Genomic DNA, 144,179 nt, shown 5'->3' with positions numbered 1-144,179 from the left:
GAATCTTTTTAATAACAGCACAATCACATGTGCATTTCCAAAAGGTTTTTAAAACAAACCAACATGTTTGTTGTTTAACAATTTTTGGGGTCACATTAGAAAAAGTATAAATGTCCATTTAAGATAAAACAGGCATGTGTAAAACCAACAAGAAATACACAATTTTAGAACTTACAAAGTTCACATTTGGTAGCACTTGAAGGCAATATCAGACATGAGTATTTACAAACTGTGTTTGATATTGCGTTCAGATGGGGTGAAGTCACCCCAGGAAAAGCCAAATTTGGAAGATGCACACAAATTTCCAAATGTCAACATGTGCTAGCTGCCATCACGGGGGATCAAGGGACGTGTTTTGGGGGTGCAACCTCTTCCTCACAGCTACTTTATAATTGAGGAAGGGGTTGCACCCCCAAAATGAATCCATTGATCTCCCTTGATGGCAGATAGCACATGTTGACACACTGTGTGCCTCTTCCAAATTTGGCTTTGCTACAGATTGACATAAAAAATACAAAAAAATTTGGCACAACAAAAACCCAAGGCATTTTGAGGGGTTTTAAACTCTCCCTAAAACATCAATGATGTTCTTCATTTTTTGCTGAACATCATTGATGCTTTTTACGATGTTTTCTAAGTCCCTATTACACCTCATGATCTCCCCGATCAGGATCTGGGCACTTTCACTGGTGAAAGGATCTGGATTCACAACATCACGATCCCCTAAAAAGATAAAAACAAAAAAACACCATGTATTATAAATATGGCGGCATCCATCTCTTACCTGAGCCTGTGGTCGCAGACACTCACCTGTTGTGGTGACTAGTTCCACCACGTCTTCCTCCTCCTGCTCTGCTGGTCTTCGGTGGATTTCCCCTTCTTCCAGAGGTTGGGGGTCTGTGGTCTCCTCGGATGAGGGGTGTCCTCCGAGTCTTTTCTCCCCTATGTAAGAAAAAATAGGTATACTTAGCACACAGATATTTGATGGCAGAACTATAAATATGAAACATTGTTTGGAAGTGGGGTACAATTGTCTATTTTGGCAGAGTTCCAAGATGTGGCATTTTTCTTGTCCTTTGTCAAGCTTGAATACTTACCTGTCTTGTACAAGCTTCACAGATGGAGACACCCCTATAGTATACACTGGAGCACCTGTGTGCCCCCCCCTAATAAAAAGGGTGTTCTTGTGTCCCACACTAGTGCTCCAGCATCCAGATGTGTAAACTGCTGCTCAGTGTCCTCTCCATACACAGAATGTAGTTGGCATTTCATTCTAGTAACAAACCCATTTACACAACCCAATTCTTTTCACACAAGTAGGCCCTAAAACATGCTGGCAAATGCATATGGCCAAACAAACTAAGTTTGATAAGAACGAATAATGTGCCCATGAACATGAAAGTTGCCTTTTGAAACTGGATAACAGTTAATAAAAGCACATAGAGCAGCACAAACATAATAAACATAAAGAATAGGAACACAGCACAACTACTTACTTTTTTGCAGCACTCTCCGGATCTTTCTGTACTGCTCGTGCTCTCTTAATTTCAGGTCCGACCACTGATTCCTGAGCTGATCTTGCGATCGTCATACCCTGAAATTCCTGTGCAGACTCTTGACCACTTTCGCCATGATCTTGGCCTTTCGGGCATTGGCGTTGGGGTAAGGTCCATACTTCCCGTCATAGTCGGCCTTCTTCAGGATGTCCACCATCTCCCCAAAGGACATATTTGATGCCTTAAATCGTCTCTTCCGGGATGTTTCAGGCTCCGGGCTTTCCTCCTCCTCCTCCTTGTTGCTATAATTAGCACGCACCTGCTCTGACTCCACCATGTGCTCTTCCCCACTGCGCAGAATGAGAAGGGGCGGGGAAGAGACTAGAAAGAACGTCAGGGGCAGGCGGAGTTACACACATGCGCAGTGTCTATAAAGCGTAACACGCGTGCGTAGTACATATGATCTGTGAGCGGAGGAAGGAGTATCGGAGGCGCCGATCATGAAAACGAAGGTAAGATCTAAACTTGGGCCTATACTGCTTCTAAATTGAGGCCTATATTGTAACTATATTAGGAGAGTTTCGCCTGACATTAGTGTTTGTCTTGTGTTGTGTCTTGCAGAGAAAATGGATGGCTTCAATGACCACAACTTCCTCCCCCTGTTCATAGACAAGTACAGAGAGCTGCCCTGTCTGTGGCAGGTGAGACATCCACATTACAATAATAAACAAAAGAGGCAGGCAGCGCTGGAGAAACTGCTGGAGTTGGAGAAGCCGGTGGTTCCCACAGCAAACATCCCCTATTTAAAAGACACAATTGGTGGCCTGAGGAGCACTTATCTTAAGGAGCGCAAGAAGGTCACGGATTCCCAGAGATCCGGAGCTGCAGCAGATAACATTTATGTCCCCAGGCTGTGGTACTATGAGAGACTGCGATTTCTGTCAGACCAGACTGGAGTCAGGGAATCCCTCTCAACCCTTCCTTCCACTCTTCCTTCCACCCCAGCTGAGGCTTCCGATGTCCAACCTGGGACTTCCAGCCAGGAAGAAGTGGAGGAGCCCAGCTGGAGCCAGGTATAGCATTCTTCTACAGATTTCTTGTCAATAAATAAATGATGTTTACTAGATGTTATTATTGATCACTAATTGCTATTTTCATAAAGTGTTTTACATATCAGTAGAGAGTAGTGGGCACCAAAAATTCGGACAAGAAAGAAAAATGCTGGGCTCAGAATGATAGTCTGTTATATTTGTTAACATTCAATTTGCAACAGTCATGAGATGAAAATTGTGTGTGATTGATGAAGAAAAAACTAAAACTATGTCCCTTTTTCATACACAGGAAGACCTCAGCCAGGAGGAGGCTGTGGAATGTGGCACACAGGAGGAGGCTGTGGAATGTGGCAGCCAGGAGGAGGCGGGGGTAAGTGGCAGCCAGGAGGAGGTGGGGCTAAGCGGCAGCCAGGAGAAGCCTGGGACCAGTCGCAGCCTGACAGAATCGCAGGTTCCTCCCCTCCGCCTTCCATACAAAAGACCGAGGAAGGGGACTCACATGCAGGATTCAGTGCTCAGGCTCATTCAGGAGGCTTCTGCGTCCCTCAGAGCCTTACCCACTCCTGAAGAGGCCTTTGCCTGCATGGCTGCCACCAAACTGAAGGGCATGCAGGAGGGTCAACGCCTCATATGTGAGAAACTTCTTTATAAAGTCCTAACTAAGGGGGTGAGTGGCGAAATCACACCCAATACCGACGTGATTGAGTTGGACCATCTTCCTCCTCCTCCTGCCACAACTCCACCACCACAGCCACAGCGTGGAAGGAAGCGTGGAAGGAAGACCAGAGAGTGATGACCCTGGGTTCCGTCTGGTCTGGCAAAAGATGCAGTCTCTTGTATGACCACAGCCTGGGGACATGTATGTCACCTGCTGCTTTCAGGATCTCTGGGACTTCTGGTCCAGACTGCACTACCTTAGATAAGGACTCCTCAGGCCACCAATTTTGCTTGAAAATAGTTGATGTGTGCCCTGGGGGCCAAAGGCTTCACCAATTTCAGCTGTTTCTCCAGCGTTGCCTCCCTCTTTGTTTGGTTGTGAGCCCTTAATAAAGGAATTTTTGTTTCCATTATACTCGCCTATGTGTGTTTTCCTTCAAAAAGGACAGTTTGTTTGTGAGGAGACAGGTACATTTCAAAAATACTATGTGAAATTAACAAGAGACACCAACACTAAGCAATCTCCTTGAGATTAAATAATACAAGATAATAATGGCGTTGTGGTAACTTGACACACAAAACACACACAAAAATATTATGTAGTAAAACACAAAAAAACAAAAAAAAACATCAGCCTTGGAGAAAATAAAAAAACACAAAAAAACAAAAACAAAAAATGCCTTGACCAAAAAAAAAAAAATTTAAAAACCAACAAAAAAAAATTTGGTCAGATGTGACAAATCTAAATATATTGAGGGAATCACAATAAATAATAAAGAAGAAGTTTGTGAGAAGTCTGTGTGAGTATGAGCAGCAAAACTACTTCATTCTTCTCACATTATAAAGAAGAAGAGAGTGCGCTGTATTAAACTATTTTAAACATTGCAGCCTGACGAAAGTGCTGTATCCATTCCGAACGCTAATTTTACCAGACCGAGCTGTTCCGTCTCGGAATTTCTTCTGAGCATGCATGGCACTTTGTGCGTCGGAACTGGCCACACACGGTCGGAATCGACGCGATCGGATTTTGTTGTTGGAAAATTTTATAGCCTGCTCTCAAACTTTGTGTGTCGGAAAATCCGATGGAAAAAGTCCGATGGAGCCCACACACGGTCAGAATGTCCGACAACACGCTCTGATTGGACATTTTCCATCGGAAAATCCGATCATGTGTACGGGGCATAAGTCTCTTGTTACTACTTTATGCTCGTGCTGAAGATGCAAGTTTTCATCTAGAAATGCCGAACGTCCAACACTTAAGGTTGGATTCTTCCAGGTTTTTTTTAGACTCTGGGATCAAGCTGCATACCGGACAATTTTTGGTTATTTTTTTTTTTAGTTTATTAGTTTCTGGTATAACGGGGGGGTTGACTGACCAGTGCCATACTTTCTATAGAAATAATGCACCAATTGTACGTAGAAATTGCATGTCTCTATGTGAGTTTTCCAACTTACTTCATGGTCACTAGCTGAGTTTCCCTGGTTTTCATGCACTTTTAATTGTCTAAATGGATAGTAAGATTAAGGTAGTATCATGAAATTTAAGGGGGTTAAACAACAAGTTTAAGAGGGCGGCAGTGTTCCAATATCTCAAACAAGTTAAGCCACATATCATCCTCCTGCAAGAGACTCACCTGGGGGGGAGTAAAATGTTGTCCCTACGCAGGTCCTGGATTCAAAAGGCATTTCACTCTACGTATTCCACATATGCTAGGGGGGTCTCCATTCTGGTCAGCAATGCTGTTCCGTGTGCAGTCCACCAGTTGTTTACGGATCAGGGGGGTCAATATGTGGCTGTGATACTGGATGTCTTTTACTATAAAATATGGCTGGTAAACATATACTTACCCCCTCCTTTCCAAGCGAAATTACTGTATGACTTGATGGTTACACTAGCACCTTATATCCACCTCCCTATGCTACTCATGGGGGATTTCAATGCCACTTTAGACCCTGTATTGGACTCATCCAACACTACTAGGCCAGCCTCAGTAGACCTTTGCACCTGGGTATCTATGGCAGGCCTGACTGAACTGTGGCGTTTGGAAGCACCCAAATGTCACGTCTTATTCTCATGTATCCTCCATGCATAAATCATCAGCTAGAATTGACTTGACATTTGGCAATGCTCCCATGTTAATGTTCTTACTGTACAGGATTCAGAATATCTGGCTGGGGGAACCTTGGACCACAACCCACTCTCTGTCACCTTAACTTTCCCATCCGGGGGGGAGGAGGGGAGGTTGGAAACTCTCACCAGGGTGGTTGCTGGAGGATCAGGTGGTCTCCCAAATACAATCCTCCACTGAAACATACTGGTCAAGCAATGAGGATTTGGCCGAGCCGCCATTGGTGTGGGATGCATTTAAGGCAGTGGCAATTGGTGAGTGTATCTTTGCAATAAAGACAGTCAGGAAAGATCACAACCAGGAGGCTGGCCAAAGAAAGATAGTTTGCGAGAATGCACCCCGACATCCCCATCAGAGGCTAATTAGGTGTCCCTGCTGGAGATGCACCGCTCTGTGTCTCTGCCTTAAACAAATCTTGCACATACTTAGTCTAGGCGGAGGGCGGAGTCTATCTTTGCTGAAGGAGACAAGAATGGCAAACTATTGGCCAACCTGGTAGCCGACCAAAAAACTCCTGTTGGCATACCTGTCATTAAAAACGCAGGTGGGACCCTGGTTACTGATCCGGCTAGAATCTTGGAGGAATTTGTACACTATTACTCCTCCTTGTATTCTCCTATGACTCACACAAATTGGATGAGTTGCTACGGGGCCTTTCCCTCCCTAGACTACTGGATTCTGATGTCGCTTTCCTAGATGAAAATATCTCGGTGTTGGAAATCGAAGCAGCCTTACTCGCTTTTCCACCCCAGAAGGCTCCGGGTCCAGATGAATTCCCAGCAGACTTCTATAAATTTTACATGACACAGTTAGCACCCAGACTGAACATGCTTTTCACTCATTGCTGGGATCAAGGGGCCTTACCGGCTTCAATGATGGAGGCCTATATGGTACTACTTTTGAAACCGGGCAAGACCCGCAGAAGTGTTCTTCCTATCGTCCTATAGCATTACTCAACATGGATCTGAAGATCCTCACTAAAGTTTTGACATCCCATTTGGCCGAAGTAATCTCGACTTTGGTGGACATTGACCAGACGGTGTTCATGCCAAGGATGTCGACAGACACAAATTTGAGGAAGTTGTTCACACATCTGCAGCTAGATACTTCGGACTTCCCTGCCAAAGTCATTGTCTCTATAGACATCGAAAAAGCTTTTGATTCTGTTGATTACATGCATAAAGTACTGGAAAATATGGGCTTCGACCCTGGTTTTCGTTGTTGGATCACTCTGTTGTACAGTGACCCGCGGACGACAATTCGGCTGGGGTTCTCTGTCTCTGATTACTTTACCATAGGTAGAGGCACAAGGCAGGCATGCCCTCTCTCCCCAATTCTTTTCACTTTAATGATGGAGCCCATGGCTAGGGCACTTAGGCACTCCACAGAAGTAGGAGAAATTCAGTTGGGGAATATTCAGGAATGTCTAGCATTGTACGCTGATGACTTGCTCCAATTCCTCAGGGACCCATTTCTCCAAGTGGCCCTATTAATTCTCAACACGTTTGCCTCCTTTTCAGGCCTGCGGGTGAATTGGTGCTCGCCTGCTGCTCCATTCTACCAGTGGGACCTGAGGCAAAGAACCTACTGGACGGCAGCCTACTGCTGCGATCTGTTTCCTCTATCACTTATTTGGGGGTAAAGATAACTTCCAACATTCAAGACTAGATGCCACTAAATCTTCTCCCGGTGGTAAATCGGCTCCAACAAAGAACCCAGGCCTGGAAGCGGTTACCCTTATCTTTGATGGGGCGTATTAGCTTCATTAAAATTAAGATTTTGCCAGTAATTTTATACTTCTTACACCATTCTCCTCTGTGGATTCCCAGAGCATACTTTCAAAATCTGAATAGTATCATAAGATCATTTTTATGGTTTCCCCAGTCACCTTGTATAAACTTTAAGGTACTCCAGGAACCCTGGGGACAGGGTTGGTTGGCACTTCCGGACTGGCAAAAATACTATCTGGCTGGCCAGATGGTTTTTGCTAGGCGTTGGCGGATGACAGGGACTCTGCCACAGTCCTGAAAGCGGCACAGTTGGGGTCATATGAGAGCCTACAACTGGCCCTGTACAGAGGCCCAAAATCCAGCCTACCAATAACTGAGTCAATGAAAGCGACTATTAGGGCATGGGAAACTACCACCAACCTGGTGTCTCCTAGATATGTGGGAGTTACACCATCAGCCCCCCTTTGGATGAATCAAATCTCCTTCATTTTTGCTCTTTACTGGATCCCATGATTTGGGCCTGTAGAGGTGTTAAGGTGGGAGACATCACCAGGGAGGGTGACCTCATCACCTTTGACCAATTGAAAGCAAGACACAACTTACCCAACTCATACTTCTTTCGCTATCTGCAGCTGCGCCACGCATTTCAGGCGCAGTTCTGTAGCCTAAGAGTCTAATGTCTCCCTTCGGCACTAGAAGACCTCTTGTCCAATGAGGATTTGATTAAACCATTATCAGCAATGTACAAATCCCTATTTAAAAAAATACCTCCAGGGGTATCCAGATGCCGTGAATGGTGGGAGAGGGAAATTGTCAGGGCTGGGCTCAGCCCTTCCTTCTCTGAGCTGACCGCTCAGCTGTCGGCTAATTGCCAGCTCCCATCTCTTTCCACAGTTACCCGGCTGTTGTTGATTCTGCTTATCAGTCCTGCCTACTTAAAGTCGTCCAGCTCACTTGATCTCTGCCTTCATCTTTGTTAACATCACAGAGACTTTCTCCTGCGTTCCTGTTGAAGACTTGCTCAACTCACGTTCCTTCTGGCTCCTGATCCTGCTTGCTGTACTACTACGTTTATCTCTGGCTCTCTGACATTTGCTTGGCTGACTACCTGATCCGGTTACTGAACTCTGGCTTGTTTTGACTACGCTTACTCTGTTTACCTTATTATTATTATTATTATTATTATTAAACAAGTGTGATTTAACTTCTGTCTTGGTCTGATTCATGGTTCCTGATAGTAGGCAAAGGACATGAATTCAGAAGATACATTCAATCCACTTGTTGGTAATATTTTTTCCAGATTGGATTAGCAACATCACCACGTGGATCAGTTTGCCATATCGTTACAAATGCTCCTGAGTCGCACGGCTCACCTGGAAACTCCCACTGGCTGCTCCAGTACAACCTGAGTTGCAGGCCGCCCCTGCTGCTGCGCCAGTCTCTGTGCAGGCACCCGCCTCGAGTATTACCTCTATAAGAGGTATGTCTGGTTCCGCTCCGCTTCCCCAGCGATTTGGGGGCGATCCAGTTCAATGCAGAGGGTTTCTCAACCAGGTTGAGATTTACTTTGAGATGCTGCCCCAGGCATTTCCCATGGACAGAAGCAAAGTAGGTTTCGTGATATCTTTGCTTTCTGAGAGAGCCTTGGCCTGGGCAAACCCTCTATGGGAGACGCAAAAACCTGTTGTCTTGAGTTACCCTGACTTTGTGGCCTCCTTTAAATGGGTATTTGACTTTTCTGCACACTCCGCTTCTGCTCCCAAGTGCCTCATGTCCATCAAACAGAGTATGAGAACTGTTGCCGACAACGCCATTGAATTCCGTACTCTGACAGCAGAGGTTGCTTGGAACAATGAGGCCCTCATGGCTGCTTTTTCTCATGGTCTCTCAGGTTCCATCAAGGATGAAATAGCAGCCCGAGATATACCCACTGAGCTGGAGAGGTTGATCACGTTTGCCATCCTCATTGACTCCAGACTCAGAGAAAGACTCTCTTTTAAGGAGCGCTTGTGGAAGCCTCCTGTATGTTTTCCAACGAGCTTTGCAGTCCCACCCGTGCCTCTCTCACCTCCCATGCCTCCTGGTACCGAGTCGGTCAGTGAAGATGAACCCATGCACTTGGGCTTCATGCGTCTCTCTGCGGATGAGAGAGCCTTTAGGAGGAGGGAGAGATTGTGCCTTTATTGTGGCCAGGCAGGTCACTTTTTGAAGTCTTGTCCTACCGGTCCATGGAACGCCGAACCTTGAGGTCCTGTCATGGAAGGATAAGCCCCTGGTTTTGGTCACCCTTTCTTGGGCTGAGTCGTCCATCGAGATACAGGCTCTAATCGACTCTGGGGCTGCAGGCCTATTCATTGATGCTGCCTTTGTATCGCAGTACTCAATTCTGCTGCAGCTGCGTGACACTCCACTTGCCATTGAGGCTCTTGACGGGAGACCTCTACAGCCTGCCCATGTGACTCATGAGACGGTTCCGTTATCCATGGCTGTTGTGGCTCTTCACCATGAGATAATCCAATTCCAAGTTATTTTCTCACCTAGGTTTCCGCTGGTTATCCTTGGTTACAGAGGCACAACCCCTCTTTTGATTGGCTCCATGCTGAGGTTCTCTCCTGGTCACCACAATGCAGTGAGACATGCTTCCAGAAGGTAGCCAAGGTCCTGTGCACCTCTTCGCTCTCCTCCCTGGAAGAATACCACGATTTTAGCGATGTCTTTGACAAAGGTCAAGCCGGTAGTCAAGGTCAAGCCATACACCCTCATGGCCAGGTTTACCCTTTGTCGGTCTTGGACGATAAGATCATGGAAGAGTATGTTGCAGATGCACTTTCTCAAGCTTTCATCCGCAAATCCTCATCTCCTGCTGGTGCTGGTTTCTTCTTTGTGAAGAAGAGCAGTGACCTGAGACCTTGTATTGATTATAGGGGTCTCAATCGTTTCACGATTAAGAATGCCTACCTGATTCCATTGATTACTGAGTTATTTGACCGCCTCAAGGGAGTAATGGTTTTCACGAAGCTTGATTTGAGAGGGGCATACAATCTCATGCAGATTAAGGAGGGTGACGAGTGGAAAACTGTGTTTAATACCAGAACAAGCCATTATGAGTACCTCGTAATGCCTTTTGGCCTTTGTAACGCCCCGGCAGTTTTCCAGGAATTTATTAACGATGTCCTCCGAGATTTGTTGCAGTTATGTGTGGTGCTTTATCTCAATGATATCCTCATATTTTCCAAGTCCCTATAGAGCCACCACACAGATGTCTGTCGTGTGCTTCAGAAACTAAGAGAAAACAATCTCTATTGTAAACTGGAGAAGTGAGAGTTCCATCGTGAACAGGTTAAATTCCTGGGCTTTCCACTGCTGGTTTTTTGATGGACCCAGAGAAACTTTCGTCAGTCCTACAGTGGCCCCGACCCGTGGGTTTACGTCCTCTGCAGCGTTTCCTGGGTTTTGCCAACTATTATCGGAAGTTTATGCGTAACTTCCCGTCTCTGGTCAAGCCCCTGACTGATATGACCAGAAAGGACGGTAACCCACAGAGTTGGTCTCCAGAGTCCATTAAGGCCTTTGAGAGTTTCAAGGCTGCCTTTGTTTCTGCTCCTGTGTTGGCACATCCTGATCCTACGTTGCCTTTTATCCTAGAAGTTGATGCTTCTGAGACTGGAGTTGGTGCCCTTCTGTCTCAACGTCCTACCTCTGAGAGTGCTATGCATCCATGTGGCTACTTTTCCAAGAAATTGTCACCTGCAGAGTGCAATTACGAGATTGGTGACAGCTGTTGGCGATCATAAAGAATGGAGACATCTCCTTGAAGGTACCACTGTGCCGATTCTCATTCTTACTGTCCATAAGAATCACACATTCTTGTCTGAGGCTAAGCGCCTCTCTCCCAGAAAGGCGCGATGGGCTCTTTTCTTGTCAAGTTTTAATTACATTGTCTCATTCTTACCCGGTACTAAGAATGGAAGGGCTGACGCCTTGTCACGACAATTTTCCTCCACTTCCAAGTTGGAGTTGGTTCCGGTTCCTGTGATTCCTCCTGATCGTATCCTGGCTACGGTTCGCACCAGTCTTCTCCTTTGGGTGACAAAATTCTTGCTGCTCAGGTCCATGCTCCTCCTGAGAAACCTTGTGACCGCTGCTTTGTCCCAGAGTCTCTTCGTACTGCCGTGCTCCAGACTTACCATTCTCCCAAGGCAGCTGGCCACCCTGGGAAGAATCAACTCGTTTGGGCCATTTCCCAACAATTCTGGTGGCCTAGTCTACGGGCTGATGTAACTGCCTTTGTAGTTGCCTGTTCTGTGTGTGCTCAGAGTTAGACTTCATGACACCTTCCAGTGGGCCTCCTACAACCCATACCCAATGGAGAGAGGCCCTGGACCCACCTGTCTATGGATTTCATTGTGGAGTTACCCAACTCCCAAGGAAACACTGTTATCCTTATGGTGGTTGACCGGTTCTCAAAGATGTGTCATTGTATTCCACTGAAGAAGCTGCCCACTTCTGAGGAACTGGCTTCCCTTTTTGCTCGGGAGATCTTTCGCTTACATGGACTACCCAAGGTGATTGTCTCGGACAGGGGTAGTCAGTTTGTCTCCCGGTTCTGGCAAGCCTTTTGTGCACAGTTGGGAATTCAGCTTGCTTTCTCCTCTGCGTATCACCCGCAGTCTAATGGGGCCGCAGATCGAGGCATTGAGTCCTTGGAGCAATTCCTACGTTGCTATATTTCTGACCATCATAATAACTGGTCAGACCTATTACTGTGGGCAGAGTTTGCTCACAACAGTGCCTTGAATTCTGCTTCCTGTTTGTCCCCGTTTATGGTGAATTATGGCTTCCAGCTTTCCATGTTGCCTGACTCTTTTGTTCCGCAGAATATTCCTGCGTTAGAGGAGAATCTCCGCGGTCTTCGTTCCACTTGGGCACAAGTTCAAGAGGCTTTGCAACATGCTAACACTAGGTACAGACTCCATGCTGACCGTAGACACCTGCCTGCACCTTCCTACCAGGTTGGGGACAGAGTCTGGCTGTCATCTCGCAAACTCTGACTTTGTGTTCCTTCTTTGAAGTTCACACCTCGTTTTATTGGGCCTTTCCGTATCCTTCGCAGGATTAACCCAGTGGCTTACGCCTTGGACCTTCCTCCTAGTATACGCATCTCAAATGTGTTTCATGTCTCCTTATTGAAACCTTTGGTCTGTAATCGCTTTACCACCTCGGTGCCACGTCCTCACCCTATACAGGTTGAGAACCATGAGGAGTATGAAGCACAATCCATTGTTGACTCCCCTAGATTCCGTGGGTGCATACAGTACCTGGTGCATTGGAAGGGGTACGGTCCAGAGGAACGCTCTTGGGTCTCATCCTCGGATGTACATGCCCCTGTCCTCCTCCGTGATTTCCATAGATATTTTCCCCTCAAGCCGGTGGTCCTCCGAGGGGGAGGGGTCATTGAGGAGGGGGGACTGTCAGGGCTGGGCTCAGCCCTTCTTTCCCTGAGCTGGCTGCTCAGCTGTCGGATAATTGCCAGCTCCCATCTCTCTATACAGTTACCCAGCTGTTGTTGATTCTGCTCGTCAGTCCTGCCTACTTAAAGTCGTCCAGCTCACTTGATCTCTGCCTTCGCCTTTGTCAACATCACAGAGACTTTCTCCTGCATTCCTGTTGAAGACTTGCTCAGCTGATGTTCCTTCTGGCTTCTGATCCTGCTTGCTGTACTACTACGTTTATCTCTGGCTCTCTGACATTTGCTTGGCTGACTACCCGATCCGGTTACTGAGCTCTAGCTGGTTTTGACTAAGCTTACTCGTTTTACATTATTATTATTATTATTATTATTATTATTATTATTATTAAACAAGTGCGATTTAACTTTACTAAACAAGTAACAAGGCGCAATATGCATATACCTTACAATGTAGTACCCAATTGTCCAGGAATGTGGTTGTACAGATGTGTACACTGGTAATATAAAACCGCTGTCTCAGTCAGGGCAGCCACCAAGAAACCAAAAGCGAGTTCCAATAGCTAAGAAAAAACAAGGAATAGGGGCGCCTCTGAGAAATTATCATAAAACACTTTATTTTAAACAAAATATCCACTCACATGAAAGTAGAAGTCATGTACAGGAGCATGATGAGGGCTGAAGAGCTGAAAAACACAGGACTGTAGGCAGAAGCTGTATCAGAAGCACAATCAAATCCAGGCAGGCAGGGGTGCAGATGGCTATGCACATACACACACCAGTGTAATACAATGTCCCTGGAAGATGGTGTCAGTAGTCCAGTGGAAGAGGAAAGGATCGGTCCAATGATGGCATGAATGTCTGTACAAAGAGGGAGAAGGACTTCTGGCTGGATGGCAGGGCTGCGCTGTATCTCCACAGCGATCGCACTGTCCCTGTATGGTAAGGGGAGAGACACGGCCATGTGTATGAGATGAAAGCGAGGCTTGGAGAGCAGACACAGGCTGGCGCCGAGCCGTGACGTCATCAGCATGCGACGCGTTTCTGAAATTGCTGGCTATAGATAGATGGAATAGCCGCATTCCTTTTTCAAGCATGGATACACAATACATGGGAAGGTTAAATATAGGCGGAACAAGGGGCGGAGCCATAAACATGAATGGAGACACAGACTAATGCAGAGGGGAAGGGGAAGAACCAAGGGAGACAGGAAATGGGACAGAAAATGGGTCAGAGAACTGTGAATATAAGAAATACAATTTAGAAATGGTAAAAAATAATTAAAAATGGTGAAAAAATAATAAAAAAATGATGAAAGAATAAAAAAGCTGAAAAGTAAATATAAATATATGAATATAATAAGTAATATAAATAAATACATGGTCGGGGAATATGATAGAAATAAAGGATTAATTAATTAAATGAGAGACACTATGTTACAGGAAGATATAAGATGTATATGGGGAAAAAAATGTATGCTGGAGAAATGAAGAACTACAAATAAATATACGTGTATAAATATAATGAATGGTTATAAATGAATGTATAAATATAATAGGTAGATATAAATGAATGTATGATTAGGGAATATGGAGAAAACAAAAAATTACTAGGATGAGAGACACCATGTGGCGGGAGGGATATGTAATATGTGGGAATAAAAATTTAAACTGAATTCCGGGGGGGGGGGGGATGTAGAGAGAATGTAAGTATATGTATGAATAAAATATTAATATGAGGTGTATATGTGCATATAAATGATTGTAAGAATTACAAAGGAAAAATCAACCTAATGCGATAAGGAAGAAAGGGAAAGAAGAGGAAGGAAAGGGGCAAGAGGGAAAAAGAAAGGAAAAAGGGGGGGAGAAGGGGGGAGGGGGAGGGAGGGGGAAGCATACACATACATATATATATACATACACACATATATATATATATATATATATATATATATATATACATATATATATATATATATATATATATATATATACATAAAAAGCATCATATTACCTCCTGGGTTACCAATACTTACTGGAGCGAACCCGCCACCCCCAATAAATTATATAAAACAGGTAGGAAGAAAAAACCTGTGATAAAATAACAAAAATATACCTATAAATATGGACATATAAAATTTCAAAGTACAGTATCATCAGAGTAATCCATAAGAGAAATGTGGGGCGAGAAAGACTATAGTACTGTGGCTATTTCTATACCTTCATTGAGGTCACCTGGCGAGAGGACGTCAAGGCAATATATCCAAAATGTCTCTCTCGCACACAGTTTTTTAAAACGTTCAGCTTGAGTCATAGATTTGGAGATTGATGACCCACACTTCGAGGCCAACGGTGGATTTTTTGTGATGTTCGGCAAAGTGGCGGGGGACACTATGTAAGTCTTTGCCACCCTCAATGAGTCGTCGTTGTTGTCCAAACCGTTGCCTCAAGGGGCAGAGGGTGCGTCCAACATAGATCAACCCACAAGGGCACTTTAGACCATATACAACGAACTCAGATGAGCAGTTGTAAAATTGATCCAATGAGTATGTTTTACCTTTAGAAACAAAAGATTTTTTACCATGCTGGACAAACGAGCAAGTTTTACAACGGATCTTCTTACATTGGAACATGCCCACTAAGGATATAAGCTGAGTGGGGTTAGTAGTAGTATGGTCTGACGGAAATTTGCTCGGAGCGATTTTGTTTTTCAGAGATGGAGCTTTCCGGTAAGTAATCCTAGGTATGCGTGGGAGAATGGTTTTAAGGAGGGGGCCTTGTTGTAGTATGTTCCAATGTTTTTGCAAAATATTTTCCATTTTTTTATATTGAAAATTGAAAGTAGTTAAAAATCTCATTGAGTGGTCTGATGTGGTTTCCCTTTCTTTTTTGGTGGGTTTTCCTTTTGAATAACAATGACAAGCTTGGTCCACTAGCTCTTGGGGATATTCTTTATCAGCAAACTTCTTTTTTAGTAGGATACTCTGGGTGTCGTAGTCAGTGTCTAGGGTACAATTTTGTCTAAGGTGACAGAACTGGCCTTTGGGTATGTTATTGGTCCATTTTGGGTAGTGGCAACTCTTATAATGTAAAAAAGAGTTGCCAGCTGTGGGTTTGATGTAGTTCTTTGCAATGATACTTTCACCTACATGACTCAATTCGAGGTCCAAAAAGGCCAAGCAATTGGGATCAGAGACGTGTGTGAAAGATAAACCATGGGGATTATGGTTGCAGTGATCTACAAATGAAGTAATGGAATCAATAGGACCGTCCCAGATTACAATTAAATCGTCTTTGTACCGGCCAAAAAATACAATATGGGATGAATATGGATTGTTATGTGAGATGTGATGTTCTTCCCAATAGCCCATGGCTAAGTTGGCGTATGAGGGAGCGAGATTAGCTCCCATGGCAGTCCCTTGTATTTGTAGGTAGAATTCGCCATCGAAATCGAAATAATTGTGAGTCAAACAGAAGTTGGTAGCCTCCAAGATAAATGCGGCCTGTCTGGGATTCATAAAAGGATCTTGTGTAAGGAAGAATTCTAAAGCTAATAGGCCAAATTGATGGGGAATGGAGGTATAGAGTGAAGTAACGTCTAATGACAACCATATGTAGGAAGACTCCCACTTATAGGGTGTGAGTAATTCTAGGAGGTGTGTACCATCTCTGATGTAGGAAGGTAACTGTTGGACAATCGGTTGAAGAAATTGGGCAATGTACTGACTGAACCCAGTAGTGACACTGTCCATGGCAGCCACAATGGGTCTGCCAGGATAAAATATGGGGTCTGGTAGAAACTTTTGGTGAAAAAAGAGGCTTCAGTTTTGTTAATCACTCCGCGTTCAAGAGCTGACTTAACTAAAACATTAACCTCAGTGGTGAAATCTGTAGTGGGATCTTTTGAGCTTCCGATATGTAGTCTTATCAGAAAGGAGTCTATTGGCTTCTTTGATGTAGTCCGCTTTGTTAAGCAAAACTATGCCTCCCCCTTTGTCCGCAGATTTGATGATGACATCTGGCGTGTGAATTAGAGAATCTAAGGCCTGAATTTCTGAAGGGGAAAGATTGTGTATGTGGGGTGGTACACGAGATGAAGACTGGCAAAGTTTGAGAAAGTCGGCATAGACTACTCTGTAGAAACTTTCCAGATAGGGCCCTTTGGATTGAGCAGGATAGAAGACAGATTTAGGTTTGAGGGATGAATGTGAAATGGGTGGGGAGGTGGCGAGATGTTGTGTGAAGAGACTGAGTGTGTCTTCTTCTCCAGTGAGAGATTCCAAAACATCAATGATGTCACCTTCATATTCGAAAAAATCTGGGGACGGAATAACGGAAGGAAGATCGGTAATATTGGTATAGGGTTTATTCTGTTTGGCAAGAAAAAATCTTTTTAATGTCAGATTCCGAATATACCTATTAAGGTCTTTAAATAAGAGAAAAGGGTTGGGCTTATTAATGGGAGCAAAATTGAGTCCTTTACTAAGTAAACTGATGTCAGTAGGGGAAAGCTGAAGGGAACATAGATTGTAAATTTTTACAGTTTGCGGAGTTTTGGTGTGTATGGTCTTGGACTTGTTACGTCCTCCTCTGCAACCTCTCCCTCATACGCCAACTTAGCCATGGGCTATTGGGAAGAACATCACATCTCACATAACAATCCGTATTCATCCCATATTGTATTTTTTGGCCGGTACATAGAAGATTTAATTGTAATCTGGGACGGTCCTATTGATTCCATTACTTCATTTGTAGATCACTGCAACCATAATCCCCACGGTTTATCTTTCACACACGTCTCTGATCCCAATTGCTTGGCCTTTTTGGACCTCGAATTGAGTCATGTAGGTGAAAGTATCATTGCAAAGAACTGCATCAAACCCACAGCTGGCAACTCTTTTTTACATTATAAGAGTTGCCACTACCCAAAATGGACCAATAACATACCCAAAGGCCAGTTCTGTCACCTTAGACAAAATTGTACCCTAGACACTGACTATGACACCCAGAGTATCCTACTAAAAAAGAAGTTTGCTGATAAAGAATATCCCCAAGAGCTAGTGGACCAAGCTTGTCATTATTATTCAAAAGGAAAACCCACCAAAAAAGAAAGGAAAACCACATCAGACTACTCGATGAGATTTTTAACTACTTTCAATTTTCAATATAAAAAAATGGAAAATATTTTGCAAAAACATTGGAACATACTACAACAAGACCCCCTCCTTAAAACCATTCTCCCACACATACCTAGGATTACTTACCGGAAAGCTCCATCTCTGAAAAACAAAATCGCTCCGAGCAAATTTCCGTCAGACCATACTACTACTAACCCCACTCAGCTTATACCCTTAGTGGGCATGTTCCAATGTAAGAAGATCCGTTGTAAAACTTGCTCGTTTGTCCAGCATGGTAAAAAATCTTTTGTTTCTATAGGTAAAACATACTCATTGGATCAATTTTACAACTGCTCATCTGAGTTCGTTGTATACGGTCTAAAGTGCCCTTGTGGGTTGATCTATGTTGGACGCACCATCTGCCCCTTGAGGCAACGGTTTGGACAACATCGACGACTCATTGAGGGTGGCAAAGACTTACATAGTGTCCCCCGCCACTTTGCCGAACATCACAAAAAAAATCCACCGTTGGCCTCGAAGTGTGGGTCATCGAGCAAATCTCCAAATCTATGACCCAAGCTGAACGTTTTAAAAAACTGTGTGCGAGAGAATTTTTGGATATATTGCCTTGACGTCCTCTCACCCGGTGGCCTCAATGAAGGTATAGAAATAGCCACAGTACTATAGTCTTTCTCGCCCCACATTTCTCTTATGGATTACTCTGATGATACTGTACTTTGAAATTTTATATGTCCATATTTATAGGTATATTTTTGTTATTTTATCACAGGTTTTTTCTTCCTACCTGTTTTATATAATTTATTGGGGGTGGCGGGTTCGCTCCAGTAAGTATTGGTAACCCAGGAGGTAATATGATGCTTTTTATGTATGTATGTATGTATATATATATATATATATATATATATATATATATATATACATATATATATATGTATGTATATATATATATATATATATATATATATATATATATATATATATATATGTATGTATATATATATATATATATATATATATATATATATATATATATATATATATATATATATATATATATATATATATATATATATATGTGTATATATATATATATATATATATATATATATGTGTGTATGTATATATATATATATATATGTATGTGTATGCTCCCCCCCCCTTTTTCCTTTCTTTTTCCCTCTTGCCCCTTTCCTTCCTCTTCTTTCCCTTTCTTCCTTATCACATTAGGTTGATTTTTCCTTTGTAATCCTTACAATCATTTATATGCACATATACACCTCATATTAATATTTTATTCATAAATATACTTACATTCTCTCTACATTCCCCCCCTGGCATTCAGTTTAAATTTTTAGTGCCACATATTACATATCCCTCCCGCCACATGGTGTCTCTCATCCTAGTAATTTTTTGTTTTCTCCATATTCCCTAATCATACATTCATTTATATCTACCTATTATATTTATACATTCATTTATAACCATTCAGTATATTTATACACGTATATTTATTTGTAGTTCTTCATTTCTCCAGCATACATTTTTTTCCCCATATACATCTTATATCTCTCCTGTAACATAGTGTCTCTCATTTAATTAATTAATCCTTTATTTCTATCATATTCCCCGACCATGTATTTATTTATATTATTTATTATATTCATATATTTATATTTACTTTTCAGCTTTTTCATTCTTTCATCATTTTTTTATTATTTTTTCACCATTTTTAATTATTTTTTACCATTTCTAAATTGTATTTCTTATATTCACAGTTCTCTGTCCCATTTTCTGTCCCATTTCCTGTCTCCCTTGGTTCTTCCCCTTCCCCTCTGCATTAGTCTGTGTCTCCATTCATGTTTATGGCTCCGCCCCTTGTTCCGCCTATATTTAACCTTCCCATGTATTGTGTATCCATGCTTGAAAAAGGAATGCGGCTATTCCATCCATCTATAGCCAGCAATTTCAGAAACGTGTCGCATGCTGATGACGTCACGGCTCGGCGTCGGCCTGTGTCTGCTCTCCAAGCCTCGCTTTCATCTCATACACATGGCCGTGTCTCTCCCTTACAATACAGGGACAGTGCGATCGCAGTGGAGATACAGCGCAGCCCTGCCATCCACCCAGACGTCCTTCTCCCTCTTTGTACAGACATTCATGCCATCATTGGACCGATCCTTTCCTCTTCCACTGGACTACTGACACCATCTTCCAGGGACATTGTATTACACTGGTGTGTGTATGTGCATAGCCATCTGCACCCCTGCCTGCCTGGATTTGATTGTGCTTCTGAAACAGCTTCTACCTACAGTCCTGTGTTTTTCAGCTCTTCAGCCCTCATCATGCTCCTGTACATGACTTCTTCTACTTTCATGTGAGCGGATATTTTGTTTAAAATAAAGTGTTTTATGATAATTTCTCAGAGGCGCCCCTATTCCTTGCGATTTAACTTTACTTCTGTCTCAGTCTGATTCATGGTTCCTGATAGAAATCACAGAGATCCAGGGAGAAGACTGGGAAGATATGTGGGATCACCCTTTCAAGCATTCAGTGTCTGCCAGGGACTTTCTGATCCAGTTTAAGTTCTTACATCAAATTTATTATACACCAGCCATGTTGGCCTGCATTTATCCCTCCGATAGTGGTGAATGTTGGAGATGTTTCATACTCCCCAGCCAAGCGGATCATGTCTTTTGGAGTTGCTCGCAGATCCAGAGTTTCTGGTCTGGTATAACCTCCTGTATATCTGAGGTCCTCAGTGTCCCAATCCCTATGACGCCAAGGGTTTGCCTCCTTGGTTTGGTAGAGGAAATGGTTCCCTCTCTAGCATACCGCACCTTGCTAAATATAGGGTTACTTTATGGCAGGAAGGCTATCCTACTAAACTGGAAGAAGCCAAATGCTCCTACGCTGTTATATTGGAAAGGACTGGTAAACTCTGTGATCCATCTTTATAGAGCAACCTACAGGTCAAGGAGTTGTGGGGAAAAAAATCCATAAAGTATGACAGGCATGGCTTGACTCTTCATCTACTGTGGGTTAAATGACTAAGTATGAGTAGGTGAATTGATCCCAACCTAGATGACATGGAGTAGACAATCCTGAATACACATGGTGATTGCCTCAATAGGTATTTACCTATCTATCCCCTCAGCTAGTGTTGAACATCCAGTTTGAGGAATGACATGATAAAACTCGGTTGAACTAATGGGTGCTGTTATCTGGGATTTCCTGGACTTGTCTGCTGGTCGGAGTTAGGGGGGTGGGGAATGTTGACTTTGGGTAGTTGAACTATGTTAGTTCACAGTTACTGGCCCTGCGTGGCCACTCGCTGGAACGGGTACGTTGCCTGCTCTGGTTTTGTGTTCTATGTTTATATTGTATTGTACTTTATAAAGATTTAACAAAAATTATTTATAAAAAAAAGGTATGTTTGTGGTGCATCCCTTGACGCCCCGCCCCCCTTCTATCCAAACCTTCTGGTTCGGCAGTGGTACTGCGATGGGTCCTTTTGGTTCGAGTGTTCGGCTGACCAGCCATCCAAACCAGCCTACCCTTCTAGAGCGACCGTCTTTTTTGGGCTGCTGGACATCCTTACCAGGTACCTTATCAGTGGTAAGCATACCTTCCTTCCTCTTGGAGGAAACGGAGGCAAGTTGGAAGGCTGGACTGATCTTCACTGTGCATAAGCTGATTTTTGATCTCCCTGGGTCTTCGAACATGGGCTGAAAATCCTTCTGGATCCGTGCAGGTGGTGTTGAGCACTCCTGGCCCCAGAAGCTTTCCAAGACCATAGAGTGTCCTCCTCGATGGGAGGGTTCCACCCATTTCCAGGATGAGGAGTCTCCTTCGCTGGTTTCGGGCTGTGGTTCTCCTCCATCCCTGATAAGTGGGTCTGCGAAGTACTTCTCTCCAGTTACAAACTAGAGTTTTATTTCGTACCGGCAGACTGTTTGTTTCCTTCAATCTGCAGCTCTCACCAGCACGCTTGCAGGCCCTGTGTGGGGCTGTGTAGGACATGCTACGATTGTCTTGGTTCCTGAGTTAGTGTGATTTAGGCATTTTATTCCATCTGTTCATGGTTCCCAAGACAGATGGGGTTCGCCCCAATCCTGGGCCTCAAGACATGGATTGCCCTTATGCGAGTTCACATGTTTGAACTGGTATCCATTCGCTCAGGGTGGCCTCCCTTCTCTAAAAGTATTTTCTGGCCTCCATAGACATTAAGAACGCCTGCTGGCACATTCCCGTCTGCAAAGGGCATTAGCACTTCCTGCGCTGCGCTATCGGGGACGAGCTTTCCTAATTTGTAGCACTGCCTTTCAGTCTGGCCTCCGTCCCTGGGTGTTTACCAAGGTCTTGGTCCCAGTCCTGACCTTGCTGGGACATCGAGGGATCGATGTGATCGGTTACCTCCACGATTTGCTTCTGCATGCTGAGACACAATTGTCTGGGATGGACAGAGTGGCGATCACCATGCCTTCAACAGGACTTCGGGTGAATCTTGAACCTCAGGATGTCTGTGTTGACTCCCTCCAAGCACTTGGAGTATCTGGAGCTGATTCTTGATTCTGAGCAGGCCAGGGTGTTCCTCCCGTCGGACAAACTCCAGAAGCTCCAGCTTGTGGTCCGGCTGTTCTTGTTTTGCTAGCATGAAGTTCTCCTGAAGAAGCTAAGCGAAACATATGTCGCAGCGGAGGATCTGTTACTTCCGGGTCCTGTATGATTTCCAAATAGGCTTTACCACCTAGAGCGAGGTGGATTGCACGCCATCGCTGGAGGAATAGCCTTGTTTGCACACGCTGTGAACACCTAGTGCCAGGAAAGGCACATATACATGTGAGTGCAATCTATACCTTATTGCTTTTTATATCATTAATAAACCTTCTACACTATGAGACTTTTACCCATGTCTCCTGTGGAGTCATTTTTATGCATCCTAGCTCTATCCTGAGGGACCACTGGAGTGGTGTTAGCAGTGGAACCAATCTGGTATTCCAAATGCGCATTTTGACCATCCTGTAAAAGGGGGTTAAACACCTTTTTGGTGAGTTGCCACCTTTCCATTGAGCACTCATTGTGTAAGAACTGGAAGTTGCTTTTATAGGAGCAACTTGGTTTTGATGTTAGGATTATCATCACAAATTGACTTTTTGCTTGCTATTTGTTATTTGCTATTTGAATCACTACTCAGTGTTGCATAATTATGACATTGCTTTAAATGTTTCACATTTAACTTATCATCTCTTTTTGAGAGCAATCCGGGATATTCCCTTGCTTCCGTTCTTGCAGACCGTTTCCTTCCTGGTCGCTATCTCTTCGGCCTGGCGGGTGTAGTAATTGGCAACCTTGTCCTATCAGACACCTTGTCTGATTTTATTCAGGTGGTACTTCGGCCACCCCCTCTCCTTTTTCCAGGGGGTGGTGTCAGATCTCCCCTTGAATATGACCACAACATACAGGGATATACAATGTAATACTAACATATTATCACACACATAGGTTGGACTTGATGGACTTTTTTTTCAACCTCACCTACTATGTATGTAACTATGTAAGGACTTTGTCCTTCCCTCCTTGTGTCCTCGGCCGTCGGGCCCTGAGGAGATGGCCTTGCGCTCCCTGGACGTAATTCACACATACATTTCTGTGACAGCTGCATACCAGATGTTCAAGTGTCTCTTTGTTCTCTGAGACTGTTTTTGGACATGCATGGTGGCCTCTTCTGCCTCTATTTCCTGTTGGATTAGGCACACGATTGGGCAGGTGTATGCCCTTCAGGGATAGGAACCTCCCTTCCCGCACACTCCTCCTCCTGGGTGGTTAGCACCTCCTGAGTAGGGATGAGCCGAACACCCCCCCGGTTCGGTTCGCATCAGAACATGCGAACAGGCAAAAAATTTGTTCGAACACGCAAACACCGTTAAAGTCTATGGAACACGAACATGAATAATCAAAAGTGCTCATTTTAAAGGCTTATATGCAAGTTATTGTCATAAAAAGTGTTTGGGGGCCTGGGTCCTGCCCCAGGGGACATGGATCAATGCAAAAAGAAGTTTTAAAAACGGCCGTTTTTTCGGGAGCAGTGATTTTAATAATGCTTAAAGTGAAACAATAAAAGCGTAATATTCCTTTAAATTTCTTACCTGGAGGGTGTCTATAGTATGCCTGTAAAGGGGCGCATGTTTCCCGTGTTTAGAACAGTCTGACAGCAAAATGACATTTCAAAGGAAAAAAAGTAATTTAAAACTACTCGCGGCTACAATGAATTGTCGGTCCGACAATACACATAAAAGTTCATTGATAAAAACGGCATGGAATTTCCCCATAGGGGAACCCCGAACCAAAATAAAAAAAATAATGCCTGGGGGTCCCCTTAAATTCCATGCCAGGCCCTTCAAGTCTGGTATGGATATTAAGGGGAACCCCGCGCCAAAATGTTTTTAAAAAATGGCGTGGGGGTCCCCCTAAATTCCATACCAGGCCCTTCAGTTCTGGTATGGATTTTAAGGGGAACCCCACTCCAAAATTTAAAAAAAAAATGGCGTGGGTCCCCCCAAAAATCCATACCAGACCCTTATCCGAGCAAGCAACCCATCAACATGGGGACAAGGCCCAAAGCACCCTCCCAATTTTGAGGGCATGTGGCCTGGTACGGTTCAGGAGGGGGGGCGCTCTCTCGTCCCCCTTCTTTTCCTGTGGCCTGCCAGGTTGCGTGCTCAGATAAGGGTCTGGTATGGATTTTTGGGGGGACTCCACGCCATTTTTTTTTTAAATTTTGGTGCGGGGTTCCCCTTAAAATCCATACCAGACCTGAAGGGTCTGGTATAGATTTTGAGGGGGACCCCACGCCATTTTTTTTTTAAATTTTGGCTGGGGTTCCCATTAATATCCATACCAGACCTGAAGGGCCTGGTATGGAATTTAGGGGGACCCCCAAGTCATTTGTTTTTAAAATTTTGGTTCGGGGTTCCCCTGTGGGGAATTCCCATGCCATTTTTATCAATGAACTTTTATGTGTATTGTCGGACCGGGCAATTCATTAATAGCCGCGAGTAGTTTTAAATGACTTTTTTTCCTTTGAAATGTCATTTTGCTGTCAGTCTGTTCTAAACACAGGAAACATGCGCCCCTTTACAGGCATACTATAGACACCCCCCAGGTACGAAATTTAAAGGAATATTACACTTTTATTGTTTCACTTTAAGCATTATTAAAATCACTGCTCCCGAAAAAACGGCCGTTTTTAAAACTTTTTTTTGCATTGATCCATGTCCCCTGGGGCAGGACCCAGGTCCCCAAACACTTTTTATGACAATAACTTGCATATAAGCCTTTAAAATTAGCACTTTTGATTTCTCCCACAGACTTTTAAAGGGTGGTCTGCGGCTTTTGAATTTGCCGCGAACACCCCAAATTGTTCGCTGTTCGGCGAACTGGCGAACAGCCGATGTTCGAGTCGAACATGAGTTTGACTCAAACTCAAAGCTCATCCCTAGAGAACACACACAACTCGATCCTCACTGTATACGTTCCGACCCCTTGAGTGACAGAGTCCCTGCAAGGGAGAGGGTTCTTCCATTTGCTTCACCAGACCTGTGAAAATCCACGCACCATAGCTGCACCATTTGATTTGGATCCCTATTCTCATCCATTAGGAACTTTTAGATGAGAGGATACAATACTAGTATGGATCAGGTTATTATTATTATACAGGATTTATATAGCGCCAACAGTTTGCGCAGCGTTTACAATATAAAAGGGAGACAATACAGTTATAATACAATAAAATACAAGAGGTTTAAGAGGGCCCTGCTTAGAAGAGCTTATAATCTAATAGGGTGGGGCAGGTGGTACAAAAGGTTGTAACTGTGGGGAATGAGCTGTTTGAAGTGGTAGGAGATTCGTTGGAGACGTGATAGGCTTTCCTGAAGAGATGAGTTTTCAGGGATCGCCTGAAGGTAGCAAGAGTAGGGGCTAGCCGGATAGATGGAGGTAGCGAGTTCCAGAGGATGGGAGAGGCTCTGGAGAAATCCTGGAGACGAGCATAGGAGGAGGAGATGAGAGAGCTTGAAAGGAGGAGGTCTTGAGAAGAGTGGAGAGGTCGATTTGGGTGATATTTGGAGACAAGATTGGTGATGTAGCTCGTGGCAGAGTTGTGAATGGCTTTGTATGTTGTGGTTAGTATTTTGAATTTAATTCGCTGGGTGATTGGGATCCAGTGTAGGGATTGGAGGAGACGGTTGGCAGACACTGAGCAGTTGGTAAGGTGGATAAGTCTGGCAGCAGCATTCATGATAGACTGAAGAGGGGATAGCCTATGGAGAGGTAGGCCAATAAGAAGGGAGTTACAATAGTCAAGGCGAGAGATAACAAGGGAATGAAAGAGGAGCTTGGTTGGCTATATTCTCTGGGGCCTTATAAACGCACACCCTGCCTTTTATTATAAGCACAGGTATCAGCGTTCATTCTGTGGCATTGCTTGGGAAGTTTACAAAGTACACTGTCTACATACCAGCTGGGTATCTCTCTATCTTATATGTGTATATATTGACTATATGGGCTTTGATTACTCTATAATGATGCAATTCAATATTGCCGCCTCCTGTTTTTTTTATTTTAATATTAATTCTATTTTTATTAATTTGTATTATTGTCTCTTTTTTAACTTTTACACATGTTGTATATACTACTCTACTGTGGTGAACGTGAAATTGGATGTGGTGTGCTGTGATTAGTATATGGTGTGTCCACGCCCACTAATGAGAGAAGGCTACTCCCACTGGGCTATCACATTTAATACAGTATGTCACATTTAAGCATGCAAGCTGGACTTGTTCTGATAGGCTCTGAGGAAGAGGAACTCCTCAACGCATCAGCCTATGCCTTTACGAGACAGTTTCCATTGGACACTTATGGAGGAATGATGTGATGTGCTTTTATTTAAGTCTTTGTGTAGCTGCTTTTGTTTGTTCAGTCTGTTGCTCTGCCTCTCAACCCCAAAGAACTGTCTCAGATCCTCTGCCACACCTAGCAAACAGTGTACTTGCAAACAGACACAGATGTATTGAAGAACAGACACAGATGTATTGAACAGGAAATTTGTTTACTGGGAGACTATCCACAATTAGACAATGATCTGGTAACTCAATAGTCAATAATGGCAAACTGTGGTATTTAATAATGTTAATCAAACCCAAAATGCAGACTTCAAAATAACAGTCAAACAACTTAAATAGGTCTAGAGTGGCCTATGCACTCAAGCATAAAGGGGAACGGATCTGACTTAACAACAGTCTGTTTCCCTCAAATCCTAAAATCACAGACCCAGGCAATTAAATGGTGACGCAATAGGCCACAAATGCAATTTATCACTTTAACATTTAACGTGAGCGTTGCCCTTTAAAGGCAGTCACTGGGATCACTAAATTACTGATACTGAAGGAGTAACAGAAACGGTCCTCACAATGGAGATATCCAGGATCTTCAGCTAGCCTGGCGTTGGTGCACTTGGTGTCCTATTGAGCAGGATAAACTACTTGAAAGTATCATGGTAGGCAAAAATGAGATGTAGGATGCTAGCAGTATCCTGATAGGCAAAGTGGAATGTAGTGACTGTTCAGCAGGGGTGCAAGTGTTCCTACAAATGTGGGCACTGGTGAGGCAATGTTGCCTGACTATGTGTCTTTAAAGATGGGCAAACACCCGCTCACCCATCCTGCGTCCAAAGGATCAAGCAATCAGTTCCCCAAAAAACCCGACTGGCCACCTTGTAAATGGATCGGCCCATGCCCTCAGGAACACATGGAGAGATGTCCATCGCCGTCCGACTCCTGGGACTATGGCAGGATCAGCACATCGACCTCTGAAGCTGTGGCAGGATCAACACACCAACCTCTGGAACTGTGGTTGGATGGATCCACTCAGTGGGTAACAGAAACCCCTCAGATCATGTCTGTGTCTCTCTCTCTCACTCCCTCATCGACTGACTTTTACTTCAGGACACAAAATGGAGTCTTTTACTTTCCTGTCAGCAAAGCCTGCTGGGATTTGTATTTCTCCCTGTATACCAGTCTATGGGGCTGTTTTTGTGTGGGAATTGCATGTCCCAGAATCCATTGCAGCTCTCCCTGCAGTTCAGTACAGTCTCTCCTATTGGCTGTAACTGTGCCTTTAATAGGTTTTCTTCTTCCGGCCAATAGGGGCACAAGAGAGGCTGCTGAATGCACAGCTCTGTGTGTGTCAACTCACATTACATTACTTAGTCAGTGAAAACAGGAAGGGGGGAGGTGAAAAAGCCCATGCAGACATGACAGCCAGCCCCCCCCCCCCCCCTTTTCAGGCTGGAAAGCCTGTGTAAATGCAGTCATCTGTTTTAATGTAAGTCTTTGGCTGCAATACCCGCTACACATGTGAGTACAATACCTACAGTATTTCTGTGTACAATAAAAATCTTTTACTGAGGATAATGCAATAGGCCACGTGCCTTCTATTTTCTTTTTTTTTTTTCAAATATAATTTTTAACACCCACAATGGGCAAAATCAGGTCAATACAGCAAAAAGAAAATATAACATACAAATTACAGCTGAAATATAACCTCATTCGTCTAGTATATAGCGGCACCGATCAGTAAAGTCGCCTATGAAGCCAATCCCCAACCAGCGCCGCCGCTTGTCTTCTAGAAGAGGTACGTAAAAGGAATTCAATTAGCAGACCTGACATCACTCGTTCCTTCTTTCCTATATCCAAACAGTTAGTAAAAATAAAACTAAAAAAGAGCCAAGCCCTCCACAGACAGGATGAACTGTTTCCAGGCACTCCAAGTCATGGAATGTTTGCCCTGTTGTTGTTGCTCAGCCGCTAGAAAGTCCTCCATTCCACTAATGTCTAGCACTTTACGCAGCCAGTCAGCTGCCGTTGGCGGTGATTGTTTTTTCCAATAGAGAGGAATGCAGGACTTTGCAGCATTGAGGAGGTGTCGTAAAATTGATTTTTGATAACATTTGGCCGGGATGTTGGAAACATGCAATAAGAAAAATGACCAGGAATCTTATATTCCGTAAATTATTGAGTCACTTCCCGGACTGTCATCCAGAAGTCAATCAATTTATGGCATGACCAAAATATGTGGAATAGCGTATCTCTATCTCCCTGACACCTCCAGCAACGATCAGGAATGTCAGGATAATATTGGTGCAAGAGGTGGGGGGTGAGGTACTATCTCGTCAGTATTTTATAATTGGATTCTTGAGTTTTCGTGCAAACTGAAGATTTCAAAGCGAGTCTAAGTATATTCTGAATTTGAGCCGGTGTAAATTTTCGTTGTAGGTCCTGTTTCCATTTATCCAAGAACGGCAGATGTGGTGGGACTGCTGGGCAGTTCAGCATAGAGTATATTTTGGATAGGACCTGTGTTATGTTGCCTTCATCAGAGCAGTATTCTTCAAGCATCGTCAAAGGACGAGCGAAGTTCCGAGGGTTAGGTATGGTATCCAAAAAATGTTGTAACTGAAGTTCTGGCCAGAAGGTCAATTTAAAGGGCCCTCCTCCATCATTCATTTCTAGATGGAGGGCCATCTGCCGTTCATTAGAAAGTGGGATGCCTGGGTTATGCCTGACCGATGTAGGTTGCCGAATGTGTGAGGGCAAAGGCCCGGAGAAAATTGTGGGTTCGCCAAAATGGGGAACAACGTGGAGTCCAAGGAGGAAAGGGAATGTCGTTTACTCGCTACATAACCTATACGAAGCATCGTCCCCATTAGGGGGTGGCTTTTCAATAGTGATTGGAGGTGGCCATAGCACCACAAGGCCCTTGAGAGTGAGATGCGTGTTTGGGCTTGTTCTATCTGAGCCTATAGTTTGGAACGGCCATGGCAGCACCAGTCAATGATTCTGCCTAAGTGGATCGCCTGGTAGTATGCTCGGATATCCGGAAGAGCTAGGCCGCCGTGTTGCTTAGGTAAGGCCATTAGGTGTAAAGACAGTCGCGGTTTCTGGTGCATCCACACAAACTTGATAAAAAGCGAGTTAACTTGTTTAAAGTTGATATAGGAATCCTGATTGGTAATCCTTGGAGTAAGTAAAGAAATTTAGATAGAATACACATTTTCAGTGAATGAATTCTACCAAACCATGAGTGCATGCCCCTATTCCAGGTCTCCAGAAGCGTGCGGGTTTTGGACATAAGTGGTGGAAAGTTAAGTTCAAATATACGTAATGTATTCATAGGGATACAAATGCCCAAATACTGCAAAGCCGTCGCCGTCCATTTAAAATTGAAACTGGACTTAAGTGTAGACAACACGGGGGGGGGGGGTATCCCTATCCCCATGGCTTCTGACTTATGAAAATTAATTTTCAAGTTAGAGAGGGATCCATAAATCTCGAACTTGCGTAGTAGATTAGGGAGCAAGATAGCGGGGTTTATCAGGGAGAAGAGTATATCATCCGTGTAAGCCGATATTTTGTACTGGTCCCCTCCAACACTTATGCCCTGAATGTCCGGGTTCATTCGAATTCTATTCAAAAATTATTCTAGGGACAGGGTGAATAACGGGGGAAAGCGGACATCCTTGTCTGGTGCCGTTCTGTATAGAGAAGGGATCAGAGAGGACACCATTGGCTTTAACCTGAGGTTGAGAGTAGATTGTAGAAATCCATTGAATAATGGTATCCCCTAGGCCCAGGTGTCGAAGGACCGTGAACATATATTGCCAGTTCACCTGATCGAACGCTTTCTCAGCGTCCGTACTGAGAAAAACGCAGGGTGTGAGGGAAGTTTTGGCTACGTGAAGCAAGTTTAAGACTTTGGTCTTGTTATCCCTCGCTTCCCTAGTGGGGACAAAGCCTACTTGGTCCAAATGCACCAGGTCTGGTAGGTGATTTGCTAGGCGAGTCGCCAGAATTTTAGTGAACAGTTTAAGGTCAGCGTTCAAAAGAGAAATCGGCCAGTAACTGCCACATAAGGTCGAGTCCTTGCCTTCCTTCGGGATGACGGATATATGTGCTCTAGGGAGGGCCTCGTCATTACCCAACTCATTAAACAAGTCTACCATGTAGTGTCCTAGGGTAGGAAGCAAGATTCTATAGTACTGCAGGGTGAGGCCATCTGGGCCAGGGGCCTTTTCTGGTTTAGTAGAGTTCACCGCTAGTGTCAGTTGCTCTAAGCTTATTGTCTCGTCTAAGTCCGCTTTGATTTCAGGTGTGATAGTGGGCATCTGAGCTGATTGCACGTATTCGTCCATCAGCAATTGGGAGTTTGTAGCAGGTGGTATGTTATAGAGGGACGCGTAGAAATCTAAAAAATAAACCTGAGATCTGCGAGGGCAAGGCTATCTTCTGGGCATTCGGGGACATAATATGCGGTATGTACAGTCAGGTCCATAAATATTGGGACATTGACACAATTCTAATCTTTTTGACTTTATACACCACCACAATGGATCTGAAATGAAACAAACAATATGTGCTTTAACTGCAGACTTTCAGCTTTAATTTGAGGGTATTTACATTCAAATCAGGTGAACAGTGTAGGAATTACTACAGTTTGTATATTTGCCTCCCACTTTTTAAGGGACCAAAAGTAATGGGACAATTGGCTGCTCAGCTGTTCCATGGCCAGGTGTGTGTTATTCACTCATTATCCCATTTACAAGGAGCAGATAAAAGTGCCAGAGTTCATTTCAAGTGTGCTATTTGCATTTGAAATCCGTTGCTGTCAACTCTCAATATAAAATCCAAAGAGCTGTCACTATCGGTGAAGCAAGCCATCATTAGGCTGAAAAAACAAAACAAACCCATCAGAGAGATAGCAAAAACATTAGGTGTGGCCAAATCAACTGTTTGGAACATCCTTAAAAAGAAAGAACGCACCGGTGAGCTCAGAAACACCAAAAGACCCGGAAGACCACGGAAAACAACTGTGGTGGATGACCGAAGAATTCTTTCCCTGGTGAAGAAAACACCCTTCACAACAGTTGGCCAGATCAAGAACACTCTCCAGGAGGCAGGTGTATGTGTGTCAAAGTCAACAATCAAGAGAAGACTTCACCAGAGTGAATATAGAGGGTTCACCACAAGATGTAAACCATTGGTGATCCTCAAAAACAGGAAGGCCAGATTACAGTTTGCCAAACAACATCTAAAAAAGCCTTCACAGTTCTGGGACAATATCCTATGGACAGATGAGACCAAGATCAACTTGTACCAGAGTGATGGGAAGAGAAGAGTATGGGGAAGGAAAAGAACTGCTCATGATCCAAAGCATACCACCTCATCAGTGAAGCATGGTGGTGGTAGTGTCATGGCGTGGTCATGTATTGCTGCCAATGGAACTGGTTCTCTTGTATTTATTGATGATGTGACTGCTGACAAAAGCAGCAGGATGAATTCTGAAGTGTTTCGGGCAATATTATCTGCTCATATTCAGAAAAATGCTTCAAAACTCATTGGATAGTGCTTCACAGTGCAGATGGACAATGACTCGAAGCATACTGCGAAAGCAACCAAAGAGTTTTGTTAAGGGAAAGAAGTGGAATGTTATGCAATGGCCAAGTCAATTACCTGACCTGAATGCGATTGAGCATGCATTTCACTTGCTGAAGACAAAACTGAAGGGAAAATGCCCCAAGAACAAGCAGGGACTGAAGACAGTTGCAGTAGAGGCCTGGCAGAGCATCACCAGGGATGAAACCCAGCGTCTGGTGATGTCTATGCGTTCCAGACTTCAGGCTGTAATTGACTGCAAAGGATTTGCAACCAAGTATTAAAAAGTGAAAGTCTGATGAATGATTGTTAATCTGTGCTATTACTTTTGGTCCCTTAAAAAGTGGGAGGCACATATACAAACTGTTGTAATTCTTACACCGTTCACCTGATTTGGATGTAAAATTAAAGCTGAAAGTCTGCAGTTAAAGCACATCTTGTTTGTTTCATTTCAAATCCATTGTGGTGGTGTATAGAGCCAAAAAGATAAGAATTGTGTCAATGTCCCAATATTTATGGACCTGACTGTATGATTGGAGTTTTTGTTCCCTAATCAACCTGGCTAATGTTTTCCCGCACCTATCCCCGTATGCATAATTGATTTTCCTGCATTTCTGCAGTGCCGTCTTAGCCCTATATTGTAGAAGATCATTAATTTGTACCCGAATGCATGTTTGTGTTTAGACTCCGTAGCCTGAAGTTTGGTCAGAAGTAGTTTTAGTTGTCGTGCCTTGTCTCTTTTAAGTCTGGAACCATGTTTGATAAAAATGCCTCGTATCACTGTCTTGTGTGCTTCCCATACCATGCCTGGACTACTGTCAGGAGTTTGATTCGTCTGGAAATATAGAGGCAGCTCTTTAGTGATTTCTGATACTACTTCTGGGACATGTAAGAGACTTTCATTCAACTTCCAGACACGTGTCGCCTGTGAGGCGGCCTGCGACAGAACATATGTTAGTAGTATGGGAGCATGGTCAGACCATGTAATCAAACATGGGCATGAGGGGTTAAGAAGAAGTCCATTCTCGAACAGACCTTGTGGGGGGGAGAATAGAATGAGTAGTCTCTTTCGCCCAAATGTTGGAGGCGCCACACGTCGATCAATTGGGCATTGTGTATAGCTTGATTAATCAGTTTATGGGAGCCTATTGGGACAGATGACTTTCTAGAGAACGTGTCTACCTGAGGGGTCAGGGAGACATTGAAATCCCCTCCCAAAATCAATGGGCCTTCTGTGAAGTCCCTCAGTTTGGCCAAAATTCGACGGATGAAGCTATCCTGGTGATCATTAGGCGCATAGATCGTCGCTAAAATCAGGCGCACCCCACTGAGGAGCCCTTTTATAAACGCAAAGCGTCCCCCTTCATCAAGCAAAGCTTCACTGCAAACCCATGGAAGTCTGCTAGATAAGAGGATAGATACACCTCTAGATTTGGCCATTTTATTAGTGGCATGATATGTCACGGAGAAAAATCTGTTCTTGAGCACAGGTAACCTATCCTCTCTAAAGTGGGTCTCTTGTATAAATGCTATATCAGTATGAGTAGCCTTCAAATCATGTAGCAGCATTTTCCGTTTCTTGGGGGTATTTAGTCCCTTGGCATTGAGTGAGAACACCTTGAGGCTATCCATTGCCAAAAAAAAAAAAGAGGGTGAAGGGGAATAAGGGGGGGGGGGGGGTTAGGGGGAGAGGAGTTGGGAAGGGGAGAAAAAAAAAAGGGGGAAAAAGAAAAAGATGGAGTGAGAGGCAGGAACACAATCTGCCCCTCACATCACTTGGAAACAACAAAATTGGTTAGCACCAAATAATGTGATCACACCTACCCCCCAAAATAGGTTGGAGGGTCTGTGTGACAGACTATGTGGGGAAGTGGTTAGAGCAAGCTCCATAAGAGAGTCCCTAATCCCCCCCACCCCACCCCAGTCATAAAATTATATAGTCAAATGGTATGTCTAAACTTTAATCAAAAGCATCATTATTATTAGTACCAGCAGTTCAAACAGCAATATTTTAGTATCAGAGGAGCATTTGCCAGTGACGTCCGAGTCTCGCCCCCAGCCCGCCACCTCCCAAAAAAAAGAGAGGGAGCGTGTCCGACCGAAGGCAGAAGGCCTACGTCGCTAGCCCCCCCTCCTCCCTGTGTACATGAATGCCCCCGTCCTGGAGATCCCCCATATCCCAGGCGCTTACATCTCCTGGTAAGATTGGGGTGGGTTGATAACTTCTCTCCTAAGCTTGACAGTGGCCCGATCCTCTCATCAATAGTTCAACACCAGGAATCTGCACCTCCGGGGGCTCCAGTCATAGGGAGCACTGTATTACTCCGGTGCCCCTACGCCAGTGCCCCAACGCCAGTGCCCCAGTCCCCAATAGCGGCCCCATCCAGTCCAGGAGAGAGTGGGGACTCCTCTCCGAGACCTTAAATTTTGTGGCCCCTGTGTGTCTCGAGGCTCAGTGATGGGACAGGGTAACTAACCCCCCGGTGCCTACTGCACAACCCCCCCCACTGCACAAGAGAACGTGGTCAACTAAGGGGAGGCACAGGGCCGTCAGCCTCTGAACATCCCACACGCCTCACCACACACGGGCTCAATTAGCCCGATTGCAGCGAGGCACATGGAAATGAAAAATAGTCGCCACAGTGAGCCCTAATAACTAGTATGGCCATTGTACAACCCTGGCAGAAATTAATAAGCATATTCTCGTTACACCGCACTCCCGTTTAGTATGGACACCTTTAGATAGATACAACACTTTAATAAGTAAACAGTATTAAACAATAGTTATTTTCAGCGGTGAAACACTAAAACCTGTGAACCAAAAGGAAGAAAGAAGAAAAAAAAAAAGGGGGGGGGAAAGGGAAAAGCTGAGCGAATATTCATCTATATTCATCTATCATTTATACGGGAGCCTGATCAGTTAGAAAAAAGTTCCAGAAAGTTCCATAAAGTGAGACCCAGGATCGTGCCAAAAGGGGCGATTACAATAAATTCTCAGATAAGGGTTAAGAGTTAGGCAGCACAGACCGGGCTTGACACATGTAAGTGTCAGGCGTGTGTCCATATGTCCAGGGGGCATCACTAGGGACATCACTGGGGGGTTTTCCAAAACGGGGAAAGTGACTACTAGCCATGGGGGGGGGGACAAAACAAAGAGCACTAGGGATTCAGGGACTCATTAGCAAAAAAAACAAAAAAGAGACAATGAGAAGAAAAAAAAAAAAAAGTCAATCACATTCAGCAGCAGCAAACATTGCAGAACTCACGTGGCTCCACTGGGGACTGCCATCTGGACCGTTGCTGGGCCGTTGCACGGATCTCTGTGGTCGAGACTGAAAACTCATTCACGGTACTGCCAGACCCGAGTGGCCCATCAGCTGTGGAATAGGCTGCAGCCAGTCTGGTATCTGGATGGGCTCGGCATCCATAAAAATAAAGAAGGCCGGTAAGCCGCCCGGTGTACGCAGAGTGAAAGATTTTTCTTCTCTCCGGAAGGTGACTGAGAGGGGAAAACCCCATCTGTAGGTGGCTCCCTGTCGTCTGGCCATATCCAAGGCCGGGCGTAACAGTGCTCGTTTGTGGAGTGTAGCCCTTGATAAGTCAGGCATGATCTTACCGAAGCACCATCAACCTCCACGGCGCCCGCCTCCCAAGCCCTGCGACCGATAATCTCATTCTGGGTAAAGTGGTGGATTCTGCATATCACGTCTCGCGGTCGGTTGGGATCTAACTGTCGGGGTCCCAGGGCTCTATGTATCTGGTCTAGCTCTAAGTCTGCAGGGATAGCCTCATTTGTCTGCTGCTGGATGATCATGACTGCCTTCTCCGCCAAATCCTCCGGACCCGTGACCTCCGGTAAGCCTCGGAGCCGCAAATTATTACGTCGGGTCCTGTCTTCCATTTCCTCCAAACGGAGCTGCAGAGACACCACTGTCTGTGTGTGGGTGTCCTGCAGCATCTCCAGGCTAGTAACTCATTGCTGCAGGGACTCCAGAGACGTCTCACCAGTGGTCAGGCGAGACAACAGAACTTGCACATCCTGCCTAACTTCAGTAAGATCTCTTCTGAGCTGTTCCTCGAAGCGGCTGATAAGTGCCTCAATATCTGCCTTAGTTGGCAGGGGTTGTAGTAGCGCACACAGTTCAGAGTCGACACAGAGAGTGAGTGGTTGGGAGGGAGGTCCCGGGAGCATGCTGAATGCCGTCGGGGAGCCAGAACATGAGTCAGAAACGGCAGAGACTATTGGAGAGGTAGGTGGAATTCTAAGGTCTGGGAATGACAGCATGTGAGCCTCGTGGGTCTGTCATCTTAGGGGCGGGGGAGGTTGCCTGAGGATCCGTGAGATCCATGAGATAGCGAGCTATCTTCCCGCAGTTTACTGCTGCTGTTGTTGTTTTTGTCGCTTTTGCCTTCTGACTGCTCCCTAATGCCTTCTTCTTTCTGGTAGTGGGCATACCGCAGGGGATAGTGGAAGCAGCAGGGGTAGTCGGGCGAGGACCGGGAACTCAAGTTTTACACGTCTTCATTCAGCCATGTCTCACCTCCTTCTATTTTCTTTATGTTCTACTCACCCTAGGGTCCATGCTTACATGCCTTAGTTTTGCAGCAAACGTTTGTGGGGAACTGTTACAAATGCCTTTGCAATATCCAGATACACCACATCCATTGGCCATCCTTTAGCTAGATGGCAGCTCACTTCTTCATAGAAGGTTAATGGATTGGTTTGGCAAGAACAATTCTTCATGAATCCATGCTGATTACTGCTAATGATACTGTTTACGTTACTAAAAACTTGTATATAGTCCCTTATCATTCCATCCAATAGCTTGCAGACTATTGATGTTAGGCTAACTGGTCTGTAATTCCCAGGGATATATCTCAGCCCTTTTTTTTTAATATTGGTGCTACAATGGGTTTTCTTCAATCAGCTGGTAACATCCCAGTCAGTAAAATAAAAATTAGGAACAATGGTCTGGCTATCACCTGACTGAGTTCCTTAAGGACTCTCGGGTGTAAGTCATCTGGTACGGTGACTTATTTAAGTTTTTCAAGTCTATTTCTGATTCTGTCTTCTGTTAGCCGTGAGGGTGCTTTCTGTGATGTGTCACGTCTGTAACGTGTCACGTCAAGACACCATTTCCGCTGCCTCTACTCCAGTGAATCGTGCGCTCCACGCTAGTCCTCATCCTGTTCCGGCTTCCGGTGAAAGAGACGAACACTGCACTGCCTTGCTGACATCTGGGATCTCCCGTCCCCCCCATGGTAGAGTCTCCATCGGCCGAGGACAACAGACTACGGATAGCCTCCGAATATCCTCCAGATAGCGCATTGCACATCCTTGGGACCCCTCACTGTGAGCCACCGCGGTTTTGCCTATGGCTATCTACATGTTTACATATGCCTCACCCCTACTGAGTTTTTGTGAGTAGCCATTTGGCTGTTCCTTTTTTGATATTTATCTAATAAAGTTGCATTTGATACTGCACTTAGATTTGCACACCTTGTTTCTCTCTACATCACAGTCTTTGTTACTGTATCCCCCCCCCCCCCCCCATTTCCTTTTGTGAAGACTGAGGAGAATAATTTATTCAAAACCTTCTCTCTGTCCTTTTGTAGCCAAATTCTCTTTATCCTTTATGAGTCCAATATGTTCTGGCCTAACTTTCTTTCTGTTTATATACTTAAAGAATTTCTTGTTCTTTTTTTACTCTCCTCCTCCGCTATTTGCCTTTTTTGTTCTATCTTAGCCCTGATTGCACTCTTACATTTCTTATTGAATTTTTTGTAAAGTCGGAATGCTGACAATGACCCCTCAGCCTTGTATTTTTTTAAGGCTTTTTATTTTGATTTTATGTGCATTTTTACGAGTTTAGCCACCCAGGATTTATTTTAGCTCTTTTAAACTTATTTCCCGTTGGAATGATCTGGCCAATACCTTCTTGTTTAGTATGCTCTTAAAGCACTCCCATTTTTCCTCCATGTTCTTTGTTCCTAGGATTTTATCCCATTTAACATCATCTAGCAGGGAGGGCAGTTTAGGGAAGTTGGCCATTTTGAAATTCAGTGTCTTTTGTATTACCCTTGTGTTTCCTATATCTGTGATTTATACTCAAACGAATTGACCTATGGTCCCTGTTTCCTAAATTTCCCCCGTATTTTTACATCCACGATCAGGTCTGTATTATTAGTAATCAGTAGGTCTAGTAATGAATTGTTTCTTGTTGGTGCATTCACCATCTGACCCATGAAATTTTCCTGCAAGACATTTAGGAAATGGTGAGCCTTAGATGAATGCGCGGTTCCTTCTGCCCAGTCTATGATTGGATAGTTAAAACCCCCCACTATAATGACATTTCCCATCCTTGCCTCCATTCCAGGCTGGCATAGGAGGTCCATCTCCCCCTCTTGCATCTGGTTAGAGGGCCTATAGTATACACCCAATATTACTCTCCCCTTAGTTTCCTCCCTTTGGAGCTCTACCCACAAGGATTCCACCTCCTCCCTTGCTCCATTAGTGATGTCATCCTTTACATTCACTTACACATCATTCTTGATATACAGGCATACCCCTCCCCCTTTTTTTACCTTCCCTATCTCTGTGATATAGGGAATACCCCTGAATGGTTGCCAGCCAATCATGAGAGCTGTCAAACCAAGTCTCTGAAATTCCCTCAAAATCCTCCTCGTACATGTTACCCTGGGTTGTTTCTCTATTCATTGGTTTGCCCACCCCTGGTTGTGGCACTGCTTGGGGACATCCCTGTCTGGTCATGGATAAAGAAGAAGCAGCTGTGTCCATCAATGAATGTAAGAAAAAAATGGATTTTCTTATCGTACATCACGGGACACAGAGCCATAGTAGTTACTATGTGGGTTATAGGCCACCTTCAGGTGATGGACACTGGCACACCCTAAGACAGGAAGCCCACTCTCTGTATAACCCCTCCTACTACTGGGAGTACCTTTTTTCGCCAGTGTCTAAGGTGTTGGTCATGAGTAAAAATGTGCTGTGCTGAGCTCCACTGGAGCAATCCTTGCTGGGGCTAGCTATGCAGCCGGATCCATTCAAAATGTCTTTTAGGCCAAATTGAATGGTACCCGGGCCTCATGTCCAAAGAAATGAGGTTATACCTGTAACACTTCTCTTATTAGAGAGCTGGACCCCGAGATCCAGTACTTTGGTATTTTAGAGCCATAAAGTTTTACTGGCGGGGTGCTATTACAGGGCCAGGAGTGTGGGTTCCCCGAGGGTCCCCAGTTCCTGAAGGTTTGTTAACGGAACCCACCGTGAAGGGTGAAGATTGAGTCTGTTGGTTTTTACCACAGAAAAACCTGCGGTTTCCCATGAAATGTCTGCTTTAAAAAGTAAAATGTTGTCATGCCTAAGTGTCACCACTGGGGGCTGTATGGAGCACGTACCGTCTCATGCTTGCTCAGAGATCACGCTGTGTCACAGAAGCAGCAGGCTTTTTTCCTCCGGCTAGCAGGCAGACCTCCCTTAAGTTTGGGGGGATTTTGCTTCACCAGACACCCCCCACCTGGGCTGAACTCTCCCCCTCTTCACGAGGCTGAACATTAGGAGAGAGCTAAGAACGATTGGCAATTTTTCTTTCACTGCCCCTAGCATTTCGGCGGCTTTCAGGTCTCTTCCTCGCCATCCCTTCCTCTCACACAAGCCGATCCCAGCCGATCGGTGGCCTGCGCTCGCGCAGGAAAACCTCTTTTTTTGAAAAAAGAAAGGAGCGGGGCGCGATGCGATGGAGAGGGCTGGGCTTAGCGCGGCGTCAGCATCCTCTGACCCTGGCACGGGAGTGTGTTGTAGAAACTCTATTTGTGCTGGCTGCAATTTGTCGGAGGGACACGAGAGCTAAGAAGGGCAAGAAAGAGGTTTGTTGACATAGGTTTTTTCTATTTGACCCATTTAGTATTTGCATCAGGCTGAGCATTAATAGCAAAGCCTGGGGAATGCCCAGGAAAAAACCCAAGCCTACTTACCAACCAGCTCGCAGACAACCGAATTAACCTGTCTAACAGTATGCATTAAAAACAGGGGTTTAGTCAGTCTGCACGCATTTGCAAATGCATGCGTAAGCCACAGAGCCTCGTCACGGCACCCTGGTATCTGTGGTCCTAACACTAAAATATGAGTGTCCCCACAGTGGAGGCACATGCATAACATTTGTATTGGTCCAGCAAGCCACCAACACCTTTGCAGCCATTGTGCTATTTGCTGGGTGTTTGGTGTGCTCCTGCACCTTTAAGAAGGGGTGGGCTTTCCTTCAGTCCACCTGCCCTCATTTATCCATCAGAATGCATGTGCCTTCACTGTGGGGACACTCATATTTTAGTGTTAGGACCACAGATACCAGGGTGCCGTGACGAGGCTCTGTGGCTTATGCATGCATTTGTAAATGCGTGCGGACTAAACCCCTATTTTTAATGCATACTGTTGGACGGGTTAATTCGGTTGTCTGCGAGCTGGTTGGTAAGTAGGCTTGGGTTTTTTCCTGGGCATTCCCCAGGCTTTGTTGTTACCTGTTTTAGCCTTCCAATGCTGCTTACTGCGATAGCCAGCTATAGATGAGGGCGGTGGTAAGTTTTTTTGTGAGCATTAATAGCAGCGGCAGTGGCTGAACTATTGCTCAAGCAGTGGATGCGATTTCTTCTGATAGTACCTCTGCTTTTATGCATCGGGCTAAGGTCAGAAGGGGGGTTGAAACACCCCCAAAAAAGGGCTAAAAGGGTCTCCCTCAAGCTCTGGAAAGCCTACTCATCTCTACAATGGCATCCTCCCCTGAGAGAGGGTAGCTGGTCAGAGTGAGCATCGGGCCATGAAATGTTTGCAACAACTGCTTTCAACACTGCAGCCCCTGTTTATGTTACTAAAAAGGTCTTTTTTCCTCAGCCATGATAGGATTAAAAAAAAAAAAAAGGTAAGCGGCTTAATCGCATCCCAGTGTGGGACAAAATGCAACAGGTTCTCTTCCATTACCCAGGACCCTCAAACTGAGGAACTAGGGGCAGTAGAAGATGAATTCCCTCAGGGTACCATGGTGAGGCTAATGATTCCTCTTCTGAGGTGTCAAATGTGGGTGGATCAGCTTTCACAATCTGTAAGATTGATGGTGCAATTTCTTGCTGAATGGTCCGCTCCATATTTATGTACCCTTAACTGAGTGTTTGGGTTGGCTAAAGCCTCCTCAAGCTGTGCATACCTTTCCTGTCCATTCATTGCTAGAAAATTTTTTTTGTATCTTAGTGGATTACCCAGATAAGCATTTTTTTCCCTCCTAAAGTTTTTTTCACACTTTATCTTATGGTGGAGAAAATTCACTAAAAGTGGGGTATACCAGCAATTAACGCTGCTATATCCTCTGGGAATAAGAGTTTGACTTGTCCGGCAGACAATGATCAAATGCTTAGGGATCCAACAGATAAAAAGTTGGAATTCCTATTATTAAAAAAAAAAACATTTTTTTCTCTGGCAGATTGAGTATCTCAGTCTGCACTGATAGTAATTAGTTAATCGTTGAGAGACCAGTTTAAACAGGTTTTCAAGGTTATCCTGCTCAGCAGGTTCAGGATCTGGCAAGCTACTAGCAGCTTTATGTTTGCAATAGTTGCAATGAGAGATTCTATCCTTCAGGCCTTGCGCCGTTTGCTAAGCACCATGCAAGAAGCTCCTGGCTAGTCTTCCTTTTGCGGTAGCTATTTGGGGATGATTTGGGTAATACATTCAAAGAAATTCTAGGTGGAAAAAGTACCCCTTTGCCATTTAAAAAAAGGAATAAATGTATTTTCATTTTAAAAACTCCAGGCAGTCATGACAGCCTCCGCCGTCAAGTTCAAAAGGTAATCCTCAGAGTCAACACCAGGGACAAAAGAGGTCTTGGGGGAGGAAGCCTACAAAATACTGAAGCCACCTTAGGAGGCGCCCCCGCTCGCTCGAATAGGGGGAATTCTTCTGCGGTTCTCCAGGATCTGGCAGGAAAAGTGTCGAGACAGATGGGGGACTTCCTCAATAGCTCCAAGGTACAAACTGGAGTTCCGAGAGTTCCCGTCTCCTCGTTTTCTCAGATCAAACGTTCCTAAGGATCCAGAGAAAAAGAGGTCTTTCTCTCAAGCATTGGACCATCTTTTGGCAAAAAATGATCACGGTGGTCCCCATGTAAGAGCAGAGGTTGGGGTTTGGTTTAAATCTTTTTTGGCATTACAGAAACAGCCTTTTGAGCCGATACGACATATTCCCTTGATCCTTTTTGACAAGGAAACTAGTTTTGCTGGTAGCCATATCTTCTGCAAGAACGGTATCAGAGTTGGCTGTTCTTTCTTGTAAAGAGCCATATTTAATTATTCACAAGGATAAGGTTGTAGTGTGTCCTCATCCTAATTTTCTACCTAGGGTAGTACATTTAAACCAGGATATTTTTTTACCTTCGTTTTTTTCCAGAACCCCGTTCTGCAGAAGAAAAGTCACTACATTCTCCTGATGTGGTGAGAGCAGTCAAAATCTATTTAAGAACGACTGTTCAGATTCGAAAAACAGATGTTTTGTTTGTGTTGCCTTAAGGTCCCAAAAGAGGACAGGCAGCATCAAAATCTACTATTTCTAAATGGATTTGACATGAGATTGTTCAAGCTTATTGTTTAAGGAGGAAAGTTCCACCTTTTCATATTAAAGCACACCCCACTAGGGCTGTTAGTGCTTCGTGGGGGTGCATCACCAAGCTTCCATGGTTCAAATCTGCAAAGCCTCAACTTGGTCTTCAGTCCATACATTTACCAGACTTTATCAGGTGAATGTAAAAAGGCATGAGGATATCGCCTTTGGCCGTAGTGTGCTGCAGGCAGCAGTATAACTCCTCTAGTCTCATGTTGCCCTAATTCTGTTGTGTCTCCCTCCTCTCAGTTGGCATTGCTATGGGACATCCCACATAGTAACTACTATAGCTCTGTGTCCCGTGATGTACGATAAGAAAATAGGATTTTTATAACAGCTTACCTGTAAAATCCTTTTTGTTGAAGTACATCACGGGACACAGAGGTCCCGCCCCTCTTTCTACTATACACGTGTATTGCTTTGCTACAAAAATGGAGGTACTCCCTGTAGTGGGAGGGGTTATATAGGGAGTGGACTTCCTGTCTTTTGGTGTGCCAGTGTCCATCACCTGAAGGTGGCCTATAACCCACATAGTAACTACTATGGCTCTGTGTCCTGTGATGTACTTCAAAGAAAAGTATTTTACAGGTAAGCTGTAAAATCCCTTTCTCTGAGTTCATTGACGGACACAGCACCCACCCCTCCTATGGTGTTTTCTTTTTTGACACTGCTTGTGACTGACTGGAGGCCTATAGCAGAGAGGAGGTTTTATGCTAGTGTCCTACTCCTGTAGGTGAGGCTTTAAAACCCTGTCTGATCATAGATCAAGAAAAAGCAGCTGTATTTGTCAAGGAACTCGGAGAAAGCGATTTTACGGTGAGTAACAAAAAATCCTGTTATTTTAATATATAATTGCCTTCGACTTTTTAATTAAAGCGGAGCTCCAGCCCCCCCTCTCAAAAAATTAAAACTTTTTTAATATTAGGAAACTTACCTGTCCAGGTATCCCGCAATGTTGGCACCCCAACCAATTTTTCAATTGGCTCTCGGGTGCTTCCGTCACCATTCCTTGTAAGGGAAACCGGCAGTGAAGGCATGCAGCTGGTTTCCTACTGCACATGCGCAAAGCGAATGGCCCAGGTGGCGGTGGGAGGAGGAGGGGAGCCAAAATTCCAGGGGATCTTGTCACGGCGAGGTCTCCCAGAAGTGGGGACAGGTACCTGTCAAAAACAAGTACCCACTCCCCCCCAAAAGGTGCCAAATATGGCAGCGGGGGGGGCAGGGGGAGGAAGCAAACAAACAGAGCTTCCCCTTTTGGGTGGAGCTCCACTTTAAAATCATGAATTTAAATGAACATGAATTTATTGTTGGCCATTATTGCCAAGTTTAGCGCAAGAAATGTTCTAGAAAAATGCATCCCTTTAAATTTTATTTATGTCTTCACACTGAGTCAGTTGGTGGTGGTGGTAAAAATCCTGCTTGCTGCATTTTTGGTCAGTTAAACCCCCCCCCCCCTGTTGAAATGCAATGAAAACACAGCAAGTATGCATCAATAGCACATCCCTGTTATGTTTTTGATGCAATTTTTGAGTCACATAACCTATGAAGACCACATGGTAAAATTGCTGCAAAATCTCATGCATTTTTCTGCCATTATGGGCACCTTTTTCTCTTATCGGCAAAATACAGATAACGCCATTTACGACCTATTCGTTTCGGTCACCAAAACTTTGGTGAATCCCTACTTTACACTTTTTTGGTGTAAAAAAAACCAGCACCGAGAGCCAATTGTGGGATACCTGGACAGGTAAGTTTTCTAATATTAAAAAAGTCAGCAGCTACAGTATTTGTTGCTGCTGGCTTTTAATTTTTTGAGGGAGGAGGGGGGCTGGAGTTCCACTTTAATTAAAAGTCAAAGACAATTATATATAAAAATAACAGAATTTTTTCTTACTCACTGTAAAATCCCTTTCTCCGAGTTCCTTGAAAAACACGGCTGCTTTTTCTTTTTCCATGACCAGACAGGGTTTTAAAGCCTCACCTACAGGAGTAGGACACTAGGCAGAAAAAAAGACTTGGCTCCTCCTATGGGCAGTCTTCTCTGGGCATAAAACCTCCTCTCCGCTATAGGCCTCCAGTCAGTCAAAGCAGTGTCAAAAAAGAAAACGTCATAGGAGGGATGGGTGCTGTGTCTGTCAATGAACTCAAAGAAAGGGATTTTACAGTGAGTAACAAAAAATCCAGTTTTCTCTTACGTTCATTGATGGACACAGCTGCTTCTTCTTTATCCGTGACCAGACAGGGATGTCCCCAAGCAGTGCCACAACCAAGGGTGGGCAAACCAACGAATGGAGAAACAACCCAGAGTAACATGTACGAGGAGGATTTTGAGGGAATTTCAGAGACTTGGTTTGACAGCTCTCATGATTGGCTGGCAACCATTCAGGGTTTTTTCCATATTTTACAGAGATAGGGAAGGTAAAAAAGGGGGAGGGGTATGCCTGTATTTAAAGAATGATGTGAAAGTGAATGTAAGGGATGACATCACTAATGGAGCAAGGGAGGAGGTGGATTCCTTGTGGGTAGAGCTCCAAAGGGAGGAAACTAAGGGGAGAGTAATACTGGGTGTATGCTATAGGCCCCCTAACCAGAGGGAGGAGGGGGAGATGGACCTCCTATCCCAGCCTGGAATGGTGGCAAGGATGGGAAATGTCATTATAGTGGGGGGTTTTAACTATCCAAATAAAGACTGGGCAGAAGGAACCGTGCATTTGTCTAAGGCTCGCAATTTCCTAAATGTCTTGCAGGACAATTTCATGGGTCAGATGAAATATCATGGGCCATACTCATTCACATGGGGGATGGGATCTGGGGGCCACCTTCTGTTAAAGGGGGCTTCAAGATTCCACTAAGCCCCACCACCCACAGACCCCCACAATCATTGGCCAGGGTTGTGGAGAAGAGGTCCTTGTCCCCATCAAGACTGGGCAGAGGTAACAATAAAGGCTGACAGGTGTTCTAATCCCCCTCCACTCGATCCAAAACTAAAAAGAAAAGTTTTTTGTCTTTGGTTATACTTTAACCACCTCAATACGGACACTCTCACTCCCTTCCTTCCTACAGTGCTTTGGTCTGGAACAACTGATGTTTATTTGAGTACTCACTGTACACTCGAATATGCATCTCAGGACAGGTATATCTTAGTGTGCTTCCCTTACATTATGCTGCATTAACATGTGGTTCCTCACTGTCCTCTAGGATGGCTTCCATCCCCCTTGACCCTTGTTATCACTCCTGGGTGGAGCCAGCCTTAAAGTGACAATGCATGTGGAATCCTGCAGGTATAACACCTTCCATCCATTCCTAAACAAAAAAAAAAACACAACAAAATCGAGAACATGCACAAAACAGTAACTAATAACTGTCCAACAACAGTCCTCCAAACACATGAGATTCACAGGACTTCCCCCGCGTCCATATATGAGACTAGGCTTCTAGGGACAGCTACGGGGATAAAATGGCATCGGACCCCATTGAAAGTCTTGTAACTGGTATTGCGGCTGAAATTGGTCTGGAGGGCGACAGTGTCATTGAGGGTGGGCACCCAGCGACTCTGGCCAGAGGAAACAGGGCTGGCCAGAATGGGCACCGGCGGAGCCAAGAAGGGCTCCACTAGCTCAGAGAGTGAACAGACCTCCGGACCAGGGCTGGAGGGCTTTGTTGGAGCTGAGTTAAAAAGTTCAGAGCCCCCCCAAACATGCATCCTGATCCGCTGGGCGCAGACCCTTGAGACACTAGTGGTTTGGCTGGCGTCAGGGATTCAGGCTGCTGAGAACGAGGAAGCAGTTGGTCCGCATGCCATCTGCAAATGGAACCATCTTCCCAGGACCTTATACATCTTGGGTCCCAAAGTCTCTCCAATGATAGCAGGAAGCCAACAGGTGCTGGAAGCCCTATAAGATCGGGCCCATACCTTTTTCTTGGGCTGTGAAACAGTGGAGCTTGTCATGTTTGACCATCTTGTCTTGGGACTGCAGTACATGTTCCTGGACTGTGTGAGGGCGGAGAATGTCCAAAACAGTCCATGGCTATCAACCCAGAAAGAGTTCAGCTGGAGTTTTCTCGGTGGTTGGATGTGGTGTGGTTCTATAAGCAGAAAGGAAGGAGTCCGGCTGCTGGGGTGAAAGGGACTATTGTTTACTTGCACTGTAGCTTTGAAATAACGTTTGAAAGTCTGCACAAACCGTTCTGCTTGACCATTCGTAGCCGAGTGGTAAGGTGGGGTCAACTTGTGCTTGTTGTCATGGACAGTCAGGAAACTCTGAAACTCCTGACTGGTAATTTGTGCACCATTTTCTGTGTTGTTGGATATCCACATGTAACAGCGAGGTGTAATAGTATGGAAATCGTCACCTTAGTCATTGACTGAGTAATGGGAATGACCTCAGGCCACTTTGAATGGGCGTTAACTATGATCAAGAAGGTGTGTCCTCTGATTGGGCCTGCAAAGTCCAAGTGTAGGTGAAACCAGGGAACCGTGGGCCAAGTCCAGGGCTGGACGCAACCTTGAGGAGGGTCTCTTGCAGTTTGTGCACATCCAGCACAAGCATTCACATATGTTGTGATATCTGAGTCTAGGTTCGGCCACCACACATAGCCTCGGGCCTTTTTGTTTCATATGTGTGCCCCCGGGATAACCAGTATGTAGCAAGTCCAGAATGTGTCTCCAGACAATCACTCGGTCTCCCCATAAAACACAGTTGCCAGCCAAAGTTAATTCCATATGCCTACGGAAATAAGGTTCATAATCCTGTGTGATGGTTGCAGGCCAACCGGATTGTACTCAGGATAGTATCCTTTTAAGGAAGGAGTCCTTGGCTGTATGGCCTGCTATCTCCTCAGAAGACATGAAGGACAGGCTGGTGTAACGACAACTCTTGACCAGTGGAGAAGAGTCCGTCAAAGTCCCTGTCAGTCCGGACATTGCGTCCGCATTAGCATTGGCATCATGACCACGATACTGGATCTTGTAGCTGTACGCTCCCAAGGATAGGGCTTAGTGTTGGAGGTGGGCCGCAGTCATCTGGGAGATGCCTTTGTCAGGTGTAAAGATCTGAAGGAGTGGTTTATGGTCCGTCAGTATGGTGAATTCCCTTTCATACAGGTAAAGCTGAAACGTCTTAATTGCCCATATCAGCGCAAGAGCCTCTTTGTCAATGTGTGAGTAATTGCTTTCTGCTTTTGTCAAGGACCTGGAGGTGAATGCCACTGGTTTTTCTGACCCATCTGATAAGATGTGAGATAGTACAGCCCCCAGACCATAGGGTGAGGCATCACAAGTCAAGGTGAGAGACTTCTGGAGGTCATAGTGCACTACCATGCGTGACGCCAACAGCTTCCGCTTGGAAACTTCGAAAAGCACGTTGGCATGCAGCTGACCAGTACCATCTGGAGTGTTTCTCCAAAAGCTTGTTCAACGGAAACAAGGTGTGTGCCAGATCTGGCAGGAATTTGTGGTAATAGTTTAGCAAGCCAAGGTATAATCGCAGCTGCTGGAAGTTGGTTGGGGCTGAAGCTTTAACTAAAGCATCAACCTTGACATCCGTGATGTGTATACCCTCTGCATCCACAAGGTGGCCACAAAACTCCAATTTAGGCACCATGAATTGGCATTTTGCTAAGTTCACCTTTAGACCCTGCTCTTGGAGTCTCGCCAACACAATCTCCATCTAGCAGGCACTGTGTGAAAGGAATGTTCGCCAAAATCTCGTCCATTTTTTGTTGCCAATTGGCTGGGGCGGAGGCTACACCAAACACCATCCAATTGTATTCATACAGTCCCTTGTGGGTGTTAATTGTTAGAAACTTGCTGAAGGATGGACTTGAAACTGTAAATATGCTTGTCTGAGATCAAGCTTGGTGAACTTTTGACCCCCTGCAAGAGAGGCAAAAATGTCATCTACTCTGGGTAGGGGATACTGGTTTGTCTCCAGTTGGGAGTTCAGTGCCATGCGGAAATCGCCACAAATGTGTAAGTCCCCATTTGCTTTCTTTACTGGTACAACTGGTGATGCCCACTCGCTGTGCTCTACCTTCAAGATGACACCTTGTTCCTCCAACCGACTTAGTTCAGATTCCTCTTCTGCTTGGAGTGCGAAAGGTACTGTCCGAGCTTTGAAGAACTTAGGCTGAGCGTTGGGTTTCAGCCTGAGTCTCACACAGTCATGCTTTATTTTCCCCAACTGGTTAGCAAAGATATTTGGGAACCGCTGCTTCAGGGACACCACCCATCCCTCATCGTCTCCTAATGGAATTGTAACAGTGTTACAGGGGTTTTTGGCACTGTCTAGCATACCAAAGTGAGCAATCCAGTCTCTCCCAAAGAGAGGGGGTCCCCCATGTTCTAGGATATATAATGGCAGTCTCTTTGCCTGACCCTTGTAGGATACCTGTACTTTAGCGTAACCCAATGGGTGGAGTATCTGCTTTGAGTATGTCTGCAGTTTGATTGGTGTTGGGCGGACAGTTGTTCGGGTCTGAAGTTGTCTCCATTGTTTCTGGGTGATAACTGAAACTGCCACTCCTGTGTCTACATCCATCTTGAGTTTCTTTCCCTCAACAGTTACCTCTACAGTCATTGCAGAGGGTGATGAATGTATATGTGTTGTAAGTTATTCCTGCGCTACTGTGGGAGAGAGATCTAAAAAAGGAACAGCTGCAAGCACTGAATAGGGTCAAACGAGGCCCAAAAATAAACAAAGAAAAAAAGGGGGTGGGTGCTGCACTATCCAGAGAGAAATGCTGCTAAAGGTAGCAGTATGAGGTAAAGGCTGCAGTCAGAATAAAAAATAAATAATAAAGATTGCCAGCTGCACGTAAGACACGATGAAGTATGAAAGTAGATAGTAATAGAGGGTAATTACAAAAGAATGTGCAATATCTAAAGAAATAGTACAAAAAAAAGGGGGTAATGTGCAAAACATAAATAATTACATGTTGAATGCTAATATGCGGACCTATACTTATATGAAAGTCCTTTTATGTGCAAAAGACCGCAGAAATAATATGATATAAAACAGCAAACTAGTAATACAAATAAATCATAACATCATAAGTGATAATATAGCAATATGTGCAGCTCTAGGCATAAAGTGCAAATACACAAATGTGCAAACCACAGCAATACATAAAAATTTCCTGTGAACCGTGCAAAATCGCATAGAAAGTGCAAGTGTGTGTGACATACACACTCTAATCACATCACAATCAAGAAAGTGCCATCATAATAGGTCGATCAAATAAAACATAAACCAAAAAAAAAGTCCATACAGCAAACAAGCATGTGCACAAGTGAAAACCTGGAAATGCTAAAACGTTCAAATGGTGATAATCCTTCTTAGATTAGAAACAGTCCAATGTGCAAAATAACAGAGTGGGGTGCCAGAGAAGGGAGAGTGAATCTTCTTTGTGCATAAAACACACTTAAGTGAGCAGTGGCCCCTTACCTTGCGGTAATGGGAAAACCGCATAAAGACAAATACAGGTGGGGGTTGTCACTCCTTAGGATCCCTGGACCAGAGTGGATGTTTTCTCTGTTTAGGTACCTCAATGTTGGTGGAACAGATGATAAGAAAACAAAGGGGTGCCAAATAGTGTAGTATTTCCAGCAAGATTAAATTCTATTCAAGTCAAAGGATGTACTCACATTAAGCAATCAAACATAGCATATATCTCCTACGAGCGGCAAGCTCGTCAGCCTCGGTCAGTGTAGAGTGCCTATCCAGTCCCTACGCGTGATGTCACCAAGCATGTGACTTCATCAGGGGATAACGGGAAGGCACAATAATGTCTTTAAATAGTCTATAACCTTGTTTCTAATGGGCGGCCATTTTCTTGTAGCCAGATGTAATACACCTGTGTCAGCCATTTTCTGAAGGGCCATGTGTGCGGCCATTTTCTTGGTTGGTAAAACTCATACTTACACAGCCATAAATGAAAGTGGCTCGGTGCTTACTGCGCATGGCCCAGATAAGATGAGATATTTAATAGGAATGCGGCCGCATCGTATGGGGATCAATAGCTTTCTGCCCAGCATGACACAGTGTGAAGAGAGTGCTCGATATTAAAGCTGGTCAGCAAGCTGTGTTATGGAATGAGGAAAGATAATAGTGATGAAATGCAAAGCAGATGAGAACAATTACAGAATGGAAATATTAAAAAAGGCACTGTCAGTGTATGCGGGACAGAATAGACCTCGGCACTGACATATGCATACAAGTTCACAAATGTCCCTAACGGACCATAACAATAATGATAAAAATTATAAATGATAAATGATATATATGAAAAAAAATATATATGAAAAATATATATGAAAAAGAGGGGGGCATATGCATTAAATAAAATGATAAAAACAATATAATGATATGGTGATGCGCATAGATCCCACACCCCTAGAGCATGCGGGTGCATGCACATCATTAAAACGGTACAAGTAAAAACTCAGTACAACCAGATAAAAATCGCCATAAAAAAAATCAGCCTCCTCGGGACAATGCTTTCCTTTTTTCTTTTACAACACATCCCACTTTATACATTCACACATTCCCGCAGCAACCATGGATGTGTTCTCATTTATGGAGAAGAGAAAAATTAATTTAGAAGAAGTTTTTAGTACTACCAATACTAACACCAATAGAACTGTAGATCTCGAAAGTTTGATGAGGAGATTTGGACATAACATGGAGAAAAGGGTGAGCCTATGGTGAGACATCAGCACCTTCGAGACATACCTTAAGGAAAGCATTGTCCCGAGGAGGCTAGGATGGGATGTACCTCCTAAAGATGGCTTAATAGACCAGGAGTCGAATGATGAATGGTTCAAATTTTTCAATGAGAAAGGTCTAGAACTATTGAGGTTTCTACTGGAAAGAAAATGAAGAAAAACTAAAATAATTGACCAGAATATTGCTGAAATAAGCGAAGAACTAGAAATATACAAAGAAACGGCGGAGTTCAAAACATTGACAACACAGCTAAATAAAGATCTTACCAAAAAAGACAGAGAGATACAACAAAGGAAGAGTAAAAAATACATTAGAGATATTAATGATTTCCGAAATGATCAGGCTTTTAAATGGCAAAGCCAACTTGGGAAAACAGATGCGATTTCTACATACTCGACACCAGAGAAAATGGTAAGGGTCTATTCGCAGCAGACAAACGTACCGCCTGCACAGAATATCCAGAAGAGTGTATACCAGGACCCAAGAGAGAGAAATGAAGTAATGACACCAAGACAACAAACCTATGATGAGGGACATGAGAACTATTATTCATATACCCCCATCGAGCTGATAGAAGACCGCAGCATAACGACCGGACACCACAAAATGGGGGAAGAAAGCCGTTTTACTGGAAGAACAATAGGAAGTTTCAACATAGGAACAACTGGTATAAACCTCTTTATGACCAGAGAGATTACAGAGGACCACCGCAAGATTATAGAGAACAAAGGAGACCACCCTATGAGTATAGGGATAATAGAGGACCACCACACGATCATTATGGACCAAGAGGAAGAACCCCTGTTCATGAGTATGGACATGGAGAGAGAAGAGGGTCACAACAAAGAGAGTATCGTCAACACGGACGAAGCCCAATACCCACCTACAATTATTATGCTTCACTAATGGATCGAGATGAGGAAAAAAATAGTTATGATAGGCAATATCCTGCACATCACGGTGGTTCTGCGTACACCAGGCCTTTTTTAGACAGGGGCAGGGAGAATTACCCACCGAGAAATGTAGATGAGACAAGAAGTTCCAGAACAAGCCAAGAAAGAAGAGAGGAAAGCGATCCGGGAAGAGAGAACAAAAGAAAAAGAGAGTAAAAGGAGAGGGCATTTTCAATCCAAGCGGTCAACCACTCACGCGCAAAGAAATAGGGGTCCTGGACAAAGGGCTTAAGTATGCACCCACCAAGAATTTGGATGAATTCCAAACATACATAGGTATCCAGAAATTCGTGAGGAAACTCAATATTAAGAAATATATATTGGGAAACCCCTCAAGACATAGACATATAGATGCAGATAACGACGGAATTCTGCATAGTACACTAAGGAATAAACCGGTTTTTGATCCACCTGTTAGAGATAACAAATATATTGAGGTTTTTAAAAAAGTGGTTTTAGAAGACATTAAAGATTTGAAGATAAAGAGGAAAGAGGAACCAAACTACATAAAAAGTGGCATTCGGAAACTAACAAGAAGAAAAGATCTGGTCATCCGACCAGCAGATAAGGGAGCTGTCACCATAGAAACTGGCTTTTCAATGTCCCTAAAGGACAACTCATGAGGGCAAGACGTAACTGCACCCACCTTAACACCTTTTTAGACCAGGCAGAAAAAATAGGACAGAGATTCACCACGAAGGGATATGATCAGCGGTTTATTAGAGAGAAAATAATAGAGGTGACAGAAATGAACTGCAACAAGTTAATCAAAGATAAAGATAAAAAGGAGGCATCATCGGCAGGAGCACCCTTAATCCTAGACTTCAATGCGCAGTACAAGAAAATAGAGAAAATTGTTAAAAAGCACTGGCACATACTTCTGGAAGATAGAGATCTACATGATACCCTACCCACCAATCCTAGATTTATATATAAAAGAGCACCAACTATTTGGGATAAAGTGGTGAAGAACATGATTGATCCACCAAAGAGAGCATTCTCCTTCTTTTCTGAAAAAGGCTTTTTCCCCTGCAAGAGATGTTTCGCATGTCTGAGAATGAAACGCCCAAACGAAAAGAAATTCCACTTTACATCAACAAGTACGGGAGAGACATATGAAGTCAAAAATTTCATTTGCTGTAACACTGAAGGAGCTGTCTATGCCCTCGGGTGCAGCTGCGGCCTCCAGTACATAGGCCGCACTAAAAGACCCCTCAAAGTGCGGATTAAAGAGCACGTGCAAAACATCATGAACGGGTACGATAAACACAGTGTGTCCAAACATTTTTTGCTGTGTCACAACAGAGATCCCACTCAGCTAATATTTTGGGGAATAGAACCTTATGTTAGACACTGGCGGGGGGACATAAAGTCAGGACCCTCAGTCAGTTGGAATCCAGATGAATATTCACATTAGACATTTTCTCACCTAGAGGCTTGAACATCGAATTTGATCTTAACTGCTTTCTTAGCGATTTTTAAACCCCCATCTTATGTCTATGTGCCCCTTTTTATTCCTTTCCACCATGGGCTTTTTTTCACCGATTGTGTAGATGGCTTCCTCTCTTCTGCTTTGCGCAGGCCTTTTAATTGAGATTTTATGGCGATTTTTATCTGGTTTTACTGAGTTTTTACTTGTACCGTTTTAATGATGTGCATGCATCCACATGCTCTAGGGGTGTGGGATCTATGCGCATCACCATATCATTATATTGTTTTTATCATTTTATTTTATGCATATGCCCCCTCTTTTTCATATATATTTTTCATATATATTTTTTTCATATATATCGTTTATCATTTATAATTTTTATCATTATTGTTATGGTCCGTTAGGGACATTTGTGAACTTGTATTCATATGTCAGTGCCGAGGTCTATTCTGTCCCGCATACACTGACAGTGCCTTTTTTAATATTTCCATTATGTAATTGTTCTCATCTACTTTGCATTTCATCACTATTATCTTTCCTCATTCCATAACACAGCTTGCTGACCAGCTTTAATATCGAGCACTCTCTTCACAGTGTGTCACGCTGGGCAGAAAGCTATTGACCCCCATACGATGCGGCCGCGTTCCTATTAAATATCTCACCTTATCTGGGCCATGCGCAGTAAGCACCGAGCCACTTTCATTTATGGCTGTGTAAGTATGAGCTTTACCAACCAAGAAAATGGCCGCGCACATGGCCCTTCAGAAAATGGCTGACACACGTGTATTACATCTGGCTACAAGAAAATGGCTGCCCATTAGAAACAAGGTTATAGACTATTTAAAGACATTATTGTGCCTTCCCATTATCCCCTGATGAAGTCACATGCTTGGTGACATCACGCGTAGGGACTGGATAGGCACTCTACACTGACACTGACCGAGGCTGACGAGCTCGCCGCTTGCTTAATGTGAGTACATCCTTTGACTTGAATAAAATTTAATCTTGCTGGAAATACTACACTATTTGGCACCCCTTTTTTTTCTTATCATCTGTTCCACCAACATTGAGGTACCTAAACAGAGAAAACATCCACTCTGGTCCAGGGATCCTAAGGAGTGACAACCCCCACCTGTATTTGTCTTTATGCGGTTTTCCCATTACCGCAAGGTAAGGGGCCACTGCTCACTTAAGTGTGTTTTATGCACGAAGAAGATACACTCTCCCTTCTCTGACACCCCACTCTGTTATTTTGCACATTGGACTGTTTCTAATCTAAGAAGGATTATCACCATTTGAACATTTTAGCATTTCCAGGTTTTCACTGGTGCACATGCTTGTTTGCTGTATGGACTTTTTTTTGGTTTATGTTTTATTTGATCGACCTATTATGATGACACTTTCTTGATTGTGATGTGATTAGAGTGTGTTTGTCACACACACTTGCACTTTCTATGCGATATTGCACGGTTCACAGGAAATTTTTATGTATTGCTGTGGTTTGCACATTTGTGTATTTGCACTTTATGCCTAGAGCTGCACATATTGCTATATTATCACTTATGATTTATTTGTATTACTAGTTTGCTGTTTTATATCATATTATTTCTGCGGTCTTTTGCACATAAAGGGACTTTCATATAAGTATAGGTCCGCATATTAGCATTCAACATGTGATTATTTATGTTTTGCACATTACCCCTTTTTTTTTGCACTATTTCTTTAGATATTGCATATTCTTTTGTAATTACCCTCTATTACTCTCTACTTTCATACTTCATCGTGTCTTATGTGCAGCTGGCAATCTTTATTATTTATTTTTTATTCTGACTGCAGCCTTTACCTCATACTGCTACCTTTAGCAGCATTTCTCTCTGGATAGCGCAGCACCCACCCCCCTTTTTTCGATGAATGTATATGATGTATGTCTAATCTGTGGAGCACTTCCTCATCCTCTCACTCAGATGGTGATGTATATCTTCCCACCATATATGTATTTTGTCTTTGGGTTCCGAGGTTGTTCATCTTGCACCTTCTTGCTATGGCACACTTGTTTAAGATGGCCCATCTTACCGCAAATATGACAGGTCTGATCATTAAACCGGCAGACTTTGTCGTCATGGTCTGTATTCCCACAACAGTAGCAGGCTGACTCCTGGCTTGTTGGGGGTCTGAATGTCCAGTTTGCAGCAGTTGGCTTTACTGCTGTTCTGAAAACTTCCTCTTTCACCTCTTCCCTTCTGCCGTGGGGGGGTTCAATTCCTCTGTATCTTTCACAACCATTTCCATCAATTGCCTTTGTAAGGGTAAAGTATTTTTCTGTTAACAGTCTCTTTTGGCTAGATTCACTGTCCCATTACAAACTTATCTCTCAGTACAGTAGATAATTACTCCCCAAAAGAACAGGTAGAGGCTAGTCTGCGAAGGACGAGCACATAAGCTTTAATCTCTTCACCTGGCTGCTGCTACCACTGATAGAACCAAAATCTTTCTGTCATCCCCAGCGGTTTAGGCTGGAAGCGATCCTCTAACAATGTCAGTAGCTCTGCCAATGTCTTAGTTGCTGGTTTTACAAGAGAAAGGAGATCCCTAAGAATTACATAGTTACATAGGTGAGGTTTAAAAAAGACACAAGTCCGTCAAGTCCAACCTATGTGTGTGATTGTATGTCAGTATTACATTGTATTTCCCTGTATGTTTGCGATCGTTCAGGTGCTTATCTAATAGTTTTTTGAAACTACCAATGCTCCCCACTAAGACCACCGCCCTTTGCCGCTCTTACAGTAAAGAACCCTCTATGTAGTTTAAGGTTAAACCACTTTTCTTCCAATTTTAATGAGTGGCCATGTGTCTTGTTAAACTCCCTTCCGCGAAAAAGTTTTATCCCTAGTGTGGGGTCACCAGTATGGTATTTATAAATTGAAATCATATGCCCTCTCAAGCGTCTCTTCTCGAGAGAGAATAAGTTCAGTGCTCGCAACCTTTCCTCATAACTAATATCCTCCAGACCCTTTATTAACTTAGTTGCCCCTCTTTGTACTCGCTCCATTTCCAGTACATCCTTCCTGAGGACTGGTGTCCAGAATTGGACAGCATAATCCAGGTGCGGCTGGACCAGAGTCTTGTAGAGCGGGAGAGTTATCGTTTTATCTCTGGAGTTGATCCCTTTTTAATGCATGCCAATATTCTGTTTGCTTTGTTAGCAGCAACTTGGCATTGCATGCCATTGCTGAGCCTATCATCTACTAGGAGGTCCCCCCCCCCCCCCCCCAGTGTATAGATTGCATTCACATTTTTGCCACCCAAATGCATTATTTTAAATGTTTTCTACATTAAACCTCATTTGCCATGTAGTTGCCCACCCCATTAATTTGTTCAGATCTTTTTGCAAGGTTTCCACATCATGCGGAGAAGTTATTGCCCTGCTTAGCTTACTATCGTCCGCAAATACAGCCACCTCTGACCATTCCAAGTACTCCTCATTTATCACCACCCTCTGAACTCACCCTTGTAGCCAGTTTTTAATCCATGTAGTCACCCTATGGTCCATGCCAACGGACCTTATTTTGTACAGTAAACGTTTATGGGAAACTGTGTCAAATGTTTTTGCAAAATCCAGATACACCACGTCTTCGGGCCTTCCTTTACCTAGATGGCAACTCACTTCCTCATAGAAGGTTAATAGATTGGTTTTGGCAAGTACAATTCTTCATGAATCCATGCTGATTACTGCTAATGATACTGTTTACTAAAAACTTGTATATAGTCCCTTATCATTCCATCCAAGAGCTTGCATACTATTGATGTTAGGCTAACTGGTCTGTAATTCCCAGGGATGTATTTTGGGCCCTTTTTAAATATTGGTGCTGAATTGGCTTTTTTCCAATCACCTGGTACCATTCCAGTCAGTAGACTGTCAGTAAAAATTAGGAACAATTGCTTGAATGAGTTCCCTAAGTACCCTCAGATGCAAGCCATCTGATCCCGGTGATTTATTACTGTTAAAGTGAATGTAAACCAGAATTTTTTTTTAATGTCATAATATAGAGTATAAGATTTCCTATTATTTGAGCCCAGTCTTGCCACAAAGAGTTAATCTATCACTGAGCAATCCCCTTTTATTTTTCAGTGAGATAAATCTTGACAAACAGAAAAACTTTATCAAATCCTCCCCCTTGCTGTGAGTGAGAGGTGATTTACATATCTCGTGCACTAGCCTAAGACACATGCATTATTTTTTAATTCCCTCCCACTCCTTTCTTCTGCTGCTCTGCCAGGATTGGATGTTCCACACCTCAGCATAATTGGGCATGCTGAAGTCATGTGGTTACTTTCCTGTCGTTTCACTGGATGTTAGAGATCATGGCAGAAGTTCAGTGTAAGAAATACACAGGAGAAAAATGTATGTTGACAAGGGGAGTGTAGAGGTGGGTGGGGAGTCTACTGACATCAGGACTCCACCCACCGAGTTCCAGACAACAGACCCACCCACAGAAAATGCAGTTTTTCGCCTCTCATAACAGACAGAGGGGAAACATTTGACAGGTAAAGATACATGCAGGAGGTATGTATATCCTTATAGATAACCCCTATGGCAGTAGTTTAGAAAGGATGACATTGGGTTTACATTCACTTTAAGTTTCCCAAGTCTAATTTTAATCCTGACTTCTGTTAACCATAGAGGTGCTTCCTGTATTGTGTCATAAGGATAAACACAGCAGTTTTGGTTACTGAAACCCCCCGATTCCCTCGTGAAGACTGAGGAGAAGAAGAAATTCAATACCTTCGCCATCTCCCCATCCTTTGTAACCAGATGTCCTTCCTCATTCTTTATGGGGCCAATATGGTCTGTCCTCCTTTTTTACTGATTACATACTTAAAGAATTTCTTGGGATTTTTTTCGCTCTCCTCTGCTATGTGTCTTTTGTGTTCTATCTTAGCTGCTCTAATTGCACCCTTACATTTCTCTTTGCATTCTTTGAAAAGTCTGAATGCTGATGATGATCCCTCAACCTTGTATTTTTTGAAGGCCTTCTCCTTTGCTTTTATATGCATTGGAGTTAAGCCATCCAGGACTTTTGTTCGCTCTTTTAAATTTATTATCCAATGGGATGCATTGGCTAATGCCCTTATTTAATATGCTCTTAAAGCAAACCCATCTCTCCTTCGTGTTCTTTGTTCCTAAGATTTTATCCCTATTCATGCCTTCTAACAAGGTTTGTAGTTTAGGGAAGTTGGAAGTCTTTTGAAATTCAGTGTCTTTGTATTCCCCTTATGTTTCCTATTTGTGTGATTTATACTGAAGCCAATTGATCTGTGGTCGCTGTTTCCTAAATTGTCCCGTATTTCCACATTCGTGATCAGGTCTGTATTGTTGGTAATCAGTAGATCCAGTAACTCTTTATTTCTAGTTGGTGCATCTACCATCTGAACCGTGAAATTGTCCTGCAAGACATTTAGGAACTGGCGAGCCGTAGACTAATGTGTGGCTCCTGCCGCCCAGTCTATGTCTGAATAATTAAAATCCCCTATTATGATGACACTTCCCATTCTTGCTGCTAATCCAACTTGTGATAGGAGATCCATCTCTCCATCCTCCCTCAGGTTAAGGGGCCTATATACTCCCAGTAGTATTTTACCCTTAGCTTCATACCTTTGGAGCTCTACCCATAAGGATTCCACCTCCTCCCTAGCCCCCTCAGTGATGTCATCTCTCACATTCACTTGTACATTATTCTTGATATATAGGCATACCCCTCCCCCTTTTTTACCCTCTCTATCCCTGCGATAAAGGGTGTCATATGTCTTAGCACCAACCACTGTAAGAAATACTGCTACTTGCCTGTTGTCTGGGATAGCATTTGCACTGAAATACTTTTCCAGTCTCTCAACCCAGGAACTCCAGGATGTCTGTTCTCCATCAAATTCCTTTAATGTCCCGATCAATGACATTTTCCTGCTCGGCTCTGTGAGTGCTTTTATCCAGGTGACAATCCATTCACTCCAACATGCATCTCAGGACAGGTATATCTTAGTGTGCTCCCCTTACATTATGCTGCATCAACATGTGCTTCCTCACTGTCCTCTAAGATGGCTTCCATCCCCCTTGACCCTTGTCATTACTCCTGGGTGGAGCCAGCCTTAAAGTGACAGTGCATGTGCAACCCTGTGGGTATAACAGTACCCAAATAGAAATGTTTGTTTTGTTTTTTTTTGTGCAACAGAGCTTTCTTTTGGTGGCATTTAATCACCCACTGGGTTTTAGTGTGCATCAAAATGAAAATTCTTGACCAATACCAAATATTTAGGGCCGGAACTGAAATGGACAGTTCATATATATATATATATATATATATATATATATATATATATATATATATACACATACATACAGTATCTCACAAAAGTAAGTACACCCCTCACATTTTTGTAAGTATTTTATTATATCTTTTCATGTGGCAACACTGAAGAAATGACACTTTGCTACAATGTAAAGTTGTGAGTGTACAGCTTGTATAACAATGTAAATGTGCTGTCTCCTCAAAATAACTCAACACACAGCCATTAATGTCTAAACCACTGGCTACAAAAGTGAGTACACCCCTAAGTTAAAATGAAATTGGGCCCAATTAGCCATTTTCCCTCCCCGGTGTCATGTGACTCAGTGTTACATGGTCTTAGTTGTGAATGGGGAGCAGGTGTGTTGATGTTATCACTCTCACTCTCTCATAGTGGTCACTGGAAGTTCAACATGGCACCTCATGCAAATAACAACAAAAGGAAAAAAGGGGTTTTTTTTGGGACTTTAAATGAGACATGCAGCTGGGAAGGGAACACAACATAGTACTAGAAAGGGTATCTAATGAATGCACCATATATGCGACTGCATCGTGCTGTATAGTAACAAGTTAGTAAACAGTCAAGTAAAATAAATCAAGGAAGCTTTATTGGATAGTCAAATACATAGTATTAAAACGTCATATAACAGCATGATGGTGTGGCAGCCTATTATAGTCATATGGTACCATAATACAAAGTCATCAGACTACTATTTGCATGTAGCTGCATCATAATATCAGTACTGTCTGATGAGTGGACCATATTGGTGACAAAATAGCCTGCATATACACATAATCATATAGTAAGACATATAAGTACACGTTCCATAAAGCTAATCCGGAATAACAAAGTAACCCAGCAACAAAGCAGCATGACGTGGATCGCAATGGTGAGGTAAAAATTGGATTCAAGCTAATAGTTGTGTGTCTTCACAGTATCATAATGATAATTGGTGAAATCCAAACGGCATAATAAGGTGGAGATATAGGGAGGTTGTTAATGTGAATAGCATCTAAAAGCTCGACGCGTTTCATGGATCTTTCCAATCTTCAGGAGCAGATGCAAAGTAGCTATCTATAAAAAATATATATAGGGAGATGTTCAGGGGCTAACCACAGGACAGGCAAAAGAAGGTTTTTTGTAATAAGATCTTAAAGTAGCAGTGGTAGCTTTGGACCATAGTAAATTACTTACAAAGAACCTGTGTGGGTGGGTGGAAGGCATCGAGGGTGTAAACCTGTCAGGGATCTGTGTACACAATCCCGGGAGCTGAGGCAGCACCTAGAGGGCAACTGGTGTTTGTGAGGAGCTTAAAACATTTTGACCGCATGTTCATAACCTATAAGAAAATAGATGTAAAATTGTTGAATGTGACTATATAATAGGGCAAAGGTGAGATAAAATAATTATCATTGAATGGATATAAGTGGATACCAACGTGAACCAAAGAGTGTAGAAGTTACGATATTTTGAAATGTAGGGGGGAAAAAGGAGAGAGTGGATATGTACGAGTAGATATTGATGTAATGACCAATCCAAGGAAAAAGTAGTGAAAAGAGGTGAAATTTCATTAGGTAAGCCTATACCAAAAAAGGGGGAGGGGGAGGGGGGGTTTGGGTGGCCGCAATAGGAAAGGTAAAAAGTGACCATAATGATACCTGTGAATCCCCAAACACCAAATGACATCTGGATGGGCACCGGTAGAAAGTGTTTATAGGGAATGTGTGTCCGGCTAGGAGGAGTAAGTATCCCAGAAAGCCACCAATAGGTACCCGCCAACGCCACGTAAGCGACTAAACAGAGAAGGGAGCCAGCCGTCAGAGCGGGAAACAAAACCGCCCTGCAGCTGGCGCTTCTTAAGACGCTTGGATGTAGATCACAACAGTGTCAGCGTGATGGCATCCAAGAACGGCGTCACACGCAAGGCACTGGGGGCGTGGCGTCGATGCGTGGTGGGATAACCGCCCCAACCCTCGCGTCACAAGGACGAAGGAGGGAAGGGGAGGGTTCCCAGCAAGCATCGCAGCTCCCGGGATTGTGAGCCCCGGCAGGAAACAACACTCAGAGGCCGACCACGCCCCCTCCACAGGGTGTTGTCTGCAGGGGTGTGAAAACGAATCGGATTTAAAAATAATAATAATAATAATGGTCATAGATAAGTGCCTGTCCCCGGAGAGACCTCAAAAATAGAACTATAGCAAAAAATATTTTTAAATCATATAGGTACTAATGATGGAAGATGCCGAAATGATAAAAATTGTAATAAAAAAACATAAGATCCTATCCACAATATAATTAAAACCTTAATAAAAAAAAAACATAGCAAGCCTAAATAGCACTTACACTGGATATCACCGTTGTATATATTATACATATGGTAGCATGCATGTATCCATCCCTGGTAATTGGAAACGAGAAAACTAGCTAAATGGGACTTTAAATGAGGACATTTGAGAAAATGTACCTCCATCCCCAAAATGTATACAACAAAAGGAAAAAAGGGGTTTTTTTTGGGACTTTAAATGAGACATGCAGCTGGGAAGGGAACACAACATAGTACTAGAAAGGGTATCTAATGAATGCACCATATATGCGACCGCATCGTGCTGCATAGTAACAAGTTAGTAAACAGTCAAGTAAAATAAATCAAGGAAGCTTTATTGGATAGTCAAATACATAGTATTAAAACGTCATATAACAGCATGATGGTGTGGCAGCCTATTATAGTCATATGGTACCATAATACAAAGTCATCAGACTACTATTTGCATGTAGCTGCATCATAATATCAGTACTGTCTGATGAGTGGACCATATTGGTGACAAAATAGCCTGCATATACACATAATCATATAGTAAGACATATAAGTACACGTTCCATAAAGCTAATCCGGAATAACAAAGTAACCCAGCAACAAAGCAGCATGACGTGGATCGCAATGGAGGGGTAAAAATTGGACTCAAGCTAATAGTTGTGTGTCTTCACAGTATCATAATGATAATTGGTGAAATCCAAACGGCATAATAAGGTGGAGATATAGGGAGGTTGTTAATGTGAATAGCATCTAAAAGCTTGACGCGTTTCATGGATCTTTCCAATCTTCAGGAGCAGATGCAAAGTAGCTATCTATAAAAAATATATATAGGGAGATGTTCAGGGGCTAACCACAGGACAGGCAAAAGAAGGTTTTTTGTAATAAGATCTTAAAGTAGCAGTGGTAGCTTTGGACCATAGTAAAGTACTTACAAAGAATCTGTGTGGGTGGGTGGAAGGCATCGAGGGTGTAAACCTGTCAGGGATCTGTGTACACAATCCCGGGAGCTGAGGCGGCACCTAGAGGGCAACTGGTGTTTGTGAGGAGCTTAAAACATTGTGACCGCATGTTCATAACTTATAAGAAAATAGATGTAAAATTGCTGAATGTGACTATATAATAGGGCAAAGGTGAGATAAAATAATTATCATTGAATGGATATAAGTGGATACCAACGTGAACCAAAGAGTGTAGAAGTTACGATATTTTGAAATGTAGGTTACTTTAAGATCTTATTACAAAAAACCTTCTTTTGCCTGTCCTGTGGTTAGCCCCTGAACATCTCCCTATATATATTTTTTATAGATAGCTACTTAGCATCTGCTCCTGAAGATTGGAAAGATCCATGAAACGCGTCGAGCTTTTAGATGCTATTCACATTAACAACCTCCCTATATCTCCACCTTATTATGCCGTTTGGATTTCACCAATTATCATTATGATACTGTGAAGACACACAACTATTAGCTTGAATCCAATTTTTACCTCACCATTGCGATCCACGTCATGCTGCTTTGTTGCTGGGTTACTTTGTTATTCCGGATTAGCTTTATGGAACGTGTACTTATATGTCTTACTATATGATTATGTGTATATGCAGGCTATTTTGTCACCAATATGGTCCACTCATCAGACAGTACTGATATTATGATGCAGCTACATGCAAATAGTAGTCTGATGACTTTGTATTATGGTACCATATGACTATAATAGGCTGCCACACCATCATGCTGTTATATGACGTTTTAATACTATGTATTTGACTATCCAATAAAGCTTCCTTGATTTATTTTACTTGACTGTTTACTAACTTGTTACTATGCAGCACGATGCGGTCGCATATATGGTGCATTCATTAGATACCCTTTCTAGTACTATGTTGTGTTCCCTTCCCAGCTGCATGTCTCATTTAAAGTCCCAAAAAACCCCCCTTTTTTCCTTTTGTTGTATACATTTTGGGGATGGAGGTACATTTTCTCAAATGTCCTCATTTAAAGTCCCATTTAGCTAGTTTTCTCGTTTCCAATTACCAGGGATGGATACATGCATGCTACCATATGTATAATATATACAACGGTGATATCCAGTGTAAGTGCTATTTAGGCTTGCTATGTTTTTTTTTTATTAAGGTTTTAATTATATTGTGGATAGGATCTTATGTTTTTTTATTACAATTTTTATCATTTCGGCATCTTCCATCATTAGTACCTATATGATTTAAAAATATTTTTTGCTATAGTTCTATTTTTGAGGTCTCTCCAGGGACAGGCACTTATCTATGACCATTATTATTATTATTATTTTTAAATCCGATTCGTTTTCACACCCCTGCAGACAACACCCTGTGGAGGGGGCGTGGTCGGCCTCTGAGTGTTGTTTCCTGCCGGGGCTCACAATCCCGGGAGCTGCGATGCTTGCTGGGAACCCTCCCCTTCCCTCCTTCGTCCTTGTGACGCGAGGGTTGGGGCGGTTATCCCACCACGCATCGACGCCACGCCCCCAGTGCCTTGTGTGTGACGCCGTTCTTGGACGCCATCACGCTGACACTGTTGTGATCTACATCCAAGCGTCTTAAGAAGCGCCAGCTGCGGGGCGGTTTTGTTTCCCGCTCTGACGGCTGGCTCCCTTCTCTTTTTAGTCGCTTACGTGGTGTTGGCGGGTACCTATTGGTGGCTTTCTGGGATACTTACTCCTCCTAGCCGGACACACATTCCCTATAAACACTTTCTACCGGTGCCCATCCAGATGTCATTTGGTGTTTGGGGATTCACAGGTATCATTATGGTCACTTTTTTCCTTTCCTATTGCGGCCACCCAAACCCCCCCCCCCCCCCCTTTTTTGGTATAGGCTTACCTAATGAAATTTCACCTCTTTTCACTACTTTTTCCTTGGATTGGTCATTACATCAATATCTACTCGTACATATCCACTCTCTCCTTTTTCCCCCCTACATTTCAAAATATCGTAACTTCTACACTCTTTGGTTCACGTTGGTATCCACTTATATCCATTCAATGATAATTATTTTATCTCACCTTTGCCCTATTATATAGTCACATTCAGCAATTTTACATCTATTTTCTTATAGGTTATGAACATGCGGTCACAATGTTTTAAGCTCCTCACAAACACCAGTTGCCTTCTAGGTGCCGCCTCAGCTCCCGGGATTGTGTACACAGATCCCTGACAAGTTTACACCCTCGATGCCTTCCACCCACCCACACAGGTTCTTTGTAAGTAATTTACTATGGTCCAAAGCTACCACTGCTACTTTAAGATCTTATTACAAAAAACCTTCTTTTGCCTGTCCTGTGGTTAGCCCCTGAACATCTCCCTATATATATTTTTTATAGATAGCTACTTTGCATCTGCTCCTGAAGATTGGAAAGATCCATGAAACGCGTCGAGCTTTTAGATGCTATTCACATTAACAACCTCCCTATATCTCCACCTTATTATGCCGTTTGGATTTCACCAATTATCATTATGATACTGTGAAGACACACAACTATTAGCTTGAATCCAATTTTTACCTCACCATTGCGATCCACGTCATGCTGCTTTGTTGCTGGGTTACTTTGTTATTCCGGATTAGCTTTATGGAACGTGTACTTATATGTCTTACTATATGATTATGTGTATATGCAGGCTATTTTGTCACCAATATGGTCCACTCATCAGACAGTACTGATATTATGATGCAGCTACATGCAAATAGTAGTCTGATGACTTTGTATTATGGTACCATATGACTATAATAGGCTGCCACACCATCATGCTGTTATATGACGTTTTAATACTATGTATTTGACTATCCAATAAAGCTTCCTTGATTTATTTTACTTGACTGTTTACTAACTTGTTACTATGCAGCACGATGCGGTCGCATATATGGTGCATTCATTAGATACCCTTTCTAGTACTATGTTGTGTTCCCTTCCCAGCTGCATGTCTCATTTAAAGTCCCAAAAAACTCCCCTTTTTTCCTTTTGTTGTATACATTTTGGGGATGGAGGTACATTTTCTCAAATGTCCTCATTTAAAGTCCCATTTAGCTAGTTTTCTCACCTCATGCAAATAACTCTGAGGATCTGAAAAAAAGAATTGTTGCTTTACATAAAGATGGCCTAGGCTATAAGAAGATTGCCAAGACCCTGAAACTGAGCTGCAGCACGGTGGCCAAGACCATACAGAGCTTTAACAGGACATGTTCCACTCAGAACAGGCCTCGCCATGGCCGACCAAAGAAGTTGAGTGCACGTGCTCAGTGTCATATCCAGAGGTTGTCTTTGGGAAATAGACGTGTGAGTGCTGCCAGCATTTCTGCAGAGGTTGAAGGGGTGGGGGGGTTAGCCTGTCAGTGCTCAGACCCACCCGCTGCACACTACATCAAATTGGTCAGCATGGCTGTCGTCCCAGAAGGAAGCCTCTAAATGATGATGCACAAGAAAGCCGCAAACAGTTTGCTGAAGACAGCAGACTAAGGTCATGAATTACTGGAACCATGCCCTTTGGTCTGATAAGACCAAGATAAACTTACCGTATATACTCGAGTATAAACCGAGTTTTTTCAGCACAATTTTTTGTGCTGAAAGTGCCCCCCTCGGCTTATACTCGAGTCAAGCACTTTCTGGTGCAAAGAATGACATTTTCCGAACCGGCTTTGGGGCCCCGTATCTCGGGGCCACTTGGTGCTAGGAACCCCAAATGATGTGCAAATGGTGTGCAAACCCAGTGGAACTAGCACTACAACATATCCAAGGCTGGAGTTCCTAGCATCAAGTGGCCCCAGTTTTGGATATGTTGTAGTGCTCATTCCACTGGGTTTGCGCACCAAATTTGGGGTTCCCAACTCCAAGTTGCCCCGAGGTACGGGGCCCCAAATTCGGTCAACTGTGTCCATCTACAGCAATGTAATTTCGGGACCATTTGGGTCCAGAGACCCCAAATTGGCTGCAGCTAGGGGGCATCCAGGAACCCTTAACTACCAAGTTTGAAGTTCGGGGGACCTATGGCTGAAAATGGGCACAGTGAGGCATGCAAATGGGCACAGTGAGGCTGCAAATGGGCATTGATGACCCTCTTTTCCACTTACAGTAGCAGCGCATTTCTCACCCTAGGCTTATATTCGAGTCAATAAGTTTTCCCAGTTTTTTTGTTTCTAAAATTAGGTGCCTCGGCTTATATTCGGGTTGGCTTATACTCGAGTATATACGGTATTTGGTTCAGATGGTGTCAAGCATGTGTGGCGGCAACCAGGTGAGGAGTACAAAGACAGGTATTTCTTGCCTACAGTCAAGCCTGGTGGTGGGAGTATCATGGTCTGGGGCTGCATGAGTGCTGCCGGCACTGGGGAACACACTTCATTGAGGGAACCATGAATGCCAACATGTACTGTGACATACTGAAGCAGAGCATGATCCCCTCCCTTCAGAGACTAGGCAGCAGGGCAGTATTCCAACATAACAACCCCAAACACACCTCTATGAAGACCCCTGCCTTGTTAAAGAAGCTAAGGGTAAAGGTGATGAACTGGCCAAGCATGTCTCCAGACCTAAATCCTATTGAACATCTGTGGGGCATCCTAAAATGGAAGGTGGAGGAGTGCAAGGTCTCTAACATCCACCAGCTTTGTGATGTCATCATGGAGGAGTGGAAGAGGTCTCCAGTGGCAACCTGTGATGCTCTGGGGAACTCCATGTCCAAGACGGTTAAGACAGTGCTGGAATATAATGGTGGCCACACAAAATATTGACACTTTGGGCCCAATTTGGACATTTTCACTTAGGGGTGTACTCACTTTTGTTGCCAGCGGTTTAGACATTAATGGCTGTGTGTTGACTTATTTTGAGGGGACAGCAAATTTACACTGTTATACAAGCTGTACACTCCTCACTACTTTACTTTGTAGCAAAGTGTCATTTCTTCAGTGTTGTCACATGAAAAGATATAATAAAATATTTACGAAAATGTGGGGGGTGTACTCACGTTTGTGAGATACTGTGTGTGTGTGTGTGTGTGTGTGTGTGTGTGTATATATACACACACATACAGTCAGGTCCATAAATATTGGGACATCGACACAGTTCTAATATTTTTGGCTCTATACACCACCACAATGGATTTGAAATGAAACGCACAAGATGTGCGATGTGGGGGGGCTTCAGTAACCAAAACTGCAGTGTTTATCCTCATGACACAACACAGGAAGCACCTACATGGTTAACAGAGGACGGAATTAAAATTAGACTTGAGAAACTTAACATTAATAAATCACCGGGACCAGATGGCTTGCATCCGAGGGTACTTAGGGAACTCAGTCAGGTGATTGCCAGACCGTTGTTCCTAATTTTTACAGACAGTCTATTGACTGGAATGGTGCCAGCTGATTGGAGAAAAGCCAATGTAGCACCAATATTTAAAAAGGGCCCAAAAAACATCCCTGGGAATTACAGACCAGTTAGCCTAACATCAATAGTATGTAAACTCTTGGAGGGGATGATAAGGGACTATATACAAGATTTTAGTAATAAGAATGATATCATTAGCAGTAATCAGCATGGATTCATGAAGAGTCGTTCTTGCCAAACCAATCTATTAACCTTCTATGAGGAGGTGAGTTGCCATCTAGATAAAGGAAGGCCCGTAGACGTGGTGTATCTGGATTTTGCAAAAGCATTTGACACAGTTCCCCATAAACGTTTACTGTACAAAATAAGGTGCGTTGGCATGGACCATAGGGTGAGTACATGGATTGAAAACTGGCTACAAGGGCGTGTTCAGAGGGTGGTGATAAATGGGGAGTACTCAGAATGGTCAGGGGTGGGTAGTGGGGTCCCCCAGGGTTCTGTGCTGGGACCAATCCTATTTAATTTGTTCATAAATGACCTGGAGGATGGGATAAACAGTTCCATCTCTGTATTTGCAGACGATACTAAGCTAAGCAGGGCAATAACTTCTCCGCAGGATGTGGAAATCTTGCAAAAAGACCTGAACAAATTAATGGGGTGGGCGACTACATGGCAAATGAGGTTCAATGTAGAAAAATGTAAAATAATGCATTTGGGTGTCAAAAATATGAATGCAATCTATACACTGGGGGGAGAACCTCTGGGGGAATCAAGGATGGAAAAGGACTTGGGGGTCCTAGTGGATGATAGGCTCAGCAACGGCATGCAATGCCAAGCTGCTGCTAATAAAGCAAACAGAATATTGGCATGCATTAAAAGGGGGATCAACTGCAGAGATAAAACGATAATTCTCCCGCTCTACAAGACTCTGGTCCGCCCGCACCTGGAGTATGCTGTCCAGTTCTGGGCACCAGTCCTCAGGAGGGACGTACTGGAAATGGAGCGAGTGCAAAGAAGGGCAACAGGGCTAATAGGGGGTCTGGAGGATCTTAGTTATGAGGAAAGGTTGCGAGCACTGAACTTATTCTCTCTGGAGAAGAGACGCTTGAGAGGGGATATGATTTCAATTTACAAATACTGTACTGGTGACCCCACAATAGGGATAAAACTTTTTCGCAGAAGAGAGTTTAATAAGACTCGTGGCCACTCATTGCAATTAGAGGAAAAGAGGTTTAACCTTAAACTACGTAGAGGGTTCTTTACTGTAAGAGCGGCAAGGATGTGGAATTCCCTTCCACAGGCGGTGGTCTCAGCGGGGAGCATTGATAGCTTCAAGAAACTATTAGATAATCACCTGAATGACCGCAATATACAGGGATATGTAATGTAATACTGACACATAATCACACACATAGGTTGGACTTGATGGACTTGTGTCTTTTTTCAACCTCACCTACTATGTAACTATATGTAACTGCAGACTTTCAGCTTTAATTTGAGGGTATTTACATCCAAATCAGGTGAACGGTGTAGGAATTACAACAGTTTGTATATGTGCCTCCCACTTTTTAAGGGACCAAAAGTAATGGGACAGATTAACAATCATCCATCAAACTTTCACTTTTTAATACTTGGTTGCAAATCCTTTGCAGTCAATTACAGCCTGAAGTCTGGAACGCATAGACATCACCAGATGCTGGGTTTCATCCCTGGTGATGCTCTGCCAGGCCTCTACTGCAACTGTCTTCAAGTCCTGCTTGTTCTTGGGGCATTTTCCCTTCAGTTTTGTCTTCAGCAAGTGAAATGCACGGTCAATCGGATTCAGGTCAGGTGATTGACTTGGCCATTGCATAACATTCCACTTCTTTCCCTTAAAAAAGTCTTTGGTTGCTTTTGCAGTATGCTTCGGGTCATTGTCCATCTGCACTGTAAAGCGCCGTCCAATGAGTTCTGAAGCATTTTGCTGAATATGAGCAGATAATATTGCCCAAAACACTGCAGAATTCATCCTGCTGCTTTTGTCAGCAGTCACATCATCAATAAATACAAGAGAACCAGTTCCATTGGCAGCCATACATGCCCATGCCTTGATCTGGCCACTGTTGTGAAGGGTGTTTTCTTCACCAGGGAAAGAATTCTTCGATCATCCACCACTGTTGTTTTCAGTGGTCTTCCGGGTGTTTTAAGGTTGCTGAGCTCACCGGTGCATTCTTTCTTTTTAACCACTTGACGACCGCCTCACGCCGATGTACGTCGGCAAGGCGGCACGGACAGGCAAAATCACGTACAGGGTACGTGATTTGCCTTCCGCGGGTGGGGGGTCCGATCGGACCCCCCCCCCCGCCGCCCGAGGCGGTCCCGTTCTGTCCCCCGGCGATCAGAGACGAGGGGGAGGCCATCCGTTCGTGGCCCCCCCCTCGCGATCGCCGCCGGCCAATGGGAACACTCCTTTGCTGCTGTATGCTAAACAGCAGCAAAGGAAGTGATGTAATCTCCCCTCGGGTCGGTAGTTTCCGTTCCGGCCCGAGGAGAGACGACATGTGAGTGAGTGCACCAACACACACACACACAGTAGAACATGCCAGGCACACATTACACCCCGATCCCCCCCCCGATCGCCCCCCGATCCCCCCCAATCACCCCCCCCCTGTCACAAACTGACACCAGCAGTTTTTTTTTTTTTTCTGATTACTGCTGTGTCAGTTTGTGACAGTTACTGTGTTAGCACAGTTACTGTTACCCCCCTGTAGGTCTAGGGTACCCCCCTAACCCCCCCCTAATAAAGTTTTAACCCCTTGATCACCCCCTGTCACCAGTGTCGCTAAGCGATCATTTTTGTGATCGCTGTATTAGTGTCGCTGGTGACGCTAGTTAGTGAGGTAAATATTTAGATTCGCCGTCAGCGTTTTATAGCGTCAGGGACCCCCATATACTACCTAATAAATGTTTTAACCCCTTGATTTCCCCCTAGTTAACCCTTTCACCACTGATCACTGTATAACCGTTACGGGTGACGCTGGTTAGTTTGTTTATTTTTTATAGTGTCAGGGCACCCGCCGTTTATTACCGAATAAAGGTTTAGCCCCCCGATCGCCCGGCGGTGATATGCGTCGCCCCAGGCAGCGTCAGATTAGCGCCAGTACCGCTAACACCCACGCACACAGCATACGCCTCCCTTAGTGGTATAGTATCTGATCGCATCAATATCTGATCCGATCAGATCTATACTAGCGTCCCCAGCAGTTTAGGGTTCCCAAAAACGCAGTGTTAGCGGGATCAGCCCAGATACCTGCTAGCACCTGCGTTTTGCCCCTCCGCCCGGCCCAGCCCAGCGCACCCAAGTGCAGTATCGATCGATCACTGTCACTTACAGAACACTAAACGCATAACTGCAGCGTTCGCAGAGTCAGGCCTGATCCCTGCGATCGCTAACAGTTTTTTTTGTAGCGTTTTGGTGAACTGGCAAGCACCAGCCCCAGGCAGCGTCAGGTTAGCGCCAGTACCGCTAACACCCACGCACGCACCGTACACCTCCCTTAGTGGTATAGTATCTGATCGCATCAATATCTGATCCGATCAGATCTATACTAGCGTCACCAGCAGTTTAGGGTTCCCAAAAACGCAGTGTTAGCGGGATCAGCCCAGATACCTGCTAGCACCTGCGTTTTGCCCCTCCGCCCGGCCCAGCCCAGCCCACCCAAGTGCAGTATCGATTGATCACTGTCACTTACAAAACACTAAACGCATAACTGCAGCGTTCGCAGAGTCAGGCCTGATCCCTGCGATCGCTAACAGTTTTTTGGTAGCGTTTTGGGGAACTGGCAAGCGCCAGCGGCCTAGTACACCCCGGTCGTAGTCAAACCAGCACTGCAGTAACACGTGGTGACGTGGCGAGTCCCATAAGTGCAGTTCAAGCTGGTGAGGTGGCAAGCACAAGTAGTGTCCCGCTGCCACCAAAAAGACAAACACAGGCCCGTCGTGCCCATAATGCCCTTCCTGCTGCATTCGCCAATCCTAATTGGGAACCCACCGCTTCTGCAGCGCCCATACTTCCCCCATTCACATCCCCAACCAAATGCAGTCGGCTGCATGAGAGGCATTTTCTTTATGTCCTCCCGAGTACCCCTACCCAGCGAACCCCCCAAAAAAGATGTTGTGTCTGCAGCAAGCGCGGATATAGGCGTGACACCCGCTATTATTGTCCCTCCTGTCCTGACAATCCTGGTCTTTGCATTGGTGAATGTTTTGAACGCTACCATTCACTAGTTGAGTATTAGCGTAGAGTACAGCATTGCACAGACTAGGCACACTTTCACAGGGTCTCCCAAGATGCCATCGCATTTTGAGAGACCCGAACCTGGAACCGGTTACCGTTATAAAAGTTAGTTACAAAAAAAGTGTAAAAAAAAAAAAAAATATGAAATAAAAAAAAAATAGTTGTCGTTTTATTGTTCTCTCTCTCTCTATTCTCTCTCTCTATTGTTCTGCTCTTTTTTACTGTATTCTATTCTGCAATGTTTTATTGTTATTGTTATTGTTATTATGTTTTATCATGTTTGTTTTTCAGGTGTGTAATTATTTATACTTTACTGTTTACTGTGCTTTATTGTTAACCATTGTTAACCATTTTTTTGTCTTCAGGTACGCCATTCACGACTTTGAGTGGTTATACCAGAATGATGCTTGCAGGTTTAGGTATCATCTTGGTATCATTCTTTTCAGCCAGCGGTCGGCTTTCATGTAAAAGCAATCCTAGCGGCTAATTAGCCTCTAGACTGCCTTTACAAGCCGTGGGAGGGAATGCCCCCCCCACCCCCACCGTCTTCCGTGTTTTTCTCTGGCTCTCCTGTCTCAACAGGGAACCTGAGAATGCAGCCGGTGATTCAGCCAGCTGACCATAGAGCTGATCAGAGACCAGAGTGGCTCCAAACATCTCTATGGCCTAAGAAACCGGAAGCTACGAGTATTTCATGACTTAGATTTCGCCGGATGTAAATAGCGCCATTGGGAAATTGGGGAAGCATTTTATCACACCGATCTTGGTGTGGTCAGATGCTTTGAGGGCAGAGGAGAAATCTAGGGTCTAATAGACCACAATTTTTTCAAAAAAGAGTACCTGTCACTACCTATTGCTATCATAGGGGATATTTACATTCCCCGAGATAACAATAAAAATGATTAAAAAAAAAAATATGAAAGGAACAGTTTAAAAGTAAGATTAAAAAAGCAAAAAAATAATAAAGAAAAAAAAAAAAAAAAAAAAAAGCACCCCTGTCGCCCCCTGCTCTCGCGCTAAGGCGAACGCAAGCGGCGGTCTGGCGTCATATGTAAACAGCAATTGCACCATGCATGTGAGGTATCACCGCGAAGGCCAGATCGAGTGCAGTAATTTTTCCAGTAGACCTCCTCTGTAAATCTAAAGTGGTAACCTGTAAAGGCTTTTGAAGGCTTTTAAACATGTATTTATTTTGTTGCCACTGCACGTTTGTGCGCAATTTTAAAGCATGTCATGTTTGGTATCCATGTACTCGGCCTAAGATCATCTTTTTTATATCATCAAACATTTGGGCAATATAGTGTGTTTTAGTGCATTAAAATTTAAAAAAGTGTGTTTTTTCCCCAAAAAATGCGTTTGAAAAATCGCTGCGCAATTACTGTGTGAAAAAAAAAAATGAAACACCCACCATTTTAATCTGTAGGGCATTTGCTTTAAAAAAATATATAATGTTTGGGGGTTCAAAGTAATTTTTTTGCAAAAAAAAAAAACTTTTTCATGTAAACAATAAGTGTCAGAAAGGGCTTTGTCTTCAAGTGGTTAGAAGAGTGGGTGATGTGTGACATAAGCTTCTAAATGTTGTGCATAAAATGCCAGGACAGTTCAAAACCCCCCAAATGACCCCATTTTGGAAAGTAGACACCCCAAGCTATTTGCTGAGAGGCATGTCGAGTCCATGGAATATTTTATATTGCGACACAAGTTGCGGGAAAGAGACAAATTTTTTTTTTTTTTTTTTTGCACAAAGTTGTCACTAAATGATATATTGCTCAAACATGCCATGGGAATATGTGAAATTACACCCCAAAATACATTCTGCTGCTTCTCCTGAGTACGGGGATACCACATGTGTGAGACTTTTTGGGAGCCTAGCCGCGTACGGGACCCCGAAAACCAAGCACCGCCTTCAGGCTTTCTAAGGGCGTGAATTTTTTATTTCACTCTTCACTGCCTATCACAGTTTCGGAGGCCATGGAATGCCCAGGTGGCACAAAACCCCCCCAAATGACCCCATTATGGAAAGTAGACAACCCAAGCTATTTGCTGAGAGGTATAGTGAGTATTTTGCAGACCTCACTTTTTGTCACAAAGTTTTGAAAATTGAAAAAAGAAAAAAAAAAATGTTTTTTCTTGTCTTTCTTCATTTTCAAAAACAAATGAGAGCTGCAAAATACTCACCATGCCTCTCAGCAAATAGCTTGGGGTGTCTACTTTCCAAAATGGGGTCATTTGGGGGGGTTTTATGCCACCTGGGCATTCCATGGCCTCCGAAACTGTGATAGGCAGTAAAGAGTGAAATCAAAAATTTTCACCCTTAGAAATCCTGAAGGCAGTGATTGGTTTTCGGGGTCCCGTACGCGGCTAGGCTCCCAAAAAGTCCCACACATGTGGTATCCCCATACTCAGGAGAAGCAGCTAAATGTATTTTGGGGTGCAATTCCACATATGCCCATGGCCTGTGTGAGCAATATATCATTTAGTGACAACTTTATGAAAAAAAAAAAAAAAAAAAGTGTCACTTTCCCGCAACTTGTGTCAAAATATAAAATATTCCATGGACTCAATATGCCTCTCAGCAAATAGCTTGGGGTGTCTACTTTCCAAAATGGGGTCATTTTGGGGGGTTTTGTGCCACCTGGGCATTCCATGGCCTCCGAAACTGTGATAGGCAGTGAAGAGTGAAAGCAAAAATTTACACCCTTAGAAATCCTGAAGGCGGTGATTGGTTTTCGGGGCCCCGTACGCGGCTAGGCTCCCAAAAAGTCCCACACATGTGGTATCCCCATACTCAGGAGAAGCAGCTGAATGTATTTTGGGGTGCAATTCCACATAGGCCCATGGCCTGTGTGAGCAATATATCATTTAGTGACAACTTTTTGTAAATATTTTTTTTTTTTTTTGTCATTTTTCAATCACTTGGGACAAAAAAAATTAATATTCAATGGGTTCAACATGCCTCTCAGCAAATTCCTTGGGGTGTCTACTTTCCAAAATGGGGTCATTTGTGGGGGTTTTATACTGCCCTGCCATTTTAGCACCTCAAGAAATGACATAGGCAGTCATAAACTAAAAGCTGTGTAAATTCCAGAAAATGTACCCTAGTTTGTAGACGCTATAACTTTTGCGCAAACCAATAAATATACGCTTATTGACATTTTTTTTACCAAAGACATGTGGCCGAATACATTTTGGCCTAAATGTATGACTAAAATTTAGTTTATTGGATTTTTTTTATAACAAAAAGTAGAAAATATCATTTTTTTTCAAAATTTTCGGTCTTTTTCCGTTTATAGCGCAAAAAATAAAAACCGCAGAGGTGATCAAATACCATCAAAAGAAAGCTCTATTTGTGGGAAGAAAAGGACGCAAATTTCGTTTGGGTACAGCATTGCATGACCGCGCAATTAGCAGTTAAAGCGACGCAGTGCCAAATTGGAAAAAGACCTCTGGTCCTTAGGCAGCATAATGGTCCGGGGCTCAAGTGGTTAAGGATGTTCCAAACAGTTGATTTGGCCACACCTACTGTTTTTGCTATCTCTATGATGGGTTTGTTTTGTTTTTTCAGCCTAATGATGGCTTGCTTCACTGATAGTGACAGCTCTTTGGATCTCATATTGAGAGTTGACAGTAAGGCTCGGTTCACATAGGGGCGACTTGTCAGGCGACCTAGTCGCCTGACAAGTCGCCTCCCGTTCTGTGCTACGGAACCGTTCTAATAGGAGCGACGCAAGTCGCTCCGACTTAGAAAAAGGTTCCTGTACTACTTTGGGGGCGACTTGGGGCGACTTGCATAGACTTCTATACAGAAGTCGTTTTGCAAGTCGCCTCGGAAGTCGTTTACAGGTCGCCTCGCTGAGGCGACCTGCAAGTCGTGCCGCCCCTGTGTGAACCGGCACTAACAGATTCCAAATGCAAATAGCACACTTGAAATCTAGCCACACCTCTGGCCATGGAACAGCTGAGCCGCCAATTGTCCCATTACTTTTGGCCCCTTCAAAAAGTGGGAGGCACATATACGAACTGTTGTAATTCCTGCACCGTTCACCTGATTTGGATGTAAATACCCTCAAATTAAAGCTGAAAGTCTGCAGTTAAAGCACATCTTGTTTGTTTCATTTCAAATCCATTGTGGTGGTGTATAGAGCCAAAAAGATTAGAATTGTGTCGATGTCCCAATATTTATGGACCTGACTGTATATATATTTATATATACACACACACATTCATATATGTAGAATTTTTTTTATAATTGTATTCCTTTAAATTCTTTGTGTCTTCACACTGGTCTGTTGTGCTTCAGGTGCAACGTACCTCACCCTTGAAATGCTTTAAAAACGCTGCAAAAATCCACCGTGTTGCGTTTTGTATGCGATTTTTGAGTCCCATGACTCACTGCAAAATACCGTGCAATTTTCGGTGGCCATTATAAGTATTTTTTTTTCTTTCGGTAAAATGACAATTAACCCTATTTTTGGCCGATAATTTTAGGTGGCCATTATCAGTGCATCCCTACTGGGTTTTTTTATTTTTTTGCCATGTAAATGTGAAATAAAATACAGAACATTTTTAAATTTTCTCTTATAAAGTTTTGCAAAGAAATAATCTTTCTTAAAAAATTTAGGCCGAAATTTATTCTGCTACATTTCTTTGGTAAGAATAACCCAAATCAGTGTATATCATTTAGTCTGTGTGAAAGCTACTCTGCAAACTATGGTATACTGTCTATCAGGGGTACTGAATTAAAATTCATGGAGGCCCAGTCAGTAACATTTTATTTCTGCAGAGGTCTGAATCTCATTTTTGACCTATGACTCTGGTCCTTCACATCACTGCCCCTCCCCTTTACATTACAACCCCCTTTGCATCAATGTCCTCAATCACAGACTCCCCCCTCCTATTACAGCCCTCCCCTTCCTCACATCTTCCCCTCCCCCCTTCCAAAATAGCCATTTTTTAAGTAAGTAAATAGTCCAAGGTATTTAGTAAGAGGCATGGTGAAGTTTTTGAAGTTGTAATTTTTTATCACAATGTTTTGGAAAATGAATACATTAAATTCATTTTGCTTTTTTAATTTTTTTTCACAAAATTGTTTTAACAAGTTATTTCTCACACACATCATGGACATGTTTAGAATTACACCCCAAAACACCCTCCTTTGATCTCATTCTGCCTCTCAGGGTTGAGATCGGCAGTTACACATCATGTTAAAGGGGCTGTAAACCCTCGTGGTTTTTCACCTTAATGCAATCTATGCATTAACCGGTTCCTGACCGGCACGCGCCGATGTACGTCGGCAGAATGGCACGGCTGGGCAAATGGGATACCCGCGATCGCCTCACGCAGAGGACGAATGGGGAGATGCTAATGTAAACAAGCATCTCCCCGTTCTGCCTAGTGACAGTGTCACTAATCTCTGCTCCCTGTGATCGGGAGCAGAGATCAGTGACATGTCAAACGTAGCCACGCCCCCCCACATTTGGAAACACTCCCCAGGACATACTTAACCCCTCTCTATCTCCTAGTGTTTAACGCCTTCACTGCCAGTGTCATTTACACAGGAATCAGTGCATTTGTATAGCACTGATTGCTGTATAAATGACAATGGTCCCAAAAAATGTGTCAAAAATGTCCGATGTGTCCGCCATAATGTCTCAGTCACAATAAAAATCGCTGATCGCCGTCATTAATAGTAAAAAAAAAAAAAAATAATAAAAATGCCATAAAACTATCCCCTATTTTTTAAACGCTATAACTTTTGAGCAAACCAATCAATAAATACTTATTGCGATTTTTTTTTTTACCAAAAATATGTAGAAGAATACGTATCAGCCTAAACTGAGGAAAAAAAAGTTTTTTTAAATATTTTTGGGGGATATTTATTATAGCAAAAAGTAAAAAATAATGCATTTTTTTCAAAATTGTCGCTATTTTTTGTTTATAGCGCAAAAAATAAAAACCGCAGAGGCAATCAAATACCACCAAAAGAAAGCTCTATTTATGGGGAAAAAAGGGCGTCAATTTTGTTTGGGAGCCACGTCGCACGACGGCGCAGTTGTCAGTTAAAGCGACGCAGTGCCGAATCGCAAAAAGTGCTCTGGTCAGGAAGAGGGTAAATTCTTCCGGGGCTGAAGTGGTTAATCCAGTGCACTTACACCCCATTACTGCCCAGACCAATTTTCAGCGTTCAGCGCTCTCACAGTTTGAATGACAATTACTCAGTCATGCAACACTGTACCCATATGAAACTAGCATCCTTTTTTCCACACAAATAGAGCTTTCTTTTGGTGGTATTTAATCACTAGTGGGTTTTTTATTTTTTGTGCTATAAATAAAAAAAGACCGTAAATTTTGTGAAAAAAATGCCTTTTTCTTTGTTTCTGTCATAAAATTTTGCTGATTAGTAATTTTTCTTCATAAATTTTGGCCAAAATTTATACTGCTACATATCTTTGGTAAAAATAACCCAAATTAGTGTATTTTACTTGGTCTTTGTGAAAGTTATAGAGTCTACAAACTATGGTGCCAATCACTGAAAATTGATCACATCTGATCAGGCCTTAAGTACATCAGAAGAATCTCATTTCTTGAGATACTAACAAGTCAGGAAAGTAAAAATACCCACCAAATGACCCCTTTTTAGAAAGTAGACATTCCAAGGTATTAAGTAGCATGGCGAGTTTTTTTTAAGTTGTAATTTTTTCCCACAATTCTTTGCAAAATGAAGATTTATTTATTTTTTTTTTTTTACAAAATTGTCAAATTATCAGGTTATTTCTCACACACAGCATATGCATACAACAAATTACACCCCAAAATACATTTTGCTACTCTTTCCGAGTATGAGGATACCACATGTGTGAGACTTTTACACAGCCAGTGTACACAGTTTTTGGAAAATGTGGAAAAAAAAATGAAAACATTTTTTTTTACACAAAGTTGTCAATTTATAAGATATTTCTAACACATAGCATGTATATAGCAAAAATTACACCCAAAAATACATTCTGCTACTTCTCCCGAGTATGGCGATACCACATGTGTGAGACTTTTACACAGCCTGGCCACATACAGAGGCCCAACGTTGAAGTAGCACCTTCAGGCGTTTTAGGAGCATAAATTACACATCTCATTTCATTCCTACCTATCACACTTTTGAAGGTCCTTGAGCACCAGGACAGAGGAATTACCCACAAAATTACCCCATTTTGGAAAACAAACACCCCAATGTATATTCTATGAGGCATGGGCTGCAAATAGGTGGGCTGGAGACAGGTACTTGGGTAACTTGATGAGCTGCAGACAGGTACTCGGGTACTCTGATGGGCTGGTGATAGGTACTTGGGTACTCTGATGGGCTGGTGACAGGTACTTGGGTACTCTGATGGCCTGGTAACAGGTACTCGGGTACTCTCAAGGGCAGTGACAGGTACTCGGTACTCATATGGACTGTGACAGGTACTCGGGTACTCATATGGACTGTGACAGGTACTCAGGTACTCATATGGACTGTGTCAGGTACTCAGATGAACTGTGACAGGTTCTTCAGATGAGCTGTGACAGGTATTCAGGTACTCATATGGACTGTGACAGGTACTCAGGTACTCAGATGAACTGTGACAGGTACTCGGGTACTCAGATGGACTGTGACAGGTACTCGGGTACTCAGATGGACTGTGACATGTACTCAGGTACTCAGATGGACTGTGACAGGTACTCTGGTAGTCTGATGGACTGTGACAGGTACTTGGGTACTCAGATGAACTGTGACAGGTACTCATATGGACTGACAGGTACTCAGATGAACTGACAGGTACTTTGATGGCCGGTGACAGGTCCTCTTTATTGGGGGGGCAATCGGTGTGATTGGTCTACACTGTAAGCGGTAACAAGATGTTACCGCAATCTCCTCCTCACACATGATCGGTGTGTGAGGAGGAGAACCCAGTAACATCTCGTTACCGCGGTTTGTTGGCTTTTTAGTGATCGGCTGTGAAAGGATCACAGCCGATCACGTGGTAAACAGCCGCCGGCCAATGGCTGTTTACTAGCGTCGGTAATGAGCAGTGTTCCCGGGAACACGCGGCCACCGACGCACAGCGCGCTCGAGATCGCGCGCATGCACCATGCAAAGTGGGGCAGTACCACCTGTGATCAGCCGTGACTTCATCACGGCTGATCATGTGGCAAACAGCCATGCCCAATGGCTGTTCACCCCCCTCAGGTGGCGAACGGTGTCTCCGTGAGCGGTGTCTTCAGATCACCCCACAGATTTTCAATCTGATTCAGGTCCTGGGCTCTGGCTGGGCCATTCCAAAACATTATACTTCTTCTGGTGAAGCCAATCCTTTGTTGATTTTGATGTATGCTTTGGGTCGTTGTCATGCTAAAAGATGAAGTTACTCTTCATGTTCAGTTTTCTAGCAGAAGCCTGAAGGTTTTGTGCCAATATTGACTAGTATTTGGAACTGTTCAAAATTACAGCTACCTTAACTAAGGCCCCTATGCAGTGTTGTTTTTGCACCAAACATATCTGTTGAAATTATGGCCAAAAAGTTCAACCTTAGTTTCATCAGACCATAACACATTTTCTCACATGCTTTTGGGAGACTTCAGATGTGTTTTTGCTAAATTTTAGCCGGGCTTTGATGTTTTTCTTCGTAAGAAAAGGCTTCCATCTTGCTACTCTACCCCATAGCCCAGACATATGAAGAATACAGGAGATTGTTGTCACATGTACCACACATTCAGTACTTGCCAGATATTCCTGCAGCTCCTTTAATGTTGTTGTAGACCTATTGGCAGCCTCCCTGACCAGTTTTCTTCTCGTCTTTTCATTAATTTTGGAGGGGTGTCCAGTTCTTGTTAATGTCACTGTTGTGCCATATTTTCTCCAGTTGATGATAAATGTGTTCCATAGTATATCTAATGCCTTGGAAGTTCTTTTGTACCCTTCTCCTGACTGATACTGTAAGGTATCTGTGGTAGGTAGTGTCCGAAGTGGAGCTTGTGTGCTGAGGATTCAAACAAAAACATTGTCGGGCAGGTCAGGTCGGCAACGGATTAGGCATATCGGTACACAATCGAAATCCAGAGTGGTTAAGCAGGCAGAGGTCAAACACGAGCTGGCGGTGAAGTACCAAATCAGCAGGCTAGAGAGTCATCAAAAATTCAGGCAGAAGTTCATGCTCGTAATAAGAGTCTCAGAGCTATCAATACACCCAGGGAGCTAGCCCACACCAACAGGCATTGAGTAACGGGAAGTGCCTGTTTATGGGCTGCTTGATTGTACATTGTTTGCAGCTGGCAGCAGGTGGGGCTTGTGAGTCCAAGGCAATGCATCAGGCTGGGAGAACATTGTGACAACTCCAGAGCTCCCCGTGACACAACAGGTAAGGCTGCAGCTGTGGAGCCAGGAACATCCCTGTTCAATGACATCCAAGTTATATAACAGGGCCCCCTCCCCGGTAGACCCCTTCGGGGGCCTAGCAGGGCTTGGCGGGAAAAGGAGGCATGGAAGTCTTGAATAAGAGCAGGGGCATGCAAATCTTTGGCTGGAACCCAGGAATGGCCTGTGACAGGATATCCTTTTCCAATGGACCAGATACTGTAGACCACGACCCCACCTTCTAGAATCCAGATTCTTAGGGACTTCAAACTTATGTTGTCCATCAACAAGAACAGGAGAAGGTAGCTGTTGAGTTCTGGAGTAACGACTGAAAATTGCTTTTTTGAGGAGAGAAACATGGAACACAGAATGTATCCGTAGAGAGAAGGGTAATTTCAACCAATGGGAGACTGACCCAACTCGAGCAATTATTCTGTAAGGACCAATGAATTGAGGGCCCAATTTGTTAGAGGGTTGTTTCACTCTTATGTATTTGGTAGACAGGCAAACTCTGTCCCCCCACCGCATATGGCAGTATATGGCATCTTCGTCTGTTAAAGAAAAGCGCATATTTGCCTGTGGACTTCCGTAGCAATAAGCAAATCTTTTTCCAGTGTAGCAGAATATTCCTTACCCACTGATCTGCTGCTGGTACACTGGAATAAGGTTAAAGTATGGGAAAGGTCTAAGGGGGTTTTAGCCTAGGGCTGTCTAGAATGGCGTGGTATGAAGAGCACTGTGCCAATGGGAGTGAATGGCGAATTCAGCCAAAGGCAAATACTCAGACCAATTGGAGTGTAACTAGATGACATAATGTTGAAGATTTTTAAGGGTCTGGTTCATGTGTTCGGTTTGACCATCTGTTTGTGGGTGATGTGAGGTAGAGAGTGAGAGCGTTGCTCCCAGTTTCTTACAAAAGGCTCTCCAGAATCGGGAAACAAACTGGGATCTGTGGTCTAAGACGATATTGGTAGGTATTACATGATGTTTCACAATATGGGAAAGGAAGAGCTTCTGCTGTAGGTAATCCAGGGAGCTGTACAAAATGAGATATTTTGGAAAAGCGATCCACTATGACCCATATAGCAGTCATGCCATCGGATTTGGGTAACTCTGTAATGAAGTCCATAGTCAATTGGGTGCAAGGCTGACAAGGTGCAGGAAGTGGTTGTAACAGGCCAGTAGGCAATGTGCAAGGTACTTTATTAGCAGCACAGGTTGGACAAGGAGCCCCATAGTCGGTAACATCTTTTTTCATGCGAGGCCACCAAGCATGATGCTGCAAGGTCTTAAGAGTGATGGTGGCACCAGGATGACTGGATAACACTCCATCATGTGCTCAGAGGAGTGCAGGTTTTCTGAGGCTGGGGGGCTACGAACAGGCGACCTGGTGGTATCTTCAAGCCTTGGGGAACACGATTCTGGGTTTCCTGTAACTGTTGGGAAAGAGCCATAGAGATCTGGAGAGAAGTGAGCCGTATACAGACAGACAGCTAGGTGGTGCTGTTGCAGAGCTATTTGGCACGGAAGTCAGTGCTGGGACAGCCTGGTGTGAGAGGGAGTGTGAGTGCAGAGGACAGGACCCCACCCCCCCACGACCAAGAGCAGCAGCGTGATGGACCAGACCCCCGACCGGACCAGACCCCCCCACGACCGAGAGCAGCAGCGGGTGACCCAGGGACCTACAGTGGTGGCGGAGCGGGAGTAACTAGGGGCAGTGTCACCCCATAGACACGGACAGAGGAGGCAGGAGGAAATCCAACAGGACCGGGAGGTGGATGGCTGACAGGGAGAGGCGGTGGGTAAGTGAAGTGCAGACCAGAGGAGAGAGTATGTGAGACTGATTAGAGAAGCAGCGGCACTGAAGGTTACTGACTGACTGCTAGTGTCATTTTACAAGGGGAGGCTGTGCAGAGTGACACAAACAACAAAACCAGACTGACAGTGTATTGTGGGTACTTGAGTATTGTGTGTATTGGGAGTATTCTGAGTATTGTGTGTATTGTGAGTATCTGTTTATTGTGTGTACCCGAGCATTGTGTGTATTGTGAGTGCCTGTGTATTGTGAGTACCTGAGTAGTGTGTGTAGTGTACCTGTGTATTGGAAGTACTTGAACATTGTGTGCGTTAGTACCTGTGTATTGTGAGTACCTGAGTAGGGTGCTGTGAGTACCCAAGTGCTGTGAGTACCTGTGTATTGTATTAGTGTCAGGAAGCTTGTTAGTTATTTTGGACAGGGTATAATCCTCAATCCCCATTAAATTAATAGGTACGATGACTGACGGGGATGAAGATGCGACTTGGTGTACATCTTGTGGCATGTATGCGTTTCTTGATCATCTGATCAAGGGTGAATTCTGCTGTGCAAAATGTAAGTGTCAGGGCTGGGCTCAGCCCTTCCTTCTCTGATCTGGCCGCACAGCTGTCGGCTAATTGCCAGTTCCTATCTCCCCACAGGTACTCAGCTGTTGATGATATCCTACTTGTCAGTCCTGTCTACTTAAGCTGTCCAGCCCAGAGGATCTCTGCCTTCACCTTAGGCCCCTTTCACACATGCGGACAGTATGTCCGTATTTCATCCATCCGTTTTCGGATGAAATACGGACATACATGCATCCCTATGGGATAGCGGGTGTCAGCGGATGTACATCCGCTAACACCCGATGTCGTCCGCCTCCGCTCTCGTCCGATTCTGCGGACGGAAGAAAATCCTATTTTTCTATCCGTCTGCAGAGCGGATCGGAGGAACACGGACAGACGGTCCGTGTTCCTCCGATCCTCCATAGGGGAGAGCGGAGATCTGACAGGGCGGTCCCTGCACAGTGTGCGGGTCCCGCCCTGTCATCTGCCTGCTCAGCTGGGGAAAGCGGAGCGATCCCCGCTGAGCAGCGGATAAACACGGGGCGGATCAACACGGATCCGTCCCGTGTGAAAGGGGCCTTAGTCAACATCATAGAGACGCTCTCCTGCATTCCTGTTAAAAGACTTGCTTGGCTGACATCCCTTCTGACTCCAGATCCTGCTTGCTGTTTTACTACGCTCATCTCTGGCTCCCTGACATTTGGCTTGTCTGACTATCCGTTCCGGTTCCTGAACTCTGGCTATGATTTGACTACGTTTGTTCTATTTATTTTTATTATTAAACAAGTGAGATTTAACTGTACTTCTGTCTCAGTCTGATTCATGTTTCCTGACAGTAAGCACATTGTTTCCCTGAAAGCCCAGGTTCTGAATCTAGGTAAGCAACTGTCAACACTGAAAAGCATCTCCATCCCAAAGGAGAGCAGGGAATGTACCCGGCAGGGGTCAGCACAGAGGCGGGTGGAGACAAAGTTGTGCAGGCACCAGAGCAGAGTAGATGGGTGACAGTCAGGAAGGATTGAGGGAAAAGGGTCAGGGAGGCCGATCCTGAGCTGGAACATCCTAATAGTTACACCCCGTTGGGTGACATTGGTGAAACCAGTCAGGGACCAGCATTGCTGGAGCAGAGTGACTCCCCTAGCTGCCAGGGGAAGAACTCCAGTGAGAGTGGGGGGAAGCCAAGGGGAAGGAAAGGAAGATTTTGGTGGTAAGGGACTCAGTTCCCAGAAGGACAGAGAGGACAATCTGTCACAAGGACCTGAAGCACCTAACTTATGTTGTCTACCGGGCAATCAAGTTCGGCACATCATGGATCTGGTGGACAGATTACTGGGGGGGGGGGGGGGGGGGGGGCTGGGGAAGACCCGGTTGTCATGGTGCATGTTGGCACCAATCACAAAGTCAGAGGAAGATGGAGTGTCCTAAAAAATGATTTTAGGGATTTAGGAGCTAAATTGAGGAATAGGACCTCCAAGGTAGTTTTTTTTAGAAATACAACCGGTACCTCGAGCCACACCAGAAAGGCAGAGGGAGATTAGGGATGTAAACCAGTGGCTGAGGAGCTGGTGTAGAAAGGAGGGGTTTGGGTTCCTGGAAAATTGGGTCGACTTTTCAGTCGGTTACCAGCTCTATAGAAGGGATGGATTGCACCTAAATGAGGAGGGTGCAGATCTGCTGGGAGTGAAGATGGGTGAAAAGTTAGAGGGGCTTTTAAACTAGGCGATGGGGGGGGTCCAGACATAGAGATAGCCAGTGTGGAACGTATTTCAGTGGATAGTATTGGGGGGCATTAGTGGTAGGTTGAATAAAACAACTAAACCCATGGTAAGTATGGTAACAAGTCCTATTTGCAACCTCAGAACACCCAATAGGGAGATAGTATGCATCCGGACAAAACTATGAGGCATGTTTACTAATGCCAGGAGTCTGGCGGACAAGATGGGAGAACTAGAGCTGCTACTGTATAAGGAGGAATTGGATTTCATGGGAATTTCAGAGACCTGGTTCAATAGCTCTCATGATTGACTGGCAACCATTCAAGGGTGTTCCCTATATAGCAGGGACAGGGAGGGTAAAAAAAGGGGGAGGGGTATATATGTATATCAAAAATAATATACAGGTCAATGTGAGGGATGACATCACTAATGGAGCAAGGGAAGAGGTGGAATCCTTATGGGTAGGGTTACAAAGGGAGGAAACCAAGGAGAAAGTAATACTAGGAATATGCTATAGGCCCCCTAACCTGAGGGAGGAGGGGGAGACTGACCTATCACAGTTTGGAATGGCAGCAAGGATGGGAAGTGTCATAATGGGAGATTTTAATTATCCAGACATAGACTGGGTGGAAGGAACCACGCATTCATCTAAGGCTCGCCATTTCCTAAATGTCTTACAGGACATTTTCATGGGTTAGATGGTAAATGCACCAACAAGAAACAATGAACATAGAGTAGTGACCGGGACTTAATGGAAAGAAACACCTTACCCACATCCCTATATTGATACACAATGGGAAATTTCCTCTTTGTGGGACTTTAAAGGGCAGGAGTCTCAAAACAATATATTAACAAAGTATGGATAATAACATGTTTTATTTATCAAAAAGTTTAAAACGACATAACAATCAATAAGAGAACAAAGAAAAAACGGATGCTAAGATTCCAGTTGATGGTGATAGAGCAATAATGTAAGACAGTTTCACAAAGATACACTTATCCCCACACAAACTGTTCCAGCAAGAGGGAAGCTGTACAGTAGAGCCCGACGCGTATCGAGGTTTTGACAGTGTTGAGACCTCTTCTTCAGGGGCTGATAGTGAGGTACTTTATCTGTCTAAAGACATTTTATAAACAAAAAAGTATATATAAATGAAAGGAAAATAGGTGATGAAAGATCAAAGAGCAAGTTTAACAACACCGTATAGACCAAACATAGCACATTATTCTATATCTACATGACATAAATATCACAGTACTATATAAAGAGAGGTTCTAACCGTGTCACTCCTTGGTCAGCATCCTATAGCATCCAATTTAAAAACCTTAAAGGGATAGAATGGTTTGCCAATGGGGTTCAAGAATTGAGGAGCCTCGGTTGTCACTGAGGGGCTGAATGTGTCCTACACCTAGGACACGACACAAAGGGTGTCCCGCCCACCAGCTGGCGACACTTTTGATGTTAGCAGACGTAAATTGTAGTTGTTCACTAAAAAGAGAAGAGAGTATATATGGTATAGAGAGCATGTCCCATACAAAAAAAGGGGAGGAAAAAACACAAGCAGAGTGATGTCTGATTAGACTCAAACCTGCTAGGGGTTTTGCTGATATGTGTATATGCATCGTTAATACATACCTGACCATGCATGTATGGGGTAGCTAGCCCCAGTGACAGGCTTAGGTGTTGGTGTCTCAAAAGGTGCTGTCTGGTCTAAGCACCACAGAAGGGGCACCAAAGAAGCCTCTGCAGTCAGTGGCTATAATAAAAAAGAGAAAGGAAGAAAAAATGGATGATAGGTATAGACTCTCTGACTGAGCTGAATTAGACATAGCAAAATAGGGGCTAGGGACAGCTAAAGATCAGCACGTGGAGAATTCTCCTTATGCATGAACCGACATCCCTGTGCCCTGCATGTAAAGTACAAGCTGGGCTTCAGGGATCATTGCTGTCCATATATTGTGTGTGGGAGAGCGGTGTGGCTTACCTCTGGAGGCTTGAGCTAACTGCAGTATCCCATCTGACGTCCACTCCGTCATGGAGTGAGGCGTCTCCACTTGTAATTTAAATAGAGCTCCTCATTAGGATCAGGTGTCTCCCAGCTGACTGGGGGCAGCGTCATCGCCGGCGGGCGGGGCCGCCCTCCGAGTCCCCGGCACGCAGGCCAGCCCCCAAACCCCATACACGAGTACCAGCCCAGGGAAGACAGACGTCATGTCCTGGGAACAACAGGACCAGTGCTGGGAGGGAGCTGACGTCCGCGTCAGCGGCCCGCGGCGCGCCGATCGCCATGGCAACAAGATAAACTATCTCAGCCATAGGCAATCAAGAAGGGACGCCAAACGCTGCCAAAAAAAATTGGCGCTAATGGCCCCTGTGCGCTGAGTGGGGTATCCAGATGTGGACCAAACGATCCCCCAGACCTGCATCGGCCCAAGTCCGAACCCGCTATGGCACCAAAGCAGTGACTGAACAGGGGGAGAAGGGGAGAGGGGAGAGAATGCACAGATAGAAATGTGCAGTAATAAAAGAGACATGTGGCAATGGAAAAAACAGAAAAAACACATTGGGAAACAAAAGAGAAACAATGCATGGTAATACTAGCCATTACAAGAGAAGTGTATGATTGATTAACATTATGTTAACTTCGGTCTATCTCCAACCTTTATCTCATACCGATCTAGTGATGTTAAAAGGAATGTTAAAGGGAATCTAACTGGACCTAGTTGGCGGGGGGCGGCATTTTTAAGGGGCCAGGTGATCCTCCGAATCGCATATAGTACAACCGGATCTGTATTGGCAGATAGTTTAACATCTGCTCGCCGCCAAACGTTTACTATACAAACTAAAGTCTGTCGGCATGGAGCAAAGGGTGAGTACCTGGATTGAAAACTGGCTACAAGGGCGAGTTCAGAGGATAGTGATAAATGGGGAGTACTCGGAATGGTCCAATGTGGAATGTGGGGTCCCTCAGGGTTAATCTCAGTATTAACGGACGATACTAAGCTAAGTAGGGCAATGGCCTCTCCACAAGATGTGGAAACTTTACAAAAAGATCTAAACAAATCTGAACAAATTAATGGGCTGGGCAATTACATGGTAAATGAGGTTTAATGTGGAAAAATGTAAAATAATACATTTAGGTGGCAAAAACATGAATGCAATCTACTTACTAGGGGGAGAACCTCTGGAGGAATCTAGGATAGAAAAGGACCTGGGGATCCTAGTAGATGACAGGCTCAGCAATAGCATGCAATGCCAAGCTGCTGCAAGCAAAGCCAATAGAATATTGGCATGCATTAAAAAGGGAATTAACTCCAGAGATAAAATGATAATTCTCCCACTCTACAGTATAAGACTCTGGTCCTGCCTGCACATGGAGTATGCCGTTCAGTTCTGGGCTCCAGTCCTCAGGAAGGATGTGCTGGAAATGGAGAGAGTACAGTGAAGGGCAACAAAGCTAGTAAAGGGACTGGAGGATCTTAGTTATGGGGAAAGATTACAAGCACTGAACTTAATCTCTCTGGAGAAGAGACGCTTGAGAGTGGATATGATTTCAATCTACAAATACCATACTGGTGACCCCACAATAGGGATAAAACTTTTCCGAGAAAGGGCATTTAAAAAAACTCCGGGCAAAGTGGAGGGTTGACATTCCCTCTTTGGATGAGGAGGAATGGAAGGAGTGTCTAATCTCCTACATTCCCTCCATGATCGCTGCAAAAGACAGGTTCATACAATTTAAGTTCCTACATAGAGTGTATTTCACCCCACAGAGATTGGCGCGCATTTACCATCAAAGAGATCCCAACTGTCAGAGATGCAGGCAGGAGGTGGGCACTTTTTGGCACATGGTCTGGTCTTGTCCCAAACTCCGACCCTCCTGGTCAGCAGTGGCCTCTACACTGAGTAATGTCATAGGCTCAGACTTGCCGGTGGATCCCCAAATACTATTGCTCAGTCATCTGGAGGATGTTGAGGGAGATAGGTATAGTAAATTGTGTCTAACCTTCACATTGTACTACGCTATGTGGGTAATTCAACTGCGATGGAAACTGGTGGAGCCTCCTACCTTAGCCTCGTGGATAAGGTTGGTGAATAAGATACCCCCCCTGTATAGATTGACATATGAAAGTAGGCAATGCCCGGGGAAGTTTGATAAAATCTGGTCATCCTGGGTGGACGCCTCCGGAGATCCTGAACCCCCTACCCCATAGGTAGGGCGTGAAACATAGTGGAGGACATCCTATATCTCATGTCTATTCTTCTCATGCCCGTATCCCTTCATCCCCTTCCCCCCCCCTCCCTTCCTCCCTCCCCCTCCTCCTCCCTCCCTTCCCCCCCTCTTTTTCTTCTCCCCCCCACCGCCCCTACCAGGATTGATTGAATATTGGGTTATTTACCTTATATTATCTAAGAGTTTATAATGTTATGATGCCATGAGGACTATTGTTGAGTGAAATTTTCTGACATTTGCACAACTGGAATATCTGATAAGTAGTGGATATCGCTTAAGGGAAAATCTTATTGTCGTTATTCTTACTGTAATGATTGTACTAATTTCTTGTATTGTAATGCTGATTTGTTTAATAAAAATTTTCTGTTAAAAAAAAACAAAAAAAAAACAAAAAAACTCCGGGCATTTACTAAAATGAGGAAAAGTGATTTAACCGGAAACAGCGTAGAGGGGTCTTTACGGTAAGAGCTGTGGTTTCAGCAGGGAGCATAGATCATTTCAAAAAACGATTAGATAGGCACCTAAACAACCACAATATACAGGGATAAACAATGTAATATTGACAAAAAAGTGCGCACACACACGTTGGACTTGTGTCTTTTTTCAACCTTACCAACTATGTAACTAAGATCTGTGCAACAATTTTGTGAGATGGGAATTATATACTGCTCGGTAGGTTGATCTTCTTCAAAAGTAGCGGACTGTCTGGAAAGAGCATTGGCTTTCTTGTTCTTATGCCCAGGGACATGAGAAAGAACAAAATTAAAACAGAAGAAGAGCAGAACCCATCGAGCTTGACGTTGTCAGGGCTGGGCTCAGCCCTTCCCTCTCTGAGCTGGCTGCTCAGCTTTTGGCTAATTGCCAGCTCCCATCTCTCTCCATAGTCACTCGGCTGTTGATGATCCTGCTCGTCAGTCCTGCCTACTTAAGCCATCCTGTCCAGAGGAGCTCTGCCTTCGCCTTGGTCAACATCACAAGAAACATCTCCTGTGTTCCTGTTTAAAGACTAGCTTTGCTGACATCCCTTCTGGCTCCAGATCCTGCTTGCTGTTCCACTACATTGATCGCTGACTTCTGGTTTGGCTGACTATCTGTTCCGGTTACTGAACTTTGGCTATGTTTTGACTACGTTTGTTCTTTTTTACTTTTATTATTAATCAAGTGTGATTTAACTGTACTTCTGTCTTGGTGTGATTTCATGGTTTCTGGCAGTAGGCAAAGGCCATGAATTCAGAAGATGCAGTCAATCCGCTTGTTGGTAATATTTTTTCCAGATTGGATGAACTGGATCAAGGCATGGATCAGTTCGCCATAGCGTTACAAATGCTCCTGAGTCACATGGCTCACCTGGAATCTTCTACTGTTGCCACCCAGATACAACCTATGTTGCAGGCCAACCCTGCTCCTGCTCCAGTCTCTGTGTAGGCACCCACCTCGAGTATTACCTCTATAGATATGTCTGGTTCTGCTCCTCTTCCCCAGCGATTTGGGGGTAATCCAGTCCAATGCAGAATGTTTCTCAGCCAGGTTGAGATATACTTTGAAATGCTGCCCCAGGTGTTTCCCATAGACAGAAGCAAAGTAGGTTTCGTGATATCTTTGCTTTCTGAGAGAGCCTTGGCCTGGGCAAACCCTGTATGGGAGAACCTGTTGTCTTGAGTTACCCTGAGTTTGCGGCTTTGTTTAAAAGGGTATTTGACGTTCTCGCATGCTCCACTTCTGCTGCCAAGTGCCTTATGTCCATCAAACAGAGTACGAGAACTGTTGCCGACTACGCCATTGAATTCCGTACTCTGGCAGCAGAGGTTGGGTGGAACAATGAGGCCCTTGTGGCTGCTTTTTCTCATGGTCTCTCGGATACCATCAAGGATGAGATAGCAGCCTGAGATATACCCACTGAGCTGGAGAAGTTGATCACCTTTGCCATCCTTATTGACTCAAGACTCAGAGAAAGACTCTTTTAAGGAACACTTGCGAAAGCCTCCTGTACATTTGTCCCCAAGCTTTACATTCCCACCTTTGCCTCCCTCACCTCCCATGCCTCCTGGTACCGAGTTGGTCAGTGAAGATGAACCCATGCACTTGGACTTCACGCTTCTCTCTGCGGATGAGAGAGCCCTTAGGAGGAGGGAGAGATTGTGCCTTTATTGTGGCCAGGCAGGTCACTTTTTGAAGTCTTGTCCTACCCATCAAGGGAACGCCTGATCCTTGAGGTCCTGCCACGGACAGACCTTAGGCGGTGTTGTTTCATCCCCAGTTATCCAGAAGGATAAGCTACTGGTTTTGGTCACCCTTTCTTGGGCTGAGTCGTCCGTCGAGATACAGGCTCTAATCGACTCTGGGGCTGCAGGCCTGTTTATTGATGCTGCCTTTGTATCGAAGCACTCAGTTCCGCTGCAGCTTCGTGACACTCCACTTGCCATTGAGGCTCTTGACGGTAGACCTCTACAGCCTGCCCATGTGACTCATGAGACGTTCCGTTGCCATGGCCGTAGGGGCTCTTCACCATGAGATAATTTAATTCCAAGTTATTTCCTCACCCAAGTTTCCGCTGGTTATTGGTTATCCTTGGTTACAGAGGCACAACCCCTCTTTTGATTGGCTCCGTGCTGAGGTTCTCTCCTGGTCACAATGCTGTGGGACATGCTTCCAGAAGATAGCCAAGGTACTGTGCACCTCTTCACTCTTCTCCCTGCCAGAGTACTGCGATTTTAGCAATGTCTTTGACAAAGTTCAAGCCGGTAGTTTCCCTCCACACCGGCTGTATGATTGCGCAATTGACCTTCAAACTGGTGCCATATTCCCTTGGTTTACATTTTGTCGGTCTTGAAGGATAAGGCCATGGAGGAGTATGTTGCAGACGCACTTTCTTGCAGTTTCATCCGCAAATCCTTATCTCCTGCTGGTGCTGGTTTCTTCTTTGTGAAGAAGAGTGGTGAACTGAGACCTTGTATTGATTACAGGGGTCTCAATCGTTTCACGATTAAGAATGCCTACCTGATTCCGTTGATTACGGAATTATTTGACCACCTCAAGGGAGCAACAGTTTTCACAAAGCTTGATTTGAGAGGGGCATACAATCTTGTGAGGATTAAGGAGGGCGACGAGTGGAAAACTGCGTTTAATACCAGAACAGGCCATTATGAGTACCTCCTAATGCCTTTAGGCCTTTGTATTGCCCCGGCAGTTTTCCAGGAATTTATTAACAATGTCCTCCCAGATTTGTTGCAGTTATGTGTGGTGGTTTATATCAATGATATCCTCACATTTTCTAAGTCCCTGGAGAGCCACCACACGGATGTCTGTCGTGTGGTTCAGAAACTTAGAGAGAACAATATCTATTGTAAACTGGAGAAGTGCGAGTTCCATTGTGAACTGGTTAAATTCCTGGGCTATGTCATTTCCACTGCTGTTTTTTCGATGGACCCAAAGAAATTTTCGGCAGTCCTACAGTGGCCCCGACCCATGGGTTTACGTCCTCTGCAGCATTTCCTGGGCTTTGCCAACTATTATCGAAAGTTTATTCATAACTTCTCGTCTCTGGTCAAGCCCCTGACTGATATGACCAGAAAGGACGGTAACCCACAGAGTTGGTCTCCGGAGTCCATTAAGGCCTTTGAGAGTTTCATGGCTGCCTTTGTTTCTGTGCCTGTGTTGGCACATCCTGATCCTACATTACCTTTTATCCTTGAGGTTGATGTTTCTGAGACTGGTGTTGGCGCCCTTCTGTCTCAACGTCCTACCTCTGAGAGCGCTATGGATCCTTGTGGCTACTTGTCACCTGCGGAGTACAATTATGAGATTGGTGACAGAGAGCTGTTGGCGATCATTTTAGCCCTGAAAGAATGGAGACATCTCCTCGAAGGTACCACTGTGTCGGTTCTTATTCTTACTGACCATAAGAGTCTCACATTCTTGTCGGAGGCTAAACGCCTCTCTCCTAGAAGGGAACGATGGGCTCTATTCTTGTTAGGTTTCAAATACATTGTCTCATTCTTACCTGGTACTAAGAATGTAAGGGCTGACGCCTTGTCACAACAATTTTCCTCCACTTCCAAGTTGGAGTCGATTCTAGTTCCTGTGATTCCTCTTGATCGTATTCTGGCTACGGTTCGTACCAGTCTCACTTCTACTTTGGGTGACAAAATTCTTGCTGCTCAGGTCCATGCTCCTACTGAGAAACCTTGTGACCGCTGCTTTGTCCCAGAGAGTCTCCGTACTGCCATGCTCTAGACTTACCATTCTCCCAAGGCAGCTGGCCATTCTGAGAAGAATCAACTCGTTTGGGCCATTTCCCAACAATTCTGGTGGCCTAGTCTACATGCTGATGTAACTGCCTTCGTAGCTACCTGTTCCATGTGTGCCCAGAGGAAGACTCCACGACACCTTCCGTTGGGCCTTCTACAACTCATACCCAATGGAGAGAGGCCCTGGACCCACCTGACTATGGATTTCATTGTGGAGTTACCCAGCTCCCAGGGCAACACAGTTATCCTTATGGTGGTTGACCGATTCACAAAGATGTGTCATTGTATTCCACTTAAGAAGTTGCCCACTTCTAAGGAACTGGCTTCCATTTTTGCTCGGGAGATCTTTCGCTTACATGGGCTACCCAAAGTAATTGTCTTGGACAGGGGTAGTCAGTTTGTGTCCCGGTTCTGGCGAGCCTTTTGTGCACAGTTGGGAATTCAGCTTGCTTTTTCCTCTGCGTATCACCCGCAGTCTAATGGGGCCGCAGATCGAGGCATTGAGTCCTTGGAGCAATTCCTACGTTGCTATATTTCTGACCATCATAATAACTGGTCAGACCTATTACTGTGGGCAGAGTTTGCTCACAACAGTGCCTTGAATTCTGCTTCCCAATTGTCCCCGTTTATGGCTAATTATGGTTTCCAACCTTCCATGTTGCCTGACTCGTTTGTTCCGCAGAGTATTCCTGCGTTAGAGGAGCATCTCCGTGGTCTTCGTTCCACTTGGGCACAAGTCCAGGAGGCTTTGCGTCATGCTAATGATAGGTACAGACTCCATGCTGACTGCAGACGTCTGCCTGCTCCTTCCTACCAGGTTGGGGACAGGGTCTGGCTGTCATCTTGCAACCTCCGACTTCGTGTTCCCTCACTGAAGTTCGCATCTCGGTTTATTGGGCCTTTCTGTATTCTTTGCAGGATTAACCCAGTGGCCTATGCATTAGACCTTCCTTATAATATGCGTATTTTGAATGTATTTCATGTCTCCTTATTAAAACCTTTGGTCTGCAACCGCTTTACCACCTCGGTGCCACGTCCTCACCCTTTACAGGTTGAGAACTATGAGGAGTATGAAGTACAGTCCATTGTTTATTCCCATAGGTTCGGTGGGCGCATACAGTACCTGGTGCATTGGAAAGGGTACGGTCCAGAGGAACGCTCTTAGGTCTCATCCTCGGACGTACATGCCCCTGTCCTCCTCCGTGATTTCCATACACGTTTTCCCCTCAACCCTGGTGGTCCTCCGAGGGGAAGGGGTCGTTGAGGAGGGGGTACTGTCAGGGCAGGGCTCAGCCCTTCCTTCTCTGAGCTGCCTGCTCAGCTGTCAGCTAATTGCTAGCTCCCATCTCTCTCCACAGTTACTCAGCTGTTGATGATTCTGCTCATCAGTCCTGCCTACTTAAGCCGTCCAGTCCAGAGGAGCTCTGCCTTTGCCTTGGTCAACATCACAAGAAACATCTCCTGCATTCCTGTTTAAGACTGGCTTTGCTGACATCCCTTCTGGCTCTAGATCCTGCTTGCTGTTGCACTACATTGATCCCTGACTTCTGGCTTGGCTGACTGTCCATTCCAGTTTCTGAACTTTGGCTATGTTTTGACTACGATTTTTCTTTTTACTTTTTTTATTAAACAAGCGTGATTTAACTGTACCTCTGTCTAGGTCTGATTTCATGGTTTCTGACAGATGTGAATTCAAACGCTTAGTAGGCTGAAGATACAGCAGGTTTTTATGTCAGTCAGGATAGAAAAAAGGCTTGGGAGCCCCTTCCAGAAGATGTCGCTATTCAGACAATGCCAATTTGATAGCCAGTAGTTCTCAATTCCCAACATCATAATTCATCCCCGCTGAAGAAAACCTTTTAGAGAAAAACGCCACTGGATGGCTTCTACCGGACTTAGGTTGTCTGAGACAGCACAGCACCTGCTCCTACTTCAGAGGCATCAACCTCAACTATGTACTATTTTGTTCAAATTATTATTAATTATGTGATTTGTTCTGTGGATCGCGCGTCATGGTAGATGTTGCTGGGATTGGTCCACGTTGGTTTGGTGCACCGGTGCGGCTACCAATACCTGTCTTCTGACTTGTCCTCCCCCTTTTTCTTCTCTCCCCCCTTGCCTTGGTGGCCCCCATTTTGGTCGGACATCGGTCTGTCCATTAAGGCTTTGGGTGGACATAGTGTGTGCCTGCACAGACAGCCCGGGCATCTGTCTCTATATTAGGACAGATGCCCGTTTTTAGGTTGCTGCCAGTCGCGCTTGAGTTTTGTTAGCCCGGCCTTGGTTTCTCCTCCCATCCCGCTCTGCCCAGTCCGGTCTGCTGGGCGTGCTATTATGCGGAAGATAGTCCTGCCTGCCTTCATCTATGTGTTTACTGCGTCATGTGATAGCTGTTCACCGCCGCTCAGCACTCTGGGGTTTGTAGGCGAACAGAGGGCCCTCATGCGCATGCGCAGTAGCCCTGTCTCATCCGCACTCGGTCGGTGATGTCAGATGCCGACCGAGTGGGGGGTATATAGGGCCGGCGGTTCCAGCATTCCATCAGCTGGATCCCAGGGGCGGCCATTGTGACAGTCACACTGATGCCAGGTAAACTTGGATGTTGTGTTCATCTGTGGGCTTACGCTGCTTGATGGAATCTTTGTGTATTACTGTGCTGAGCCAATGATTCTTTCTTTTCTCTTTTCCTTTTTCCCATATGCTGGGTTATTATTAGGAACTATTGTATACTGATGCTACTGTGCTGAGCCAATGATTCTTTCTTTTCTCTTTTCCTTTCTCCCATATGCTGGGTTATTATTAGGAACTATTGTATACTGATGCTACCTATTATATTCAGATTGGATGTTTTTTTCTAGCTGGCTGTTTATTTGCTGCAGACTTATAACGGAATATATCTAATCCCTGCAGGGTTCAGCATAATTGGCCGCATTCTGGCGTCTCTGCACTATATCTCTTTTCCATTTCACTAGTATATTGCATTTGTCTTCAGTATCTTCTTCCTTTTATCAAAATATATTGGACTCCTTTATTCTTATCTGTATTTCTTCCTCATTTCTGTTTACAGTTTGTTGTATATGGTGAAGTTACAACTGAGAAAGGACACAATCAAACACCAAGCTTTTCCAGACCTAAGAAAGGAAAAAACAAGGAAGAGTGAGAAATCCATAAAAGAATGGCAAATATCTGTGTCTAGGCAGTATAAGTGTTATTGCGGGCTTCACTATTGGTTTCACAATTTCCTTCACTGGGTACTGCTGATCGAAAAAAAGAATGCCTTACATCTGATGTGAGTTCCTGGAGAAGCGTGTTGAGGGTGAATACCATCTGGAGACCTTTCATCTGCCTATGTGGGATTTTATTTAGAAGCAGGATATGCAAGATGTGCCTTGGGTTATTATAACACGCATACCATTTACAGCCATCTGGTAAGCAGATTACTTTACCACGTGGTGGCGAGTGCTGTTGTTTATATACACTGAAGTTGGTGACGGGTACATCCATCTCCTCTACTTTGGACTCACCATTACTTGTTATTTTAAGCGCCGCTTTTTTTGAAGTTACAACTTTACAGTGCTGTTTGGCTCTCTTAGCAGAGTCTATGTAAGTATAATTGAGGCTATGTTAGCCCTTAATATTGGACTGTGGTATGTCCAATAAGGTACATCACTCTCTTCATTTTTTTCTCCTTAACTTTTTTAAATAGCCTGGCCCCTGTATGCCCCCTGTGGTCACCTGAACGGAACCTCCCTTTTGCTGTAGTTGTTGGACTGCCCGGCTGTGTGCCCTTTGATAAGTTGGGTGGGATTTGTAGGGTGGTAGAGTCTATGAGCCATGATACTCGATTTGTTTGTTTTTTTGTCACACTATATTAGATTATGATATTATTTTATTTATTTTTTGATTACTATAATTTTGATTGTGTTAACTATCTATATATATCTATCTGGTAACTATATAACCCCTGAAGAAGCCATTGTATGGTGAAACATGTAGGGACTTAGTTATAGTAGGTGAGGTTGAAAAAAGGCACAAATCCATCAAGTCCAACCTATGTGTGTGATTATATGTCAGTATTACCTTGTATAAGTCAGAAACCATGAACCAGACCGAGACAGAAGTACAATAAAATCATACTTGTTTATTAATAAAAATAAAAAGGTAAATAGAGTAAGCATAGTCAAAGTATAGCCAGAGTCCAGTAACCGGATCGGGTAGTCAGCCAAGCCAGAGTTCAGTAACCAGATCAGGTAATCAGCCAAGCCAGAGTTCAGTAACCAGATTGGGTAATGTGCCAACACAGGAGCAGAAACAAAGGCAGCCTGGAGAATTTCAAAGGCCTTAATGGACTCCGGAGACCAACACTGTGGGTTACCGTTCTTTCTGGTCATATCGGTCAGGGGCTTGACCAGAGACGAGAAGTGAATAAACTTCCGATAATAGTTGGCAAAAAACAGGAAACGCTGCAGAGGATGTAACCCCATGGGTCGAGGCACTGTAGGACTGCCAAAAGTTTCTCTGGGTCCATCGAAAAACCAGCAGTGGAAATGACATAGCCCAGGAATTTAACCTGTTCCCTATGGAACTCACACTTCTCCAGTTTACAATAGAGATTGTTCTCTATTAATTTCTGAAGCACACGACAGACATCTGTGTGGTGGCTCTCCAGGGACTTGGAAAATATGAGGATATCATCGAGATAAACCACCACACATAACTGCAACAAATCTCAGGGGATATCGTTAATAAATTCCTGGAAAACTGCCGGGGCGTTACAAAGGCCAAAAGGCATTATGAGATACTCATAACGGCCTGTTCTGGTATTAAACGCAGTTTTCCACTCGTCACCCTCCTTAATCCTCACGAGATTGTAAGTGCCTCTCAGATCAAGCTTAGAGAAAACCATTGCTCCCTTGAGGCGGTCAAATAACTCTGTAATCAACAGGATTGGGTAGGCATTCTTAATCGTGAAATGATTGAGACCCCTAAAATCAATACAAGGTCTCAGTTCACCGCTCCTCTTCTTCACAAAGAAGAAACCAGCACCAGCAGGAGACGAGGATTTGCGGATGAAACCCTCAGAAAGTGCATCTGCAACATACTCCTCCATGGCTTTATCCTCCAAGACTGACAAAGGGTAAACCCGGCCTCGAGGGGGAGTGGCACCAGGTTGAAGGTCAATTGCGCAACCATACGGCTGGTGTGGAGGCAAACTACCGGCTTTACCTTTGTCAAAGACATCGCTAAAATCATGGTACTCCTCTGGCAGGGAGGAGAGTGAAGAAGTACACAGGACCTTGGCTACCTTCCGGAAGCATGTTTCACTGCATTGTGGTGACCAGGAGAGAACCTCAGCACGGAGCCAATCAAAAGAGGGGTTGTGCCTCTGTAACCAAGGATAACCAATAACCAGTGGAAACTTAGGAGAGGAAATCACTTGGAATTGGATTATCTCATGGTGAAGAGCCCCTACAGCCATGGACAACGGAACCATCTCATGAGTCACATGGGCAGGCTGTAGAGGTCTCCCATCAAGAGCCTCAGTGGCAAGGGGAGTGTCTCGCAGCTGCAGTGGAAAATTGATACAAAGGCAGCATCAATGAACAGGCCTGCAGCCCCAGAGATGATTAGAGCCTGTATCTCGATAGACGACTTAGCCCAAGAAGGGTTGACTGAAACCAGGGGCTTATCCTTCTGGATAACTGGGGACGACACAACGCCTAAGGTCTGTCCATGACAGGACCTCAAGGTTCGGGTGTTCCCAGGATGGGTAGGGCAAGACTTCAAAGGTGACCTGCCTGGCCACAATAAAGGCACAATCTCTCCCTCCACTTAAAGGTCAGCTCATCCGCAGAGAGACGTGTGAAGCCCAAGTGCATCGGTTCATCTTCACTGACCGACTTGGTACCAGGAGGCATAGGAGGTGAGGGAGGCACAGGTGGGACTGCAAAGCTCGGAGACAAACGTACAGGAGGCTTCAGCAAGCGCTCCTTAAAAGAGAGTCTTTCTCTGAGTCTGGAGTCAATGAGGATGGCAAATGAGATCAAGCTCTCCAGCTCAGTGGGTATATCTCGGGCTGCTATCTCATCCTTGATGGAATCCGAGACACCATGACAAAAAGCAGCCACGAGGGCCTCATTGTTCCAAGTAACCTCTGCTGCCAGAGTACAAAACTCAATGGCGTAGTCGGCAACAGTTCTCGTACTCTGTTTGATGGACATGAGGCACTTGGCAGCAGAAGCGGAGCGTGCGGGAACATCAAATACCCTTTTAAAGGAGGCCACAAATTCTGGGTAACTCAAGACAACAGGTTTTTGCATCTCCCATAAATGGTTAACCCAGGCCAAGGCCCTCTCAGAAAGCAAAGATATCACGAACCCTACTTTGCTTCTGAAACGCCTGGGGCAGCATCTTAAAGTATATCTCAACTTGGTTGAGAAACCCTCTGCATTGAACTGGATCGCCCCCAAATCACTGGGGAAGCGGGGCGGAACCAGGCATACCTCTTATAGAAGTAATACTCAAGGCGGGTGCCTCCACAGAGACTGGCGCAGCAGCAGGGACGGCCTGCAACTCAGGTTGTACTGGAGCAGCCACAGTGGGGGATTCCATGTGAGCTGTGAGACTCGGGAGCGTTTGTAACGCCATGGCAAACTGATCCATGCGGTGATCTTGCTCATCTAATCTGGAAAAAATATTAAAAACAAGTGGATTGACTGTATCTTCTGAATTCATGGCCTTCGCCTACTGACAGAAATCATGAACCAGACCGAGACAGAAGTACAGTAAAATGACACTTGTTTATTAATAAATATTAAAAGGTAAATAGAGTAAGCGTAGTCAAAGCATAGCCAGGGTCCAGTAACCGGATCGGATAGTCAGCCAAGCCAGAGTTCAGTAACCAGATCGGGTAATCAGGCAAGCCAGAGTTCAGTAACCAGATCAGGTAATCAGCCAGGCCAGAAGTCAGGGATCCAAGTAGAGGAACAGCAAGCAGGATAAGGAGCCAGAAGGGATGTCAGCAAAGCAAGTCTTTAAACAGGAACACAGGAGATGGTTTCTTCTGTTGTGACCAAGGCAACGGCAGGAATGAAGTGAGCTGGAGATCTTTAAGTAGGCAGGACTGACGAGTAGATCCACAACAGCTGGTTAACTGTGGCGAGAGATGAGAGCTGGCAATTAGCCGACAGCTGAGCGGCCAGCTCAGAGAAGGAAGGGCTGAGCCAGCCCTGACAGTATATCCCTGTATGTTGTGGTCGTTCAGGTGCTTATCTAATAGTTTCTTGAAACTATTGATGCTCCCCGCCGAGGCCACCGCCTGTGGAAGGGAATTCCACATCCTTGCCATTCTTATAGTAAATAACCCTCTACGTAGTATAAGGTGAAACCTCTTTTCTTCTAATTTTAATGAGTGGCCACAAGTCTTCTGAGTGATGAGTGATCACTATAAAATTGTGAAGCCACAGCACCCACATCGACAATTTGCTTTGTATGTGATAGGGAAATCATAAGGAATGCTGCTGACAAATTGCTTAGAAAAAGATTAGTGTACAGCTTTAAGACACTAGCTGGATGTTAAACCTTTACTAAAGCTTCTCAGTCACAAGTTTACCCTGCTGTGCTGAAGACCTTCTCTGACAGGAAACAAGCAGCAGGGAAGTACCTCAAGCACATACATGAAACCCACAGGCTACAGCGAGCGAGTGAGGAAAAAGGGGGGGTTTGGGACTTTGAATGAAGCCAATGGTTTGCAAACCGACACATAACGGTGAATCAAATACATTTTATTTCATATTCATACACACAATGGTATCAAAACAATGTCAAAATAAACATTTGGTAAAATGTTAGCATTGATAACCACAGATCAACGTAAGGATCATTAGCATTGTTATCAAAGGTATAACTGGTAACAGAAGTGATAACATGAGTATGAGCCATATTACTAGATAAAAACAGGGATCACCAGGTGTCAGGAAAAATAGATACTTAAAACAAGGTAATGTCTGCCTGATATCTGGCCTCGAATTCCTGTTAAAAGGTAATAGCCTGTATAACATGGGTTGAGACAATGAAGGGGAACTGGTAGCTCGACGCGTTTCGTGGTTCGCGACCACTCATCAGGAGCAGACATGTCATATTTCTGGAATTTAAAGTGATATCATGAGTCAAAAGGTGGATACATGAGGGCTGATAATCCCCCAAACAGTAGAGGTACTCACAATAGGCATGGGTTGACGGTGAGTGGCCAGGTACGGCAAGCCGTCCAGAACTAATGCCAACTGGGAGCTGAGGCAGGCATCCCCGCCGCGGCAACCAAAAACAGGCACCCCCCCGGGAGGCGATGAGAAGCCACGAGGCACCCTAAAGATAAAAGTGGCAGATGAGGCAAGGTGCAAGGGGGGAGTGAGTGCAAGAGAGAAGATAAGAAGGGTGACAATGGGGGGTAAAAAAGGAAGAAGGGAGGGTGTGGGGGAGGTAGATAGGTGAGGGTGGTATGATAGTCCGGGAGTGGAGATGTGAAGTGAGGACAAGGTGAAAAGTGAATGAGGCTGGGACAACCCGCTGGTGAAGGCACATCAGGGGGAAGAGAAAGGAAAATAAGAGTGGGGTGAAAGGGGTGTTACCTGTGTGACATAGGTGTCTCTCCGTCAGAGACTCTTTACCTAGATCGGAGTTGCGGTGTGTCAGACTGACACACCGCAACAACGATCACTGCGATGCGTGCTCCCGGGGACGTGCAGCGGCTTAATATCCTGAGGACGTCATATGACGCCCAGTCAGGTTATTGAAACCACTTTGCAGCCGTCATTCTGCTATATGGCGGGCGGCAAGTGGTTAAGCACATCAAACAATTCTAGAATAAGAGGCAAAGGGTAGGAGTCTTTTACAGTAATCTGATTTAGCCCTCGAGAGTCTATGCATGGTCAAAGACCCCCATCTTTCTTTTCAACAAAGAAAAAACTGCCCCTACTGAAGAAGAAGAGGGTCAGATAAAACCTCCCTCCAAGTTGTCTTTGACGTATTCCTCCATGGACTTTTGTTCAGACAGTGACAGGGGATACCTGGAGTTTGCATGTTCTCCCTGTGCCTACGTGGGCTTCCTCCGGGTACTCCGGTTTCCTCCCACACTCCAAAGACATGCTGGTAAGTTAATTGGATCCTGTCTAAATTGTCCCTAGTATGTATGAATATGAGTTAAGGACCTTGGAGTGTAAGCTCATTGAGGGTAGGGACTGATGTGAATGTACAATGTATATGTAAAGTGCTGCATAAATTGACAGCACTATATAAGTACCTGAAATAAATAAGTCAATAAATAGGTCCTTCCTTTGAGAAGAGGTGCTCCAGGAATCAGATTAATTGCACAGTCAAAGGAACGATGTGGAGGTAAAACCTCTGCCTTTTGCTTGAAAAATACATCTGCAAATCCATGGTATTCAAGAGGCAAGGTAGGAGGGATGGCCACGGAAGCCAACAGACAACCAGAACGTCTTTTGGGTCGAGACAAATAGTTAAGATAACAGGATAGCCCCCAAGAGGTTAGTTCTCCATTTTCCCAATAAAAAGAAGGGTTGTGTTGTTGTAACCATGGGTAACCAAGGATAACAGGCAGAAGTGGAGAATCAATAAGAGATAGGACAATTTCCTCTTTGTGGAGTGCGCCTACCTGAAGGGTGATTGTTGTAGTCTCAAACGGTACAAGGCCATCTCCCAACGGTTGTCCATTCAGGGTGGTGATGCTCAGGGGTCTAGACTTGGGAACAAATGGGATGTTGTTTTCCCTAGCAAAAGAGTAATCCAGGAATATGCCAGCAGCTCCAGAATCCACAAAAGCTTCACAGAAGACACGTTTAGAGGCTAAATGGATGATTGTGGCCACAGTAATTATGGTCTTGGAGGAAGTACTTGTAAGGTCTAACCCAGCTCCTCAACACTGGTTAGACCCTGCCTTTTACTGGACTGGAAGGGCAAACAGATAACAACAAATGTCCTTTAAGTCCACAGTACAAGCATAGGCCCAATGCACGCCTCCTTTGTTTCTCTGACTCTGTTAGGTGGAGATGGCTGACTTGCGAGTTCTTTAGTCTCTCTTGGCACCTTTCATGATAGCGGACATCCAGATGAACACACAGCTCTATGAATTTTTCAAGATCTTCGGGGGAATCCTCAGAAGCCAAGCTACAGAACTCAATAGCATACTGTGCCACAGTCCTGCTACCTTGCTGTATGTCCAAAATTGAGCACTCAGCTGCAGAAGCTCTATCTGGCTTGCCAAATACAGTCTGGAGAGAAGTCAGAAATCTTTCAGAGTCTTGCAGCACAGTTCCAGGTAAGGAGAGTCCCATGCCAGGGCTTTCCCCTTTAACAATGAAATCACAAAAGTTACTTTGGCAGAAGAAGTGCTGAAAGTCCCAGGGTTGTTGCGGAAATGCAAATGGAAAACGTTTAAAAAACCTCTGCAGTCCTCAGTATCATCACTAAATTTTTCAGGCAAGGGAATATTGGGTGGCACAGAAGAGGCGGGTTGGATTGGAGTAGGAGCTGGAGTTCTGGACAGGTGCAGAGAAAACAGGCAAACAAGACTTAAGCATAGCACAAAGTTCATCTAGCTTAGCATCAAGAGAAGAAAGATGCTGTTCATGAGCTCCAATTGTCCCTGATGCAAAATCTCCTTAACAATCTCAGCAGTGTCCACTGCCCCTGTGGCCTGTTTGTAATGTAAGGTACCTATGGTAGGTAGTGTCCGAAGTGGAGCTTGTGTGCTGAGGATTCAGGTGAAAATGTCAGGCAGGTCAGGTCGGCAACAGATCAGGCAAAGCGGTACAAAATCGAAATCCAGAGAGTGGTCAGGCAGGCAGAGGTCAAACACGAGCTGGCGGCGAAGTACAAAATCAGCAGGTAGAGAGTTATCAAGAATTCAGACAGAAGTTCATAAGCGGTAATCAGAGTCACAGAGCTATCAATACACCCAGGGAGCTAGTCCACACAAATGGACACTGAGTAACAGGAAGTGCTGCTATTTATGGGCTGCTTGATTGTACATTGTCCGCAGGTGGGGCTAGTGAGTCCAAGGCAATGCAACAGGCTGGGAGAACATTGCAACAACTCCAGAGCTCCCCCGTGGCACAACAGGTAAGGCTGCAGCTGTGGAACCAGGAAAGTTCCAGTTCAATGACACCAAGGTACACAACAGATACCTTTTAACAACAAGATCCCTCTAATGCTTTGGAAGCTCTCTGTGGACCATGGCTTTTGCTTTAGGATGCGACTAAGAAAATTTCAGGAAAGACCTTTCCCTTGTGAGACTGGCTGGCTTTCTCCATTGTAAATTGTAGTGAGTTTGTTTTTTTAGGGCCCTAGAAAAGTGCCCTTTCATTGTAGTATTTATGTCACATATAAATAACTGTATTAAGATATTTCAAATAGTATGATGCTTATATTTATATGTACAGTATATATATTTATATCAGTTTTGGACATTCCGACAACAAAATCCATGGATTTTTTCCGACGGATGGTGGCTCAAACTTGTCTTGCATACACACGGTCACACAAAGTTGTCGGAAAATCCGATCGTTCTGAACGCGGTGACGTAAAACACATACGTCGGGACTATAAATGGGGCAGTAGCCAATAGCTTTCATCTCTTAATTTATTCTGAGCATGCATGGCACTTTGTGCGTCGGATTTGTGTACAAACGATCGGAATTTCCGACAACGGATTTTGTTGTCGGAAAATTTTATAGCAAGCTCTCAAACTTTGTGTGTCAAAAATTCCGATGGAAAATGTGTGATGGAGCCCACACGCGGTCGGAATTTCCGACAACAAGGTCCTAGCACACATTTTCCGTCGGAAAATCTGACCGTGTGTACAGGGCAATAGTGTTGCTCTACCTTATATATACCATATTGGGTCCTGAGGAAGCCATGAAACTGGCAGAATGTTGACCCAGCAGATTCGGTTACCGGATCCCTTTAACCACTTGCCGACCAGCCACCATCATTATACTGCGGCAGGTCGGCACAATCCCGCGAATCACCATAGGTGTACATTGGCACCTTTAAGGGCGATAGCGAGCACGGGGACCCGATGCGCGTGACCAGCGGTTGCAATGACTGCTGGCCACCTGTGATTGCGGGCACGAGAGCCAGAATGGGGATTTGTGTGTGTAAACACACAAATCCCTGTTCTGACAGGAGAGGAGAGACAGATCGTCTGTTCCTAGTAATTAGGAATAGCGATCGGTCTCCTCCCACAGTGAGTTCCATCCCCCCACAGTTGGAAACACTCATGAGGGAACACATTTAACCCCTGATCGCCCCCTAGTGTTAACACCTTCCCTGCCAGTGGCATTTATACAGTAATCAGTGCATTTTTATAGCACTGATCGCTGTATAAATGCCAATGGTCCCAAAAAAGTGTCCGATCTGTCCACCACAATGTCGCAGTCTGCTAAAAAGTGCAGATCACCGCCATTGCTAGTAAAAAAAAAAAAAAATAATAAAAATGCCATAAATCTATCCCCTATTTAGAGACGTTATAACTTTTGCGCAAACCAATCAATATACGCTTATTGCGATTTTTTTTTTTTTTACCACCAAAAATATGTAGGAGAATATGTATTGGCCTAAACTGAAATTTTATTTTTTTTACATTTTTTTTTGGATATTATAGCAAAAAGTAAAAAAAAATTTAAAAAATTTTTTTTTCAAAATTCTCGCTTTTTTTTGTTTATAGCTCAAAAAATAAAAACACAGAGGTGCTCAAATGCCACAGAAAGAAAGCTCTATTTGTGGGGGAAAAAAAGGACATCAATTTTGTTTGGGTACAGCGTCGGACGACTGCGCAATTGTCAGTTAAATCGACGCAGTGCCATATCGCAAAAAATGGCTTGGTCATTAAGGGGGCAAATCTTCCGCTCTGTAAGTGGTTAAACATCATGCCTGGAGGGGTCCGCTTAGTCTGTCTGTACATCTGTACGATGTAACAAACAAGTGTAATCTGGCACTGATAAGAAACCAATTCAAACGTTAAAAAAAAAAGAAAGTCAAAAGCATATGCATAATATTGTCCGTAAGCAGGGCCTTCCCAAGACATTGTGCTGCCTCGTCCTAACAATGAAATGCTCCCCCCCACCCCAAAAAAAAATGGTGCCCACCAAAAGGCCCCCACATTCATTATTTTATATTATGATAACTAAAATTGAATTTATCAGAAAATCAGATTAAAAATGCCATAAATCTATTCCCTATTTTGTAGATGCTACAAAAAATAAAAACCGCAGGGATGATCAAATATCACCCAAAGAAAGCTCTATTTGTGGGAAAAAAAAGACATAAATTTTGTTTGGGTACAGCATCGCACGACCACGCAATTGTCAGTTAAAGTAACGCAGTGCTGTATCGCAAAAAATGGCCTGGTCATTAACCACTTGCCGACCGCCTCACGTAGATATACTGCGGCAGAATGGCACGGGCAGGCAAAGTAACGTATGGGTACATTACTTGCCTCCCGCGGGCGGGGGGTCCGATTGGACCCCCCCGGTGCCCGAGGCGGTCGGCGTCTGTCTCCGAGCGATCAGAGGTGAGGGGGAGGCCATCCATTCGTGGCCACCCCCTCACGATCGCTCCCAGCCAATGACATTCTTCCTCTGCTGCTGTAATGTAAACAGCGGCAGAGGAAGTGATGTCATCTCTCCTCGAGCCAGTCTTTTCGTTCCGGCGCAGAGGAGAGAAGACATCAAGTAAGTGCACCAAACATTACACTAACAGTAGAACACTCTAGGCACACTTTTCACCCCCCATCACCCCCCTGTACCCCCTGTCACAGTGACACCAATAGCAATTTTTTTTTTTTTTCTGATTATTGCATTGGTGTCATTTGTGACTGTTATAAGTGGTAGGGCAGTTAGTGGTAGCCCCCTTTAGGTCTAGGATACCCCCCTAACCCCCCCTAATAAAGGTTAACCCCTTGATCACCCCCCGTCGCCAGTGTCACTAAGCGATCGTTTATCTGATCGCTGTATTAGTGTCACAGGTGATGCTAGTTAGGGAGGTAAGTATATAGGTTCGCCGTCAGTGTTTTATAGCGACAGGGACCCCCATATACTACTTATTAAAGGTTTTAACCCCCTGATTGCCCCCTAGTTAACCCTTTCACCAGTGATCACCGTATAACTGTTAGGGTGACGCTGGTTAGTTAGTTTGTTTATTATAGTTTCAGGGCACCAGCCGTTTAATACCTTATAAAGGTTTAACCCCCAATCGCCCAGCGGTGATATAAGTTAAGTTTTAGGCTCAGATAAGGTCTGCGTCGCCCCAGGCAGCGTCAGGTTAGTGCCAGTACCGCTAACCCCACGCACGCAGCATACACCTCCCTTAGTGGTATAGTATCTGAACGGATCAATATCTGATCCGATCAGATCTATACTAGCATCCCCAGCAGTTTAGGGTTCCCAAAAACGTAGTGTTAGCGGGATCAGCCCAGATACCTGCTAGCACCTGCGTTTTGCCCCTCGCCCCAGCCCAGCCCAGCCCAGCTCACCCAAGTGCAGTATTGATCGATCACTGTCACTTACAAAACACTAAACACACATGACTGCAGCGTTCGCAGAGTCAGGCCTGATCCCTGTGATTGCTAACAGGTTGTGTTGGTAGCGTTTTGATACAGTCGCTAACAGTCAGGAGCTTTTTTACCTGTGAATCTCACTAGTGTACCACTAAATTTAGAGCCCAAAATGGCAAATCGAAGGTACACTAGTGATGAGGCCTACACATTTCTGAGCATGACAGATAGTGAAGAGGAAGTCACTCATCTGTCAGATTCAGGCTCAGAATACGATCCTGTAGAGGACAGCGGCTCCATGACAGATAGCTGTGACGACGGAGTTGTGGTCCCTGCCAAGGTCAGGCGTACCGAACCCCGATCTTCTTCTGCTGTTGTTGAAGTGCAAGAATCGCAGGTCCCTCATATGGAGCAGAGCAGTACTAGCGCCGCTATTCCTTCTGGTGAATTGGCAAGCACCAGCGGCCTAGTACACCCTGGTCGTACATCCAGCACTGCAGTAACACTTGGTGACGTTGCGAGTCCCATAAGTGCAGTTCAATCTGGCGAGGTGGCAAGCACAAGTAGTGTCCTGCTGCCACCAAGAAGACGAACACAGGCCCGTCGTGCCCATAGTGCCCTTCCTACTGTATTCGCCAATCCTAATTGAGTATGCACCACTTCTGCAGCACCCGTACTTCCCCCCATTCACTGGCCAACCCGGCATTCAGGTAGAAACAGTTGATTTTACGTCACTTGATTTTTATTCGCTGTTTTTCACCGAAGATCTCTATAGATCTATTGTGGACCAAAGCAATTTGTACTCTGGTCAACACATCGCCACTATTCCCCAGTCCTCCCTTGCCAGAGATTGGAAACCAATTACGGTTTCCGAATTTAAGATCTTTCTGGGCCTTTCCCTCAACATGGGCATAACTAAAAAAGAGTGAGTTGCGGTCATATTGATCCACTGACCCAATTCACCATATGCCCTTGTTCTCTGCCTTCATGACCAGGGCACGATACAAGCAGATTTCGCAGTTCATGCACTTCAACAACAATGAACTCTGTTGTCCTCGTGGAGACCCTGAATATAATCGGCTCTACAAAATTCGGCCCCTCGTAAACCACTTCAACCAATGTTTTGCAGACTTGTTTACTCCCCATCAAGTTGTCTGCGTTGATGAATCCCTGATTACGTTTTCTGTTCGCTTGTCATTCATACAGTACCTTCCCAGCAAGCGTGCCAGATACGGGGTCAAGATGTATAAGCTCTGTGACAGGGCCACAGGCTATACATGTAGTTTTATGGTTTACGAGGGCAAAGATAGTCACGTAGAGCCGTCAAACTGCCCTGACTACATAGGAAGCGCTGGCAAGATTGTGTGGGACTTTGTGTCACCCTTATTCGGAAAGGGGTACCACTTGTACGTGGACAGTTATTACACGAGCGTGCCACTTTTTAGTCACCTTTTTGATCAACAGATTGGAGTATGTGGCACCGTGCGACCTAATCGCCGGGGCTTTCCCCAGCGGCTTGTAGATTCCCGTCTTAGGCTGGGGGACAGAGCCTGCTTGAAGTGTAATAACTTGCTCGCTATGAAGTGGAGGGATAATAAGAATGTTTTCGTTCTTACCTCCCTACATGCAGACACGACGGTCCAAATTACTACGGCGACTGGTGTTATGGAGAAACCCCTCTGGGTCCACGAATATAACCAAAATATGGGAGGGGTGGACCTCAATGACCAGTTGTTGGCTCCGTACCTAATTGCCCATAAGGCCCTACGCTAGTACAAGAAAGTGTCTGTTTATTTATTTCAATTGGCTTTGCTGAACGCTCATGTGCTATACAGAGCTTCAGGACGGACTGGATCCTTCCTTAAATTCCAGGAAGAGATCATCAGAGCCCTTCTGTTTCCAGGCGGTGCTCCACCTCACCTTCCCCAACCAAATGCAGTAAGCCGGCTGCATGAGAGGCATTTTCTGTATGTCCTCCCGAGTACCCCTACCCAACGAGCCCCCCAAAGAAGATGTCGTGTCTGTAGCAAGCGCGGATATAGGCGTGACACCCGGTATTATTGTCCCTCCTGTCCTGGCAATCCTGGTCTTTGCATTGGTGAATGTTTTGAACGCTACCATTCACTAGTTGAGTATTAGCGTAGGGTACAGCACTGCACAGACTAGGCACACTAACACAGGGTCTCCCAAGATGCCATCGCATTTTGAGAGACCCGAACCTGGTACCAGTTACAAAAGTTATAGTTACAAAAAAAAGTGTAAAAAAAAAAAAAGTAAAAAAAAAAAAAAAAAAACACAAAAAAATATATAGAATGAAATAAACATAAATAGTTGTCGTTTGATTGTTCTCTCTCTCTCTCTCTCTCTATTCTCTCTCTATTGTTCTGCTCTTTTTTACTGTATTCTATTCTGCAATGTTTTATTGTTATTATATTTTACCATGTTTGCTTTGCAGATATGCAATTTTTGTATACTTTACTGTTTACTGTGTTTTATTGTTAATCATTTTTTTGTTTTCAGGTACGCCATTTAGCTGCAGAGCGGATTTATTTATCTTGACAGCAACAGCGTTTGCTCCCACGATACATAAAGCCGTGACTCCAGCGCTGTCGGAGGTGATTTCACCACCACAGTTACATACTTCGGCATATATGCAGAAGCATGGGGGCAGCAGTGGGTGGAGGAGCGATTTGCTCCTACCTTTTGCGGGAGGATGCCCCCATGCTTCGGCATTTATATATTTTAGGCAGGGGTTGCGTTAAATGTTTTATTTTTTACTATGTTTTTTTTGTATTTGCTTTGCAGGTATGGTAAGTCTTATGCCCTGTACACACGTTCGGATTTTCCGACGGAATATGTGCGATCGGAGCGTGTTGTCAGAAATTCCGACCGTGTGTGGGCTCCATCACACATTTTCCATCGGAATTTCCGACACACAAAGTTTGAGAGCAGGCTATAAAATTTTCCGACAACAAAATCCGTTGTCGGAATTTCCGATCGTGTGTACACAAATCCGACGGACAAAGTGCCACGCATGCTCAGAATAAATAAAGAGATGAAAGCTATTGGCTACTGCCTCGTTTATAGTCCCGACGTACGTGTTTTACGTCACCGCGTTCAGAAAGATCGGATTTTCCAACAACTTTGTGTGACCGTGTGTATGCAAGACAAGTTTGAGCCAACATCCGTCGGAAAAAATCCTAGGATTTTGTTGTCAGAATGTCCGATCAATGTCCGACCGTGTGTACGGGGCATAACTGTTATACTGTAATGTTACTTTGTTTTATTGTTAACCATCATTTTCTTAGCAGGTACGCCATTCAGTTGCAGCGCGGATTTATTTATCTTGACAGCAACAGCGTTTGCTCCCACGATACATAAAGCCGTGACTCCAGTGCTGTCGGAGGTGATTTCACCACCACAGTTACATACTTCAGCATATATGCCGAAGCATGGGGGTAGCAGAGGGCGGAGGAGCGATTTGCTCCTAACTTTTGTGGGAGGATTCCCCCATGCTTCGGCATATATATACGGTGCATGTATGCCCATCATTAGAAGTGGGTGGATGAAGGGAGGTATTCTAATGGTGGGCATACCCACCGATCAATCTCTTTTTTTCGAGTGGTTATACCAGAATTATGCCTGCAGGTTTAGGTATCATCTTGCACAAAAAGAAAACTAAGAGAATGAGGATCTCTCAAGAGGGCAAGAATACCCGAAACACTATCTGAAAAAAGCAAATCAAAATTTATTGTACAAAATACTACACCACACAGCTAAATACTACAAAAACTACACAAGACGAGCTATGGTAGGTGACTATCACAGACCCTATAAAAAATAGATGACAACGTTGTCGTTAAAAACAGGGAAGCCGCGGCAATGCATACCACATACAAACACCATTCACCACTCATAGATACTTTAGACTTTCAAAGCAGCTGATAATTAAGTTTTGTGAATCGCTCTTCAGGTGCGTGGTATATCGGGAATGTGGGTATGTGTGGATGGGAAGAAAATATTGATAATAGAAGTCCATATAAGGAGCTGGTACAGTCCAATGATTGGTATTAGAGCAGACCGGGATCAGTAATCATTAGTCCAAGAAGACAATAAATGTATCCGGCAAATTAAGCCTATAGAAATTGGCAAAGAAGCAGCGGCATAAGTGGCAGAATCAGGCATGTGGAGTCAAAGCAGCATGGGGAGGCATATTAACAAGCATTAAAGAGATACATCTCTCACCACCGAGTCGGCATCCAGCGTCCGTGCTTAACTCCAGGGGATGGCTTGGGGAGTGGGTCCGTGTAGAGCCACCTTCCTGCCTATAGATCACTGTCCTCGCTGCATATTATTCCCCACTAGTCACAAGACATGTGTATCGAAAAACGCCGGTCATCAGCTGTTGGGTCCCGGCTCATCCTCCATCCACAGTGTGCACATGGTTCCGGGATGACGTTCTGACAAAGTTGCACAAAGTTGTCACTTAGGCTGGGTTCACACTGCTGTGGTGGCAGACATCGTATGTGATTCGCAGCGCACTGCTGTTCACATCACATGCGATGTCTGTGCTGTGCGATATCAGCCATACAGATAGTATGGCTGATATCGCACCGCATTCGGTCCAAACTCGCACAGGACCCTTTTTTTTGTTCGGACCAGAATCGGATCGCATGGGTGTTCACACCTATGCAATCCGAAAATGTCCGAATTGTCAGTTCGCAGTGCGATATGCGGGCTGAACTGGGGGTGTCATTAACATTGTATGACACTCCCCAGCAGTTCGCATATGGCAGTGTGAACTGCCGTGCGAGTTGGTGCGATGCGGGAACCCGCAGTAAATTCGCTGCGTTCCCGCACCGCAGCAGTGTGAACCCAGCCTAAATGATATATTGCTCAAACATGCCATGGGAATATGTGAAATTACACCCCAAAATATATTCTGTTGCTCCTCCTGAGTACGGGGATACCACATGTGTGAGACTTTTTGGGAGCCTAGCCACGTACGGGACCCTGAAAACCAAGCACAGCCTTCAGGCTTCTAAGGGCGTAAATTTTTGATTTCACTCTTCACTGCCTATCACAGTTTTGGAGGCCATGGAATGCCCAGGTGGCACAAACCCCCCCAAATGACCCTATTTTGGAAAGTAGACACCCCAAGCTATTTGCTGAGAGGTATAGTGAGTATTTTGCAGACCTCACTTTTTGTCACAAAGTTTTGAAAATTGAAAAAAGAAAAAAAAAGAAAAAAAATAGACACCCCAAATAGCTTGGGGTGTCTACTTTCCAAAATGGGGTCATTTGGGGGGTGGGGGGTGGTTGTGCTATCTGGGCATTTTTTGGCCTTCAAAACTGTGATAGGTAGTGAGGAGTGAAATCAAAAATTGACACCCTTAGAAATCCTGAAGGCGGTGCTTGGTTTCGGGGCCCCGTACGCGGCTAGGCTCCCAAAAAGTCCCACACATGTGGTATCCCTGTACTCAGGAGAAGCAGCAGAATTTATTTTGGGGTGTAATTCCACATATGCCCATGGCATGTTTGAGCAATATATCATTTAGTGACAACTTTGTGCAAAAAAAAAAAGTTTGTAATTTTCCCGCAACTTGTGTCAAAATATAAAATATTCCATGGACTCAACATGCCTCTCAGCAAATAGCTTGGGGTGTCTACTTTCCAAAATGGGGTCATTTGGGGGGGGGGGGTTGTGCCATCTTGGCATTTTAAGGCCTTCAAAACTGTGATAGGCAGTGAGGAGTGAAATCAAAAATTTACGCCCTTAGAAATCCTGAAGGCGGTGATTGGTTTTCGGGGCCCCGTACGCAGCTAGGCTCCCAATACTTAGGAGAAGCAGCTAAATGTATTTTGGGGTGCAATTCCACATATGCCCATGGCCTGTGTGAGCAATATATCATTTAGTGACAACTTTTTGTATTTTTTTTTTTTGTCATTATTCAATCACTTGGGACAAAAAAAATGAATATTCAATGGGCTCAACATGCCTCTCAGCAATTTCCTTGGGGTGTCTACTTTCCAAAATGGGGTCATTTGGGGGGTTTTGTACTGCCCTGCCATTTTAGCACCTCAAGAAATGACATAAGCAGTCATAAACTAAAAGCTGTGTAAATTCCAGAAAATGTACCCTAGTTTGTAGACGCTATAACTTTTGCGCAAACCAATAAATATACGCTTATTGACATTTTTTTTTACCAAAGACATGTGGCCGAATACATTTTGGCCTAAATGTATGACTAAAATTGAGTTTATTGGATTTTTTTTATAACAAAAAGTAGAAAATATCATTTTTTTTCAAAATTTTTGCTTTTTTTCCGTTTATAGCACAAAAAATAAAAATCACAGAGGTGATCAAATACCATCAAAAGAAAGCTCTATTTGTGGGAAGAAAAGGACGCAAATTTCGTTTGGGTACAGCATTGCATGACCGCGCAATTAGCAGTTAAAGCGACGCAGTGCCAAATTGTAAAAAGTGCTCTGGTCAGGAAGGGGGCAAATCCTTCCGGGGCTGAAGTGGTTAAGGGGGCGAATCTTCCGAGGCTGAAGTGGTTAATCAGAGTTGGGCAGGGCAAGTCCCTCTCAGGCTCCCATGCTTCATACAACTTGTGATGTGTGACAGTGTACTTACAGTAGTCAGATTCAGACTCCTGCAGACAATGCTACTATGGGGAACTCACTAGTGGCAGAATGGACAGGGTGAGGGTCAATGGCGAGCCTCCAGAACATGAACACAGTGACAGGCAGGCTGCAACACCTCAGGCAGCGGCAGGTGCTGTGCTGGTGGACTGTGTGAGCTGAGCAGCTGTTCACTCTGGCACAGGCAGCTCTCTTCTGACGTGCGCCCTTCCCTCAGGCTCTGAGCCTCGATGAAGAAGATGGAATATGGAAAAGGTGGGTGGGTGGAGGTGAAGCTAATTGACTAGGTGCGGAGACTGAGCGCTCTGAATGCTGGGGCAGCTGCGGCTTCTGATGTCACTGGTTGCTAGACGCCGGGCGGCAAGTGACTCTAGCAACCAGTGCAGCGCACAGCCGACCAGGATCGACCCTACTCCTGCTGACTGATCTGACCTCCTGACAGGTAGGGTACGGCCAGGCGGCTACTAAGGTACGGGCATAGGCGTGCGCAGCATATTGCATTAGGGTGTGCACTCCAAAGCCTAAACACACATGCTTTTGTGTGTGTGTGTGTGTGTGTGTGTATGTATATATGTATGTATATATATATATAAATTAGAGCTGCAAGATTAATCGTTAAGAATTGTTATCGCGATTTTTTCCCCATTGCGATCTTGACAAAGTATTTCCTGATTCTTTCTATGCAGAGAATTCTCTCTGTTCTGCTAAAGCCGACAGCCGTCAAAATAAAGGGAAAAAAATTGTGCAGTCTGCCAAGAATCACAACATTCTTTAGCAGTGGAACTTAAGTATAAACATTGTAATGATTTGTCCTTTAGATCAAAGGCATACACTTTGGTGTGTAAAGGAGGGAAGTTTTACCACTTAAACATTAAACCTTTTTCTGACATTTGAAAAGAAGACGATTGTTTGGGACTTTATGAGGTAAAGACCAATTAGGTCATATATCTCCATCCCTATCTATTGGAAATTGTGGGAAAAGGGGGGGGGGGGAATTGGAGCAGGTGGGACTTTATGTGAAGCATGCAGTCTGCGGGACACCCAACTATCAATAGTGTAAATGCTTGTTTGAATACAATAGGACCATAATTAGCAAGATAAGAATAATAAATGATAGTGGTAATATAACCCATAGATTTCATCTATATACACATAACATGTGTAGAATATGCAGTCTCAGGGACAACCAACTATCAATAGTAAAAAGATAAATCTGTTTAATGAATACAATAGGATCATGATTAGCAAGGTAAAAACAATAATTGATAGTGATAGTATAACCCATAAATTCCATCTATATACACATGCATGTTGCTTGTTAACATATCAAAGCGATAATTAATGATTACAATAATAGAAATGACCTCCAATCTATCTAATCTGCCAGGTGTATTGGTAAAGAGACCCTGGATAGTGGTATCTCAATCCTATACCCCAAAATAGGTGTGAAAGATGACATGAGCGTTTAAAAATAATATGTAGGTCCAGACACAGCTTCAAGTAGCTTGATGCTTTTCGTGGTTTGGTATTACCACTCATCAAGAGCAAGCACGTGAAAATGATCTGAAATTAGATACATAATTGTCCAATAGTTGGTATATAGCAGAGGAAATTATTTACATATTGGAATGGAACCAATCCCAATTCTAATGTTGTAAAGCACTGCTGCGTAAACTGTCGGCGCTATATAAATTCTGTATAATAATAATAATAATCATAATAATCACATAGTAGTACTTACAAACAGGTCTGCTGTGTATAGGAGACATAGTGCGACACTGGATGCCGGAGGCCCACCGGTAATGTCAGGCACGGGAACTGAGGGAGCATGTATAAGGACCGCGACCCACATCAAAACCCCACCCAAGGTGGACAAGCATCCATGGTCACAGAATCCATTCAGGGCTGGGGATATGTGTAAATAACACTGTCTGTTGAGGGCTGTGTAAACAATAACAATAATAGCAATTATATAAGCCTCCATAATAATGGAGTATCCCATATTAACAATAAACATGGAGAAATGTGATGTGCTAATAGATGTGACAGAACCCTCATAACAAAGGAGTCAAGAATAAGTGAGTATAATAAGTAGTTATGTTAACATAAAGTCCCACCTGCTCCAATTCCCCCCCCCCCTCTTTTTTTGAGATTTGTTGGTTTCAAGTTAAAATCATTTTTTTTGCCAGAAAATTACTTAGAACCCCCAAACATTATATTTATATTTTTTTTAGTAGAGACCCTAGAAAATAAAATGGTGGTTGTTGCAACATTTTATGCCACACTGTATTTGTGCAGCAGTCGTTCAAATGCAATTTTTGGGGGAAAAAATGACACTTTAACGAATAAAAAAAAAAAAAAAAAACTAACCAGTAAAGTTAGCCCAATTTTTTTGTATAATGTGAAAGATTTTATGCCACGAGAATCGTGAGAGAATTGTTATTTTTTTATTCTAAGCAAAAAAATAAAGTGATTCTCATTTTGGCCAGAATCGTGCGGCTCATATTCACATATATACACTGAAGAAATTACACTTTGTACAGTAGTGAGTGTACAGCTTGTATAACAGTGTAAATTTGCTGTCCCCTCAAATTAACTCAACACACAGCCATTAATGTCTAAACCGCTGGCAACAAAAGTGAGTACACCTCTAAGTGAAAATGTTCAAATTGGGCACAACTACCCTTTTTCCCTCCCCGGTGTCATGTGACTTGTTATGCCGCGTACACACGGGCGGACTTTTCGATGGACTAGGTCCGGCGGACTTTTCGACGGACTTTCCGACTGACTTTCCGATGGACTTTCGAAATGGACTGACTTGCCTACACACGATCAACCAAAGTCCGATGGATTCGTACGTGATGACATATGACCGGACTAAAATAAGGAAGTTCATAGCCAGTAGCCAATAGCTGCCCTAGCGTCAGTTTTTGTCCGTCGGACTAGCATACAGACGAGCGGACTTTTCGACCGGACTCGAGTCCGTCGGAAAGATTTGAAACATGTTTTATTTCTAGGTCCGTCTGACTTTTGGGAAAAAAAAGTCTGCTGGAGCTCACACACGGTCGAATTGTCCGACGGAGTCCGGTCCGCCGGACACACTCGTGTGTACGCGGCATTAGTGTTACAAGGTCTCAGGTGTGAATGGGGAACAGGTGTGTTAAATTTGGTGTTATCGCTCTCACTCTCTCATACTGGTCACTGGGAGTTCAACATGGCACCTCATGGCAAAGAACTCCCTGAGGATCTGAAAAAAAGAAAAGAATTGTTGCTCCACATAAAGATGGACTAGGCTATAAAAAGATTGCCAAGACCCTGAAACTGAGCTGCAGCACGGTGGCCAAGACCATACAGTTGTTTAACAGGACAGGTTTCACTCAGAACAGGCCTCGCCATAGTCGACCAAAGAAGTTGAGTGCACGTGCTCAGCGTCATATCCATAGGTTGTCTTTGGGAAATAGACGTATGAGTGCTGCCAGCTTTGCTGCAGAGGTTGAAGGGGTGGGCAGCCTGTCAGTGCTCAGACCATACCCCACACACTCCATCAAATTGGTCTGCATGACTGTCATCCCAGAAGGAAGCCTCTTCTAATGATGATGCACAAGAAAGCCAGCAAACTTTTTGCTGAAGACAAGCAGACTAAGGACACGGATTACTGGAACCATGTCCTGTGGTCTGATGAGACCAAGATAAACTTATTTGGTTCAGAAGGTGTCAAGCATGTGTTGTGGCAACCAGGTGAGGAGTACAAAGACAAGTGTGTCTTGCCTACAGTCAAGCATGGTGGTGCGAGTGTCATGGTCTGGGGCTGCATGAGTGCTGCCGGCACTGGGGAGCTACAATTCATTGAGGGAACCATGAATGCCAACATGTATTGTGACATACTGAAGAAGAACATGATCCAATCCCTTCAGAGACTGGGCCGCAGGGCACTATTCCAACATGATAACAAACCCAAACATACCTCCAAGATGACCACTGCCTTGCTAAAGTAGCTGAGGGTAAAGGTGATGGACTGGCCAAGCATGTCTCCAGACCTAAACCCTATTTTAGCATCTGTGGGGCATCCTCAAACAGAAGGTGGAGGAGTGCAAGGTCTCTAACATCCACCAGCTCTGCGATGTCATCATGGAGGAGTGGAAGAAGATTCCAGTGACAGCCTGTGAAGCTTTGGGGAACTCCATGCTCAAGAGGGTTAAGGCAGTGCTGGAAAATAACGGTGGCCACAAAAAATATTGACACTTTGGACCTAATTTGAACATTTTCACTTAGGGGTGCACTCACTTTTGTTGCCAGCGGTTTAGATATTAATGGGTGTGTGTTATTTTGTGGGGACAGCAAATTTACACTGTTGTACAAGCTGCACACTCACTACTTTACATTGTAGCAAAGTGTAATTTCTTCAGTGTTGTCATGTGAAAAAATGTGGGGGGTGTATTCACTTTCGTGAGATACTGTGTGTGTGTGTGTGTGTGTGTTTGTGTGTGTATATATATATATATTCAAAAATATTGGGACGCCTGCCTTTACACGCACATGAACTTTTTTTTTTTTTTTTAATTCTTTATTTATCATTTTATCATAACAAAAACATATCCATCCGGGAACATTCCATATTACAAGTCCGCAATGGTATAAAAATGAATATCCCCGACTCCCCCCACACACCCTACCTCCCTACCCACCCAACCCCCCAGCCCACCCAGCCCTGCAGGGGACTAATCAAGGGGGTCATTCTCCGTCTTGGTCTCACCAATCTCGAATTGAATTCCTGCCTCGCTATGCCGTATTTGTAATCTTCTTTAGGTAACTCCAGGTCTTTTTAAATTCAAGCCAAACTGCCCATTTCCCCATATGCTCCTCCTCTTCATCAGGTAACACACCCCCGTCGTCCAAACACTCAACAATATATATTTCATTTATGCAGAGGAGCCAGTCTCATGTATTAGGACTTAAAGGATTAAGCCAATTCAGAGCGATCTGCCTCTTGGCTACATCTAGCATTATGGGGACCAGAGAGGATTCATAACTTTTTACCGACGTCGTAGTACCGTGAAAGAGACATACCCACAGGTCCTCCACTATTACTATCTCCGAAATCTCCTTGATCAGTAAGATAATTTTTTTCCAATAGGTTTTAATGATGGGGCACTCCCACCAGATATGGGCCATTGTTCCCAAACCTGTGCACCCCCTCCAGCAGGCACCTGACGTTGCCTCATCAATTTTACTTAATCTGTCTGGGGTGGCATACCATCTTGCGAGGCATTTATAGTGAATTTCCGTTCTCCTAGTGTCTAATGCTGAATAATGAACCAACCTCAAAATCATTTCTATCGTGTCTTTACTACATTGTGACCCTAATTCCCGCTCCCACCTTTTGATGTAGGGGGGCACCTCCAGTTCCACCTCTGCACCCAAAATCTTATAGATCTGGGCAATAACACCGCCTGTTTGCTCCTTCGTACAGAGCTGCTCAAACGGTCTGAGCTCCTCCTCACTTCTAAGTGGTTTCGGTAACTTATCTATGAAGTGAGAGAGCTGGAGGTACCTCCATCCATCCATCACCCATAACTCTGACTCACTCTTGAATTCAGTGAATGTGCGAATTCTTCCCTTACTTAAAAATTTTTTTAGTTGAATGGAGTGGTCTTTCAACCAATTCCCTCCCACCTCCCTCCTCCCAGGTTCAAAAAGTAAATTATTTTTCATAAATATCAGTGGTGAATTATGTGACCATTTGTTCTGAATGTGTATCCGGTCCCAGTATTTTAAAGTGTTATGAGTCAGCGTGGCCGTGTTGATACTTAGTGCTCTAAATTTTGGAGGATTCCATAACGAGTGCCCTAGATTAGTGTTACTCAAAAAGTGCTCAATGTTCACCCACCACTTCTCCAACCCCTTTTTAACCCATTCAGTGATCCGTGAAAGCACTACAGATATGTAGTACCTATTGTAGTCAGGCAGAGCAAGTACGCCTTTTTTTTTCCCCCTACTCAATATTGCATAGGAGATACGTGTTTTTTTGCCACCCCAGACAACTTTCCCTATCAAGCTCCTTAGAGCTCTAAAAAAATACTTGGGTAGAGGGATAGGTAGCAACTGGAATTTGTACAGAAGCTTAGGTGTTAGTATCATTTTGGCCGCATTTACGCGCCCAAACCATGAGAGGGGCCTAGATCGTATTCTTCTCGCCTCTTGCCTAATCTTGTCCAGCAACGGGATATAATTTAATTAGAAACAGTTTATTAAAAGTATTGGCTAATTTAATCCCTAGGTATTTGATTTCCTTTTTCCAAGGGAAGGAGAACACTTCGGCCAGATGGTCTTCTTCTTGCTTACACAGGTTGATGTTTAGAATCTCAGACTTCCTCAGGTTAATTTTAAAATTTGAAATATCTCCATATCTTCTGAGGATCTGGAGCAAATTTGGAAGAGCTATTCTGGGGTTTGTGATGAAAAACAAAACATCATCGGCAAATGCCGCGAGTTTGTGTTCCTCAATTCCTACCTTCACCCGCTACAATCAGGACTGTTACGGATTGTGGCCAACAGAGGTTCGAGGGACAGGACAAACAAAAGGGGGGGGAGGGGGCAGCCCTGCCTAGTTCCATTTGCCATCATAAATGGTTTTGAGATGGCCCCATTTACTCTTACAACCACCGTAGGTCTGCTGTAGAGTATTCTGACCCATGAGATGAACCTTGGGCCGAACCCCAAGGCCTCCAGGGTATTCATCATGAACCCCCAGTCTACCCTGTCAACCACTTTTTTGGCGTCCACTGACAGGAATAGAGCTGGGGGTCCACCCCGTTTACAGATTTCGGTCAGAAGCACTGCCCGTACCCCGTTATCCCTACATTGTCTACCAGGTACAAAACTAGCCTGGTCCGGATGGACCAGGGTGGTCATTTTTTCTTTCAGTCTATTGGCTAACACTTTCGCGTATAATTTAACGTCTGCATTCAGCAGTGAAATAGGTCTATATCTTGAACACAACCTGACGTCCTTCCCCTCTTTCAAGATCAGGGTAATCGTAGCGGCCAGTGCTTCTCCCTCCATTCCTCAGTTGGGACCCAGTTCGTTCCAGTAATGGCAAAGCCTAGGGACCAATATGTGTTTCTTTTTCTCTAAATAGCTAGTGGTAAATCAATCCGGGCCTGGGCTCTTCACCTTCGGGGAGTCTCTCAGAGCGGCCATGATTTCCTCCTCCTCGATGGGTTTGTCCAAGGAAGAGCTGTCCTCAGCGGATAACTCTACTAGCCCTGCCCCCTTTAGAAATACCTCACTCCTTGCTATACGGGCCCTATCCTCCGAACCCTGCTGCCCTATAGAGTAAAGGGTGGCATAAAACTTTTTAAACTCTTCTGCCATACCCCCACTGGTCACTATCGCCTCGCCACTTTTGTTATGCATTTTTTCAATAAAGTTCTGACCTCTTTTTTTCCTTATTAATCTGGCCAATTGTTTACTGGACTTGTTCGCCCAAAGATAGTTGTCCCTAGTTATCATGTTAAACGATCTTTTAGCCTCATGTTCCGTCAAGTCCCTCAGCTCCTCCCTTTTGGCGACCAGTTGTCGATAACAATCCTGATCCTACCCCTTTTTGTGTACCTGTTCCAAGGAGAGAATTTCTTCTATCAACTTGTCCCTTTCTTCCCTTCTCTTTTTTTTAGCCCTGCTCCTGTTGAAATGAGGATCCCTCTGATATAGGCTTTATGTGTTTCCCATAGAATAGATGGGGATACCTCTCCCGTGTCATTTGATTTAAAAAAGAAGTCCACTTCCTCCTGAATCCTCTCCACTACTTTGTGATCCTTCAGCATACCTTCATTCAGCTTCCACGAGAAGGGCCGACCCGACACTTCAGGGATCTTCACCCTCATCGTGACCGGAGAATGGTCTGAAAGAGACAGTATTTCTATTCTAGTTTCCTTAACCCACTCCAATAAACTGTGGTCTACAAAGATGTAATCTAATCTGGAGTAGGTCCCGTGCACAGGGGAGAAGAAGGTGAAGTCTCTTTCGTTAGCATGTTGCAGTCTCCATGCGTCCATCAACTGACTACGGAACAACTTCCGCCTGAATGCACCTAACGACACCCTCCTTATCCCCTGGGCACGGGACGTACTATCCAGGTCGGGATCGAGGCAGAAGTTTAAGTCACCCGCCAGAACTACCTCCCCCTCCCCAAATTCCGACAACTTCCTCAATACTTGTCCCAGGTAAACCGTTGGGTCTTTAATAGGGCAGTAGACATTCGCCAAGGTAAACGTCCTAATTCCTATGTTACCTTTTAAAAAGATATAACGGCCCTCAGGGTCAGTCATTCTATCCGGTAGCGAAAAGTTAGAGGCCTTCAAGAACCCTATGGCGACTCCCTTCCACCTTCTATCCGGGGAATCCCCATAGAACCATTGAGGTATCCCCGGAGAGAAAAGCCTAATTCTGGTATCCAGGGTCAAGTGAGTCTCCTGAAGGAATACTACATCACCTAGCAGGTGGCATAGTTCCCTTAATATTTTATGTCTTTTCGTAGGAGAGTTTAACCCTTTTACATTGTATGATATAAATTTAAGCTCCGGCATAACTATTAGACCGACCCTTCTCCCCTGCCCCCTGCTCCCCTGTAGCCCATCCTGCAGGAACCCCTTCCCAATCCCACTCCCCTCCCACCCTCAACTGCTTCCTTCCCTCCCCCCTCCCACCCCCACTCTCGCCCTCCCCCCTCCCTTTGGCTGGAAATTCGCCCGAGCCCGCTCGTATGGAAGTTCTCCAGTTCCAAACTACGTGACTCCTCCCTTGGGGTGGAACTCCAACACCGGCATCCAGCGCCCACCCCTCCTAAGGGAAGGAGTGGTGCCGGAGGCAAAGAGACAGAGCGCCCAAGCCGGGCGGAAACACCCCCGCCAACCGCCCCCCCCCCCCACCTACACGAACAACATACTATTTAGGAGAGTCCTCAAGTGTCCGTCCCCTCCTAATCCCCGAGTCCTGTCTTAGTGCGACTTGAGTCCAGAAACATAACTCCCAATACGGTCATCCTCTGGGAAGGGAGGGGGAGAGGGCGGGGAGAGAAAAAAAACAAAAAAAACAAAACAAAAAACAAAACCCCGCCCCCCTACCCCCGAATCCCCCCCTATGCTCTCTTTATTCTTTTATAACACATCAGGGATGGGTATACCCAGACTGTTACAGAAGTCCTGCGTCTCTTCATGGAATCTCATTCTGAATGATCTGCCATCCTTTGTTACCATCAGGGATGTTGGGAACCCCCAACTGTATTTAAGATTTGCCCTCCTGAGTTGATCTAGAATTGGTCTCATCTGTCTTCTCCTCACCAGGGTTCCTGCTGAGAGATCTGAGAATATCTGCAAATTTTTACTTTCAAAACTTATTGGAGGGGCCCCCTTTAAGTTCTTCCATATTCTTTCTTTATCCTCATACAGATGGAATTTAACAATGACGTCTCTGGGGATATCTTGCTTTATGTTGGGGGGCTTCCTTACTCTGTGTACCCTATCAATCCTTAGGGCCTCTTCTTCTCGCCTACCCAGGATAGGGTTAAATATCTTTCTCATCTTCTCTCCCAGATCCTCGTTCTGTTGTTCCGGAATAGATCTTATGCGCAGATTTTGTCGACGACTCTGATTTTCCTGTTCTTCTAATCTGAATGCCAATGTGCGATTTTCATTCTGCATTTTCCTAACTTGTTCTTTTAACTCCGCAATTTCTTTGGCTTGGTTTCCAGAGACCTCTTCTACCTCCTCCACCCGACGTAGGAGGTGTCCCATGTCCGAGCGGACATTTGTAATCTCTGCTTTTATCGCATTCTCTAGTTTGGTAAACATTTCGCTCAGATCAATTTTACTTGGTACCAGGGCCATTATTCTTTGCTCGTCGGCGGAACTCCAGGCATACGCACCTTCCAGATCTTGATCTTCTCGGGTTCTGTCCCCCTGCCCCCCCTTTTGTTTCTGTTGATCTTTCTTCTTATCTTTTGTTCCTGATTGTTTCGCCTCCATTCCAGGGCTCTTTGTGCTTGTGTCACGTACCTGATGATGGAGCCTGATATGCAGAGGACGGCCTCTCTTACAACTCTGACTTGGAGCCCCTGATAGAGCTGACAGGAAGCACCAAGATGCAGAGTCGCACGAGTGCCTGGCGGGATCACTGAACCTGGAGCTGGATCGGAGCACTCGGCCGGGCTGTAGAGGTGTCTGTAGGAATCCCAGAGCAGTGGTAGGCAGGTAGCTGGAGTGAGTAGACAACCGGTCCCCACAGGCAGAAGTGCAGGTGCAGCAGAAGGGATGGTGGCACCCTCGAGGCTGAAGAGAAGGCAGGTACAGGCAGGCCGGGTCATACACAAACGGGCACGTCAGGAACAGAGGCTGAAGCGGAAGCGGAATCAGATTACAGGCCGGGTCGTCAGCAGACTGGCAGCGAAGTGGCAGAAGGAGCAGGCAGATGCAGAGTAGAGGACAAGCCGGGGTCGGATGCAGGCAGGAAACAGGAACGTCAGGAAGCAAGCCGGGTCACAACAGGAACGGAAGTCAGGTAGGTAATTGCAGGATACACAGAGAACGCTGTAGAGCAGACAGCACTGAGTCTGGAAACTGACTGAGTTTAAGTAGCCTGTTTGGGTGTCAAAAAGCTGTCACGGGGTGTGTGAGCACCAATGGAATTCTGACAGGGGCAGAGGTAACAGGTCATCTTCTTCGGCAGCCATCTTGGGTGCTGGCATGCCCTTCCTGACAGGCAGAGGTAACAGGTCGTCTTCTTCGGCAGCCATCTTGGGTGCTGGCATGCCCTTCCTGACACTGCCCCCCCCCAAAGGGCAGCCTCCAGATGCCCAACTTGGCCCACTTGTCAGGATGGGAGTTCTTAAAAGCTTGAACCAAATTTTGGGCATGGATATTACCTTCAGGTTCCCAGGAGTTGTCCTCTGGCCCATACCCTTTCCATTTTATCAGGAACTGGATCTGATTTCTTCTCTTCCTGCAGTCTAAGATTGTTTCCACCTCAAACTCTTCCTCCCCGTCAATAATTACAGGTTCAGGCGGGCCGGAACTTCGTCCTGGGAATGGGTCAGGAATGGCAGGTTTCAACAAGGTTATGTGGAACACAGGGTGGATTCTAAATGACTCAGGCAACTCTAATTCATATGCAACCTCATTGATCCGTCTCTTCACCGGAAATGGTCCTATAAATTTAGGGCCCAGTTTCTTCGAGGGACAGGCCAGTTTCAAATTAGTAGTTGCTAGCCACACTTGGTCACCAGGGTCCAAGATCAATTCTCCCCTTCTTTTTCTGTCAAAAACTTCCTTATTGTATGCCTGTGTCTTGGCCATTGTTTCCTGTAGCAGTTTGTTATTGGCGTTGAAGAAATTTATAGTTTCGGAAACAGCTGGTACAGGGGAATCTGGAATTGTATTAGACAAAAAAGAAGGGTGGAAACCGTAGTTTGCAAAAAATGGAGATTGCTTTGTAGCAGAGTGTACTGAATTGTTATAAGAAAACTCGGCCAGGGGAAGCAGAGAAGCCCTATCGTCTTGAGAAAATGAGGAGAAATATCTCAGGTACTGTTCGAGGGTTTGATTAGTCCTCTCTGTCTGCCCATTCATTTGTGGGTGATATGCAGAAGAAAATGAAAGTTCAATCCCGAGTGCATCACATAAGGCTCTCCAGAATCTGGATGTAAACTGCACCCCACGGTCGGACACAATATTGGCCGGAATCCCATGAAGCCTTACGATCTCCTTGACAAAGGTTTGAGCTGTTTCTCGAGCAGATGGTGTACCCTTCATGGGCAGGAAGTGTGCCATCTTAGATAGTCTATCGACAACTACAAAAATGGTGTTGTGGCCCTCAGATGGGGGAAGTTCTACAATAAAATCTATTGAGATCATCTTCCAAGGTCTACTGGGGACAGGTAAGGGTTTTAGCAGACCCCAGGCTCTGGATCTGCTGGTTTTATTGCGGATGCAAGTGGTGCAAGATTCCACATATTTCCTACAATCTTTTTCCACCCCAGGTCACCAAAATGTCCGTTGTACTAATTCAGTTGTCTTGCCAATGCCAAAATGACCTGCCAGCACATGATCATGGCATTGCACCAGGATGGCCATTCGGAGGTCTTCCGGCACAAAGACCTTGTCTTCATGCCAAAGTAGCCCATCCTTTGCCAGTAGAGAGACCCCGGCTGGTGTAGAGTTCCTTACTAGAGTTTGTTTAATTTGTTTTATTAACTCTCCTTGAAGTAACAGGAAGTTCCCAGGGGATAGAATGGTATCCGGAGATGAGATTTCTTCAGGTTTGCTGAACATGCGTGATAATGCATCGGGTTTTGCATTCTTGGATCCAGGCCTGAATGTTAAGTGAAAAGTGAACCTAGAAAAGAATAGTGCCCACCTGGCTTGTCGGGGTTTCAATCTTTTTGCTGTTCTTAAATACTCAAGGTTCTTATGATCAGTATAGATCAAGATTGGGTGTGCGGCCCCCTCTAGAAGGTACCTCCATTCCTCCAGGGCGGCTTTGATGGCCAAAAGTTCACGGTCCCCGACGTCGTAGTTCCTTTCGGCATTTGACAGCTTGCGGGGAAAAAAAAGCAACTGGATGCAGTAGAGCCTTAGCTCCCCGCCTCTGAGACAATATTGCTCCTACCGCTGTTTCTGAGGCGTCTACTTCCAAGACGTAGGGCAAGGCTGGGTCAGGGTGTTTCAGGACAGATGCAGATTTGAAAAGTCTTTTTAGGGTGTCAAAAGCTTTCTGAGCTTCCAGAGACCAAGAGAATCTTGTACCTTGTTTGGTTAAACTTGTAATAAGGGATATGATTGCAGAAAAATTTCTGATGAATTTTCGATAAAAATTTGCAAACCCCACGAAACGTTGGACACCCTTCTTATCACTGGGAGCAGTCCAATCCAGGATGGCTGTAACCTTCTGGGGATCCATCTGGATGCCTTCGTGGAAATGATTAAACCCAAGAATTGGATGCTTTGGCGTTCAAATACACATTTCTCTGGTTTTGCATAAAGTCCGTGTTGTCGAAGGCAACTCAATACATTCTTGACGTGACTACGGTGGTGATCTAGAGAGGGAGAGAAGATTAGTATATCATCAAGATAAACAACAACAAATAGATCCAGGAAATCTCGGAAGACATCATTGATGAAGTGCTGAAAGGTAGCTGGGGCATTGCAAAGTCCAAAGGGCATCACAAGGTATTCAAAATGCCCAAACCGTGTGCGGAACGCTGTCTTCCATTCATCCCCCTCTCGTATGCGAACCAGATTATAAGCACCCCGAAGATCCAATTTTGTGAAAATGGTGGCCGTACCGAGTCGCTGGAATAATTCAGGCACAAGTGGAAGAGGGTAACGTTTTTTTACAGTGACCTTATTAAGTTCACGGTAGTCCACACAGGGCCGTAATGAGTGGTCCTTTTTTTCTACAAAGAAGATCCCCGCACCGGCAGGAGATGTGGAGGGGCGAATAAACCCCTTTTTAAGGTTGTCATCAATGTAGTCTTTCAAAGCAACAAGTTCAGATTCAGATAGAGGAAAGATCCTGCCAAAAGGAACTTCAACCCCAGGAAGGAGCTCAATTGGACAGTCATAAGCCCTATGAGGAGGAAGCGTTTCAGCCCCTTTTTTGCTAAAAACATCCAGAAAGTCATGATATGCTACTGGAACGACTTGGCGGGCTTCGGACTCCAAATCGATGCACAGCAGGGGAGATTGGTCCTGATGATTCTCTTGCCAACAATGCTGAAGGCAATAGGAGGAAAGAAACTTGATTTCTTCTGTAACCCAGTTAATGTAAGGGTTATGAGCTTTTAACCAAGGCATACCCAGAATGATTGGGAACAGAGGGGAAGCGATTGCATCTAGGCGTAGAAGCTCTTGATGGTTCTCGGCAATGGTGGTAGATAATGGAATGGTTTCATGAGTAACCAATCCAGATTTAATGGTGGATCCGTCTGCCAGATGTACAGAAAGTCTCTGAGCCTTGGGTAGTAGAGGAATTTGATGTTTGGCACAAAAGCTAAATCTATGAAACAGCTGCAAGCTCCAGAGTCAATTATAGCGGGGGTCTGGATAGTTCCTCCTGGGAGCTGTAACAAAATGGGAAGAGCAAGGTGAGCAGAGTGATTATGTAGAGATGGAGGAGAAGCGGATGTAACTGAGAGGCACTTGCGGATCTTGACTGGACAAGACCTCACATAATGTCCTGATCCTCCACAGTACAGGCAAAGATTTAGCTGGTGTCTGCGCTGGCGTTCTTCTGTAGTCAGAGAAGGACGGAGGAGATCAAGCTTCATGGGTTCAGGTGCGTCTGAAGCGGATGCGGCAGGAGCAGGTGAAGCGGGACTGAAAGAACCAGACACTCGTGGAAGCATCCATACTGGACGGGACTGGTCAGTGGCCCGTTCCGACCTACGTTCCCTTAAGCGATGGTCAATCTGGATTGACAAATTTATAAGTGTCTCCAAGGTGGAGGGGACACCTGTTCGTGCTAGCTCATCCTTGAGATTATCAGAAAGGCCCATGCGGAACTGGTAACGCAGGGCAGCATCGTTCCAGTTAGTGTCGGAACTCCAGCGCCTGAATTCTGAAACATAGTCCTCCACGGCCCTGTGACCCTGCTGAAGCGTGTGAAGGGCGGCTTCCGCATTAGAGGCTTGCTGGGGGTCTTCATATAACTGAGCCATGGCTCCAAAAAAGGAGGCCAAGTCCGTCAGAGATGTGGCCTTTTGTTCAAGGAGTCGGTGAGCCCAGGCCTGTGGTTCCCCCTGAAGCAAGGAAATGACAAACCCGATCTTGGTGGCTTCCAGGGAGAAGATTCGTGGTTGTAGCGAAAAATAGAGTTTGCATGCGTTGCGGAAGGCTCTGAACTCGTTGCGTTCTCCGTGGAACTTTTCAGGAGTTGGGACTCTGGGTTCAGGTGGTAGCATAACGACTACAGGAGCTACTGGCATCCCAGAAGTGGAAGGTGCTTGAGCAGCAGAGGCAGACAAGGTCTGTATTTGGCCTTCCAGCTGGGTATAACCCTGTTGTAAGTCCTTTACAGCGTGTGTTAATCCAGCTAGGTGTTGGCAGAGTTCCTCCATAGGAGAGGGTCCTTGCACAGGCTCAGACATGGCTGTCTGCTACTGTCACGTACCTGATGATGGAGCCTGATATGCAGAGGACGGCCTCTCTTACAACTCTGACTTGGAGCCCCTGATAGAGCTGACAGGAAGCACCAAGATGCAGAGTCGCACGAGTGCCTGGCGGGATCACTGAACCTGGAGCTGGATCGGAGCACTCGGCCGGGCTGTAGAGGTGTCTGTAGGAATCCCAGAGCAGTGGTAGGCAGGTAGCTGGAGTGAGTAGACAACCGGTCCCCACAGGCAGAAGTGCAGGTGCAGCAGAAGGGATGGTGGCACCCTCGAGGCTGAAGAGAAGGCAGGTACAGGCAGGCCGGGTCATACACAAACGGGCACGTCAGGAACAGAGGCTGAAGCAGAAGCGGAATCAGATTACAGGCCGGGTCGTCAGCAGACTGGCAGCGAAGTGGCAGAAGGAGCAGGCAGATGCAGAGTAGAGGACAAGCCGGGGTCGGATGCAGGCAGGAAACAGGAACGTCAGGAAGCAAGCCGGGTCACAACAGGAACGGAAGTCAGGTAGGTAATTGCAGGATACACAGGGAACGCTGTAGAGCAGACAGCACTGAGTCTGGAAACTGACTGAGTTTAAGTAGCCTGTTTGGGTGTCAAAAAGCTGTCACAGGGTGTGTGTGCACCAATGGAATTCTGACAAGGGCAGAGGTAACAGGTCATCTTCTTCGGCAGCCATCTTGGGTGCTGGCATGCCCTTCCTGACAGGCAGAGGTAACAGGTTGTCTTCTTCGGCAGCCATCTTGGGTGCTGGCATGCCCTTCCTGACAGCTTGCTTCTTTTAGATATTTTTGTATGGAACTAGTATTTAAGCTATCCCTTGAGTTCTGGGATTCTGTTGTTCTTGAGGAGCGACCTCTCATACTTCCTTTCCCTATTCACACTTCACCCCTTGTAATAAGTGTAATAAGTGAGTATGTATAAGGAATCAAGGTCGCTAACTCCCAGGTTCTCGGAGCACTTCACTATTCAGAGATCTCCTTCTCACCCCACACCACTGATCAATGAGACTCTAAACTCAACAGGGAAGGTCTATGTGTAGTGCCGGGCCTTCTTCCTTGTCCCTGCCCAGTCGGCATATGCTCTACAGGTTAGTGCCTCCTGCAACTAATTTTTCTCGCTTGCCGCCCGCACCTGTAGTCCCCCGTATGATATGTCCGTACACCTGGGGAAGAGAAGGGGCCCACTACGCAATCACAATAACTAATCGGGGGCAGGAAGGCAAATAGGGAGAGTAAATCTGAAAGTCACAAAGAATACTGCAGAGCATGAGCAAAGTGTCCCCAAACTTCCAGGTATTTGATCACAGTTTACACAGATTTAATGGGAGGACCTGCGTTGAAGTTATTATTATAGTTCAATCGCAAAGATACTTGTCTAGCATGCCAGCGACTTCACACACGCAGCTTGTGATCGGGGAGGGGGGTCAGGGGAGGCCTCAACTCAGTTCCATTTAACCCCATCCGAGGTAGGGCATATAACAATATACATATAATAGTCCTGTAATCTTGTATCCACCAGCCTCACAGTCTCCCAGCAGGCAATCCAGATTCAGGTGCTAACAGTTCTTGTATATGGTTGTTTATAAATACAGATAAGGCTGTAAAGTTACCCTACCTTGTTTCCTGCCGTCATTCGGTACTTGGCTGTGGTTACTTTATTTTTGATTACTGCATGTTGAAGGCAAAGGCACCAAGTTCTGATGTGAGCATCCGCTCCGGCTCGTGAACCCACAGACCGAGGCTCAATAGTGCCCGCCGTCCTTGGATATCTGACCGCGTTCCAGGATTCCGGGCTTCAAAAAAGGGGGGGATCACCGCTGGCCTGTCTCGGCTCCCGCCAGCTACGAACCTGAGGGATCTCTCCCAAATTCCGCTTTGGCAGCATCAGCAGGTGGGGAGGTGTCAGGCGATCAGGCGGTCGCGCACCCGCTCACATCCGGGCGTCCCGCGGGCTCTCACCCTGCTCGGCATCACCAGGGCTCACAGGCGCTCCGTCTCCAAACCTCTGCCGGAGCTGGCGTTAGGCTCCTCCCCCGTGCGGACGTCACACGTCACGTCACATCTACGTGAACAGCGATCTGACCTGTTCTCACACGCACATGAACTTTAATGGCATCCCAGTCTTAGTCCGTAGGGATCATTATTGAGTTGGTTCACTCTTTGCAGCTATAACAACTTCAACTCCTCTAGGAAGGCTGTCCCTAAGGTTTAGGAGTGTGTCTATGGGAATGTTTGACCATTCTTCCAGAAGCGCATTTGTGAGGTCATCAACTGATGTTGGATGAGAAGGCCTGGCTCGCAGTCTGCACTCTAATACATCCCAAAGATGTTCTATCAGGTTGAGGTCAGGACTCTGTGCAGGCCAGTCAAGTTCCTCCACCCCAAACTTGTTCGCCCATGTCTTTATGGACTTTGCTTTGTACACTGGTCCAAATCATTTGGTGGAATAGGGGTTATGGTGTGGGGTTGTTTTTCAGGGGTTGGGCTTGGCCCCTTAGTTCCAGTGAAGGGAACTCTTAAGGCGTCAGCATACCAAGACATTTTGGACAATTTCATGCTCCCAACTTTGTGGGAACAGTTTGGGGATGGCCTCTTCCTGTTCCAACATGACTGTGCACCAGTGCACAAACAAGGTCCATAAAGACATGTAAAGACATGGACTTAGCAAGGGTGGTGGAAAATGTACTTCAAGTGCAAAAATTCACAATATAATAGTAACTAAAACATATAAAATTAAGTGTAAACATTTAAAAAATAAATATTTCAAAGTGCTATATAATGGTGTGAACCTCCCAACTAAAAAGTTGTTGCAGTTGAGGTTCATCTGTATAAACAATATCTATAGGAGGGCTCTTCACCATCCCTGCTAAGTTTCATTTTATGCAGTATGTCTTATTTTCATGTTTATGGGCAATTTTATGTGAAGTTGTATCAGAGACCGGTATTGTTGTAATATTGAAGCCCATTGAGATTTCCATACAATAAAGGATTCCACCATTATTGTTAAGTTATTGATCAGTAAATAAGCACTGCACTTTTTTTTTTTTTTGTGGAGTGGGAACACAAAATCGTGCTTAGAGGCAGGCTTTTACTGACACTTTTTATTTTACCTCCAGTAGTTTATTGTAAATAGTAGTGTGGTGATTACCTATTATACTAAAGATCGGCATTTCGAATTAATAAACATCAACAGATTTCAGTTGTACCCCACCAGGCCAGCCCCCCATGGACAATGCGCCTGCCTGCTGAGTTCATCTTCCCATCCCTGCACTCAGTGCACTAACTGGCATCACTGACAGGCAGCAAAGATTGGCACTGATAGGGGGCATTGATTGGCACTAATAGAAAGGACTGATTGGCACTGATAGGCAGCACTAATGGGCCCTGATTGGCACTGATAAGGGGCAATGATTGGCAGCACTAATGGCAATGATTGGCACTAATAGGCAGCATTGATTGGCACTGATAGTCAGCACTGATGGGCGCTGAATGGTGGCACTCATGAGCATTAATTGGCAGCACTGATGGGCACTGATTGGCACTGGTAGATGGCACTGATTGGAAACACTGGCACGGATGGGTGGCATTGGTTGGCACTAATATCAGGTGGCCCTGATTGGCACTGACAAGTGGCACTGATTGGAATCACTCATTAGCACTGACTGGCACTGACAGGTGGCACTGATTGGAAACACGGGTACTGGCAGGTGGCATTGATTGGCACTGGGAGGTGGCACTGACAGAGGAGAGGGAGTTTCACACTAAGCAGATATTGACGCTCAGTGAAACTGTGTATGAAACTAACATGTAATGTAACTGGATGCAGAGGGAGACCAGCTGTCAAAATTCAGCAGTGATGTCGGGGGTGGGCGAATGCAGCCTTTCACAGCAGTCCCACAGGCAGATTTTGGGAGACAGCCGGCACGGGTGACCGTACGGGTACAACTTGTCACTGACGGCTGCCGTCCCTCTTAAAATGCCGCCTGGGGCTGGCCCTGTCCTAATTATTTTCCAGTCTACACTCAGAGGTGCCTGTTCTCCTCTTTTTTTCCATCTGTACAATGTATAGAGCCTGCTGCAGCAACACTGACATTTCTAAATTAAAAAATGTCATTTAAACTTGCTCGTGGCTGTAATGCATTGCAGACTCCTGGCAATACAGATAAAAAAACGGAGTGGAGTCCCCCCCCCCAGTCCATACTGGGACCTTCGGGTCTAGTGTGGATTTTACCATGCCAAAATAAGAAAAAAATGGCGTAGGGTTCCCCCCCAAAAATTCATACCAGATCCTTATCCAAGCATGCAGCCCGGCAGGGCAGGAAAGGAGAGGAGACAATCGAGTACCCCTCCCCCCCTCCTGAACCATACCAGGCCACATGCCCTCAACATGGGGGGGCTCTACCCATTCACCAAAATGTAATAAACACAGGAAACAGTTTTCGACAACTCCTTTTGTAAATCTATCATCAATCATGACGCCCTCCAGACCCAGAAAATAAGGAAAGAACCTATCGCTCACGCCTCTTGGGTGGTCTTCCACAGTCTGCCTCTTCTCCACTTTGACATTTCTTATATAGGCAAGGGGCGGGGCCACCCAGCTTTTTTTTTTACAATTATTTTTTTTAAATTCAGCTCTCAGCGGGGAAGCCTTAACCTATCAAATGTGCGCTCGCAGGCGAACATCCCGCTACGTGCCAAGGAAGTTCGAATGTTAGGCAAGTACCTGAATGGGCGATGCTCAGGCCAAACTTATGCTCGGCTCAAACCCTTCACCCATCTCTAGTGGTGCCTGAACACTTTAACGCCTCACAGTTACTTTTGCTGGGTGCAGGAATGGGCCTTCTGTTAAAAGTTAGAATTTTTTTTAAATCACATGCACCTTTCAAACAGGTGCAGAAAAATTGGGCCTTGGGTGTTGGTGAAGCCTGAACACTGTAACCCCTCAGAGTTACTCTTGCTTGGTGCAGTAATGAGCTCTGCGGTTAAAAAAAGGGTTGCACTAATACGTTACTGATTACCAATACTTTTTTATGTCATGTGACAGTAGCACTAATATGCAGCACCGATGAGGCGGTGCTGATAAGGAGGCACTAATATACAGCACTGATGGGCACTGATAGGTGGCACTAATGAGATGGCACAGATAAGGAGGCACTAATGGGCACTGAAGAGGCATGGACTGTGTCAGTAGTTTTTATATATATATATATATATATATATATATATATATATATATATATATATATATATATATTTTTTTTTTTTTTTTTTTTTTTTTTGCTTTTTATAATAATTTTTTTACAATTTATATTTTTGTTATTTTTTTTTTGGGGGGGGGGGGGGACTTTTTTAACCTTTACTGTGACTGATGACACAGATTCCACGGTCCTTTTCTCTGCAGTCTCAGCTGCACTGAAGATGAATGGAGAGGAGACAGAGGCTCCTCTCCATTCAAAAACTGAAGTATCCTAAACATAGTTTACAATGCTCACTTATGAATGGACAGAGTCAGTGATCAAGGACTCTGTGCATTCGGAAAAGGACAAAAAAGGAAAAGGTCTGGTGTCTCCTGCAAACCACCTCCATCCCAATATATGCAACACAAAACAGGAAATCGCCCCGGGACTTTAAATGAGGTGAATGTGTTTAGCCAACAATTGACAGAGTAAATGCGGTCTCAAAATTTATTAAAATAGTCAAGCAAACATAAACATGAATCATAGCCAAGCCACTGAAATGATACACACAGTAGAAAATGTCATTACAGGTATCAAGGTATAAAATGTAAATTGCAGAGTACACATGCATAAAAAGTATACCAATGCGTTTCTCAAGACCATGCCCACTTCATCAGGGGTAGATGCGTGTGTAGCAGGGGCGGACTGACCATCGGGCAGTTCGGACGCTGACCGAGGGCCCGTGGCCAGTAGGGGGCCCCATGGCAGCTTCCACTTTGGGAGTCGGGACCCGATCTACCCGTCAGCTAGCTGTGATTGACGGGCTGATCGGGTCCCTGCTCACTGCTGAGACTGCAGTGTATACAGAACACCTCGTGATGCGCTCCTCCTCCTCCCCGCCGGCCCCTCCTTCCCTCCCGTCCACCCCAGGTGCTTGTATCTGTCATCACCTCGGACGGACAGAAAAGAGGAGGGGCCGGCGAGGAGGAGGAGGAGGAGGAGCGCATCACGAGAGGTCTGTATACAGCCGCTTCCCGCGCTACTCTGCATGTAGGAAGGAAAGTGCAGCAGCTTGTACCACGTGCTGCTATTAGAAAGTTGCTGCACAGCTTCCCACCCACAGTGTCCCCCTGTGCCCCCCACCTCCCCACAGTGTCCCCCACCTCCCCACAGTGTCCCCCTGTGCCCCCCACCTCCCCACAGTGTCCCCCACCTCCCCACAGTGTCACCCTGTGCCCCCCACCTCCCCACAGTGTCCCCCACCTCCCCACAGTGTCCCCCTGTGCCCCCCACCTCCCCACAGTGTCCCCCACCTCCCCACAGTGTCCCCCTGTGCCCCCCACCTCCCCACAGTGTCCCCCACCTCCCCACAGTGTCCCCCTGTGCCCCCCACCTCCCCACAGTGTCCCCCTGTGCCCCCCACCTCCCCACAGTGTCCCCCTGTGCCCCCCCCCCACAGTGTCCCCCTGTGCCCCCCACCTCCCCACAGTGTCCCCCTGTGCCCCCCACCTCCCCACAGTGCCCCCCTGTGTGCCCTCCACCCCCACAGTGACCCCCTGTGCTCCCCACAGTGACCCCCACCTCCCCACAGTGTCCCCCTGTGCCCCCCACCTCCCCACAGTGTCCCCCTGTGCCCCCACCTCTCCACAGTGTCCCCCTGTGCCCCCCACCTCCCCACAGTGTCCCCCTGTGCCCCCCACCTCCCCACAGTGTCCCCCTGTGCCTCCACCTCCCCACAGTGCCCCCCTGTGTGCCCTCCACCCCCACAGTGACCCCCTGTGCTCCCCACAGTGACCCCCACCTCCCCACAGTGTCCCCCTGTGCCCCCACCTCCCCACAGTGTCCCCCTGTGCCCCCCCACCTCCCCACAGTGTCCCCCTGTGCCCCCACCTCCCCACAGTGTCCCCCTGTGCCCCCCACCTCCCCACAGTGACCCCCTGTGCCCCCCACCTCCCCACAGTGTCCCCCTGTGCCCCTCACCTCCCCACAGTGCCCCCCTGTGTGCCCTCCACCCCCACAGTGACCCCCTGTGCTCCCCACAGTGACCCCCACCTCCCCACAGTGTCCCCCTGTGCCCCCCACCTCCCCACAGTGTCCCCCTGTGCCCCCCACCTCCCCACAGTGTCCCCCTGTGCCCCCACCTCCCCACAGTGTCCCCCTGTGCCCCCACCTCCCCACAGTGTCCCCCTGTGCCCCCCACCTCCCCACAGTGTCCCCCTGTGCCCCCCACCTCCCCACAGTGCCCCCCTGTGTGCCCTCCACCCCCACAGTGACCCCCTGTGCCCCCCACCTCCCCACAGTGTCCCCCTGTGCCCCCACCTCCCCACAGTGTCCCCCTGTGCCCCCCACCTCCCCACAGTGTTCCCCTGTGCCCCCCACCTCCCCACAGTGTTCCCCTGTGCCCCCCACCTCCCCACAGTGCCCCCCTGTGTGCCCTCCACCCCCACAGTGACCCCCTTTGCCCCCCACCTCCCCACAGTGACCCCCACCTCCCCACAGTGTCCCCCTGTGCCCCCCACCTCCCCACAGTGTCCCCCTGTGGCCCCCACCTCCCCACAGTGCCCCCCTGTGTGCCCTCCACCCCCACAGTGACCCCCTGTGCCCCCTCCACCCCTACAGTGACCCCCTGTGCCCCCCACCTCCCCACAGTGACCCCCACCTCCCCACAGTGTCCCCCTGTGCCCCCCACCTCCCCACAGTGACCCCCACCTCCCCACAGTGTCCCCCTGTGCCCCCCACCTCCCCACAGTGACCCCCACCTCCCCACAGTGACCCCCTGTGCCCCCCACCTCCCCACAGTGACCCCCACCTCCCCACAGTGTCCCCCTGTGCCCCCCACCTCCCCACAGTGTCCCCCTGTGCCCCTCACCTCCCCACAGTGCCCCCCTGTGTGCCCTCCACCCCCACAGTGACCCCCTGTGCTCCCCACAGTGACCCCCACCTCCCCACAGTGTCCCCCTGTGCCCCTCACCTCCCCACAGTGTCCCCCTGTGCCCCCACCTCCCCACAGTGTCCCCCTGTGCCCCCCACCTCCCCACAGTGTCCCCCTGTGCCCCCACCTCCCCACAGTGTCCCCCTGTGCCCCCCACCTCCCCACAGTGACCCCCTGTGCCCCCCACCTCCCCACAGTGTCCCCCTGTGCCCCTCACCTCCCCACAGTGCCCCCCTGTGTGCCCTCCACCCCCACAGTGACCCCCTGTGCTCCCCACAGTGACCCCCACCTCCCCACAGTGTCCCCCTGTGCCCCCCACCTCCCCACAGTGTCCCCCTGTGCCCCCCACCTCCCCACAGTGTCCCCCTGTGCCCCCACCTCCCCACAGTGTCCCCCTGTGCCCCCACCTCCCCACAGTGTCCCCCTGTGCCCCCCACCTCCCCACAGTGTCCCCCTGTGCCCCCCACCTCCCCACAGTGCCCCCCTGTGTGCCCTCCACCCCCACAGTGACCCCCTGTGCCCCCCACCTCCCCACAGTGTCCCCCTGTGCCCCCACCTCCCCACAGTGTCCCCCTGTGCCCCCCACCTCCCCACAGTGTTCCCCTGTGCCCCCCACCTCCCCACAGTGCCCCCCTGTGTGCCCTCCACCCCCACAGTGACCCCCTGTGCCCCCCACCTCCCCACAGTGACCCCCACCTCCCCACAGTGTCCCCCTGTGGCCCCCACCTCCCCACAGTGCCCCCCTGTGTGCCCTCCACCCCCACAGTGACCCCCTGTGCCCCCTCCACCCCCACAGTGACCCCCTGTGCCCCCCACCTCCCCACAGTGACCCCCACCTCCCCACAGTGTCCCCCTGTGCCCCCCACCTCCCCACAGTGACCCCCACCTCCCCACAGTGTCCCCCTGTGCCCCCCACCTCCCCACAGTGACCCCCACCTCCCCACAGTGACCCCCTGTGCCCCCCACCTCCCCACAGTGACCCCCACCTCCCCACAGTGTCCCCCTGTGCCCCCCACCTCCCCACAGTGTCCCCCTGTGCCCCTCACCTCCCCACAGTGCCCCCCTGTGTGCCCTCCACCCCCACAGTGACCCCCTTTGCTCCCCACAGTGACCCCCACCTCCCCACAGTGTCCCCCTGTGCCCCCCACCTCCCCACAGTGTCCCCCTGTGCCCCCACCTCCCCACAGTGTCCCCCTGTGCCCCCCACCTCCCCACAGTGTCCCCCTGTGCCCCCACCTCCCCACAGTGTCCCCCTGTGCCCCCCACCTCCCCACAGTGTCCCCCTGTGCCCCCCACCTCCCCACAGTGTCCCCCTGTGCCCCCACCTCCCCACAGTGTCCCCCTGTGCCCCCCACCTCCCCACAGTGCCCCCCTGTGTGCCCTCCACCCCCACAGTGACCCCCTGTGCTCCCCACAGTGTCCCCCTGTGCCCCCCACCTCCCCACAGTGTCCCCCACCTCCCCACAGTGTTCCCCTGTGCCCCCCACCTCCCCACAGTGCCCCCCTGTGTGCCCTCCACCCCCACAGTGACCCCCTGTGCCCCCCACCTCCCCACAGTGACCCCCACCTCCCCACAGTGTCCCCCTGTGCCCCCCACCTCCCCACAGTGTCCCCCTGTGCCCCCACCTCTCCAGTGTCCCCCTGTGCCCCCCACCTCCCCACAGTGTCCCCCTGTGGCCCCCACCTCCCCACAGTGCCCCCCTGTGTGCCCTCCACCCCCACAGTGACCCCCTGTGCCCCCCACCTCCCCACAGTGACCCCCACCTCCCCACAGTGTCCCCCTGTGCCCCCCACCTCCCCACAGTGACCCCCACCTCCCCACAGTGCCCCCCTGTGCCCCCCACCTCCCCACAGTGCCCCCCTGTGCCCTCCACCCCCCACAGTGACCCCCTGTGCCCCCCACCTCCCCACAGTGACCCCCACCTCCCCACAGTGTCCCCCTGTGCCCCCCACCTCCCCACAGTGACCCCCACCTCCCACAGTGTCCCCCTGTGCCCCCCACCTCCCCACAGTGACCCCCTTTGCCCCCACCTCCCCACAGTGCCCCCCTGTGCTCCCCACAGTGCCCTCCACCTCCCCACAGTGTCCCCCTGTGCCCCCCACCTCCCCACAGTGTCCCCCTGTGCCCCCCACCTCCCCACAGTGTCCCCCTGTGCCCCCCACAGTGTCCCCCTGTGCTCCCCACAGTGTCCCCCTGTGCCCTCCACCTCCCCACAGTGTCCCCCTGTGCCCCCCACCTCCCCACAGTGACCCCAACCTCCCCACAGTGACCCCCTGTGCCCCCCACCTCCCCACAGTGATCCCCTATGCCCCCCCCACCTCCCCACAATGTCCCCCTGTGCCCCCCACCTCCCCACAGTGCCCCACAGTGTCCCCATGTGCCCCCCACCTCCCCACAGTGCCCCCCCAGTGCCCCCCTGTGCCCTCCACCTCCCCACAGTATCCCCCTGTGCCCTCACCTCCCCACAGTGCCCCCCTGTGCCCCCCCACCTCCCCACAGTGTCCCCATGTGCCCCCCACCTCCCCACAGTGCCCCCTTGTGCCCCCCACTTCCCCCCTCCCCACAGTGCCCCCCTGTGCCCTCACCTCCCCACAGTGTCCCCCTGTGCCCCCCCACCTTCCCACAGTGTCCCCCTGTGCCCTCCACCTCCCCACAGTGTCCCCCTGTGCACTCCACCTCCCCACAGTGCCCCCCTGTGCCCTCCACCCCCCCACAGTGTCCCCCTGTGCCCTCCACCCCCCCACAGTGCTCCCTGTGCTCTCCACCCCCCCACAGTGTCTCCCTGTGCCCCCACCTCCCCACAGTGTCCCCCTGTGCCCCCCACAGTGCCCCCCTGTGCCCTCCACCTCCCCCCTCCCCACAGTGCCCTCCACCCCCCCCCACAGTGTCCCCCTGTGCCCCCCACCTCCCCACAGTGCCCTCCACCTCCCCACAGTGTCCCCCTGTGCACTCCACCTCCCCACAGTGCCCCCCTGTGCCCTCCACCCCCCCACAGTGTCCCCCTGTGCCCTCCACCCCCCCACAGTGCTCCCTGTGCTCTCCACCCCCCCACAGTGTCCCCCTGTGCCCTCCACCCCCCCACAGTGCTCCCTGTGCTCTCCACCCCCCACAGTGTCTCCCTGTGCCCCCACCTCCCCACAGTGTCCCCCTGTGCCCCCCACAGTGCCCCCCTGTGCCCTCCACCTCCCCCCTCCCCACAGTGCCCTCCACCCCCCCCACAGTGTCCCCCTGTGCCCCCCACCTCCCCACAGTGCCCTCCACCCCCCCCAGTGTCCCCCTGTGCCCTCCACCTCCCCACAGTGTCCCCCTGTTCCCCCCACCTCCCCACAGTGTCCCCCTGTGCCCCCCACCTCCCCACAGTGCCCCCCTGTGCCCTCCACCTCCCCCCCACAGTGCCCTCTCCCCCCCCCCACAGTGTCCCCCTGTGCCCCCCGCCTCCCGACAGTGTCCCCCTGTGCCCTCCACCTCCCCACAGTATCCCCCTGTGCCCTTCACCCCCCACAGTGTCCCCCTGTGTCTTCTATCCCCCCCCATGGTGTCTCCCTGTGCCACTCACACAGTGTCCCCCTGTGCCCTCCACCCATCTACAGTGTCCCCCTGTGCCCTCCAACCCCCCCCCCCATGGTCTCTCCCTGTGTCCTCCACCCCCACTGTGTCGCCTTCCCCCTGATGGCTACCCTGAAAGACACTGTGTTAAGTCTGGAGGATCCCAGTGCTGTACTGTGTGCCCTGTGTTTTGGTTTGTGCCCTGCTATTTGCCCTACTGCGTGCCCCATGGCCTGTGATGTGCCCTGCTAGTGTACCCCCTTATGTGCCCTACTCTGTGCCCCTTGCCCTGTGATGTGCCTTGTGATGTGCCCTGCTGTGTACCGTCTGTTGTGCTCTACTGTGTGCCTTGTAATGTGCTCTACTGTGTGCCCCATGCCCTGGGATGTGTGCCCTGATGTGTACCGCCTGTGTCCTGTTCCCAAGGATGTGCCCTACTGTGTGCCCTGCTGTGTGCCCTACTATTTGCCACATGCCCTGTGATGTGCGGCACGCTCCCTGCTGTGTATCTCCTGATGTGCTCTGTGATGTGCCCCGCTGTGTACCCACTGATGTGCCCTGTACCCTCTGTGATGCACCATGCTGTGCTCAATAATGTGCCCTGATGTGTACAGCATAATAAACCCTGCTGGGTGCCCCATTATGTGTCCTGTGATGTGCCCTACTGTATGCCCTGTGCCCCATGATGTGCCCCGTGCTCTGCTGTGTGCCATGTGATGTGCCTTACTGTGTGCCCCATGTAAGTGGGGCTTTGTGTAGGTGCGGCTTGCATGTGGGCGGAGACACAGGGGGCCCCATGATCTTCTATTGCCTGGGGGCCCCATGAGTTGTCAGTCCGCCCCTGGTGTGTAGTACATCTGTAGGGGGTATAATCAACCAAATAAGTATCAACACAGACATGGTATCATGACAATTAGTCAAGAGGGTCCAAAAACGCATGGCCCTATACTCACCAATGGTTGGATCAGACTACCAATTGCTTGATACCCAGAGGTG

The sequence above is a fragment of the Aquarana catesbeiana genome, linkage group LG11, assembly GCF_042186555.1.
Source record: "Aquarana catesbeiana isolate 2022-GZ linkage group LG11, ASM4218655v1, whole genome shotgun sequence".
Taxonomy (NCBI): domain Eukaryota; kingdom Metazoa; phylum Chordata; class Amphibia; order Anura; family Ranidae; genus Aquarana; species Aquarana catesbeiana.
This window is presented reverse-complemented; position numbering follows the sequence as displayed.